Source organism: Oryzias latipes, chromosome 14 (genome assembly GCF_053564925.1).
Source record: "Oryzias latipes strain Hd-rR chromosome 14, Olatipes_Hd-rR_3.1".
Lineage (NCBI taxonomy): Eukaryota > Metazoa > Chordata > Actinopteri > Beloniformes > Adrianichthyidae > Oryzias > Oryzias latipes.
The window spans coordinates 13,844,122-13,952,363 of NC_136250.1; the positions used below are offsets into that span (position 1 = coordinate 13,844,122).

The window sequence follows — 108,242 nt, forward strand, 5'->3', positions numbered from 1 at the left end:
TCGATTGTCTTTGTTAAAAAAATGTTAAAGGTGAAATGTAAGATTTTATTTTTTAAATGAAATACTTTTTCCTTGGAAAAATTGTGTCTATTCAAATTGTTAAATTTGTTTTTCATTATTGAGTAACTATTTGTACAAGCTTTTTTACTTTTTTCTCATAATTTTACAACTTTTTTTTCATACATGTTTTTTAATTTTTCTTCTTTTATGTAAAATGATAATAAGAAACCAGCAGAAAAACTATCCCCCCCCCCCACCGTTAATTAAAAACATAATAACATGAAGCATGAATAAGATTCCAGGGGCATCTTTAACAGGAACTCAAGTAGCAATTTCCTGTACAACTTTATCACACTTTCCCATCATTATGAGGAAACCAACCTTTTTTGCTTGACATTACAGCAGTTTATTTAGGTCCTTAAATTCCACACCTTCACTGTGCATTGATGTTTTTTTTGTTTTTTTGTAGTCTGCTTCCACTGACTTATCAAGGACTTTAAAGACCCACTCCGATGAAAACTGTGTTTTTGGTGTTTTTATCTTGTTTCTATGCTCTTTTCCTAATCATTGTGAATCAGAAGTGGATGAATTAGGTGCAGTTTGAAAAGGAGCTTATTAGCTATATAGAGAAAACACTTGGCGGGCCTCAAGTTTCATTCTGATTCCTCCCCCTTTGGACGCCAATTTTGTTGGGGTGTGAGGGGCTGTAAGTTAGCTGGGATTGAGTACCGGTATAAACAGAGAATTCTTGGCAACAGGGAAGGGAAGGGGGGGGCAGGGTTGCTCCATGGCAACGCTCTGCAGAAACTATGTCCTTCAAAACAACACAGTTTTTTTTTTTGGCTAAAAATGGCATAATCATAATTAAAAGACCACTGTAAACGATTTAGAAATAGTTTAATCGAAGTGGGACTTTCACAGTCATGTTGCTTAGATGGTTATAAAGATGTTGGCAAATATTTTTGAAAAATCCTTCCTGGAAAGACAGACAGCCGTACTGAGAGCTTTCATCTTGTGAATAATCTTTGTGACATTTAGAACATTGAACTCCAGATTCTTTGAATGTGGTTTTATGAGCTTTTTCGACATTGATGACCTATAATATTGTTCCCGTAAAACCACTCCATCTCAGTGTCCTTCCTTGTGTGTCATGATACACCTGAAGGCTTTTAGACCTGTGCTTTAAAGGAGACCTACACACCTGCTAAGTCTGTGGATCGGGCCTGCTGAAGCTGTAAGGCAAAACTCTGGCTTCATGAAGAAAGCTATCTTTTAATTTGAACATGATATGTTTTGAGTGCATCAGAGCAAAAAATTTGAAAAAAATATGTTCTTTTGATATGGTCCGCAAATTCTCAAGCTTGTGTCTTTTCTTTGTCCCAGAGTACTCTGTTAAAACCACAGCAGGGGATGGATATGATTTGAAACAGCGTGGTTTTCAAAGGTCATGTGTCTTCACACATAACTCTGTGCAACTTGGCTGACATTTAATCCACAACATGACCCAAATTTGATCCACTGTTGTTGCAGTAAAAAGCAAAACAGTTTGTGGCTTCCAACCAAATTAACACAACTGTTGTTAAATTAAGTTTCACAAAGTGTAAAAATTAATTGTAACTACAAAAATATTCGTTGATTATGGTCACAAATGAATTAGGTGCAGTTTCAGGGGATTTATTATTAACCTTTGAAGTTGTAAAGACTGAAAGAAATGAAAGAAAATACCTAGAAAAAAATTCAACAAACAAGAGAACCAATTGTATATATTTAAACAAATTACTATTAGCTATAATACTAACAAAATGTACGTTTTTTACACATTTTTTCAGGGGCTAATTGTTGATTTTTAAGTGACCTGTTTTTGCCTAAACCAAACCAAAGGTTAACAAAAAGTAAGGATGAGATAATAAGTCAAAATAAAGGCAAAACACACAGAAACTTTAGTAAACTCAAAGAAACACTGCTGTTGAAGTCGATAATCTATTCTGGTGCGCTAGGAAAATAGTTGATTTATGCTTTCAGTGAGTAACATAGTCCTGAAAGTCAACACAACAGTGTGTCATTGTAGTTTTACACATTTCTGTACATTGGGTGAGCATTCACCACTACAATGAGAATAAAACACATTCAAATCTCCATAAAACACTCATCATACCCTCAAAATGTATCATTTTTTGGCCTCTAGTCCCTATTTTCCATTGCTAAAATGTATATGATGATATGTTATTACATTTCTTCTCACAATATAGCTAATAAAAAGCAAAAACTTTCCAGCTTGAACATATTTTTTAAATAATTCTTATAGGAAGTAAATGTTACAAAAAATCGCCATGTTAGATTATTTGAGTGTCAAGCTCCTATTGTTGGACGTAGGATTGAGGCTGCTTTCAGCTGTCATTAAGACAACGGAACAAGAGAAGTCTAGGCCTGTCTTATTGAAGCTCAGTCCTCGTTTATGATCTCTGTCACCTTTGTTTTTTTCCTCATCCCTTTCATCTCAATGCTGCCTTTCTTTGTCTTGTTCTGTAACCGCTTTTCCATCTGCTCTTTTTTTTCCTCTCTACAATTATCCGTGGCCCCTTGCTCCTCCCTAATGCTACCTAACACCCAATCTTCCCCTTCTTTTCTTCTCCATCATCCTTCCATTTCTTGTTTTGTATGCAAGCCTCAAGGGAGAGAAATGGGTGAAAAACACTCTCTGCAGCACTCTCACAAAAGACTGGTGAGTCATCCCCACTTATGTGCCTGTCTCCCTCCTCCCACAAAAAAAAAAAATCACAAAGAAGAAAAAAAAATAAAATTACCTGTCGTGCACTTACAGGAAGACACGTATGGAGGTACACGTTGGTGAGCACTCAGCCACCAGAAATGCACAATTCAGGGTCGCAAACTCACAGTCAGGCGTTCACACGTTCCACTACTCCTACACACAACCACAAAATTAAAACTCAGGTCACACGTTTCTTTCAAAACAGAGTTTTCAAATGGCATCCACACATTTCCTTTGCACCTTTTAGGGATTATTGTGAGTTTGTAGCAAACTTTGGCTCTCATGGTTAATGAAAATATCAGTGGAAGTTTCACCAAAGACCTGCTGAGTTTAGCAAATAAAACTTGGTCACACCTTGGAAAAAAAAAAAAAAAAAAAACGTGATCAAAGCAAGGACAACTGGAGTACTGAAGAAAGAAATGTAACCAAGGTTTGGTCACTGGCATGCACCTCTGATTTGAAATCCAAAAGGATGTTCTTCCTCCATCTGCTGGTATGGTGAGAGAGTTGCATTGTAAACGTATAACCTGGATGTTTTGCACAAATGTCTAGAGCAGGGGTCAGCAACCTGAGGCTCCGGAGCCACATACTCCTTTTTTAATCCCCCCTTTGTTGCCTTTTGTTCAGAAGAAAAATGCTAGCGATTTAAATAATGGGTTTCTAGTTTTGCTAAATTTCTTTAAGTTTCATTATTTATGTTTAGATTTTTAGTGTCAGAAAACTGAGCAAAATTATGGTCTTTTGCTGTTCTTAAAGTTATTATAGATTTAAAAAAAAAATTAACTTCACACCAATGTTGTTATCTTACATTTGAGTAAAAATTAAAGTCATAATGACTGAAAATGCTTGATTTTCATTGATTTTTTTTTAATTACAAGTAAATCTGCTGCAGCAGCAGGAACTTATTTGACACAGGGTGTGAGGGATCGAGTGACCAAAGAGGACAACAGAAGTTTGTCAAGAAACGAAAGTTTTAATTTTTCTCAAAAATGCTAAACAATTAACAAATTGGCCCCCTTAAAAGAGGCCAAGCCAAGCCAAACCAAACCAAACCAAACCAAACAACAGGGGGAACATATATAGTGGCTGATCAGACCACTTGAAAAACATGGGGGGAAACTAACATAACTACACAGACATTTAACAAAGACTATAAAGACAAGACTAAACACAAAACTTGGTCTCTTGGTGGAAAAGAAAAAACATCAAAAGTAGAACAAAATGAATAATAACCAACAGAAGCAAAACAAATAAACATTAAATAAGTCTATTGGTTTCCCCCTTGGAGGCTTCTGTAGATGGCGCCTGCCCAATTGCCTGACTGGAGTATTTAAAGGCTGTGAAGGCTTGAGCTCCTCTTTTGCCAGTCCAGTCCTCACAGCACGGCTCCAGGAGCAGAACTGCAGCCGCACCCGTAGCGACCAGTAGCACCCTCAGCACTGGCAACTCAAAAAACAGGTGACATTAATTAAACAAACCAAAATGTGTAAACTAAACATATGTATGTGTATTTGCTACAAATAAATACTGAAAACAGAGAATAAATGTATATTTTAACTAAAAGAAATGTGTGCATTTATTTAAGAATCTTAAATAATAAAATTAAAAAGTGTGCAATGTTGGGGGGAGGTTACCGCCATTTTGTTTGTGGGTCTGGCAGGCTATGCTGCCATCACACAGGGTGTATTTTATTTTGAAAGGAACTTGCACATTCTGCTGTCACAAGTTAAGGAAGTTACATTTGTCAAATATAGGAAAACATAACTGTCATATTAAATTCTCGCAAATGTTTAAAAGCTGAAGCTAAAAGCTGAATTTGATGAAAGAATAAAAGAATGCCATACTTTTTACAAAACAAAGTGCCTTTTCTAATCAGTAAGGTGGGAGTTTGCAGCTCTGGCTGGGTTTTGGTCTGCAAGAAACTGGACCAAATGGTTCTTTATTGTGAACTCCTTGATGCCTATTAATGCAAATATGTATCAAACCACTTCCACTCCAAATTGCCTTAATTTAGCATTTGCTTGAAAGCAAAAAGATGAGTTATTTTTTTATTGTATTTACTTTTTTTGCATGGCTGAAAAATACAGATGCCAAGGGGTTAAAAATGCAGACCTCTGGCCTAGAGCCACTTTATTACATTTACTTTACAATTACCGATAAGTTCAACACTGACAACTGATAAGCTTTTATTAACCAAAAAAACTAAATGTTATTGGAAGTTTTGTAAAACACACAACTGGTTTATCCTTTAAATTAGCTATTTTTAAGCTTGAATCCTTTGTATTTTAAGGTTAAGCTGCAAAAGACAAAAACAAAGTTCTTTGTAAAAATTATCAAATAAAATTGATACACAGAAATTGACAAGACATTTTTCCTATTTTACATGGATTTCTAGGTGTTATCTTTTCTGAATTAGGCTTAAAACTTCACAAAACATGAACCACACATAAAACTTGACTTTTGTCGTGTTTTAACACCAAGCTTCTCCCCCAAAGAGTCAGATTGAGAATTTGAACCATTAAAAAGCTCCCCAGCGCATAAAACTGCAGCTCAACCCTTCCCCAGGGGAGAACAGATTGCATCCACCACCCAGTTGTGACAGTTAATAAGACTTTAACTTTGAAAAAACAGAAAAAAGTTTGAACCACAAAGAAACAAGATTGAAAATTAAAGTGGGATTCAAACAAACATTTGCAAACAAAATTCTTCTCCAAAATGAATTTAGCAAATACAAAATGAGCAATATGCAACTACAACCAAAACATTATTTCTGAAAGTCAAGCCAAGTCCACTTTGTGGAAAGCAAAATGTGTTACACATGCTGTAAATGCTGCACGGTGGTGTAGTGGTTAGCGCTCTTGCCTCACAGCGAGGAGGATGTGGTTCAAATCCCGGCTGTATGGGGTTTACATTTTCTCCTTGTGCATGTAGGGGCCTTATTCAGGTACTCCAGTTTCCTCCAGCTGTCCAAAAACATGCTTCACAGGTAAATTGGTGACTCTAAATTGTCCCCAAGTGTGGATGTGTGAGTATGTAGCCGAGCAACATACTTGTAACCTGTTCAGTGTATCCCACCTTCAACCCAGCAGTATCCTGAAAGGAATGCAGTGGGTTCTGAAGATGGATGAATGTTACAAAGTTACTAAGTTAGTGACTTAATAAACATTGTGCAAAATTGTGCGATGTAAGTCGCAAAAAGAAGCAAGAAAAAAGCAGATCAAAAGGAGGTGGATCACCTCACCTGAAAGCACAATATTGTAACGGTTTCAGTTTCTGTGTTTGGTTCCTTGATTTTCTGTGTAGGTTTGAGTTACTTCCTGTTTTATTTTTTAGTATTTCCTATTTTGTTGTTGTCTCGAGTTTTACCTTTCCCCATCAGTCCTGAGTGTTTCCACCTGTGTCTTGTTGCCTTGTGTGTATTTAAGTCTTGTCTTTTCCTTCCTCCCATGCTGCTCCATAGTTTTGATGTTCCCTGTTTCAGTGTCTTTCTAGTGTCTCAAGTTTATGAGTGTTTCTAGCCTGCTCAGCAGTGGATTTTGGTTTGTTTAGTTTTAGTTATTAAAGATCCTGTTCTCCTGAAACCTCCTGCCTCCTCCTCTCTGCACCTGGGTACTACCTCACTTTCCCCCCGTAATAAATTTGTCTTTGTTAAATGTTAAATGTTGCACCAGCTAAAGTAAAAAGAGAAATAAATCACATTTAGGCCATGTGATTGTGTTCTTATATTGTGAAACCAACAATTGTCTTTTATTATGTCATCAAGTATGTCTCCAAATACAAGCTCAGGAGGTCTACATTGTCAAAATGTAGACATCAACATTAAAGACACAATCATGTCTCCTGTAAGAAGTATAAAGTGTAAAACAGACTGCTCTATGCAATCCTGTTTTCACTTTTAAGTCCTTTTCCTTCTTTCTGTAGTCACTGCTTAGATAATTTTTCCTAATTTGCTTTGTCAATTAAAGAAAAGAAAAGTTGAATTGAATAAGAACAATAAAGTATTATAAAAAATGCACCAAAACAGCCCTTTTCTCCACTGTCCTGCATCTTTGAACCACAACATTCATCTGCTATTATTGACATCAAAACCTGAGGAAACCATGCAGGTGTGGACTTACTAAGGTCAAACGCTCACCTTATTATACATTCATGCATTATGCATGTGTCTTTACATGAAACAAGACAAACCTTAGCGCTCCGTGAAACAATGAAGGGAGCTGCAATCAAAAACTCTGGCTTCCGCAGGTTCTATCAGCCCTGCTGATCTCAAACCAGAATCCACAGTCCGGGTATCAGAACCCTCACCTGATTACTCTTTACCGAGACCTGCTTGTGAGCTATTCAGAGTCATGAAATATTGAAAGGCTGGAGTTTCCGTTTCACTCACGGTGAAGGACGGAAGAGCTCAGAGGGGCAGACAGACGGACGAGCACAACCAGCAGAGGAAAAAAAAGGCTGACAACAGCGGGATTAAGAGGAAATAAAACATCAGGCACCCTGGGAGGCAGACACATGAGCGGGGATGGAGGGAGAGAGATCAGAAAGGTAGTGGATGAATATTTACTACTAATCAGGTGCTTGAACTGGACAAAAAAAGCTAGTCTGCAGACAGCTGATGATTGATTGGGTGATAACCTTCTGGTTAAATGTTTCATAGGGTATGTTTTCTCCTTCTCTTTTCTGAAGCTGCAGTGAAATGGCCATCTTCCAGGCTGAAAATGAGTCCATAAACATCCAGAAGCCACAAGAGGACAACTTGTCAGACAGCGGAGTTAGTGACAGAGAGGTAGAGTCAGGACTGGTCATAAAAAGATGGTGCTGCTGATAAATCTTTAGATTTACATCATTTTCCCTTTTGTGGTTGGGGTGATGGATGATGATGGAGAAGGCTGAAGAGAACAAATGCATCAGGGGTGCAGAGTTGTTGCCACTGGAGACTCTGACAGGCACAAACTCACAGGGAGATGATGACCACCTTCTATTGTCCCATCTGTCAACAGACGAAGAGACAGCCACCCCTGCAGTCACATCTCATCAGTCCGACATGCAACGTAAAACACACTCACAGTGGATTTGTGCTCTAAATTTCTGGGATTACTAGTCAATTCCATCCAAATAATTTAAAAAAATATAGACTTTATTGTGGAGTAGTGCTTGTCTATTTTTTTTCTCCTCATAGATCATCCGTCTGAGCCATGCTGGTATTGCCTCAGGTCCCTTGACTCAGAGTATTTACCAGAAGCCACCAAACAGGTTGTGAGACTCCAGATGGAACGTTTTATGTCAAAAAACATGTGGGGGGGAAAGGAACTTGCATTTTATTGTAATTTATTTTGTTTTATTTGTAATTCTTTATGTGTAATCTCTGAGACGATGCAATAAATTTCCCTAAAATCAGATATTCAGGACCAACAGTAACTTAAAAGTGAAAGGAAAAAGGACATCGTAGTGGAATCTGCAGTGGAACCATTCAAAGTTTGCTGGAACATCATTAAGAGGAGAAAAACACTACACACTGCATTGTGGCATGCTGGATTAATCCAAACCTCAACGTTTTAACTTCCATGTTGAGCGTCCTGTCAAAATTAGAAGAAGTCTATAAAGTGTAACTTTCCTACATTTAAATTGAAGTAAAATTATGTTTTGTTTGACTTGATGTTTAGTGTTACTGTTAAAAGGAAAATTTGATCCATTATCAAAAACTTGTTAAAACATAGTTTATCTCATTTGCTCAATTTATATTTAAAATGGAACACTAACACTCAATAGTTCACTTAGCCTGGAGAGTTTTCTGTAACGCTTCCTTTTAAAGTACTGTACAGTGCAGTTTAGGGTTATGTAAGTGGTATTTACATGGTACTTTTGTTGTACTGAGTAATAACAGGGTACATGGTGTGTATTTATGTGGTACTATATTTGCTTCATACTTGTGTGGTACCTTCGTGGTATTTATGCTGTACATACTAGGTTTTTACATAGTACCTATGGGTATTTATGTGTTGTGCTTGTGTGTTTTTTGTATAAAAACCACAAGAGCCACATTAGCACACTCTCTTGGATTATTTCTTCCAGCCAATTCCTGAGTTATTCATGGTGAGGCATATTTTTGCCACAGGTATTTTTGAGGTAACAGGGATTTCATTTTAACCCAATTTAAAGGAACCCTTAAAAATGTTTGTCCCTTTTTAACCTCAAAGGTTGGGTTAACAGTGATGAAAGTCTTCCGGGAATTCCCGGAAATCCGGGTTTTTGAGCAAACCGAACGTACTTTCCGGGAAATAAAGACCTGATCTCTACGGACAAATCGCTTTCCGGATCAAAAAATGGTCTGAAATCAGCTAATTTTAGCTTTATTTTCTATATTTCTCCGCAAATCGCTTCCTCTATGGTCGTGGCCATCTCTCGTCTTCCCGGCCTAATTGACCAATGACGGGACGTTTTAGTTGCTTTCGGATGCGTCGACGGGTCTGATTGGCTCTGTCTGCACCACGTGGTCAGCGTGACTCGCTTCCCTAGAGACCAAAACTGGCGGACCCACGCTAAACTTTCACAAACACATCTGAAGAGTTTGCGATCAAATTTGTGTTAAAATAATGGCAGGCATCGTCATTATTGAGCGTGGTCACGACCTCAGTTGTGAGAAGACGATAAAAAAACAAATTGAAGTGGTCTTGGCTGGAAAAAAAAGATTTTTAAGGTAGTGTAGGTCAAATACTTTTTTGTGTAAAATAATCTCAAAACCACATTTTGAAATAATTTCAATTTTAGTTTTGAGTTTCAGTTTTTATTTTGAATACATTTCTCTATCTAATTTATTTGTATTTCCTAATTACCATGATTTAGTTCAGTATAGTTGACATTAATTATAAGTATTTGATGGTTTGGACCCGCACTCCCTTAAAAAATAATGTTTACAATGTTTAGCTTAGTTTGTATGTTTGTTTTGATATTTCCCAGATTACTTAGTATTGGTGTTAAAGAATTGATGTATTATGTTATAGAATTATAGTTTAAAGCAGATCCCATATTTTGATGTAGTTATAGTTTGAGAAAACAGTGCAAGTGGATGTTGTACATCAGTCATTTCTAAAGCAGAAATAATGTATAAATAACTGAGGTATTTTCATAGAATATAATAGTTACTGGTGTTCTTTTTGCCATTTGGGGCTTTGATGTTACTATATTTTAGCAATTGTATGTTTTGCAGCTTTAAGGAAAAGCGTAGATTGTAGGATTGTGTTACTTTGAGCAATTTTCCAAATTCTTTTTTGGGACCAGCAAGTCCTTAATGGAGACTCAAACTAGGGGTTTGAATGACAAATCATGATGCTCCAATTAGTCTTAGTTTCTTGATAAAGAAGTGAATAACTAGTTGCCAGAATGCACCAGAATGCATCTAAGACCACGTATTTTTCCAAAATTTCGCTCTGTGCCCGCCATATCGCTCAAAGAAAAGTTCAGGGATTTTTTCCTTGCCTGACTTTCATCACTGGTTAAAAACAACCCAACCTGTTTTTTTTTTAACTATGGAGATTTAACTGTGGAACTAGTACAACATAAATACACAGCAAGTACTATTAAAGTACCCAGTAGGTAGACTAAATGTATCTTATAAGCACCACTTAAGTACCCTGTAAGTACTGAACAGTGAAAGGAAGTGTTACGGAACTTTCTATGTATTTGCCTTTAATGCTGCTTCCCATATTAAAATGAACCATTAACTTGTAAATGTTTTTTTTTTTAAGTTCTGAATGTTTTAATTACAAGGGATTAACAAAATCCTTTTGTCTGTGTGACAGCAAGACTCTGACCCTGCATCGCCATCTAGCGGTCAGAAAGTGAACTACCAGACAGACCCTCGACCTCACTTTGGTGTGGCTTGTTCCTCCCACTCCACGTGCAGCTCCCTGTGGGGCAGCGAAGGGCCCTGTTTGGGACAAAGAAACCAGGAGGAACTCGATCAGACAGACACCTGTCCTCACTGCCATATAGCCTTGGCACCTGATACTCTGCGGTGGCATGAGGTTGGCAGAAAATTTCTTAAAAATGCAGAAATAATCAGAGACAAACATTCATCCCGTATGTTGATTTTGCCTTCTTACAGGCAAAGTGTCTGCTGTTTGATGGGCTGAGGAACTCCAAACAATGAACCATCATCGGAAGAAAATCTTCTGTTTGTGTTTTTGGGTAGCACTTACATTAGATGCTGGATGTGGGAATTTTAGTTAGGTTTAAATGGATATGATTAATATTCAATTAACATCGCTTCGAATAAAGTCTTTAATTTGTGGATATTTTGAATTGAATTAAATATTCAAACATTAATTTGCAATTTAATTAAAAGTACTTGTTTTGGGCACACCTTATGCTGCAAACATTGATGCCTAAATCTAACAACTTATAAGTTTAAAACCATTTTTCCCCCTTTTCTTTAAATATTTTATTATTCTGTTGAATTTTCTTGCTATTATTTAGTCTTTAACTTCATACATTTTCTCATACTACTTGGATGAAAAAAAGGCTATCAAAAAGGAACATTTTTATTTTCTCCACCTGTTATGTGTACAATTATTTTCGGGAATTCTTTACTATTTTTTTTTTATGTTTGCTAACCCTTGTGCTATCCTAGGCACACGCTGGGAGTTGGGTCATCTAGACCCACTAAACAGTGCTCTGAACCATTTTTCTTCAATGACTTGTGATCTTCAATGGTGTCCATGGATTACATGAAATCTTTCCACCTTTATCCACCTTTGTCATGGCAGGAATAACACATCAAAGTAAGGGTGGGGTCATCTAAGATAGCACAAGGGTTAATGTAATTTAGTTAAAAACAACATGGTCTAAGCTTCATTATTTTTGGGCCTAATTCCAAGCAAATGTTTGACTCCGTCAAGGTCAAGCTGCCTGGGTGACCAGACCAAAAGACAAAATATAAAAAAATGAAATAAAACCATATTAATAGTCATAAAGTTTACATTTCTTTCATGAATAAATAAAAATTACTTAAAGTGAATATGCCAGAATGAAACTAGAGGTGTAACAACTCATTTTAACAACGGTTCGATTTATTTCATTGGCCTCTGTGTATATTTATTTGTATTTATGAACATTTTTTACATCTGCTTTAACTATGCAACCACACAAAACAGCACACAAATCTCCTTTAGTTCTTCACATAAAAATGCTTTAAGATTTGTCATTTGCGATGCAGTAGTTAATAGATACCATAAGGAAAAGAGACTCTTTCTCATTTAATCCTTTCAGAAAAATCACTCTATTTAACAAAAGTATGAGATATTTAGACATGTTTTAATAAAAAAACACACAGATATTTTCACAAAGTGAGATCACATTTCCAGTATCTGTAAAAGGCTCACTCCAATTATCTCTGATCTATAGTTAAATGGTTTCCAGTGGTCATTCCTTTGTGATTATGCCATTTTTTATCCAAAATGTTAAAAAAACCTGTGTCGTTTTCTAGAACATGGTAGACACACAAGCAAGATAGTTAGCACTTGTGCATTAGCATCCTGTCTATCACTTGCATGTCTGCCAGCTTGTCTTTCCACGTAGCAGCTCCAAATCCCTGTTTCTTTTTAAAAACATACTTCGGGGTAGTGGGTCTATAAATTTCACTGTAACCACAAATGCACTACTAACCTTTTGGGGGATGCAAATGCACAAGCAAACAGCTTTTAGACCAACTAAACTAAATTAAACCACACCAAACTAAATGTAGGTTTATATCCTGAAATACAGCTAAACATTCACTGAAAATGCACAGTAAATATTATACATAACTATGGAACATAGTCTGATTAAAATAGAATATTTTATGGAAATTTGTTCTACTTTTAGGTAGACTTGGAACTAATATCTACACATTATATGCAAAGAATACGAATAAGCACAAAATGCTAAATGAAGTACGTGGGGGTGGAATACAACACATAGGGGGTGAGTTTGGGGTCAGTCGATGCAAAAGTGCTGTTTTCATGGGCTTGGCGACGGTAGTATCTGCGAAGCGCAGGACTGCCGGGGTGACGTTGTCTCACGTGCAGGAAATATTCATCTGGACGGCTTGAAGTGTAACCACAGTCTTCACAGACAAAGATCTTGGAGCGTCTTTGGCGGTAGGCGTACTGCTGGTGAACGCCATGAATTTTCCTCATGTGGGACTCCAGAGAGCAGCGCTGTGTGAAAGCTTTCTCGCACAGCTCACACTTGTAAGGACGGATACCTGCAGAAAAAAGGGATGCATTTAGATTCAATTCAGCAAGTTTGTAATGTAAGGCAAATCTTGGCACAAAGATTTACAATGTGATAAACAAAAATCATGTATAAGTTTGTTTTAAATATGCAAAATTAGTCATGGTTTAGCATGGTTTCTCTTTGTTTCTCTCTTTGTTCAAGACACACTGGACCAGGGGTCTGCAACCTTTAACACCTAAAGAGCCATTGGACCGATTTTCTCAGACCACAACTCAGCTGGAGCCGCCAAATCTAACTTCATCTTTTAGAAAAAATTAAAACAGTGATTTGTATTTATAGTCTTGCTACAGTTATGACAAATTTAAATGAACAATTGTTTTTTAGACTGTGAACCTTAAACAAAAACACTTTCAACATAATACCTAAAGTCAGTGACGGAGCAATGTGTGGGGGGCAGAAGCCATTGGAAGGGTGGTAAATGAGAACAGCAGTGGTGGCATGCAGGAGTTTGTATTGATGATTTCTTTCTTCATCTTTTCAATAATGAACTCAAAAATTGGGGGGAAAAGTTTTTTCCCTTGTCCCCAATAGCTCCGCCCCCTATCTAAAGTATTTTCCTACTGGGGTTTTCATACTTATATTTCAACAATTGCAAAAAAAAACAAAAGAAGTCTTTCATGTGCAGATGTTATTTGTGACCTGTGTGCGTCCGCATGTGTCTCTTCAGGTCGAAGGTGTCGTTGAAACCTTTGCCACAGAATCGACAAGGGTGCCTTTTCACCAGGCTGTGGCATTTGAGGTGACGAGTCAACATGCGCTGCAGGGGGAAGACCTTATGGCACACTGAGCACACAAAGTCCCCAGATACGGTGGAAGGGCGGGGACGAGGCTGTTAAGGAGATGTAAAACAACCAAAAATCTTGAGAAAATGTGACAACACAACACCAGTATTTTCATATTCTGAAAAAGTTATATTATTAAAACTGTACATTTTGCTTAAAGTTAACTTTGTTTTTTTAATGGCACAAAGCTATTTTTTAATTTTTCTGTTGTTGAAAAAAAAAGTTAATTTGTTTGTTTAGAAAAGACCAAAAAGTTGCGTCAATACACAAAAACAAAAATTAGAAAACTTTCAACCGATCAAACCTACAGGAGAAAAAATAAAAATAGTTTAGAATTCAAGAAAATTATTGTTTTAGATCATTCCAGAGAGACCAAATTATATTGTGTTTATTTTAATAGAACCACAAGTGGCCACTGGATATCCTTAAATTGTGTTTATGTAATCACCAACGCAGTACATTCTTTTGAGCATTTCCGAGCACGAATTGTAAAAAAATTCTTCATATTTGCATTTCATTTTTGGTCATATTTGTACTAGAATTTGGAAAATAAATTAATTACTTACTGCTTCATCACAAATTTTATGTAAATGGGATACAAACACTTAAAATTATAAATAAAGTCAAAGTAAAAGCAACTTTTGTAAAACACTTAATATGCAATAAAGCTTTGCTTTATTGTTGAAATTTTTTGAAAATAAGCTTTTTTTTTGTAACAAGTGGCAGAAGGCTAAAACTATCGTAAATAAAAATAACTTAACACTAAAGCCAGATGGTCTCTGCATGCAAACTAAAGACTCAACCTGTGCAGGAACATCATGGAGCATCTAAGAAAACAGAGCTCAGAGTTTCAATAAACTGTTTCACAACATGTCATTGAAGCTACATTTTAGAAAATAACATTTTTGCATGAAAAAGCTGACAGTAGTTAAAGCCTACCTTTGCTCTGCTGACAAAAGCCAGTGCATGTGCATTGTGGTGGCAGAATGGGCTCTGGAGCATGGCTTTGGACCATTTCTGTCTCCCATCATCCCCTGGTCCTGTGAAAGGGACTGGAACCGGAGCTTCTGCTGCTCCGTGTGCTGACATGCCCACTGTTGGATGGACAGTGGGAGGCAGCCGAGTCTCCATGGCGAATGATGCCTCCTTTGTAGGATGTTCAGACACTGAAAACAGATCAAAGGGCACAAAAGTGATCATTAAAATCAGCTAGAAACCAGTTTGTGTTCTGTGCCATTGCAGCCAACTCAGAAAAAGGAGTTGTAATGAAGAATGACTTCATTACAGTTTTTCTCAGTTGCTTTGGTACATTTTTCACAAACTCTCCACAACAGTTAGTGCAACCTCCAAAACATTTAGCCATTTGGGGGCAACCTAGTGGCAGTTTCCTGGTGATTTGATCTAATGATGTATGCTTTTGGACATGAAACAGTTGAGTAAGTACAAATCTCTGCAAAATTATCACTTTTTAGGTGCTTTTGATCATTATTAACTTGCTTTTATCATGTTTGTCAAAATGAACTATACTTGTATACTACAGGCTGGATGGTCATTGTTTGTACAACTAACAGTCTACAGTACATCGTTGTGTCAATGCACACACAATTGTTGAACATGTCAAACATTTTGCTCACCAATTATAAAAATATTTCAAGATGGGAAAAGGCAGATGGAAGGAGGGAAACAGAAAACAGCGTGCACACCCATGTTACCCGTCTTGGCCCATACAATATACAACACCTTTTGACTTTTATGAATGCTTTTCATAGGGACAGTATCTTTTAGCCTGGGATTAGCCTGGTGACAATCTGAAAGCATGTAGTAGGCTAGGATAACGTAAGCTTTCACCACTCTGCTGTGGTCGGGAAGTGCTTTCCAGCACATGACAGGATGTTAGTGGAGTATCTTCCTCCCTGCTCTCCATTTCTAAATCCAATTGAGGTGTTTGTCTCTTCCAGGAGGTGGAAGGAATATGACCAGCATCCACATACCCAAATGACTTCTGTAGCAGCCATGAATGCAGCTTGTGATGATATCACAGTAGAGTCTGCAGAGGGTTCTTGAGTAAGAAGATACTTTCCTCAGTGCATGGACAGAGCTGACATTTGCTGTGAAGTCAATGAAGATATGTGGCCAAACAGACAGGAGCGTCTAGCTCATGATTCATTTGCAGCACTCTCTGTTTTACAATATTGTCTGTTTCAAAACCACAGCAGGGAGGTTTATTAGCCAAGGGGAGTTTAATTTTTGTTTTTAAACTTTTTTTTTTTCAGGTGCACAATGCTGTAACCAAGTTGCAAATATACAGTATAAAGTAGAGTGCATAGTCAGTGTCTTGATTTTCTTTTTTATTCTAGTTTTCAAAATGCCACGAATGATATATAAGGCTGTCTTCACTTTACATGACATTGGTAAGAATTCCAGAGCAATATGTCCCAATGAAAACATGTTCAAACCATTTGACTTGACTGTTCAAAGATGCTGGAGTTACAACTTGTCATTTTGACAAGCACCTACTATGTTTTGCAGTTTGCACTAACTTTTTTGAGAAAATGCCTTAGCAGTGGTGCAAACTTTAATACTATTGTAAGAAATGCACTGATGCAACTGAGAAAATTGTATTAAGCTTGGCTAAATAACCTGAAATGTCTTAGTAGCCTACTTTAGCGATGGTCTAAAATATTTGCTGCACTATTATCTCCAGTGAGTAAGCAAAACTCAAAAACAGTAGACAACCTTTACAGTCAAACTTTTACAGTAAACTCAGACATATTTTATTGTCCATTAACACACTGATTGATAAACTTACTGCAAAAAACCTTTGCATATATTCAACCAAATTTTTTCCTGAAAATTAAAGTCCAGCATTTTGATCACAGCGAGTAGCTACACAGACACAGTTTCAAAAAGTAATACATGTTTTGACAAAAACAAATACTTTAGTTTGGCGAAAACAGGACTGATCATTTGCTCATTACTGTAAGTCTTAGTTCAGCTACTGCTGAAAAATTCACGTAGAAGAACCTTAAAGGTTTAATCAGTACAACTTCAGTTCTTCATTTGATTTTGATACATTTTTCAAATTATTGTGGATAGATAGATAGATAGATAGATAGATAGATAGATAGATAGATAGATAGATAGATAGATAGATAGATAGATAGATAGATAGATAGATAGATAGATAGATAGATAGATAGATAGATAGATAGATAGATAGATAGATAGATAGATAGATAGATAGATAGATAGATAGATAGATAGATAGATAGATAGATAGATAGATAGATAGATAGATAGATAGATAGATAGATAGATAGATAGATAGATAGATAGATAGATAGATAGATAGATAGATAGATAGATAGATAGATAGATAGATAGATAGATAGATAGATTCATACCTATGGTCTTGTCTGGTTCTTTCCATTGCCATGCTCCACATGCACCACGTTTCTTCTTCACAAGGAAAGATCTTGGCATCTCTTAAATTCTGAAGATTTTGTTGATCTTTTTCTTTTTTTTTAACTTCACGTTTGGATTTTAGCTCATACTACTCTTGCAATCTTAGTACTCTAATCAATTTGAACGGCTACTGTGCGGTGTGTCTATCACCTTCTACAACTAGAGCCTCATCCCTCGACTATCAGCAGGTAAAGCGCCCAAACAAAATCACAGCTCTCATTTGCATAACCCTGTCCAAGAAAACTGGTGAAGGTCTGATACTCTGACAGGGGAGGGTGGAGGTTGGAAAGTCACTCTGTGGATGTTAGAGCACCTGTGCTGGCTGTGCTTATCCGCCATTTTAACTGGCCTCCCATCAGTTTTGCATGTCAGGTAGTGAAAATCCGGCGAGCTTCTCATTCAAGTAACCCTTGCCATGCAAATGTTGGCCCTGGACCAATCCCCGGCTCCAAATAAAGGGCACGGTCTGAGTAACAGGAGCAAACACAGTGGAGCCACAGCCTTAACTGCTAGGGAAATCAGTCTTTTCTTTCTCTTTTTAGTCCTTTTCATTGCAGCTGTTTCATTGGATTACTGTCTATTGTAAAACGTATTCAGTGAACAGACTGTAAGTCTGTTGACTGTTCAATTTACTTGATTACTGGTATGATGGCATGTTCTGTCTAGTTCTGTCCACAGTCAATGCAAAAACATGCAACATCTAACTGATTCTCATGTGTAACAGTGACAAACATTTTTCAATAAATTGTTCATTTCATCCCTTTTTTGTAAAAAAAGAAAAACACAGTTCTTACATGATAACAGATTAAACTAAATAATTTACCTGTCCAAGCAGCCAACATGCACATCTGATTTCACAGGACTTTGCACAAATTATACAAATGAGTCTAAAGCCTGTCATGCAAATTGCAATAGAGGTTACTTGGAGAACATCAGGATGATCGTGTGGCTCAAACTACTCAACAACAGACAACCACTGCAGCACAGAATCTCTGTTAGCCTACAGTTGGGCTGTTTTGGGGGTTTTCACAATAAGGAGAGAAACCTCAGCTTTAATACTTATCAGATTTACATTGGCAGACAAAATATTTAACCCATTCCAGCCTGACTCAATTTCCAATTACTGGTATAAAAAATAATATTCTTCTATGCTTTTTCAGGTCAAGGTGATGCTAAATTAAGTGGAGTCCTAGATTTAATGGTATGTTACAAATTAGTGACCTACAAAACAAAAGGGTTAAACAGCAATAATGAATTTAAACTCCTTGTAAAAATAAAAGTCATATTAAATAGCTGAAGCTGAACATTTTTTTAATATCTTAACTGCTATTCAAGACTGGCTGGGGGACTTCGTTGCAATATGTGCTTCATATTACAATAAATTATATTTTCTGCTCTTTGTGAGCCTTTTTTTCAACAACGTAAGACGACTCAACTGTGATTCTAAAGTGGAAAATTGCTATTTTTATTCTGTTCCTAAGTAAAATATTCTTTCTATAGCATGTATTTATGTTTTAAATACACATTTGTTACATGTTTAATGTTAAAAATGTCCCCTTTGTTTATTTATGGAATGACAATCTTTTAATGTTTAACCCTAGAAAAGTCATTACATCAAAGAATTGACAGAAAAATATTTTTTGGGAATGAAGGTGTTTTTAAACCCTTTCATAACATCCCATTAAAAAATAGCAATATAATCTTTACGAATCATCATTTATGATATTTTGGATGATTTGGTATATTTTTCCCCACAATGAAGTTGCCTTGAGTGTTTAGAAAAAAGTAGTTTATGTCTCAAATTTAAAACAGATGTTTTTAACATGGTGTAACTGAATTATAAATAAAGAATTATCAACAATTAACATTCTTTCAATGCAGGAAGTTGATATTTAAAAAACCAAATGACAATAAATGAGTTATTTTCACCACGAAGTTTTGAAAATTAGCTGAACGTTTTTCCACCAAAAGTGTTTTTAGAGATTTTATGGAAGCAGCCATTTTGAAATTAGCAGGAAAGTCCTTCTACTGCCCCAAGAGAAAATGATAATTTACTATAAGGCAAAAAAAAATATGGACCAAGTTATTTATTTCCATTTCTTTTTGAGGAATTTTTGGATTAAGCCAATGAAATAGGCGTCTCAGAAATGCATGTCTCAAAATAATATACATGAGTTCATATTTCATTTTTTTAAATGAGTTTTGCGATTGTCGCTTGTTCACCACAATCACCCTCACACAACAGGACAGTTATTACAGTATATCATGTACACTTTATTCTACACATGTCAGCCTGCAGACAGAAATCTGAGCTTTTCTTTTGTCAAAAGTCGTCTAATAATATTGTCTGATTTGTACTGTTAGTGTATTTCGTGAAGTGTATAGCAGACTGCACTATGAGTCCCTGCCTTCCAGAGCTACACTCTAACTGTATGCAAAGCACCTGCATGTGTGCTGCGGCATGGAAATAATCTGGCAGTTCCCTTTAACTTCACTCAACAACAACAAAATTTAAGGTCCTTCCAGTGGCACCGAACCCAAACCTACTGCTCTGACATCAGTTGCAGAACTCTGCATAGTTTGCAATTAATTTAAGCTTTTGTTTGGAAATAAAAATATTTTCTGACGGCATCTATTTGTAACTGTAAATCCTGCTCTTTGTTCCCTGAGTAAACGGCCTGTTTGAGCATGTCTGTGAACAGACACACCTGTTTTTTGTATTTTTCCGTGCTCTGTTTGTATATATACAAAAGTATACTTTTCATAAAGCTGATAGGACTTGCAGAGTTTTTAGTTCAAGTAAGAATTCACATCTTATTGAAACTGTGAAAGCAATCGTTTTTCATTTATTTTAGTTTTCAAATGTGAAGTTATGGGAGTGTAAAGAATATAAAAAAACATTTTTTTAATGTTTTTTTATATAAATGAGTGGGTATAATATATGTGTTTTATTATAAGTAACTTTATTTATTGCAAATACATTTTTTTATTTAGTTTTTAAAGCAACAAAGCGTAGCAGTAACGCATGTTCAACAGCAGGGGGCGATGTAGCGCAAATGCTCGTTAATCTGCCAGATCAAAAAAAGGAAAATAAGAAACACAGTCGCTAGTAGCACAACAGTCTTTGCTGTGAGGTTTGAAAGATGTGAAAGATGAAGATCAAAGACAGCCGTGACATTAGTGTGTGGAGAAGATGCTGATAACGCTGTGCTACGTCTACATGTGGGTGCGCTTCCATAAGTGCTACTCGATGCTGATCCGCAACAGCCTGTTCAGACTGAGTAGCAGCAGCAGCCGGTTTTGCTTCAGTTTCTGCCCGAGTTCAGTGTCTGAGCCTGCGTCGGTACCAGCACCGCCCTCTGGACCGCATGCAGCCGCTCCCCGAGTCATCGCCGAGGACAACGTCTTCCTCCAGCTCGGAGACAAGGCCGTTTATGTTACTGAGCCCCAGGTTCGAAACCTAGCTTAATCATCCGTCACAACATCATGTCATTAGTGCTAGCAAATTGGTCAACAGGATTGTTTACACGGTTTAGTTGTTTGATTTTCAGCTAAAACACCGACTGCAGCGATCCACGGAGGGTTTTACGGTTTTTAGATGATAAAATAATTTATTCCTAAATAAAGTGCGTAGTTTAAGTTTAATAAACCTTTGAGTGGGCAGTTTGGCAGCCTGGACAGACCTAACATCGAAGAGAACGCAGCGTGTTTACTAGCATCATAGCTGAATTCAGCTTAAGTATAGCACCATAGTTAAATTCAACTAAAGTGAGTGTGAACAATGTGATACATCTAAAAAACAAAACAAAAAACACTGTTTTTAAAACACTAATTTAATTTTAAAAATGGGGAATCTTGAGGTATTATACAAAAAAAAGAAATGCTTGTAGAACATGTTGGTTCTTCTGCACCTGTTCTACTTTACTGTCAACCTTGGACTTGGTTCTGCGCCCGTCCGTATGTTGCTCACCACCTGCCATAGCATGTTGCTGCCACAGGAGGGCAGTCTCCTCAATGTTTTGACTGTCTCACTGTGGGAATTAACTTTACCTGTAGAATGAAAAATAAGCAGAACAGTCACGATTTTAGAGAAAGTGTCTCTATAGACAAGTTAAAGAAAAAGGAAACACTAATTCATGTCAGGACATGAATTTCTGAAAGGAATTAGATTTTTTCAGAAAAAACTAACATATTTAGCTTTGATTGTCAGGGGAACATTTACTAAGGCATTCGCAAATTACTAAAGAGTTACATAGTAAAGTTCAATCCACATAATCTTTATATATAAAGTCCCTCTCCGATCATCTTTTGATCTATTTTCAAAATGTTCCCAGTGTTTTTTTATTAAAAAACAAACAAAAAAACTATTGTTTTCTAGGACATAGTTTCTGCAGAGTGGCAGGAGTTTATTAGAAATTTACCTATGAGTTATCTGTGGGGCCACTATTGCCGAGCAACCCCCCTTCCTATTTCTCCATGTTACTGAGAGGTCGGAGCAGTATTCACAACAAAGTGAATAAAGTAATACTCAGTAATTTTTAGCTTTACTTTCTTTATATATGTCCTCCATCATGAGAAAAATACCAAAAATAAAATGTTGTGTTTTCTGTCTCAACTCAGACTTTCTTTATTAAAATGTCTCCAGGTGTGTGACGACCTGAGCAAGTGGACCGTTCTTCTAGGATCCTCTCTGGTTTGTGGTCCACAAATAGATAACATTTCCTTCATCATAGAAGCTGCAGGGCCCAGAGTGGGACTTCTTTCTCCTCCCACAACCAATAAGAAAGTAAGCACCACACAGTTGAGCATTAGTTCAGAAGAAAAGCTGAAGTTTTAGTGGCAATTTTTTTTAGAGGCATGATTATTAAGGCTTTAAAAATGCTGTGAAATTTAATGTATAGGTCAAATTTTATCGTTATTTTTTTTGTCAAAACCATTTTTAAACCTCAAAAGATCTGATGATCTTATCCTGATTGTTTCCAAAGACCAAAAGTGTCAATAATTAAATACAAGACCATGTGTTTGTGTGTCATTCAGGTTTCATTTCTTCCTGTTTATTAGGTAGTCATGATGCACATAGGTAAATATGTTTTTCATCTGTACATCCCTTTGTTTGCAGAGTAAAAAAGGCAGATTCAAAAGGGTTTTTTTTGTTGTTGCTTATCCTAACAAAAAAGAAACAGAAGACAATTCTTTGAGACTTTCAGCTCTGAAATATCAGAACTTTCACAGTAAAAGGCCTCACTGTTAAAAAGAATAAGATAAGATAAGAGAATATGGGGCTGCATTGGTTAGCGCTCTTGCCTTACAGCAAGAAGGCCCCCGGTTCAAATCTTGGCTGGGGGATATAAAAAAAAAAAAACTCACAATATCAATGGGGGACCTTTCTGTGTGGAGTTTGCATGTTCTCCCCGTGTATGCGTGGATTTTCTCCGGGGTCTCCGGCTTCCTCCCACCGTCCAAAAACATGCTTCATAGGTTACTTGGTTATTCTAAATTGTCCCTAGGTGTGAGTGTGAGAGTGAATGGGTGTGTGATTGAGGACATTCTACCCTGCGACAGACTGGCAACCTGTCCAGGGTGTCCCCTGCCTTTCGCCCACAAGTGGCTGGGATAGGCTCCAGCAGCCCCGTGACCCCGAAAGGGAGAAACGGAATTGAAAATGAATGAATGAAGAGAACATGGTAAAAGGACTGTTTAAATGGGTAAATATCAGAAGCCAAGAAAATGTCTCTTTAACAGCAGTTAAAAAAAAAAAACTAATTTTACCTCAAGTTTGACTTTCAAGCATTTTGGTTTTGTATTGGTGTTGTTTTTTAATTAATTTTTAATAAAAATATGCTAATAATGATGTTATTAAAGCATTATATTATATTATTAAAGAGCCTTTTTTTCTAATGATATAATGTAAATATTGTAGAAAGCTAGTGGAAAGATGTTACTTGAGTGCTCAAACTATTTCTAAAGTACTACATGGTAACATTTATTATTTACTGGGATTTTGTTTTTATGTTTTTGATATATATAAACTATAATATATTGAACAGAAAAGAGCAAAAAATAACAACAGTTAATTATCCTCAGTAATAGTCGGCCATTAACCCTTACTTATGTAATCAAAGAAATGCTTTTAATTTGACAGATTTGAGTTTGATGCAGGAAGTCTGTTATTGGCCCAGTTTGGGCAACATTTGGATGTTTTTCCCAGCATGCACGTGGGTTCTCATGTTGTTTGTTGTGTTCAGGTGCTGAAGTGGTCTGACTGCTGCCTCCCTCTGGCCTGCAGCCCTGACCAGCCGTTCAGGGCGGTCGCTCAGGCCAGCATAGATGACTTCACTCGTCTTGGGGTGGCGTTCATTGAAGGTCGACTGCAGCTGGACGATGGACTCGTGCCTTTGAAGATAGTCCGTACGTTCCCCTTCATTGCGTTCATTCCCTCCCCAGTAACTCCTGCAGGCTCACTAAACATAGTTGTTGCCTCCTCCATTCTGACCACCAGAAAGAGTTTGTTTCCCTTTGAGTTGTTAAGTTTGTAAGTGAAAATGCTGTCAATGATTGAAGAAATCTCATCAGATTTTGAACAAAAAAGATGGTTTCCCCTCACTTTTTTTTTATTGTTCTGTTCATGCAGCGGTTCTTCTTCAAGCTCGTACTCTAAGCAAACTGCTGAAGGATCAGCAACAGCAGAGCGCAAACTCCTCTGCGACCAAAACATCCGTCCCCGAAACCTTGTGTCATCACCTGACCGTTGAACCGCAACAGCTTCAGGGCCGCAAAGGCAGCCTGTTTCTCCTCCCGGAGGTGAGGAGGATGCTGGAGGAGCGGCGCGGGTCAGAGCCGCTCCCCAGCAGCCAAGTGTTGGGCCCGGTCAATAACCTGGATGAAAGCTGCTTGAGGAACCATCACCACATGGAGGGCCACGCCCATCACCTCCATCTTTCCAGCTGCAACGAGTGTTTGGAACTAGAGAACAGCACCATCCTGTCGGTGAAGTACGCGTCGGCCGAAAACATCCCCGACCTCCCGGATGATGGATCAGTGGATCTGAACAGTGTGGATGAGGGTCTGGACGAACTTGAACATGACGCCAAAGGGTTTTTCAGTCAAGGCAAGACCCTCCCAAATGTTCTGGTGTACACCGGTGGCAGTCAGGAGCGCTATCAGGCCATCCTCAAGGTTTTATCAGAGTGCATCAATGTTGAAAACAGCATCATCTATCCTCTCCAGCCGCAGCAGGCACTGAGCGACCCCTGGCTGGAGAACACCAGGCTCCTGGTGCTGGCAGATGAGGGGCCCCTAACCCCTGAGCTTCAGACCCGCTTTCTCATCTACCTAAACCAGGGCGGTAAGGTCTTGGGGGTGGGCTCCGCCCTCTGCCCAGCAGGTCTGCGTTTGGAAGCCAGGGACGGTTGCCACATGCAAGTCAGGAGGCTGACCTTCACCAGGGAAGACAGCACAGAGCTGGAAGTGAGCATTTTGGCGAGCGGGAAGGTCTACATACGGGACCCTCTGGGAGGGGGAGAGGTGGAGCTCTGGGGGGAGCTGAAAAGTGACGCCCCTCATCCGAGGGACATGGTCATCGTTCGGGTGACCCACGGAGAGGACGGAGGGGAAGCTGTTCTTTCTCAGGTGAACCCACTTTATAAAAAAAACAGAACCACAACAAAAGGATGTTAAAGACCCACTTAGACAAAAAGGGTGTTTGGGATGTTCTTGTAGCGTTTTTGTCGTGGTGGAGGACATAGTATAAGAAAATCAAACTTAACATTTCTTTTCTGGACTTTTTTTTAATTCAAGTGGTTGTGAATCAGGAGCAGACAAAAGAATGGAGTTTAAAAAAGGAGTATTTGTGACAGAAAATGCAATCTCCCTGCTCAGAGCTCCAGCAATGGGAATGGGGGCGGGGTTGCTTCATGCCAACAGTTCCGCCCACAACTCAGAGGGTGAATTTCTTTAGAACTACTGCCGCTCTACAGAAACTATATCCTAGTAAACAACACAGGTTTGGGATTTTGTTGAAAAACAACAATCATAATTATAAAACCTCTGGGAACACTTTTAAAACAGATCCATGGATGACCAGAGTGGGACGTTGAACAACATTTATTTTGCTGTAATTTAAAAGACATTTAAATGGAGAGTGTGGCATGCTAATGCGGTGATGCTGCCCTTAAAACTGACTTATAATGTTCAGTCTTAGCTAGCAATTAACCACATAAATGACTCTAAAGAAGAAATCTTGATGCTTTACATGACGCTACAGGCTCCTGATTCAAGTCTAATGAACGTTTTTGTGTTAAAACCTGTAGCAAAAGAGCCATTTGTGTAAATGTGAATGTTCAGCCCGCACAAATGTTTTCAAGACTTCAAATTTCAACAGTTGACCGTTAACCACTTTTATACTGAACTAATTAGCAGTGAAGCTCTGGTCTTTCCTCGTCTGTGTCAGATTTTCAGTAAACGTGCGTTCATTTACCTGCAGGTCCTCTTTGACGTCACACCAGAGTCTCAGAATTTGGACCGAAAAGGCTTCGATGAACTGAAGCTCGGCAACAAGCTGCGGCACGAAATCTTGACTGAGATCCTCTCCTCTCTGGGGCTCAACTGCGAACCAAACCGGACTTTATCCGAAAGCCCGGTCCACCTGCTCGCCACCTCTAAGGTGAGAAGCTGCAGTGCAGAGTTGTCCTTCTGCCAGAACAGTGAAGGTTTGCTTAGTTTATGCATGTTTTCTATGATGCTTTGCATGAAAATCAAAGTTTAGTATGAATTTAGCATGAATTCTTGTTTCTTAGCATTCCTCTCTACACCCCTATGAGCAACTGTTCATTCATCATGCAGATGTTCTGCATTGTACACATGTGGAAACCATTTGACTTGGTAAATTTATGCAAAAATGTGAACACATGCTGCAGACTAATTTCACGTCTGTTTACAGAGGTCTTGTAAAAATACACGAGGGCAGCTCTTCAAATCTGACTCCCAGCTTTTGTTTTTTCAGCAGAGGTAACATTAAAACTGAGTAAAGATTTGAATTATTGATAATACTATTAAAACTTTACAATTTTTACTTCTGGTCATTAAACGAACTGAAAACTCTTCACTAAATCCTTAACTTGGGACATTTGTTGGAAAATATTAATGTTTTCTCAAAAATAAAGATTCCATGAATATCTCAGGGATGACTTGAAACTCTTTTTACAGGAAATTGTGAAACGGTAGCAGACATTAAAGGATAGATATAGTTAAAAAACACAGATGTTACAGTTTCAGTAAGTTCAGAGATTTCCTTACTAAAGACAACCTGTTAGGAGAAAAAAAAAAGAAACCATATGTCTACAAGAAAATTCAAGAAATTAGTTTGAGACAATTAGATTGGTCTGCAGAAGAAAAAGGTAAACCTGGGGGAAAATTCTAAAGTGAGCACTAACAGAAGCTGGAGCTGAGATTGGGGTGTTTTAGAAACAGCCACTAGAGGGAGTAAGATCTCTACCATGGTTAAACAGAAACAACTTCTTAAAATGTAGGATACTGATGGCCAAAAAATGGACATGAATGTATAACTGTTCAACAAATTCTTCTTAAATCACATACATGTCATTAAAATCCATTTACAAAATGTAATGTCTTTCTCTACACGCTGGTACTTGTAAATGGAGGAACACATAAAGTCCCATTAGCTGTCACACACCTAGGCGTGTGAAATTTGTTCTCCGCATTTGACCCATCCCCTGGGGAAGCAGTGACCTGCAGATAGAACTGCGGGAGGGAAATATTTGGTGGTTTAATCCCCCCCCAATCCAAAACCTTTTTAGAGTATGGTTTTGAACTGACGACCCTCCAGTTTTAGGGTGAACACTCCACCACAAGGCCACTGATCGGATTATCTGATTAAGAGTTAACATTCATTAAATTCTAAATTCAAGATCTTATCTTGGATCAGCAAGAAATAAGAAAAAACATATCTCTACGCTGTTATTTAATTTTTTTACACCTATTAAATTTCACTTTTGCCTAAGAATTGTTTTATCAAGATACATATGAAGTTTTTTTTAAAGCACTCGGTTAAAATTTGTAGAAACGAGATCATATATTTATCCCTTTCACGGTTTCTTTGCTGATATTTGGGGGGAAAACTGCAGCTTTTAAACAGGAGAACTTTTTAATTGATGATTGCTGTACTCAAATTCCCAAAATTGATTTTATATATTTTTTTCTTTGAATCTTCTTTGGTTAAAGTCAACAAATGAATACAAAATCTGACATCCCTGAATTTGGCAGTGAATGTGGTGAATGTTTAAATTCTTCCTATTTATCTAAAATAATTAAAGAAAATATTTTCTCTAGTAGTTTAAGTTCAATTTTACAAAAAGGTTTTATGATGCAAATGTAGACTTTTCTAGGTGTAATGATAATGTTTTAACTCAAACTGTTAATCAAAGACGTTTCACCTCAGTTTTGTTTCTGCCTTGAATCAGAAGACATGAGACTTTCACGTTTAGCATGAAGAAAAAGTTCAATATTATTGCAATTCATAAAGTCCTACTCCAATCATCTTATCATCTATTTTCAAAGCGTTCCCAGTGGTCTTTTAATCATGATTATGCTGTTTTAAAAAAAAAAAAAAAAAAAAACTTTTGTTACTTGGACAAAGTTTCTGCACAGCGGCAGTGGTTCATCAGAAATCAAACCTCTTGAGTAGTGGGTGAGACTGTTGGTGTGGAGCAGCCCAGCCCCCCTTCCCTTCCCCATTGCTAAGAGTTTGGCGCAGGAAGCTTGCATTTTCTATACCACAAATACACAATTTTTCAAATGTTTCCATCTGCTCCTGATTAACAATGATTGGAATCAAGAAATACTCAGAAATGCAATTTTGAACTCAATTTTCTCAATATCAGTCCTCTATTAGAGAATGATGTACGTACAAGTTTTTAATAAGCATATGTTGCTTTGAAAAGTTTTAAAGATGATTTGCCTCTTTACATGCAGAATAGCTGAAGTTGTCTCCTTTTTGTTCCACACAGGAGGCCAGAACCAGCTTCATGAAGTGGCTGCAGACAAAGTCCAATCAAAATGCAGAGTTCAAGATATCCAAGACGTCTTTCCGGCTAGTGTCTTCCTCTGAAGTTAAGGAAGGTCCCGTATCGGCTGAAGGCTCTTTGGCCCTCATCACCGACTCCACGGGGTCGCAGGAGTGGCCACACTTTAGTTTTGAGACCTACAGAAAACACCTGAAGAGCAGCCTTCTAGGAAACACCGTGCTGTATGCAGAGGTCACCACGTCTACCATGGATCTGCTGGAAGGGTAATGGTACTTCTTTTTTTTCCTAATCGATACAGGGGCCTAAACTTATTCTTAATTGTACCATGGAGGAAATTACTATTTCATCCATCGCAAATTTTGTAGGTTTGCCCACTTAAAAAGAAGCTGACAGTCTGTCATCCTAATGGTTCATTTGAGCAGGGAGAGATAAAAAAAAAATCAGGAATGTATATTTGCATTTCATTGAGGGTAAATAAGTATTTGAACACTCTTTCCAGAGTTTAGTTTTGTGGCTAAACCCTTATTATCAAACACAGAGGTCAGACCTTTGTGGTAGTTGATGAGCAGGTTTCTGCACATATCAGGAGTAATTGTGGTCCAGTCTTTTTTGCAAAAGTCATTCAGATTTGGTGGCTGTCGCTTGGCAACTCTGAGCTTTAGCTCTCTCCATAGGTTCTCTATAGAATGGAGGTCCTGAGACTGGTCACACCATTCCCTGACATTGATAAGCTTCTTCAGCCATTCCTTGTTTGCCATGGCTGAATGTTTTGGGACATTCTCCTGTTGGAAGACCCATCCACGACACATTTGAAGCCTCCTGGAGGAGGAAAGGAGGTTCTCACTCAGGATTTGACAGAACACGGCTCCGCCCATCCTCTTGTCGACATGGGGAAGTAGCCCTGGGCAGAAAAATACCCCAAAGCATAATGTTTCCCCCTCTGTGCTTTACAATGTTCATTGGTAAACTTCAGGCCGGCTTGCACACAAACTTTCTAAAGCAGGGCTACTTTGTCAGCAATATGTTAAACCATTGTGACGTAAATATTACCAATGGTTTCCTCTGTGACAGTGGTACCAGCTGTTTTCAGATAATCAACAAACTCCTGCTGAATAGTTTTATAGTTCTGACTGTTCTCATGATCATGGAAACCCCACCAGGTCAGATCTTGTTTGGAGTCCAGACCTATAGGTGGATTGATAGTCATGTTGCAGCAATAGTTTTGACCTTAACCTCCAGCTTCTCGCTGATTGTTTTGTAGTCCATTCCGGTCTGGTGCAGGTCTGCAATGTTCTCCCTTAAATCCACTGAAGGTTCTTGAGTCTTTTCCATGTTGGAGAGTTTGAAGTCTGACTGATGGACTGATTCTGTGGACTGGATTCTTTTCTACAGGTGAATAGTTCAAACAGATGTCTTCAGTTCAGGTAACAGGTTGATTAGGAACGTTTATCTGGTTTATGTGAACCAGAACTCTTCATGGTTAGAAGGGGATCAAATACTTATTTTCCACAATAAAATGCAAAACAATTCTTTAAAGTGAAATTTTTCTTGATTTTATTTGTTGTTTAATTTTTATTTTATTTTATCTCTCACTGTTCAAATGAACCAAATAGGTTGGCAAACCAACAAAATGAGAAAGAGATCAGAGGTTTATTTCCTCCATTGTAGTTCAGTTAGTAGTTTGTTGTGGTAATTAATGTAACTTCACCTTAAGTGAGGACTTTGCATACTAGAATGAGGTTTATAATGGGCTCTGAGTGGTCCTGAAGAGGGATCTGTGTTTGCAGCACTTCAGTAGCAATATGTGTTCAGACGAAGGCCAGCTGTGGTTCTTTGTGGTTTTATGACGTGCAGTCCAATGATGATAATGATGATGTGAAGTATGTTATTATAGACAAGCGTATGACTTACATCACTAAGACCTAAATACGAAAACCACAGCCAGGTAGTGGTTTGAAATATGTTAAGGTGCCAATGTCCTCATCATGGCTTGAAAACTACTTTTCTAACCTCATACCTTTACATCTTTTACGTCTGAGTCGCTTGTTTTCTTTCTTTTTACAAATATTCAACAAAGCTGTGGACATAATCTGATTATGGACCAGACACACTTATAAGGTTCAAGCTTGAAATCTGGCATTGGGTCCCTTTATTTCCAAAATGTATGAAACGTGGGATAACTGCTGCGCAAAAGATTGGAGAACAAATTCATAACAAAGTCTGTGAAATGCTGCAGTTTAGTGCATGAGCTGAAACCAAAAATGGGAAATCTCCATTTATGGACATTGTTGTTTGTCTGTCAAGTTGAAATTGAAATGTTGAGTGAAATTCATTTATCTGGACTATTTTGACAAGCCAAACCGTAGATTTTTCTAGAAATGTTGGGTGATGTTGTAGGGTGAATCAGAAATCAGGAAAAACAAATTCTGACAACTTAATTATATATATTTTTTAAATTAACAGACAAACTTGCTGAATGTGAAACTGATAGTTGGTATTTCTTTACTTTACTAAATATTTTTGTTAGGTTTTTTAGCCCTAAAGTGTAAAAATCAAACATGGAGTGGAAAAAGTGAAGTTGAATTAACCATCTTTAGAAGAATTAGATTTTTATATTGCAAAACAGCAAACAGAAAATTGTCTTCTTTCTCTATTGTAAGTTGGAAAACAGTATTAACTTCAGCCACAATGTTGCTCTGATGTAAGACTCCATGTCTGCTGGTATATTTTTAATCTTTCTAAATTGATGTGAAAACTCAGTTTTTCCTTTTTTACATTTCAAAAATGTTTCCATAACTATGAAAGTTTGGAGAATCTGAGGAACGAGTTGGGGTTGAGACATTTGGTGACCCCACCACAAATGGTCAGCAGATTTGTCTTTTTTTTTTACCATAATGAGAAATCTTTGGAGTTTAAAGTCAGATTTTTTAACAAAAGAAAATCAATTTTCTAACACTTTTCCATATCTATCTGTATTGCCAAGTGGCTCCTTGATTTTCCAGCAGCCCGGAAGCAAACGCGCCTCAGCAGAATGATGTGATTAGCAGAGATTTGAAGATGGCCTAATCTATCGGCAGAGACTATAGCCCTCGATCTGGGGCTTCCTGCTGGACATGGACTTTGGAGAAAAGCAGATTTTAGGTTGTCCTGCTGTTAATTTTTATTTGTGCAACAGCAATTTAAAAAAACTGCTTCCTTTGAATTCTTTGGGTTCTAGGACTGATCTCAGATGTTTGAAAACTATGTCAGAGCCTCCGTAGTGGTTAACTTTCTCTAGTCAGTGCTGTGGCCGTGTTTTCACACTGCAGAGAGGAGCAGCACAGGTGTTGTGTTGCTGCTAAGGGGCGTGTCGCTCATACTGCGCTGCATCTGCATTCAACTCTGTGATCCCTCACTCTCTAGTCTTATCTGCATGTATATCTGTGTTTGGATAAAACACCAGACCCCTACAAACACACAGCATATTGCAGTATTTTCTTCAGTGAAGTACCCTGGGATATATCGTTTTTATGGCGTAACCAGCAACCAAAAGGAAGCTTGAAATTATTAAAACATTAAAAATTCTGAATGAATAAAAGAATACAAAAAAGATTTGATTGCATATACACCAAATAGGATATTTTTAGTTGTGGATAAGAAACTGCATTGAGGTGTATTGTTTTCATTATTAAAATTTGGAAATAAAAAAGAAGTAATTAAGGTGCTTAAACTAAAATATTGGCTTTATTTTGAAAAACTTGTAAAAAATAAATTCTGGAGGAAGATTTGAAGGTTAACAGGTGTCCTATCTGGATATACACTGTTCAAAACCTGAAATCTTAAAATACATTTTTGTAAACAGTTTTTAAAACTTGAATTTAAAAAAAAAATCCATAATTTATCATGGTTTGCCCTTAAATTCCCCTGTTGGTGCTTTTTATGATATGAGGATAAATAACATGTTGGAAATGTTTGAAAATTAATGCATTACATAAGACACACGTCATCCTCGCTATCATCACTTTTTGACGTACACCTATAAACGTGTACAGCTCTTCAGAGTACAGCAGGGAACTGCTCAAAAAATTGCAAAGTTTTGATAGCAGATAGAGATGAGGCAGCAGCAGCTCCTTACAAAGTTAGAGACCAGGGACAGAAAATGCATACATTGGGTCTGAGGTATCTCTGGGAGAATCTGATCCTTGGATCTTTACTAATGAGCAGGTCGTGATGGTTGAGCAGGTCGGACGGTTATCAACTGGTTAACATGCGACAGGTTCAAAAATGGCTGAAAAACAAAATAATCTGGAAATAAACTCTAAAATAGACACAAACTCTCCAGAAAGTCCATCTATTAAGGCACGCTGCAGCCCTTTGCTCTAGAAAACTTTAATAAGTAAAATACAAGAAATATCTGATGCATTGCTCTTGAATCCCTTAAATATTGCTCTTAGATTTATTTCCCTGTTGGGAATTTGACAGGTGTGAGGGTACAGCTATCTGATTTAGAGAAAAAGTTCATGGTTGATTAAAGTTGAAATGACCTTTTTTAACTGTATATAGCAATTGATATAATATTTAAAACATGCGTTTCTGAGACCCCTGTCTTATTAGCATGATCAAAACGTTCCTTAAAGACCCATTGTATATAACTTGGTCCATGTTTTCTGTCCTGTAGTTTATCAGCTGTCCACTCGGGGCAGTAGAAGGGCTTTTTTTTGGAATTTCAAAATGGCCAATCTCAAAAAAACTTTTGGCGGGAAGAAGTTCAGCTAATTTTCACAAATTTATAGTGACAGTAACTCATCTATTGTTATTTGCTTTTTAAAATGTCCACTTGATGTATTAAAATAAGGAAAAATGTGTTGATAATTAATTCTTTGCAATAAAGTTGCATCATGTTAAAAATGTGTGGCTCAAATTAGAGATGGCGAGTAAACAAGGTGCTTTTTCGTTAAACACACATCAGTATTTTTGCATCATAAACAAAAGGGTTTAAATTTAATTCCAGAAAATGTAAATTTTCTGGAATTAATTTTAGACGACTTTCTCATCTGATGCTCATTTCTGCTGGCATTTCAGACACCAAACTCTTCTAACTGAGTAGTCCAGTTGTTTAATACCTTCTGAAAAGTTCATCTTTATCTTTAGGTTAACCATTCTTGACTGCTCACCCCACACCTGATGTTTATTTGTAAACCACATTGGCTGGTAATCTTAATAATTTTTTTCCACTTCCTGTCCTCCTACAACGTCTCGTCCTCGTCTGTGTCAGCGTTTCTTGGATTTCGTGCGTCGGTGCGGCAGGGTAGACGGGCTGGAACTAATTTATTGCCTAAGTGACCTCACCACAGCAGAGGGAAGTTGCTCCTAATAGACGTCTTTGTCTGCATCCACACATGTGAGCAAAAGTGGCCGTTGAGTGGGTCAATCAGGCAGCAGGTGGCAGCAATTAAAACTGTCATAAAGTTTGAAAAATGGAGTGCGGAGCAGCGCTGAGCTGATTGGAACAGACGTAGTTGTCATTAAGGTTATGCGGAAAGTAAAGCAGGGCGGGCCGGCCGGCCGGCTCGCCCCAAACGTGTTGCTGCAGTTCGATTTCCCGGCTGATGTTTGAGATTCCACATGTCCCTTTGGAGCAGCCTTGATTAATGTTATTATTAAGGAATGTCTGTTTTATGTCTTCAACTTTTCTTCATACTTGATGTTTAAGAAAAAAAAAAATAGTCCACTTCTGCAGTTTCAAACAGATAAAAATAAATGTTGGATTTAGAGAAAAGCTGCAATGAGCCTGAAAAACGTCACTTTCATACCGTTTAGTAAATACTTATGAATGATTCCCTAATAAATCCTTTTAATTTTATGTTTTAAAATATAATATGAATTATTTTATGTATATTTTTTAGCATTTCCTACAACCCATCTAACATGTTTGAAGTGTCTCCTTGTATGGAGTATTTGGCAAAAACAGACTTCTTTTTTTGTTTACTGATATAAGTTGTGTAAATTGTTTTATAACATGAAACAAATGTCAATGTTTTGTCCCATGAAATAGTTCCAACAATTTAAAGTCACACTCCGATCGTCCTTTGATCAATTTTAGAAGAGTTCCCCGTAGTTTTTTATGATTATGCAACTTTTGGACAAAATTTAAAAACCTGTGTTGTTTTCTAGGACATAGTCTCTGCAGAGCTGCAGACCCTTCCTCCCCCTTCCTGTTGCTGAGATTTCTCTGTTTACATTCTCCCCTTCTAGCTTACAGCCCCTCCTACCCCTAACCTGACATTACTGGTGCAACAAAAATGGCAAACAATATCTGAGCTACAAGACGTCCATGAATCTAGTCGCCTACAAGCTTACTCATCGGAATGGAGCGGAGCAGGCAGCTTGTGGCCCACCCAGCGTATTTTCTACATTACAAATGCAATCGTTTTCTAATTACATTTTTTTTTATCTGCTCCTGATTCTGAACAATAAAGAATTTGAAGCTTATTTTCTTAATTTATGTACTCCATCATCAGGAAAATTCCATAATTACATTTTAAAAACCCAATTTTCATTGGAATGGGTCTTTAACATCCGGTTTGCCTCTGGCCAGGATCTATTAGTAGAGCTGCACTTCAAAATGTATTAAGGTAGTTTTTAATCATTTATTTTTAACATGCAAAGTAGAATCTTCATTTAAAAAAAGAAAACAAATCTTAACCAAAAAGCTTAAAAACAATAACAAAAAATTAATTATTTCTAACAAGGCACTTTTTTTTCTTATTTAAAACAGAGCGAGCAGAGGCTTATTTAATCCTTCCCCTTACGCTTTTCATACATTTTACATTACACTCCTTTAACATTAACATAAATAACACTCTCGGCATAAACAGAAGTAACAATATTTTGTGTATGCTTACCGCCACTATCTTGTTCACATCATCCTCTAGTCTCATGCTTCCATCTCCACTGTGACCAAACCACTTTTTTTATTTCATTGTGGTTTGAAAATGTGAATATTTTGGCTGTGCTTGTGGTCGTTTCCCAGATTTTTCCATAACTTTAAGATTCCAATTTTTTATGCTTCCTTTTATTTTACTCATTTACTAATAAATATGAATGCAGTGTCTTGATTACTGACTGATCATTTAACTGCTTCACTATCATTTGAACCCAATTCACTACAAGTACATTTTTAGAAAAACATTTAAAAAAAAATTAAAACTTGAAGCTAAGTGAACCCCTGATTTTATTTGAAGGGATGCTGCCGTGGGAACAGCGGTTGCTATGGCAAACAGGAGCAAGTCGAGCCATTTTGGGGAAGGAGTCGCATCCGTTTGCTCTCTCAAAACCTAAATGCTTGAATTGTGACGGGAAGAACTGTTCGTCGTAATGTTTGCAACCAAAGCTTGTTAGGATTTCACCTTTATTTTGCTTTAAGAACCAAAGAACGGCACAAAACAGTGAGATATTTAGGAGCAACAACCACTCTATGTATGAAGGAAAAACACTTCTGGAATCAGGTGTTTGTCTAGTTTGAAACTTTAGACTAGTTTGTGACAGTTAATCTTTTGTTTAATGTGTTTTATTTTTTTCCAGTATTTTATTCTAAAGACAGAAAGTCACATGTATTTTTAAAATCAGAGACACTGGTACCGTGGTTGTCCTGATGATGAATGTTAAGTGAGACTGCTATTAAGGTCGTGTGAGGTGACGATGACAGAGCTTTTCTTCTATCTGAAGGATGAATGAGGCTTTGGGACGAATCCCCTCAGCCTCCTGCAGGTCGGCTCCGCTCAAAATTGAGACGCGGATCAAAATGCCGCTTTAGGCCTTTGAGTGCTGAGCCTCAATAGCTGGCAGAGTGAGTGTTTGTTCAGGGTATTACTGCTTTGTATAGCAATGAATTGCTAATAATGGTCATGGGATAGAGTTCTCACAATGTCGCACCAAACTGGAATTTCAATCCTTTTCACAGGATGAAAAACCTGTAGGCCGGGGAGGGACGGGGGCATCTGTTGCTTAGGAGTCGTCGGCCGTTTGAGTTGTTTTGGTCCGTGTGGTGAAGCGTCCAACCGGAGTCATCGGGATGTGAATCGTGGTTTGAAGCAGCAGCCCCCTTTCTTCTTCAGTTTTAGGAAAATGTAATCCCACATCGAGTACACTAAGCCTTGAAATCAAGATTACGTGAGAATTAGTGACAAAACTTTAAGTGAGATGGTTATAGATGTGTATGAGCAGACTCTGTTGTGCTGCTGTCATTCCCAACCCACTTTTTACTGTTTGTACTTCTTGTTATTTGTTCAAAATACAGGAGTATTATCACCAGCCAGTTTTTGGGGTGCACCTTTAACCCCAGTCCTTTACTTAGTTCGCTTTAGTCAGAATCATTGACTGTTGTGTCATCCATAGAAAATGCCTTACTTCCAGCTCCAACCAAATGAACTCAATTCAGTCATCATTTTTTAGTATTAAGGCTGCCGCCACGTTGGAGCCACGCTATGTCAATGAGCAGTGATTGGTCCCAGTCGATCTGAATCAAAGTTTCTATGGCAACCACTCTTCACAATCAGGAATGAGCTTGCTGAGAGTCCACACCCCCATCACTAGAAAGCGGAGCTCAGGAAAAGCTGTCAATCAAACGTTCAATCTGAGGCATACTTTTTATTGGGGTATCTGATTGGCCAGTTTATAAATTGAAAAACTTGCACTACACAAAAAAAAAAAGGATAATCAAGAATGTGTCAAAAGAAGGTATCAGAGCAAGAATGTATATTCTGACAAATAGAATGACTGAGTAATAGCTGTTAATTACTTAAAAGAAGTCTATTTGAACTTGGCTTTTTTAAACTTCCTGTTTGGAACACGAGGGGAGGGGTCACTCAATCCAGATCTCATATACAGTCAATGATTTGAATACAGACGTGCAGAGGTTTTTTGGGACTCTGGGTATCACTGTCACTTCACTGAATCGATTAAATTCGACATATTTTTTAATTCCTGATTAGATTTGTAATCCGATTTCTAATTTTTTTAATTTTTCCTCAACTATCACATTTTTTTCTTATTTAATGAAAGAGTTTCTGCATATTTATTTTGAAAAATAACAAAAGGGGGAACCAGCGGTTTCAAAAGTCTCTTAGTAAAATGGAAAAATACGCGTTTTTCTACCACAGATACGGGTAAAGGCCTTTAAGGAAAATCAATCAGTGGATCTTCTGAATCCTTAATACATCTCATAAATGATTCTGTTTCAGTTTTTGTGTTTTAAAAGTCCTGTCTAAGTTTGGCGATCATTGTTTTTGAAAAGAAAAAGCCACATGCCTGTAAACACAGCTGTAGTAACAAAATATAGCATCAGACTTCAGTCCGATGGAAATAATCTGTTTATTTTTAAATTTATTCTTCAAAGTGAAACATTTTATTCCTTTTTTACTTAATAAAAGCTCACTTGAATGAGCTTAGATGCACGAAATAAAGACAAAATAAAGGTTTAATGCATATAAAGTAGTTTTTAGAAGTTCATATTGTGATGGCGAATACAGCGTTTTGTGTGATAAAGTGTTGAGTGTGCTTGTTAGGTGTTAACAGCAGTTAACTGAGTGAAAGTGTTCAGTGGGAGAGGAGGTTGGAATAAGAGACAGCGGAGAGCCCGGTCTGCTCCACTAAAGCTAATGATTCTTTTCCTGCTCTGCTGAACCCGATCCCTGTGCCTGGAGCGACTCCACCAACACGCCGGCCTTGTCTTCGGAGAGCTTCACACTCTTGGACGGGAAAACCCAGAAGCAGCACTTTGAATTCCTCTTTTTATTTCTCCTTCCACCGTTTCTGCTCCTGGATGTAAAATGCAGAGTATAAGTGGAGCTGCAGTGCTTTTTAATAGACATTATTGTCCTATCTGCACACATAGAGTTGTAATTTCTTTTATTTTTAAAAGGAGTTTTCTCTAAAGTGTCCTCCAGAAGACTAAAAGTGGAACAATGGAGATGTGTTGATTACAGGAAATCGTGTTTTTTGAGGCAGTGGGGCTGTTTTGCACAAGTCTTGGCACCCGCAGTTTGTTTTGACAAGCAAGCCCATATTGAACTTGACAGTGTTTTGAATTCAGACTTGTTTCCTGTGAAAAAAACAGGATAGGTTTTGGTGCTAAGAAAATAGATTCCTAATATTTGTGGTAACAGGTTTGGCCATAAAAATCAAATTGGCCCAGTTGACCTTAAATCTCTCACTGGCAATTATCAGAAATTGTAAGCAGATGCCTAAATGTCCTCATTTCTTATTCTAAGGAACATGTGGTGCAGCGTTTGACTCCATTTTTGTGTCCAGTGGAGGCGGCGGTGCTGGTTCGGAGTTCTCTAAGCCGTTTCTCCCTGAACCCCCATGAAAGGCCTAGCATTGTATTTGTTTAGTTTAATAAAATGTCATCTAAAAGGATTATATTTTGAGGGAATTATTTAACAAAAATAAGCCACTCAAATTCCTTCCATTGTTGTTTTATTTGTCTTTTCCTCGTGCTGTTGGCATTTTGTACTTTCATCCAACTGATGAAAGATGAAGGAAGAAATAAAAAGAAAGTTTTTGCTGATTTGAAGACCCTATTAGTGATTTTAAGAGTGATAAATTCAAAAATGCACTTAAAATCTAGTCTTACCTGAGCCTGACAGCATTTAACAAACAAAACACAAAGTTTAAGGCAGAAATGAAGACAAACGACACTTATTTATATATCCTGTATAAAATCATTAAAGCAGAATTTATATTTTGGATTCTTCGATGGAAGGATTCATTTTATCCTTTATTACAAAAAGCATTTAAACATTTAAAGTATCTTTAGGAGGAAAATACTGTCAATGATAGCTGTGCTAATTTCACCAGATTTAATTAAAAGATTCTGCTTATTAAATATATCTGACTTTTTTAATCTTATCAAAAGTATTCAAGTTTTCTTTAATTGTCACGAATGAATCTTATCTTAAGTGCAATAAATTTAAACTGTTTTTTTAACTTTGATTCAAAATAATAGACTGAATGCTCAGCAGTAAAGCCTGAGATGAGGAAATCTTTTTTTTAATTAATAAACAACAGAGTGCAAAATCGGGAGAAAATATATCTGAATTAATGATCATTTTTTTCCCCTTTTGAAGTCCTGAGTTTGTGAAATATTACTTTGTTTCGGATTCAAAATAGTAAAACACGACTGAGGAAAAATAGATTCCTAATTTAAAACACAATTATTTAAAAATAAGATTAAATCGAGGGGAAAAATATGGAAAAAAATGTTAATTTACTGTCTTCTTTTTCTGGAACATCAACATTAAACATTTAGAAATCAATCACTGTCAGATGTTTTTGATATTTATTGATAAAATGATTTTTTTCCTGTCAATAAAACAATATTTTAAGGGGAAAACCCCAATAGAAAAAGGGACATTTGTTTGTTCTTTTCATAGGTAAACAGTCAGGAGAGCAAGGTTATTCCTGTGAGCCTCAGCTGCTCTGCAGTTCTTAAAGCAGCTGCGTCTCATTGATCACTTCCAATAAGGCCATTTTTTAAATGATCATTTCAGCTGTTTTCTGCTCAACAGGCTTACCTCAATTAATCACATTTCCAGATTAGCTTCTTCTCCCTTATTAATCCGCCCGGCGATGCTGATGGCTGATCAATGCAAACGTGTTTAGGTTTTGCAAATCCTGTTTCAAAGATGAGCATTGATGGCAGAAATAATCTTTTTATCTGGAAAGTGAGAGGGTGTTTTAGGAGGGAGGGTAAGTGGCTTTCAGAAAAATGTGTGTCAGTGAACCTAATGGTTCCAATCAATTCATCATAGATTAGTATTTTTCCCCATTTTTTGAAACTGATGTGATGTGAAGACACCAGAGAAATGGACTTTATGCCCTTATGTTTTTATAAGTAGACTCTTACTTGAGGTTTTAGAGGCCCTTCCTGTTCTTTGACAAAAGCTTCCTTCACCAAGCCTCATCTTAAATACCATAGCCTTCTGAAGATGATGCTTGGATGTACTCCTAAATGCACCAATAGCAGCTGTTCTCTAAATATTTGAGAAACCCTGGCCAATGGATATATGGATAAAGGGATGTATCAGTATCTCCTGCAGCGCTGTTGACTACAGATTTTCGCTTTTGTGTATGCGAAGTGTGTCTCTTCTGTCAGGTTGGAGCTGCGTTTGCATCACGTCTTACTTGATCATCACAGTTCTGCACGAATCCTTTCAAAAACTTGAATGGAGGTAAAAAAAAAAAAGAGGATTCTTTCATCACTTTTTCTAATAATCAAAGCCCAAAATGGAACGAAGGAGCAGAAGCTGCGTAAAAAATGAAATCATTGTGTAGAAATGCAGGTTCCTCAGAAATTCCCCTTTAAATTCTTTTGTATTTGTTTTCCATGAGAAAAATGCTACAAGGACACGTTAAAAACACCAAAAACACCATTTTTATTGAAATGGGTTTTAAAGTTAATGTGTGCATTGTTCCTTTGCCATATATAACGGTTCACCTTTCTTGATCTCGCTGCTTTGTGGATTTTTTATTCAGTGTAATTTTTCATGCCTTTTTTTTAAACAGTGCAATGTGTTCTAGGTCCTGATTGGCTGAATTGTCAATTAATGCAGAATGCATTCAGTTTTCCAAATCTATATAAACCTTTGATCGCAATCAGATCTTTGCTTTCATTCTATAATACTGGCCTTTTTTTGTTGTTGTCAAGATTTGAACTTTGAGAGTTTAAACAAGAAAACAAACGTGTATAAAGTTTGTAGTATCGGCTCTTTCAGCCTTAAAACATCTATAATACTACTTCGCAGATTTCTCCTATTTTGGGTTGTTTTTAGAAGGTAACCACCGTGATAAAGTAGGGATTACTGTAACTTAAAAAAAAAAAAATTCCACCACCTTTAACCAAGTGTGAAAATAGTCTTAAATTGACTGTGACAAGGCCGTTTCTATAACACTATAAAAGTGTCCTTATCTCTTTGTCTCCTTGTGCAAACATTTTACTGTCATGATTATTTATATCATCTCTGATTACGTGGTTCACAAATTCACAAAAACCTATAAGGTGATTTGCCATCACTCAGAGATGGGAGCAGGATCTCTGTCGATGAAGTAAACATTTGCTGTAGACATGAATTATGTGGATTTGTGGCTTGATGGCAGAGTGTCTGGAACTGGAACTGGAAGATTGTAGGTTCAAATCCACATTGGAGTCATACCAAATCCCAGAAATGGGGATTGATACTTACACTGAGCCTTAAAACACGAATAGCCCCAGAGTGCTCTCCATTCTCTCAGGAGATAAGTAGAAAACACATTTTACATGCTCAGCTGAGAGATCTCTGTTTAGGGGGTCTCCCTGCCCCTCATCAGCGAAAAAAGCAATGTTGGAACTATCCAGCCGTACAGTTTGGATGCCAGCTCAGACGAGGAAAACAAAGATCTGGTTGTCTACAAGTGGCTTGTTTAAAATGCGGCGGAGCACGGAGCTTGTGACCCGCCGGGTGGATTTCCTACGTAGCAATTACGATCTTTTACCAAAGCCATTTTTTTTTGTCTGCCGCTAATTCACATCAATTTGAATAAAGAAATATTCAGAACTGCCATTTTTAACTCAATTTGCTTAATATATGTCCTCCATCATCAGAAAAAACACAATTATAAAAGACCTGCAAAACAAGAGATCTTTGCCTCCAATGTTTCATGTATTTTTGCCAAAGGTTTGGTACTTTTATATAAGAGTATCCCCTCATGGACCTCACAGCTTCAATGCATAAAACAAGCTCAACCTGCGACCCATTTATGTGGCTCTGCTCTGTCTGCCCTGACACCACCAGTCCACAAAATCTGCCTGTCACTTTGAGCATGAGAGATGGATTCCTCTTCACTGTGAGTTTGCTCAAGCTGATTCACCAAAGGCTGCATCTGCATGACAAAAGCACAAAGCCTCTGCTCTCCTGCTTCTGCTCTTTCTTCATCTTTTTCGGGTAACCAGTGGTTGCTTTGCTTCCCTGGATAAGCTTTAATTGGCTTCGAAGGCGAGAGAATGTGCAAATATTTTCCTTTTGCTGTTTGGTAATAAGACACTCTTCAGCTTTGATGGAGCCACACTTGCTGGATTATCCTGTAAAATGTCTATAAAGAGTTTGGTGAAATTAAACATCTTTGCTTTTGTCCCAGAAACGTGTTGTTTTTTCTTTTTTCCTGAGTTTCATTCCTGTCGTTAATGGTTTTCACTAAAAAGTTCATTCAGATGAAGAGTTGATGTGCTTATATCTGTGCTGTTTAAATGAATGAATGTTTTATGTACATTTACGTGTATTCTTTTCATTTTTAGAACAATAAAAACTATGATTTTTATTAATTATTCAAACTGAAACAAAAACTAATTTAAAAAAAAGCAGACTATTAAGCCAACTAACTGTTTTGCAGAAAATGTATACCAAGGTTTTCAGACCACAAGCCACACTGGATTTTAAGAAAATAAAAGATTTGAAGCAACGATCTGTCAGATTAAAATACTTTATCATCTAAACCTCTCTGTTGCAAATTTACAATATTTTATTTTATATATAAATGTATAATTTCATTGTGTGTTTCTTCTTTCAGCATGACTCTACACTCTCCAAAGGATGTTGGTTTAATAGCGATAGCTGCTCGTCAGATCCAGGGTAGAGGTGAGTGCTTCTGCAGACTCTGAGCCTGCAACAACCTTCAGGCCTCCAACCGGAACAGGACTTTTATTTTTGTGTGGCTTTGTAGAACGAGTGTGATTGCAAAAGATTGAGAAACCGACTGCCATAGCATAATGCTGTCAGACTGCTAGGACTTCTACAACTCATAAAGAAAAATCAAAATATATTTTTCATAGAAAGGGAAAAGTCAAAAATGGGAATAGAGAGATTCCTGTGCTCTTTATAGCCTGTTCAAAACCTCCTCTAACCCTCAAAACTGACAGTTTGCTGCCTTTTCCTAATGAGTCCCAATGACTTACTGAAGCACATGGAGCTGACGGAGATCCCCAAGAAACCAGATGGTTTTAGCTTTTTGCCGGGGTTTCGACATGGATGTACTTTGTCACGCGGTCAGCAACTATAGTCATTACCAACTCAGCAAAGTTCAGTACCTCAGCCTGGCCACCGTGACGCTGCCACCACCAGTCCCAATCGATAATTCATATTCATTGCACCTGAACATTTTAGCTGAAATCAAGACTCTTCTTGGATGGAATTGTTTATCCATCTTGAACCTGGGCCTAACTGTGGCCTCGTTTTTTTTACTTACATGTCTTACATTCATCCACACACCTGAGTTATTTATTTATTATTATCTTCTAGTATTCTCTTGAAAGTCTGATCTATTTTCAGTGTTCCCAGTGGTCTTTTAAGAAATTCCCAAAAATGCAATTTCGAGCTTAATTTTCTTTATAAAAGTCCTCCATCATCAAAAAAATGGTCACGTTAAAAACACCAAATACACCATTGTCATCAAAGTGGGTCTTCAAACTCCTGCAAATGTTTTACAGGACAAAATTCATGACTAGTTTCTAAAAACTTCACCAACCTGTTTGAAAGTTCTCAGAGTTACTGATACTTTTCATATTTCCTCATTTGGTTTTGGATCGGATTCTGATTGACTGCCATGTAATTTACTCATTAATTTGAGATGAAAGGTCACTGCATCGTTTTACCCTGAAATCTCAGGAGAGATTAGAAAAACAGATATGATTGATTTATGGACTGCATATTCTGTTAATTTCTTGGTTACTTTTTTTTATTAGTCAAAATGAAAGAAGCAGCTTTTTTTTGTTGTCTTAATGTAGGCCTTTCTGCTTCTCTGTTTGCAGGTCGGGGAGGGAACGCCTGGCTCAGCCCTCTGGGTTGCGCCATGTTCACGCTTCAGGTCCAAGTGGAGTTGAGCTCCAAACTGGGACAGAGAATTCCCTTCCTGCAGCATCTGGCTGCTTTAGCTGTGGTGGAGGCTGTTTGCACTCTTCCTGGATACCAGGTTAAAACTCAAACACTGTTTTATGCAGATGATGTTTTGTTTTATACTGTTTAGATACAAACAAATGCCTGGAAACACGAGCAAGTATTTCTTCACATGTCCTTTGGTTTCCCAACAAAAGCTAGACACTAGTCCATTCACCTTGAGATGGGGGGGGGGGGGGTAAAGTCAATTGCATTGGTCAAATTTGGTAAATAATGCACCCTTCAATCTTTGGGTAAACAACTGAAACCTTAACGATTAAGCAGATAGTTTCCCATGTTCCGCTTTACGGCCTTCAGTCCCGATCAGGATTTTCTTCATAGATTCAGCTAAAAAACAAATGAGGGGGTGACTCCAACTGTGCAATGGATCCGATGTTATTTTTTATCTCATTGAACATAATTGGTTTAACAGCAAAAGGTTTTAGACTCCAGGTATGAAATCAATACATTTATTATCTTCAAACTAGATGGATCACTAATATACTCAAAAATTCCAAAAGGAAGCTATTAATTTTTAGCTCTTTTGACTGAACACATTCACTCAAACGGACTCTTTCACTTTGTTTTTCTTGAATTTTCTCCTCAACAGGACATAGACTTGAGAGTGAAGTGGCCCAACGACATCTATTACAGTAACTTGCTGAAACTCGGTGGGGTTCTGGTGACTTCCACTGTTCTGGGATCAACTTTTTATGTCCTCATAGGTAACAATTCTCTTCTCCCACATGTATGACTTCCAGAATGCTCCTGTATTTGGCTCCATCCATCAATTCTAACCATCCTCCCTGTCCCTGCTGAAGAAAAGCAGGCCCAAGCCATGATGCTGCCACCACCATGTTTGACAATGGGGATGGTGTGTTCAGGGTGATGAGCTGTGTTGCTTTCACGTCAAACATAACGTTTTGCATTGTTGCCAAAAAGTTTGATTTTGGTTTCATGTGACCAGAGCACCTTCTTCCACATGTTTGGTGTGTCTCCCAGGTGGCTTGTGGCAAACGTTAAGCAACAGTTTTTATGGATATCTTCTTGCCACTCTTCCATAAATGCCAGATTTGTGCAGTATATACGACTGATTGTTGTCCTATGGAAAGACTCTCCCACCTAAGCTGTATATCTCTGCAGTTCATTTAAGCTGAAAGTTTAGACGGACGGCCGGGTCTTTGTAGATTTGCAGTGGTCTGATACTCCTTCCATTTCAATATTATCGCTTGCACAGTGCAAAAAATTACAGTTTTATATCTTTATGTTTGCAGCCTGAAATGTGGCAAAAGGTTGAAAAGTTAAGGGCGCTGAATCCTTTTGCTTGGCACTGTATAAATGTGTTTTCCAACAATTTATTTGAACATGACAATTTATAAAAAATATATGATCATTAGATCATATAAGTTTTTTGTTTTGTTTTTTTGGGGGAAAAAAACCAAAAACAATCAAAATAATCTCAATGGAGAAACAGCAGCTGTTAGTTTTACTCTGAAACCTATGGAGCAGCTGTTACATGGCAAGTTATAGGTAAAAAGACGGCAATGTGAGTATAAATACAAAAACCGATGAGTGAAAACTAAAGCAGAGAACGCTCATCTGGAATGGTTTAAGGTGTTTGCTTGTGAGAACGTACAGGTGTGCAGTTTTAGTAAACATTTAGCACAAAAAACAGCATTCGGCTACAATCTGTCAGCATGAAACCAAGTCTTTAGTTAAGGTAAAAAATGGCAATAAAAAAAGACAATGAACATGCAAACCCACAGGTCTGTGTGTGAGCAAGGATTAGTGGTTTGAATCTGATTAAGATGTAGACGGGTAAGGCGTTGGAGGTCAGTGAGCAGTGGAGTGACTTGACCTTTGCAGTGGGTCAATATCAGCGTTCTGAGCCATCTTTAGGTCGGAGCCCAGCGGCTGCATTATAGGAGAAAAATGTATGCAGCGAAAGTGATGCAGCACAGAAATATGTCATCACAGCACCAGACTGATGAGCCTCAGCTGAAAACAAAGCTGGTTAAATTATGCATTTAAAATGTGTGTTTTTTCTAGCAATAATAACTAGTCTGGTTTAATAGAATCTGTTTACTAGAGAAGAAATGGAAATTGGAATATTTCAGATCATGAACAGAACAAAAACGGAGTGGGGGGAAAATTCAGTGACTCAAGAAATTGGACCTCCTTTATCACCCTGACATTCAATTTATGACAAAAAAAAGCTCCCCACTGTGCCTGTAACTCTTCATTAAATTGGACAGCATTATACCTGAAAAATCCCCTGCATTTCTTAATTTTAGAGAAAATGCTGCTGGAATACAGTTGATTTTACACTTTCTTGTGTTATTGCTGATGATTTTTTTCTTTCCAATAACTCTTTTTCCTTCCCTTTCTTGAAAGGTCTTTCAAGACCCTAGTCGAAAATAAGAATCTTTTTCTTAATCTGTCTTTCTTAAATAAATAAAGGTTAAATAAAAACAAATAAGGGTTTGTATTCATTCAAACTCACCGAAAAAGCACTAAGTGTGCTGTTTAAAGTATGCTTTACTAATATACACCACTTTCAGTGTTTTTTACTCCAAAATTGAATTTAACACCAGACTGGCTGCTATTTGTAATGAACTTGCTTGACTTTGTGAGGTTATTTGATTAGTTTAAAATACTTTAACTGCACTGAAAGAGTCAGACGGACGAATACTTTTGCACCAACTTGAAGTACAATAGAAGCAAGCATAGATTTAAATATTATATTTTATCTTGTAAAAAAAAAGAACAGAGCAGTTTAACCATAAAAATACATTTCCTGCTACTGTATTTAAGTGTAACGCTCTAGAAAAAGCTATGAGTACTTGAATGAAATTTGAATTGATGATCCTCAAACTAATATTTGAGTCCACACTGATGTTAGTTGTACCTATAACCTAAATTGGTTTTATTTAAATATATATATATATTTTTTTTATTCTGGACCTAACTGAAATTCATTAAGACAATGCTAAGTAAACGCAAATAGAACCAAAATTGTGGCTACGTTTTTAGCAGAAAATCCAGATGAACTTTTTAAAAATGTGTCTTTGGACAAGCCTGCAGATGCATGGAACCAAAAACTCCTGTGAAAATGTGTCCTGCAGGCTGTGGCATCAACGTAACCAACAGCAACCCGACGGTGTGCATCAATGACCTGATCCAGCAGTACAACAGACAGAACGGCTGCAGCCTGGAGCCTCTCAGCTGCTCCTTACTAATCGCTCGCACCGTAAACTGCCTGGAAACGCTCATCGGCCGCTTTCAGCAGGAAGGTCCAGACGGCGTTCTGCCCATCTACTATAAGAGATGGCTGCACAGGTGAGTTCTGCAAGTGTCAGTCCTTTGGTCATAGATCTTAATTTTTTTAGAAAATCACATTTTTAACCAAACTCAAAATATTTTTAATTAATTAAATCAAATTCTGCCTTTCTTTTAACTATGTTACCAGAATTTATTCAGTTATTTTCTCATCTGAGTAGCTTCTTCGGTATTTGAATGAGCAGCTCTTGGATCGGCTTCTAACATCTAGTTCAAAAGCAAAATCTCGTGATAACATAAATAACTAAGAATCATCACCAAAAATTTACCCTGCAAAACAAAGAAAATGTCAAACCTTTTAGATTAAACAGTCAGAAACATTACTGGATCACTTATCAGTTTGTGTTTCTCACAGTTTTTAGTTGGGATTACGTTTAATTTGGTCCTTAATCGATTTTTTCCACTTTCTTGTTGGTTTGCTGTCTTTAAATTCTTTTCGAGTTTGTTTGAAAAGTTCTTCTGATTTAAACGTGTAGATTTGTGTTTATTTTTTAAGGTCAAATTTAAATTTCAGAGGTTACACCGATGCAGAGCTGTTTGTGTGTTATCAGTTATCAGTAGATTTAAAATACATAAAGTTGGCATGAATTTTGATAATAAAAGTTACTGTAATTCCTGGCTTATTCATAAAGGAGCTCACCTATAACATGAGTTTTAAACTGCTGGTCTAATGTCACAGGTCTTTGTTTAAATACTCAGTTTTCTTCCAAATGTGCTCTCCACTTTGACAATGTGTGAACACGGTTTTTGGTTTTGTGACATTGTGGCGTGCTGACACGTGACTTTGTGTTCCATCAGTGGAACTCATGTGCGTCTCTGGAGCGATGAAGGACCGCAGATGGAGGTGGTGAGTCTGGATGACAACGGCTTCCTGCAGGTCTACAGTCAAAGCCAGGGTTTGGTCTCCTTGGAGCCTGATGGGAACTCGTTTGACATGCTGAGGAACCTAGTGGTCATCAAGCGGCGCTAAGAGCAACATCCCTCATATCTAGCACAAGCAGCACTTCAGGAAAGAAACGGACGTTTAGACAGTTTACTTTTATTTGTCATTTCTTTACTTGGTTACAGCACGTTGAAGTGACTCTTTTAGAAGAATCACCCAGAGTTTCAAATGTGAAGCACAAACCATAAATGTGTTTTTTAACTCCAGTTTATTCACATTTCAACAGCAGTGGGAGATGTTGAGCACGCTCACTCCACAGGTCGTACATGCAGCTGAAGCATCCTGAACTCTTCTGTTTTTCACGGAAAGTGGTTTCTATGCACAAACACGACTGTCACAGGATGTCGCCAAAGAGAGCCCAGGCATTTTCAAAATAAAACTACTCAACTCAGATTATTTTTTCACATTCCTACATGATGCCTGGCATTAAGCTGAAATCCATCCCAGCAAAACATTACAGAAAAATGTAATATAATGTATCTTTATAGCAAGTTTAGTTTGAATGAATAAATGCAGTTTGTATATTTGCAAAAATGCTGGTCAGACATTCCTGAAGAACCTCATTTCTAACCGAGACACACGTAGAATGGAATTCATGAAAGCATTTTTCAGGGAATCGTCTTTGATTGGCAGCAATGCCGTAGACAACTGGAGGGATGGGTAGATACATAAATGTACAGGTTGCTGCTTTAATTGCTAAGTGCTGCAAGGGATTTCAACCTTATTAACCACCCAGATGACCTAAGCTGAGCATTGAAAAAGAAAACCGGTGTTTTTGGAGACTTTGTGGCGTGATGTCGCATCAGTACTTAATTTTTCATCAGAAAAAAAAAAGGTTGTTCCAGAAAAAAAAGGTAGTTTCCAATTTGGGATAAATATTTATCAACATTCTTTAAACTTGAATTTTAGAGATATTTATTATGGCAGCATTTCTAAATGCTGCTGCTTCACAATTGACTGATGATAGATTTGGGTCAAAGAGCACTTGAATGAACGTACCTAATAAAGATTATGTGTGCCATAGTCAACAGCAAATAAATATTTTTATGATATATTGTATATTTAATCGTTATTGGGGGAAAAATGGGAATAAATTATTCTAAATGAACAGTGATCATTAAAAGTTTGGTGTTAAATAAACATTTTCTTTAAATTTTGCGTCTCATTTCTTTTACTTTTCTATATTAGTCAAATTTCCGTTAAAAACAGTTTGTCAAACAAAAAACATTACACACATCTGCTTTACTTTCAACTTTATTTTAACTTCTTTAAATTAAATCCCCTCCTATATTTGACAGTTTATTTGTCGCACAAAAATGAACTAGGTGACAAGTTGTTTTGGAGAAAAATGTTTTTTACATTTTAAAGCCCCACTCCTATCGTGTATTTTAAAAGCCTTTCCAGTGATATTATAATTGATATTATTTATGATTATGCAGTTTTTGATTATGCAGTTTTCTAGGACATAGTTTTGGCAGAGCAACAGTAGTTGATGGGTAAGGAGCAATCCCATCCCCCTTTCCGTCATCCATCTGTTTAAACGCTCTCCTGCTAGCTTACAGCCTCTCTCACCCCCAACTTTACATTAAAGGTGCAACAAAATATTGAAGTTTTTAGCTATCCAGCCGTACAGTTTTGATCCAGATTCCAGCTCAGACAAGAAAAACAAAGACATACATGGATCCATTTGTCTACAAGTGCGATGGGTTAGATTGGAGCGGAACAGAAGGCTTGAGACCCGCCCAGCGTATTTTCTATGTAACAAACCCGCTCTTTTCCAGATTTATAACAATTTGAACCAAGAAATATTCAGAAATGCAATGTTTAACCTAGGTTGTTGTCCTCTATCATCAGAAAAATGGTGTAAAAAACACCAACGTCAAAGAGTGCGTCTTTAAAGTTAATTTGTACAATGTCTTAAAGGGTTTTCAAAATAGTTAGGGATCATTCTCCTTTCATAAAAGTAAGGGGGGAAAAAAATCTAATCTCTTACCTAATTTTATTATTTAAAGGAAACGTGTGACCAAAAGTGTAACTCCAGTGAAAGTAATTTGTTTCTGCATCCATCAAGTGACTTTAAACAGATGGTAAAAACGGTTTTAACAAAATGAGAACATTGTTTCAACACATTTTACTCTTTATTGTTGCAAATAATTATTAGGCAAATCGTCAACAAAAACCAGTTTGAATATTATGGTGTGTTTTTTTTTTCTTTCTTAAAAACACCTTTTGACATGAAGACAAAAAAGTTCATCCAACATACAGAGGCAATAAATAAAGACTAAAAACCAAGCAGCCCTGCTAAATGCTGGCTGGCTTCATTTTTGACTTTATTTATTTAATTTCCTATGTCAATATGTATGGATTTAAATTTTCATTAACCTTTTAGTGCCTGAATTTATTTCTAGTTAGGAAAAAAAATTTCACTAATGTTTTTGCTTTCATGTAGATGCTAAATTAAGGTACTTCTGGAGCCAAAATGGTTTGACTTTTTGGATCGAAAACACTAAAGCCATCAGAAGAGAAAAAGGGTGAACAAATTTATACTTTGACCTCATTAGGATGTTCAGATGTCATGATAAATTATTTATCAAATTCCAGTCCAAATTATCATTCCATATTCCTTTTGCTTTGAAAATAATCTTGCTTTGATTCGGTATGTTTCCTGTCAGAGAGAATCTTAAAATTTGAAATTAAAAAAAAAAACGTAAAAAAAATCAGGAGGAGACCTTGTCAGCAGATGTGGGTCTTCACTTAAAACAGTTTTCATTTCACAGACGCCAAAGAAGTGAGAAAATTAAAGTGAAAGGGCAACAGATATTCATGCACCACCGTTGGTTTGTGGTGTTAATCTGATTAATCTTAAATTTTTTTGTTGAACCGTTCAAGTACATCATCTGCAAAATGTATTTACATCAGCCAATCTGAAAAAAAAAACTATTTGTCAAAAATTATTTCAATCAAAATGTCTATTTTTTTAGGATTAAAAGAGGTTCTGACTTTTTATATGATGTGTTCCAAAAGGTTAGTTTGAGCTTGAAATCCAAAAAAGAAAATGTTCAAAATGAATCATAAATAAAAAGGATTTGGGGCTCGTCCACCGTCGGTCACCTCTCGTTTGTAATGATGACAGAAGTGCCGCTGTAGTGCGGGGCCTCTCTGTGGATCTCGGGGGATGAGCAAGTTCCGGTGCTATGGCAGCGGTAAGAGGTCGTGTCTTTGCCGTGGTAACCGCTAGCATCTGCTGAACAGCTGTTGAAAGGGTTCACTTTAACAGAGCGCTGTTTGCCCAAAGTTTGCTGGAAGTTAAAGAGCGTGCTCTGAGTTCGGTGTACTCCTATTTCCCCAGCGTGAGTCAAAGTCTGTTCGTCTCTCTCGGCCGGCCTGTCCTGTAGCTTAGCAACAGCTCCAAACTGATGCAGGGTATTTATTGGGGGTGGATATCTTACAACATGGTGGCTGTTGGGGTTCTCTGTCATAGAGAGTCTTCTTCTCTGCTCCATTTGTGCGGCCTGAGAATGGTCCACGCCATTCAACCGATCACCGCTAAGCTCCGGATCGACTCCTGTTTTATGTCCGATCTGCTGGTTTAGGCGTTCTCTGTCCTTGATGGAAGGAGATCGGTGAGAATAACAGACATTGGGGTCCTTACTGAGAGATTTGAAAGGATCACAGGGTTCTTGCTTCAGGTTGCCGGCAGTAGGATGGCTTCTGCCGCTGGAACAATCAAAGGCGTATCTTTGCTCAGCTGTCAGGTCGAGACCTGAGAAAAAAAACAGAAACTTGTTTAAGGGAGTGCCTGTGCGTTCAAAATGCGTTCTATTGAAGGTGTACCTTTGTAGCTGTTGAAGTTCCATCCAAGAGATTCATGTAGAGAGCCAAAGATTTTTTGGGAGAATTGAGAAGAGGTGGTTGAGTATGTAATCTGGCTCTGAGGATCCGGCCGCTGGTGGTTGTAGGGATACTGCAGGTTCAGGTGGTACGCTGGGCTGTAGGAGATCTGAGCTGCTTTAAGGGGCAAGTTGGAGCTTCTCTTGCCACCAGTTGTCATCAAACATGGAGATTTTTCCTTCCAATGCACCTTCAGTAAGAAAATGTGAGCTCATGAAAGCCTTATGCTATTCAGCAACAAACGTAGATCACTCATATTCTATAGAAAGCATGTCCAAAGTCCGGCCTGTGGGCCAAATGCGACCACGCTCAAATGTCTACCGTCCCACAGGCTCCTGTCTCAAAATCAATTACATGTGGCCAAAAAAACTGAATTTAGACATAAATCTGTTCTGTGTGAAGAAATAAAAAGTATCCCATGGCTAGTTTTTTAAAAATTCTTTATTAAACATTTCATTTGCATTTAATGTTATTACAAAGGTTCAAAGAATGTTACGCCGAATGATTGGGCCTGTTACACTTTTTCCAAAACAAATCTGCTCCTCTTTGCAAAACGTTTGGACTCCTCTCTTCCAGAGATCAAGCTAAAGGTAAAAAGAAGTTTTAGGTTTATTGTTTTATTAATAATTATATGTAATAAATACTAATGTTCTAAAGCTACCTTCACACCACATGGGTTCAAACGACCACTTCCCATAAAAAGTCCTTGTAAAAGAGCATAAATGCGCATTTTTGGCTTCCAGGTTCAAAACTTTTGCGTTCGTGCTTTACAACGCAAGTTTCTACGAACGTTTTCTACGTACAAAACGCCCAAACATTTAACGTGTATTACACGTAAAGCAAGGTTGAACTTTGAACACAATCATTGACTCGGATTTGTTAGTGACGTATGTATGCGTCCCTTTAATCCACAGAAGACCCAACCGTTTCAAAATTGATCATGGAGGAGATGTCAATAAATGTGGTTTGTGCCTGGCCAAAATGATATGACCTCAAGTCTTTCACACATCGGAATAGAGCTGGGAAAGAAAAAGCCTGGAGCAAAATTCACGAGATTTGCACCAACTGTAGGTGGCAGACACTTGTAAACAGCAGAACAAGGAAAAGAAGAAGCCCCTCCCTCCTTACCCAGTGTGAAACCCATTGGCTATACTCTCGTTCAAGAATTCGTTAAATGCTATGGACAAATGCCCAGTGTGTCCAAAGCTTTATAAAATTTTCAGTGAACCATAGAAGTAATCCTATTTTGGTAAAACAGTCCAGTAGAAAACCCACCTCTGGATACGGAGCTTCTCTGATTCTGTTCTTCATTTTGACTGCCTTGGTTCTGGCCTGTCTATGGTGCTCCAGAGAGAAAGCCTGGTACATGTACTTGCAGGTACGGATCTGGTCACGAGACAGCTGCAGCTCCTTACATTCCACGTCCCTGCGCGGAAACCAACAGGCTGGGGTTGCGGTTTAACAGGCAGAAACCAGAGGCGGGCGGCGGACTCACGTGAGAACGTAGTTCACGCTGACGATGCAGTGAGGTCTGGAGGAGCGGCTGTTGTGGACGATGGTGGCGTAACTTTGCACCCACACCCAGCCTCCATGCTTTGACAGCAAGCGGTAATATTTGGTGGTGACCTGGCCTTTCACCAGTACTGTGGGGAGCACATAGATCAGGATCACACACATCTATTCTCACATTTTAAAACAGCAGTTCTAGACGCTGGTCTTGAAATAGTAAAGTTTCAGCTCTGTTGAGGTGGCCCCAATGCAGAAACTTGCCCCCTTGAAAATAAAATATATATCAATTTATAAAAGCAAAAAATCTGCCAATGGGGTGAGAATGGGTCTTACCAAGAATTCGTATTTAGAGGGGAAAAAAAATTAGCCACTAAGATTTTTCCTTGAACTAAGATCCATTTGATATTGAAAAACTTTCTTGATAAGATTATTTTCCTTGCAAGACAGAAAATACGACAATTTTTCTTGAAACAAGGGTCTTTTTACTTTCTAAAGATTCTGTTTTTGCAGGGCATCTTAGCAGAATACGTCTGAAAATAGGGAGCAAGGAGGAACAAAAGCCTGAAAGTTTTGGGAAAACGCTCACAAAAGAGTTTAAAGATTGAACGCTAAGTGTGAAGCTACGTTTACACCGAGCATGTGATGCACATTCAAGAACACACTAAAAGCACATTCTTAACCCTTGTGCTATCCTAGGCACTTTAACATTGGGAGTTGGGTCATCTAGACCCACTAGACCACATGTGTCAAACTCAAGGCCCGCGGGCCAAATGTGGCCCGCGAGTAGAGCTGTTACGATGACCTCATCACCGCATCACCGCACTTTTTTTTTTTTTTTTTGAAAGTTCAGTATAATGGTGGGTGATTGGAACTATAATAAACACATTCATCTTTGCTGATAATTTCTTTTTTCTGCTAGTCCTGTGGTCAGACTTTCCTTCTTTCTTTCCGACTGTTCTCTCCTTCTCTCCCACCGCGGCTGTCACTCTCTCTCGTCACGCGCTCTCAGTGCCTCCGCGGCACGCGGCTCCCTTACACACGCAGGCACGCGCTTTCAGAAGCACACATCCTCATTCTACAACAGAAGTTTCCGTTTCGCGAAGAAATACGACAAATTTACTGTGTTCTAATGATTAATTTCCATTGTATTCATTTCCGTTACAAGCTGCGTGCGTTCTTAAGTGCGCGACACGATCGCCCGCCGGAGGATTTTGTGTTGGGGGTGGGGGGGGGGGGGGGGTATTACTGTTCTCAGTCACCCTGTAAAACCAAACATGAGTGCACACTGTTAGATTTAGATGAATATCACTACATGTTTGGTTTGGAAAATATTTTGTGCAGCGCCACGTTACGTGTCTGTATAAACAAAGGCGGAGCCTCCTGCCCCGCGTTCTTCATGGGTGTCAGGCTTCATGGCTACCAGAAAGGTGACAGTGTCTGCAGTCTGTTTATTACTGGGCAATATAGAATATTCTGAGAAGATGTCTCGAGAGCATAAAAGTTTTTAATTTCTTAAAATAAAAATTGGTGTGTATTTATTCATATCTTGGGGGAATTGAAATTGAAATATCGGATTTGGCAACTAGACATTAGGACTTAAACACTGTCCACATAACCTAACCTGACAGAATCAAATGGAAAGGATTTATGCTAGAATAACAAGCAAACATATGTTTTCTATGCAACTGTAATTGTCACTTTAAAAAGTTAGAATAAATCAATGAATAAATGAGTTATTTAACATTGAGGAGTAGTTACATTTATTTTTCATTACATTTAGTTTCATGTATAGGTTATATCTGGCCCTTTGAGGACAGCCACTATGCTGATGTGGCCCTCGGTTAAAATGAGTTTGACACCCCTGCACTAGACAGTGCTCTGAACCTTTTTTCTTCAAAGATTTGTGATCTTCACTGGTGTCCATGGATTACATGAAATCTTTCCACCTTTATCCACCTTTGTCATGGTAGGGAGAACACGTCAATGTAAGGGTGGGGTCATCTAAGATAGTACAAGGGTTAAAGCACATTCTCCAGTGTTCACACTGGATCGTTGCTACCCGATGCTGCCACCTACAGATGGAAGAGGCTGCAAAATGTCTAAACGGTCTTAAATCTCGTGAATCTTGCCTCAGTCTTTTCCTTTCTCAGCTCTATTCCAATATATGAACGACTTGGTGTCATATAATTTCGCACGGGTATACTACAATTATTAGTTTCTTCTCCATGGTTAATTTAAAACGGTTGGCACTTCTGTGAAGTAAAAAGGATACCACCTAAACGCCACTACAAAAGCTGTGTCCCTGATAGGTCATAGTTCAACCAGGTTTAACTTTCAACGTGTGTTCAATGGCCATGCGTTTTGTGCGTAGAGCCGGAGACAGTCATAGAATTTTGCGTTGCTATGCCTGAACGAGAGAGTTTTGATTGCAGAGGTCCAAAACCCATGTTTGCACACGTTTACTTAGAGATTTTTAGTTTTAAGTGGTTGCTTGAATGTGCGTTGGCGAGGTTGGTGTGAATGTAGCTTGAATGCTACAACATTGTTTTCAACTTGATCTGAGATTGTAAAAAATCTATATTGTCATAAATATTCACTCTACACTTGTCTAGGATATTAAAAGGCAAAAATAAAATGTTTTGAAACCACTCTGTTGGGAGTTGGAACTAAATTTCTTGTAACAAGCCACCTAGTGGAGGAAAAAATATGGATCCAATTTTTGTAAGTTTTGAACTGGTATCAAACTGGACGTCATGGGGTCATGAGGTTGCCCATTGACTACCAAGCAATACTGTGTTTACCAAACTCAATTCCTCAATGAGACTACACAGGGGGGTGTGCGGAAAACAAGCTGCCTAAAGGTTAGAGACCAAAATCACCTGATGACAACTTGATGCTGTGGTCTGCTATTGTTCCGGTTTAGCTCATTTTCTATCAGATGGTTCAAAACTTTAAGGATTCAAACATTAAACTTTGGAGAAAGTATATCCAATGCATTTTATTACTCTAAAAATGCATTTTTTCTCCACTATAAGAAAAATTGCCTTTTCTTGTTATATATAAGCCATCATATCTTCTCTATAACTATCACTCACATAAATGGTGAGCATAGCGTAGATGAAAGACATCACAGGTGTGAACATGGTGGTACAGAGTCTTTTCGATCAGGTCTTGAGGCTCGTAGCCTGTCAGCTCAGCCACCCTGGCTCCAACACACAGGAAAAAGAAACAGTTAGGCCACCATTAGGAACATGACTGCCTTACAGAACATCATGAGGAGATCAACAGTCCCACTTAGAGCTGGTTCACTTGAATTATCGACACACAAAGATCTCTCATCACAGTGACTTTCTTTAATCCATTCACCCATTCAGTCAAACGTCTCCTACTTCATGTCCAAAAAGATGAGCTTCAAGTCCAGGCTGGCCCGGAACATGAACATGTTGCTGTGGAGTTTGATCTCAGTGATCCCACTGGGGGGCAGGGAGTGACCGACGGCCACCAGACCCACAGTCTGATAGCAGGACTCATACAGCGCCATGTCCATCACGTACTGCCGCAGCTTCAAGTAACCGCTGCAGTGGATGACCTGAAACAGCACGAAACCAACACCGTCACAGATCTAGGAGTTCTACAACATCATTAAAAAATGTCTAGGAATTTAAAGTACTCCCCTGAGGTAAAAAGCTTGAAATGTAGCACAAAAAAACAGTTTCCTTTAAAAAAAAACCTTATCCTTTAGTGAACAAGAACAATGATCCTTATAAAAGGATTTTTTTCAAGTCATGACGCCAAATTTAAATTCTCTGATTCTTAAGGAGTTGGGACAAAACATGTCCCATGTAGAAAAGTCTTTATATTAAAAATAAATAAAAAATGATTGACAAAAGGGTAGATCTAATGGGATAGTTAATATTAGTGTTGTGTTTTCGCATAGATAGTACTTTTGGGGGTATTTTTGCCTCAATGTATGACCAATTGGTAGACGCCCCATGTTATTTGTCTTGTCCTCTGTAAATGGTTAGCAGCATTGAAAAAAATAAAAATAAATATAATTGTGAAAAAATTTACGCCAATTCAAAGATAATGGGTTAATAATGTATTACCGTTCCATTTGCCGTAGTAACTTACAGTACAAATACAATATCAGGTAGCAAAAGTCAGAAAATATGACCAATGAGGTTTTTTTGAGTCATGGATCCTCTGTTCAGTCATTTCAGCTGCTACATTAGTTACTCACACATTATGTTTTTTGGTAATGTGGGTCTTTGCTTTGACGGATCCCCCTGTGAGCCTAAAACATTGGACAAACACTGGCAGGCATGAGAATGAGCTTTTGTTCAACTTTATCAGCACAATGAGGTGGAGCTTGAAAAGAGTTTCTCTTAAAAAAAATATGAAAAAGCCAGAAAAGTTAAGGTTTGCTATCAACATCATGGAAAGTGCTTGGCTCTTGTATTCTGCAGGTTAAAAAAAATGTTTTTATAGCAACAAAAAACCTTTTTACTATAATAATAGCAGTAACATTTGTCAATGGTACTAGATAGCTGCTGCAGCTGTCTGCAGTTGTCTGACTTTGACTTTAAATCATTAAAGAGGTAGATCAATAAAGATCAATTGATCCTTTTCCTATACATGCTTCACCGAGATCCAGAATCACAGGGGTCTGCTGGAGCTATTTTCAGGTGTTCCTGGGTAAAACTGATTAGACTCTGAACAGATCACCTCACTTTAGGAAGGTCACATGCTAAATTCTCTACTCCAGCCCTGAACCCCACTTAAACACCCCTCCCAAGCCTTTAGCTTTTAAAATCAGACTGGTGAAGCCACTTAAATGAGAAAGAAGACCTTAAGTCCAGATGCCTTGACCCAACTTCAAAACAACGCACCCTGGATGAATGAGAGCCCTCATCAATAAGAGCCAGAAATGTCAGCATGGGGACCAAACTGTACGATTATTCCTTTAGAAATCCTGAAGTTAACGTAATGATTATAAAACCTCCAGCAACTCTCATCTGTTTGCTATTTTTTTTTTTTTGCACATTTTTGGGTTAAACTATACAGCAGATAAACATTATTAATAAAAACAAAACAAATATAGAACTTTTACTTGCCATCACACAACCTTTGGAGAACCCATCAGGGGTGGATATTGGTTTGGGGGGGGGCAATGCCCCCCTAAATGCCATGACTGTGATGTCCCATTACAATTCACAATGTACAAAAGATATAACATTTTGGAGAAAAAATACCCAACCCAAACAAAGAAATTCCACATCGACATATTAGCACCGAATATATATATATTAAAAAAAAAAACGCCCCTCTCACCCTCCGCGTGTGGTTTCTCCTCCAAGCTCGGGTCCTCTACCAGAGGCCTGGGAGCTTGAGGGTCCTGCGCAGTATCTTAGCTGTTCCTAGCACTGCGCTTTTCTGGACTGAGAGGTCTGAGGTCTTTCCAGTTATCTGTTGTAGCCACTCCTCCATGGTGGAGAAATGGACATTCAATTCCCTAGCAACAGCTCTGGTGGACATTCCTGCTATCAGCGTGCCAATTGCACGCTCCCTCAAAACTTGCGACATCTGTGGCATTGTGCTGTGTGATACAATTGAAAATTTCAGAGTGGCCTTTTCTTGTGGCCAGTCTAAGGCACACCTGTGCAATAATCATGCTGTCTAATCAGCATCTTGATAGGGCACACCTGCGAGGTGGGATGGATTGTCTTGGCAAAGGAGAAGTGCTCACTCTCACAGATTTAGACAGATTTGTGAACAACATTTCAGAGAACTGGTTATTTTGTATATGTGGAAAATGTTTCACATCTTTGAGTTCATACCATAAAAAATGGGAGCAATAACAAAAGTGTTGCGTTTATATTTTTGGTCAGTGTATGTATTTATTGTCCATTATTAATTGTTGCAGCCCAAAATGAGCAGACAAAAAAAGTCAAACTTGAAAAGCCCAGAAGAAAATATTCTCCATGGTTCAAAGGTTCAGCGCATAAACCAATGAGTCCTCAACTATGTAAAAATACCAGACTGCCATAGAAAGCAGCTGAGAAATGAAAGTAAACAGCAACACAAAAGTAGATGAAGTTTTCAAGGGTGTAAAACCGTACATTACACAGCAGTGTACATCTGAATACAACATCCAAACCATTGCTGGTGTACTTCTGTTTGAGTTAGGAAATCTTCAAATGTGCGCCTTGTTTCTAGAACAGTAGTGACACCCTATATTATTATTATTATATTAAGCAAGTAAACAAAGGAAAGATACAACAGATTCGCCCACAGAGATCAATACTGTACAGTTCAAGGATTATATTCATCATCTATAGACTGAGACACAGATTCAACAAAAAAAATAGAATGTCCAGACGTACCTTATATCCTCCACATGTCAGTCCTGCATTTCGCTTTGCCAGAACACACTTCATCCTCAGGAAGAAGGAGCGCTCAATTTCAAACTCTGAGCAAAAACACATTTTTTTAAACATTACTAACACTCCATTTGGCACAAACAGAAAAACTCCCCTCAGTGTCTATCTGAAGACAAATCAGAAGTTAATTTAGCTTTTCTTTCAGCCAGTTTCCCCACAACTGAACCTAATAAGATGACACGAGTGTTCATGTTACTACTTTCACTTTTGTGCTGTTGAAAATGCAGAAGACCTTTGTGCAAAGTAAGGTTAGGTGAGGTTTTACGCTCAATTAATTTTATGCCAAATACAAATAGGAAACAAATTATTAACGGTCCAATCAAATCAAGACTAACGTAAGAAATTACCACCATTTTTCTATGAAATTCACCGACAATATACAAACCGTGGGAGAAATGATGTCGCTGTGGTTTGCCAAGACAAAGAACGGTTGTCATCTCGTCGTGGTCTGAAGGATGAACATACTCGAATATGCTGTTTCCTGTTAACTCCACCTGCAACACATACATTTCCAGCATGCACAAGTATATGTGCTGGGGCGTGAAGTAATCAGTACCCAGTGAAAGTAAAAGCAGACCTGTCCCTCCGTGCAACACAAGAAGGATGCTCTCACCTGGGACAGGCCGAGGTGGACTGATGCTGTCTCTGAGATGTAAATGATTTTTCCATCAGAAGCAACGACAAACACAAAACCATCCAGGGTCTGGGGGAGCAGAAGAAGGAGATCATTCTCAACAAGCACAATTTGGTAAAAATATGGTTGTACTATCAATTTTTAGAGCACATTAAGGGGGTTGCTTCCCATCTTTACATGATTTACCTTATTATAAATCCTAAAACTTCACATTTGACCCTTTATTGTTAAGAGGTTCAACTATTTTTTATTAAAAAGAAAACTTTTAATTTCTTATTAGTTTTAAACATTTGTTAAAGCATTGGCACAAAAATGATTCCAGTTATGACAGTGTCATTATAGCAGTAAACATTTGTGACAATTGCATTTTTCTGAGCAAGTGTTAACAAACATATTCCATTTTACATTCAATTTTATTATCGTGCTTTCTTGTATTTTCTTTGAAATTGCCTTCTGCCTTGTATTTTTTTAATTATCATTATTATTTCCTTTACTCACTACTGCCCTGTGCACCATTGCTGTTGGACCATCCAAACTAAAACTGCTGCTGGCAGCTACAATAAAGTCTAATCTGACAGTGAGGTGAGACTTAGTGGCTTTCGCTGGGTTTCGGTCCATAAGAAACAGACCCAAATGTCTCTTTTAGCATTAAAGCTTATTGCTTTTGTAAGGTATTTTAAATGGAGCCAAGAGTAGAGCTCATTTACGTTCATTTTGTTAAAAATAGCATTTTGCCACATAAAAACTGAGTTGCTCAGCAGAGCTTGCATGAGTCTACAGCTGATCAATAAACATAAAATTCTGATGTGAGTTGAAACAAAGGGACACAGTAACAACAGGAAAGGGGAGAAGAGGGCACCCAACTGCACCTACTTGTAAAAGGTGAGCACCGAGGTCTTTTGCCACGCTGTCCAGAGAACAGGAGCTTGATGTCTCCCCCCAACCGTCACCCAGACCTGCAGACAAACAACTGGTCAATCAGGCCACAACAGCGGTGCTGTGTTATAATGAAGATGGGAAATACCAGCCATGATAGCATAAAACACTGATTAAGCTCTTGGTGTTAGCGTTAAAATATGTCACATAACAGCTCTATACAGCTGTGTAGAAAAGGCAAAACAAGATATAAACTCTGAACAATATTCAAATTCAACTGTTCTATCCCTTGTGGTATCCTATGAGGTCAAGATTACCATTGACGTGTTCTTCCTACCATGACAAAGGTGGATAAAGGTGGAGAGGATTTCATGTAATCCATGGACACCAGTGAGGTTTACAAATCATTATAGAAAAAAGGTTAAGCGCACTGTCTAGTGGGTCTAGATGACCCTACTCCCAATGTCAAAGTGCCTAGGATAGCACAAGGGGTTACAGCGCACTTTTGCTACAGAACACCTCATGGTTGTTGTTTACCTTTCAGCATATCCCTTCAAGGGTCGCCACAGCGAATCAGCTTTCACTGAGTCAACAGGCAGAGATTTTTATGCCAGATGCCCTTTTTAATACAACCCTGTATTTTATCCGCGCTGGGGATAGAGACCCAGACTTGAGCCCTCAAAACAAATAATTTAAATAATAGTAAAAGTAGTATTCAAAATAAAACTCACAAACACATTCTACAAAAACAAGCAGGAAAACAACAGTCTATGAAATCTAATATAAGTACAAGGAAATGTAAAACCTACTTTAAAGCTCAGCAAGAAAGATAAGTTTTTTTTCTTAAAAACCTCCACAGTGGATGAAGTCTTCACATCCTCAGGTTAGGCTGTTCCAAATGCGAGGCCTACAGTGGTGGAACATGGCCTCGATGTGGGTTTTTATTCTGACCTTTGGGACCACCAGTAGACCTGCATCTGAGACCCTGAGGACTCCAGGGGTCAGAAACTGAAAGTCTGATAAAAATGAAGGTCGATCCTAAAGCTGACTGCGAGCCAGTGCAAACATTTCAAAATAATGTGCTCCTTTTTCTGGTCCTTGTCAGGAGGCGTGCAGCCTGCAGTTAGAAAAAGATTCCTCTTAATTTTCGATATCTAAAATACAACTTAAAAGGTCATCAATGGGTCCAATGTCGACTGACACATATTCAGCATCTAACATTTCTAACCGAGTCGCCTAATGGAACTTGTCAGCTTTTATGACGTTGTTTCAAACAAAACTGGAGCAAAGAAAAGGCCTGTCATTGTAAAAACTTGAAGGAAAAAAAAGGATAGGAACTGTGCAGAAAATAACGTCATTCATGTTTCAAAAAATACATACGTGATTGTGGATAATTTGGGGTAAAAATTTGACTGCTGAAAAAAAAAAGATGAAATAATAATTGATGTATTTCATTAGGCTGTCTGGTCTTATCCCATTAGTGCAAAGCAGATTTGGGAACGATCAATTCATTTTATAGGAAGTCAATAAATCTTACAGAACTTTAAGTTTATCTTAAAGAAATTGAAGGACGGAGCAATTCAAGCTAATCTTAAAGGAGAAAAAACACTCAATGCATATTAAAATTATGAGTTTGCTGGTCTGGAAAAGACTCAAAAAGAAGAAACTTACAATTCCATTTGTTTCGTCATGTTTTTATTTTATTTACCCCGAAAAAAGGTCTACAATCAGTAAGTGATCCAAACAGTAATCTGAATTTTTTGACAGGTTATCATAAAATAAATCTCCATCTGTTTTAGGTGCAGAAGTATGATAAACTTTAGATGGATGTTTTGTTTTTCTATTAAAAATAACGTAAGACTGAAAATAAATGTGCACATTGTCAGGACAGATCGCTCTCAAGGGACATCTTCTTACGGTGCGTCTCACGGGACGATCCACTGAAAGCCACTGACATCCTTTTGTTGTCAGATTCATTTGTGACACAGAACTGGAGGAAATTGATTCTTGCCAAGTGTGACGTTAATGCAAATTAATAGAACCGAATTCACATTTACACAGTCGGCTCAGGAGAAGAGCTTTTCTAATTCTGAGTCAGCAGAATTACTCAACACAATGTGAGGTTCACCTGGACTGACTAACGGAAAAATACTTAAGTAAAAGTGGTAAAGGATCTAACTTTTTGTTTATTTCATTCTTGAATTAGAATGGCATTCAAGAAAATCCTCAAGCTACCATAAAAGCTAATCTCTTTTTTAAAAATGTTGTATGTTAGTTCAGGAAATTTGGTCGTTTAGTAATTCATTTTTAATTTGTCTTATGTTCTATTCATATGTTCATTAAAAAATGTTGTATGATATTGAAGAACACACAACATCTGAATCAAAATGAGTGATAAAACATGAAAAAATTTTCTGAAGTGGAATAATAAACGATAAATAGGAAGATACATTTTATTTAGGATCGTTTGGGAATATAGATTTATAAAATAAATATTTCCAGGTCTACATACATTTGGCATTTATTTATTTATTTTTACCTCATTACCAGCATTAGCAGACCATTTTCCCTATAATAACTGGTATTAAGTTTTTAAAATTACAAATAAAAAGCATAAACTCATTAAAAACTTTAGATAAAAGTTGTTCTTTTAATTAAAGTTCTTTATGAAAATTGCTGCAAACTGAAAAATGAAATCTGATTTTGGAGGCATTAAAAAATTTCACTTAAAATATATATTTTAAAAGTTGACTGTTAAAAAATGTATTAATACGATATTTTATTTCTGAGAAACTCTGAAACTGTTTATTTTTGACAAACTATTGCAAACATATGTTTTAAGAACTTTACATTTTTTATATTTTGAGGTTCCTTAAATCCATATCCATAAATACTAAAGAAAGCAAAACTTTTTTTTTAATTCATTCTCATTTAATGTGCCTCTTTATTAGTGCAGTCATCTATTCATCTTTAGAAAATGACTGGAAATCTTTTTTTTTCCCCAATTCTTATTTTAACGGAAGGCTCAAACAGATTTCAAACGTCCTGGTCTTTTGAAATGTGCAAACAAAAATAAATGAACAGGTCTTATCTATATCTAACATGGTCTGGTCCCGGATATGTATCATACCTCCGCTCTTTCTTCTTCTCTTCTTTAATTTTGTCTTGTCTCTAAACAATTTGATCTGCTTTTTCATTTCATTCTCCTGTTTGTTGCAGCAAAGTCCCTGATATGCTGCTGCTGCTGCATGAGCGCGGGGGGGGGGGGGGGGAATGTCCGTCTGCGCTTCTAATTATGTATTTTGGATTTTGCGCCCAATCAAAGGCAATAATGCGCGTTGGGATAATTAGTCCTCACAGCGGCGCGTGTCATTGTTGTTAACGGCTGCAGGAATTGGCCTTTTTACGCGCAGCAAACGCGCTGATGCTGCAGAGTTTGGCTCGTTTAGAAAACAACCGGCCTGCTTGTCTGAAGCGCCGGTTTCCCTCTGGGGATGACATGAGGAAATCTGCAGCCTTTCCTGCTCATTCACTTCAAAACAAAAACGATGAAATGAATCAAGTTGAAAAAAGAAAGAAATAACGCGTAAAGAAAATCTTACAGCGCTTGTTTTCACAGATTGTAAAGTGAACTCAGGCAAATAAACTCGACAACCTGATTGTTGCTGTGATGGATTGCAGATAAAATTCTCAATAATAATTTATACAATTGTATGAAGAGAAAAGCGCCTTTCACCGTATTCATTCATTTTAGACTTTTTATTTTACATTTTCCTGTCTGATTTAAAATATTTTAAAAGGAATGATTACAATTCGAATTTAATAAAAGCTTTACGCACTTTTATTTTGATTTGTTTCTGCTTAAAAAAATAAGTTTTGGGTTTTTCTGCAGAGGATATAAGAAAACGAGTTGGGCTCAATCCGGCTGCAGTTCAGTTTTATTCATGTAATTCTTGGAATAGAATTACAAAGACAAAGATAATTTTCAAAGAGTTTGTGGCTTTACTTTAGGCGCTCTTCTCTTACCTTCGGGGAAGACCGCCCTCATCTTCAGGTAGCTGCTGGTCAGCCGGATGATGGAGGCTTTGTCCAGCTGGGAGGTGATGGCCGCCGGCAGAGGTAGCAGCTTGGCCAGCTCGTAGAACTCCCCGTTCTCCTTCTCCCGCCTCGTCTTCGCCGCGTTCTTGGATTTTTCCTTCATCTCTACGGATTTGAAAAGAACAGTTTCAGTCACTTCCGCAGAGTCCTGGACTTTTACGCACTGAAGAACCGCCTGCTGACCTGCTGGAAGTTTTGGCGCAGCCGTCCCGCGTCTCTTGTTGCGCACTCTGCTGCAGCAGCAAGTAACCGCAGGACCCCCTCCACCCCTACCCCCCCCCCCCCCCCCTAATGCCACATCCACTTTGTGATGCTCCGAGATGATGCTCCAAAAGGCGCACGCAGGTGTTGCGGGGAGGACAACGCAAACTGTCTTTGCGTTATTGTGCGGACGCGTGATTCAGCAAGGCTAACGCGCCTGTGGGAAGGGTCTACATGCACAGAACCTCCTTCTTTCACCTTCTTAGTGCCTAAGACCCCCCACTCCCCATGGGACCCCTCCCATGTCTGCGCCCTTCAGACACTGACAATATTTTTTCTCTGACAGTCTGATGACGCCGCATCATTTCTGTGATGGAAAAAAAGTTTCAAAAGATGCTCCTCCACACAAACGCGCAGGCATTCGGTTTGGAACAACATTTCGATTAGAACATGTATCCTTTCTAGAAGCAGTATACAAAACATTTCCACTAAATAATATTAATAAATAACATGTTTAGACATGGCAATAAACAAAGCCAGAACAAATACTTTTTTCTGGTTGTTGATTTAGATTTAAAATGAAATGTCAAAGTTTTAATCTTATACTTTAAACTTTTTGTATTATGAAAATTAAGTTGGCATTTTTGTACATAAAACTGCAGGAAAGAAAAACTGCTATTGCAGAGATTTCATACACGCAGCATAGCAGGTGATTTCAATGGATCGGGTGGAAAAATCCTATAAAAAAGTCTGAAATGAAACCGTAAGACCTGAAAAACTATTACATGCTTATTTCTTTAATGCAGTCAGACACGTGACCTCAAAATATTTCTCGGATTTAAAAACTCAACATTTACAAATGATCTGTAATCGTCAGGAAGAAGAGGTACTCTGCAGGTGATGATCATGAGCTCATTTTCTCTTTAACTATGTCTTTTGTATGTGGACCAGACAAAAAAAAAACCTTTAAAAGTCACTGCATGGAGCCCTAAGGTGACACAGCAGTAAAAAAAAAGAATTAAAGCTGTTTTTATTTTGAGCTCACGTCCAAAAGAAGAGGAAAAACTGATACTGACCCAAAAGTAAATGTAAAAGCAGAAACTAAGACAGGTGTTTAGGAAAAAGAAGTTGAACACAAGTATTGTTAAAAAATTAAGGGAAAATCCTGCAGCCTGTAGAAGCAGAGCTGCCCTCCTCAGATTAATCTTATGGAGCCTGCACACATGTAGTCACAGGGCACCAGTTAACCCTTGGTGCTATCTTAGGTGACCCCACCCTTACATTGACGTGCTATTCCTACCATGACAAAGGTGGATAAAGGTGGAGAGGATTTCATGTAATCCATGGACACCAGTGAAGATCCCAAATCATTGAAGAAAAAAGATTCAGAGCACTGTCTAGTGGGTCTGGATGACCCAACTCCCAATGTTAAAGTGCCTATGAAACTTAAAACTATGATATGTCACATGGTTTTCTTACTTTTAGCAATTTAACTCATAACACTCTTCAACTAAAAAAACCTATCCCGGCAGGACAAAAGGTGTCAGATGTCATTTTTGAACAATAGGTGGCAGTGCAGCTCTATGTCAAGAACTCTTAAGTCAAGAACAATAATATCTTCATTAGGGAAACTAAGGAGTGCAAAATATGAAGTGATCACTTTAAATAGTAAGGTTTTTTGTTTGCTTCTTTGTTGTTGTTTGTTTTATTTCAATATATTTATATCAGGAAACAGTGACTGGGTGTTAAACAGAAACACAACCGTGAAGAACTTTAAAATACTTTTTGTCCTATTTTTCTAAAAGTTTTGTAAACAAACCTCATTATAAAGCCTAACAGGATATATAAATCTCAAATGCAAAAATTGTTTTTTTTTCTAACGTGTCTACTGAAAAGCTGGAAACGTAAAACTGAGCTACATTTAAACAATTTGGTGTAAATTCAAATCAAATTATTTTTATAAAGCACTTTTCATACAATGCCTAGTGTCAAAAGGAAATTACAGCAAGTGGTGTTTAGATCATTATTGCTCTACATTTACCTTATTAATCCAAGTACGAACATAAATGATGTCATAGCGATGAAGAGGAGGAAGGAGGCGCAGTTAAACAGTTTAAACTGCATTTATTTGACATTTTAGCATGAGTACAATCCCCCCCACCCTCTGTGTTTCTGGGAGCAAAGACCTGTCGGAACCAATCAAAAAGATCTACGTCAGAGAAGGCGGGACTTAGCACCGGACCAATAAGAATTGGTTCAGCTAAAAAGTTTCAAAGCTACGTGAAAGGTTAAAATAATAAATTTAATGTAAATAAGAAAAAAATTAACAAAACTAACCTAAATGGAATTTACACTCCGTAACCCTTGTGCTATCTTCGGCACTATAACATTGGGAGTTGGGTCATCTAGACCCACTAAACAGTGCTCTGAACCTTTTTTCTTCAATGATTTGTGATCTTCACTGGTGTCCATGGATTACATGAAATCTTTCTACCTTTATCCACCTTTGTCATGGTAGGGAGAACACGTCAAAGTAAGGGTGGGGTCATCTAAGATAGCAAAAGGGTTAAATAAGTAGATAATTTTTTTATTTACTAGCTTGTTTTATTTTTAGCTGATATCCCGTTAGCTAAAAACTTCACAGATCCAGACAAATCCAGGGTTTTCTCCAGTATTTTATTTATGAAATGCTTCACTTATGATACAATAAAAAACAAGCTGTATAGGAATAAAATGCCATTGAATTTACAATTGAAACTTTTTTTATATATATATCTATAATGATGCAAATGACCAATAACTGGAGCTGTAGTTAGTGAAAACACTATTTACATGTTAGAAATTGACTTACTTCACCCAAGTACCACGTTTATGGATAGTAAAATAAAAAAAATGGCAAATACGTGACTTGACATCAGACTTCTTAAAGTCATCTGGCAAAAAGAAGAAACTGAAGAATAAGTTGTGCAGTAAATGCTACATATGGTTGCAGAAACATTTGGTCCACAAACTTTAAGACGTATAAAAACTGTTTACTTCATGAAAAGCTCATTGTTGTTTGGATGTTGAACTACATGGTAAATGTATAAAAACGGAAAAAGGACCTTTTGATACAGAACAAATAAGAGAAATCCTTCACCTAAAGTGTACAAAGCTCAACATTTATGAAGTAGTGTTTGAGTTTTGTAATGTAGAAAGACGTAGATTTAAGTTTTGGATGACCCCCGTCATCCCTGTGAACACACATTAAGGACATCCAGGAAAATGTCCAGAAAAGAAAATACTGAGACGAGCTACAAACTAAAGTATTCAAGTTAGCAGATTTGCAAACACTGCTTCTAGATGAAACACCTACACCTGTCATACTGCTATACTGTTTTCTATAGGACCAAAGAATGAGTAAACATGTAAACAAAGATCATGGAAAACGATGGAGGTTTAGCGTTTGCAATGAACGTGGGATGGAATCCTCTGCATAATATTCAGTCCCTGTGACTGCGGAATCAGATGAGGATCTCCACCATGTCTGTGTCTACATCCTGCTGGGCGGATGGAGCAGCTTGCTGCTGAGAGTGGGACTGGATAGGGAACCTCCGCTCAAGAGTGCTGCTGTGGAACACTGGTACGTCTGAATGAAAATGAAAACATGAAGAAATGTTAGCGGTTCAACACAGACTTGTTATGAAAAGCAGATTTTAAAGTGAGTCAGACAATTATTTTGAATTAAATTGATGCATTTAGATAAATGTGTAAAGTTCTTCTGCCATTTTTCTTTCAGCGGCTTGTTGAATTGGACCGCTGTGTTCGTGGTTGTCATGTCAACGGCGGCGCATCACACGGTGTGCCAACAATAGAGGTTCCATGTGAGGTTCTTTTTGAGACCGACTTTGGGTCAAGTGAAGGAGAAAAAATAAAGCCCATTATCAGCCAGATCCACGGTTAAGAGTCTGACGCTGAACGTTCGCACCTTTCTGAATTTTAGAAGGAAGAAAAACTTCATGTCTGTTAGTGGAGCATAGCGGTCAGTGTTTCTGAACATGCATGTTCACTGATGAACATCCTCTGATACCGAGGCCGTACTGCACGCCAATCAAGTGATGTATTTTACAGCGAGGATTACCTGTATGTTTAGCTGACAGCTATTTTTAAAAATGTATACATATTTTTGTTTATTTAGTGTTGATGGCCTGCGATCTACTCACACATCTTTGATGTATTGGGCACCCCTGATTTATATTGTTTTACTAAAGATCATTATGGTGTTATAAGTAGCTCAGTTCTAACAGGAAGTCCATTACCTTTTTTGGGCAATTAAAGTTTTGATCTTTTAACACTGCAATCTTAAGTAAAAACAAATAAAACCTTGGATTAAAAAAAGAACAAGGAGAAAGAAATTGGAAGCCACCTACATAAGAACAACCAACTCTGCTGGGAATGCACCCTTACGCAAGATTTACACTGGTCCATCTGTGGTGCGTCTCTCTTAAGTTGCGTGGGGAGTCCGTCCTACAACAATCGTTTATTTGACATTGTTTTTGTTATGTCTCCGGTTTGTTCCTCATCCCTCCAGCCCCCGGAGGAGTGGTTTGAACTGCCACCCCCGTGTCAAGTAATTTGACAAAAACCTTGCCAATCAGGCGCCGTGCCATCTCCTTCGTCACAGAGTCCTTGTCAGATGCATGTTTTGTGTCATAAATGATGTTATGTTTTTGTATTTCCAAAATTAAAGCTTTCACCGTCCATGACAAAAACGGAGTTTCCCCGTAATGTTAACGTGTGTTATCACATGGGCCACATCGCCTTAAATGTAAACTGAAATTGTATTAATTTTTTATTTTGAAAGTACAACTGACATTTTTATTTGAACACCTGGACCTGTTTCCCGTTGGACGTGTCCAAAGACTGGAAATAGAATTCCTGCGTAAAGCTTGACAGAAGCGATGTGAACATTGGTTCAGATGTTGATTCCAATTGATTAAAGAACTTTCTTTTTTTGTGTCAATGCAACAGAGATGCGCCGGAAAAGTCCAGAAAAAGACCAGTGTCTTTACAAAGTTTGTAAAGGCTGAATCCTTGTAAAGGCTTGAAATATGAATGTGCTGAATGCAGAGTAGGCTGAAAATGTGTGCTAAAAAATGTAAACAAACACCATTTGCGTGCGGCTCAGACAGGCAGGTTCTGGTGGTTCTGCACTGACCCGCTAAGCGGTCGGGTATGTAAACTGGGCTGGGGCTGGACAGGCGGGCCGGCAGGGTCATGCTCTGGGCTGGGGTGTTGGGCTTGCTGGCGTCCTGACCCTTGTCGGTCTGCGTGCAGCTGTCCCTGCTGCCCGTCTTGGAGTGGCCGGCTGTCATGGGAGTTCCAGACAGAACCGGGGAGGGAGATGAAGAGATGGACTCTGTCCTCAGAGACTCTGTGCGGCACTCCGGTCCCAGCAAGACCCCTGAGAACCAAAGGATTTTAACAACAACGGTTTGGGGTCAAATCAGGATCAGCTTGCAGATAGCCCATTAGAAAAACAGATATAGTAAATTTGAAAAAAAAAAAAGGAGAAAACTTAAAAACAGTTTTAAAGACATTATAAATTATTTTCTACTGAAAATTTGCACAAAAAAACGTTGTAAATTTTAAAAAATTTAAACTTAAAAATATTGAAAACTTGAATAAAACAAATTTTAAACCTAAAACTGTTATCAAATAATAAAAAGGTATCTGTCTGTAACAGCTTCTGTTTTGTATTTTTAATTTTTGATTTTTAGTTCCCCTTCGCTTTTGGTCCTCAATTCACGATTTCAGTTCAGTTTCTCTAAACTGAGGCACATTTTTATGTGGTAAAGGTTTGACTATGCAGTTTTCTGTGGAATCTAAAGAACTGCAGTGCTGCAAACCCCTGATGTACAAACCAATGAAGAAACTTTAAAAAAATGGCTGTTCTGACCTAGACTGCCTTTCCAGCTGGTGTCCTTGCGTTCTTCAGTGATGGGGGAACTACTGAGTCCCAGGCTGTGGGAGAGCAGGCCTGAGCTGCCTGAGCCAGTGTTAGAGATGGACATTAGGGACTTGGAAGGCCTCATGGCGGACGGCGCGTCTGACTTGTTGGGCTCTTTCCTGGAGCGCTGATGCAGAACCTTGATCATGGCATCCTTCTCAATGATCTGGGCATGGAGATTCTTTATTCTGGAATGGACGTAAAAAAAAAAAAATTGGTGAAGAAAGTATTAGAGATATGGTTGCAGCAATAATTACGCAGCAGAACTTCTCATTTTTATTATTAAAATTGCTTATAAAACACAGTAAAGATGAGTAAAAATCAGAAAAAACATGAAAAAACATCCAATGTTGTGCGGTCACATGAACTCACATCTGCATTATAGATGGATAAGCAAACGACTACAGCGTCACTTTGATTTTCCTATATATTGATTATTTTGTCAATGTAAGAATCATCAAAATTATGCCGTCAATGGTTGATAAACATCTCTCATCTGCCTGCCCAGCTGTTGGACAGGAAAAGTTAAAAAAAAAAAAAGAAAAAAAAAATGATAAACATAAAAAATTATTTTTAAACTGTCTTTAACTGATGGAACAATAAAAAGGTAAAAGAAACATTTAGGCAACTGAAGGAAGAATATTTACATTAACCAACATAATTTAATGTCAGAGGAGTTTCAGACCAACAAAATCTCTTCCTATAAGGATCTAAGGATATTAGACTTTCTGTAAAGTAATTGCAACCCATCAATTTCCAGATTGGAGCAATCTTTAAAAAAAAAAAAGAAAATCAAAAAACTGAAGCAAGGTCAATTCACCGACTAACCACTAGTTGGCTGGCTCCACTAGCAAGTCAGTTTATATGCATTCCAATGAATAAACAAATAGATACATACAGGTTAGATGCAAGAAACAAGTTCCCTCTATGGCCAAACTTGATATTAAAGACAACTGTACATTTTTACACACTAAAAGGTTTATTATTTTATCTAAAAATAACAAAAACAGGGGGTGTGGTCTTTAGATTGACATCTGATTGTTGAATTTCCCCCTCTACGTTTACCCTATAAGACATTCAGACTTGTTTCTTCTATTTGTCCAGTTTTAGAGTTTGGTGACATCATTTGATCTGCTAAAAATATTTCCTTTTTTTTTTTTTAATGTAAACTTTAAAATTGGGACAACTATTTTTTTCAAACACCGTGGATGTCCGTGTGATGTGGGTTCATGTCAGGGTTGTCAGCGTTTTTTTGTGTTTAACATGTTCTTGTTGCATTTTTCTGATGATGGAGGACATATATTAAGAAAATTAAGCTGAGAATTGCTTTTCTGAGTATTTCTTTATTGTTGTGAATCAGGAGCAGAAAAAAAAGGGAGTTTAGAAAGCCTGTAGTTGTTCCTACAATCGGGAGCCCACAAGCTCCCTGCTCTCCTCTATTCTTTCCTAATGTTATAGACTTTCCAACACAAAAAGCAGGACCCACACAAACAAAAAGTATGAATCACATCTAGGAATGGGAGTTGCTGGGAGTCCAGGGATTTTTATCAAGCCTTGATCCAAACGTGGAGAAAGTCCAACATGTTTCTCCTTTGCACGGATCGAGGGTGTAGCCCCCACTTTGCTCATTCTTCTGCTTGATTAATCGCAGCACGACAAACCAAACTAGAACTTTATATCAGAATCTTGAGGAATAAGTACTAGTGTATTAAAGTCCCTGTCCGATCATCTTTTGATTTATTTAAATAGTGGTCTTTTAATCATACTTATCCTGTTTTTAGCTCAAATAAAAATAAAGAAATAGCAATTTTCTAGGACATAGTTTCTGCAGAGCATCAGGAGTTCATTAGAAAGTCACCTCTATGTTGTGGGCGGGAGGAAAGAAATACCCAGAAATGCAGTTTTGAGCTTAATTGTCTTGATATGTGTCCTCCATCATCAGAAAAATGCTTTAAAAGAACTTGTTAAAAAATAAAAACACAATTTGCAGTGATTTAACATTTGGCAACTCTCAAGGTTTTAGCAAACATTCACAGTTGGAGGATCACAGTACGAGGAGGAATGCTTTAACTCACAGTATGGATAAAAATAATAATAAAATGTGAGAGGTTTCTGACTGCGACAGATTTTAAGGTACCAGTTAGTCTGCTTTTAAATGTCTAACCTGCTTTCCATGTCCAGACAGCGTCGGTTGGCCATGAGGATTTCCTCCTCTTCCTTTTGGATACGAGCTTCCACAGATGTGTCGTAGCTGCTGCTGGGAGAGTGGCTGATTCCAGCTGCAGATGTATCCCTGCGGGACACCAGTCAAAGTCAAGGAGATGCCATTCCTGCTCTGGAAAAGTCATCTACACTGTGCAGATGTTCACATCATGTCAAAAAACATTCAAAGTTTGAGTCATTGTTAGAGGTGAAAACTACTTTTCAATGTTTTAATCTACCGTAGATCATTGAGTATAATATGCCAGATAAAGAAATGAAAATAAAACAAAAGATCTGAACATTCCTGAGCTGCAGAAACACCAACCTTTGCGTAGCAACAGACGCTGCAGCATCCAGAGCAAACTGCCTCATCACACTCTCCTCCAAATACTTCTGTTCCCACTTGGTCATGTCAGCCTCCAGAGCCAGAATCCTCTCCTCCTTCTCCCTCAGTTGCTCCATCACGGCTGTGGCATTAAACTCCGATGGGACCATGCCACTACTTTGGGAGTTTCCCTGCCGCTGGGGGAGATAAGAGACACACACACAAAAAAAAAAAAGGACGGGAAGAACAAAACTTTTTTACTTTTCTACATGTTTATCTTGATTCCTTCCTTTTAGTACAGTTTAAGTCTATTTTTTAAACAGTTGCACCAAAGAAATAGACTTAGATGTGTTTTGTTTTAGCAGACATATATTCAATCTGAAGACAAATAGAGCTTCTCTTAAGGAAGCTTCAGCTAGATTAATATTGACAGAGATAAAACAAAACTATACATGACTTAAAATAGGAAACTGCTTTTTGTGTGCTAATAGAAAACTGGAAGCACATCAGAGCATCAGCACTGATGCAGGTCTCCTTTGAGATGCGGCTGCATTACCTGCTGCATGCGTAGAGACTCCAGCTCTCGTTCCAGTCTCGTTCGGAGTCGGTGCTCCAGCTGTTCTCTCTTCTCGCACGCTGCCTGGAGCTGAGCCAGGGCCTGCTGCATCCTCTCCACCTTTTCCACATACACCTGCTTTTTCTTCAGCTGCACATAAACAAACAAACATTCTTATTTACTGTACTAGTGAACGTTTTTGGTCATTTTTCACTGATTCAAAGCCTTGCCTCCTCCTCCAGCTTGACCACTTTGGCCTGGGCATTGTTGAGAGCCTGGTCTCTGATCTCAATGTGTCTCCTTTGGTCGTCTGCAGTGGAGCGAAGGGCGTTTAACTCCATTTCCAGCTTCTCTTTCTCACGCTGCATTTCTTTATCTGAATTCACATTCAAAAAGAAATCCTTATTATGCTTTATTTCACAAACACATCAAACACACTGGTGATTAGTTTTAAAAACTATAATGAAAACACTAATAAAGTCCCCTGTGATTTATGTGGCATTTTTGAGACCCCCTGAATGGAACTGCAGTGCTTTTGTAACACACTATTCCACGTATGCTACGTGCAGCGGCTGCACACATGTCTGGGTCTCAAGGCCTGTGGAGAGGCTCATGTGCTCACCCGTTCGTCCTGATAGAAACAAAGTAGAATAAATAGGATAGAGCAATAAAGACCAGACTATAAACTATTTACCGTATTTTTTTGAGTATAAGTTGTGTTTGTTGTTGTTGTTTTTTTGCATATGTTTAGGAGCAACTATTTTGTGATAGTAAAAAAAAAAACATAAATAGGCTCATATAGTGTATTGTCACAATCGGTTGCCCTTTCACGGTTAATTCCCACTAACAACCACTAGAGTGCACTGTAGGTGTGTGTATCGGTATTTGCTCCTCACAGCAAAGCAGAAGAAGAGCCATCCACAACAAACATGGAAGGTAATTTGATGGTTCTCCTGAACTTTATTACAGTTTTCCTATTTACATCGAGACATGACGATTCTTGTTTTTACTTTTTTTGTTTTGGACTCAGTTGGCTGGGTGTAGGATTGGCACGCAAGAAACCAAGATTCGCCTCCCAAGGGACGCAATGAGTGTGGGTTCTTGGGGCCTTCACGCTACTGCCTAACTATGTAGCAACAGGGGACCAAGTCTGGGTCTCCCTGTGCCGGTCCCCAGCCCAGATAACATACAGGTTTGAGTCAGGTAGGGCATCCTGTCTAATAAGCTCGGCCGAACTACCTGTGTAAATCAGTGAAAGCTGATTCGCTGAAGGGATTTGCTGAAAGGTGAACGACAACATTGAGCATCGAATTTAACGTGCATCAAAAGGGATGCGGGATGGGAATTTGACGTGTAAATGCAATAATACACAAGGTTTGGTGGATTTGTTCAGAAGAGTTGTAGTTTTAGGAGAAAAGTGCAACTTCTATATTTTTTGGCACTATTTTGGCCTTTTTTGGCTCCTGCTACTTATACTCTGGTTGTTTTTTATGCAGAAACGGTCCAAATAAGAGGTTTCATTGCCGTAAATGATATAAAACAGAGTGAAGCTCAGTCACTTCTTGTCTACACAGTTGATTTATTCAACTTATTTACAATTTCATTTTTCATTGTCTTAAACCATTAACTGTATATCAGAACTGGACCGAGTGACCCCACCCCGCTCGAGTTCCAAACTGGAAGTACCTGCTGGTTCCAAGAAACCAAAATCCCATAGACTTCTATAGAAACAGCCAGTACTCAGTCGTTCTACTTGTTATAAAACCATTCCTGCTCGGATATCTTAAACTAAGCCCTTGCTTAATTTCTTCATGATATTTTTTTCTGTAATGTAGGTTATAAACTGGCCAATCACATGCCTGAATCAAAGGATAAGGTTTCACATCAAACATTCAAAAGTTTTTTTTTTGACAGATTTCATTTTCCCCTCTTTCAAGTGGAAGCGATGTGGACTTCCAACAAGCTCCTGATTGGCAAGAATGGTTGCCATAGAAACGTTGACCGACTCAGACCAATTAATGCTTACAGACGGTTCTGATTCCAACGTGGTGGCACCGTGTTCCTAAAAAATGAATTGACTTCATCTTGCTGGAGCCAGAAGTAAACCATGTTTATCGATGACATCACACTTACTCCACTTTTCATATACAGTCTGACTTAAAAAAAAATATTGGGGAAATTTGTTCTCCACATTTGACCCATCCCCTGGGGGAGCGGTGAGCTCCAGACACAGCCGCATTCGGTGGTTCAACCCCCGAATCCAACCCCTTAATGCTGAGTGTCAAGCAGGGAGGAATTGGGTCCCATTTAATAAGTGTTTGGTGTGACTCGGCCTAGGTTTGAACCCATGACCTTCCAGTTACAGAGCGGACACTCTAACCACAAAGCCACTGAGCTGGTTATTAGAGACCCCTTATGACAACTTGGGAAAAAAAAACATGTTTTTTTAATTCTAATGATGACGTTTATAACCAAAATCCCACAATCTAAATGTCTTTAAAAGCCATATTTCATGTCTATCCAAAATCTCCTCTACGTGGGCATTGGTGCTGAGTTGAGTAGCCCCGCCCTCGACCCCCCTTTCTGCAAGCTGCATCTGCAAGCCGCAAAGTTCTTAAGATTTTAGGTAAAAACTGTTTTTGTCTTCACTCCATTAATTCAGTGCCATTGTGTTGAGTTTGCTGGCTTTGTCTGCAAATATTTCATTGAACTTGTGATCTCCAAAGAATTTCTTCTAAAACTGTAAATCCAGCTGCTGATCAGCCAAACGTTTTCATGGGTTAAAAATTGAAAACATTTGAACAAAAATTGCATTCATGTGGACTGACTAATCTGCAGCAGCTTTAAAGATTATCCCTGTGTTAGTTTTGAGCCTTAAAAATATGCTAAATGACCATTAGCTAAAGCCAAATGGCTCCGCTGCCAACTCAAACACTGACTGTGGAATATGTGGCCACTGATTGGAGAAGAAAAGGGTGTTTAGTGTTGAGGTAGGCATGCTTGCTGGAGTATGTGTGTGTGTGTGTGTGTGTCACTCACTCTGTGTGAGCAGCTGTGAGATGGTCTTGCGGTTGTCCTCTGAGCCCTCGCAGTCTTTCGTGGCGAGCTGCTTGTTTGCCGTCTCCATGCGCTCTTTAAAACATCAAAACCGGAAGTAAATGATCTGGACTCACACAGACATTTCTAGTTGTGAAAAGACAACTATTGTTATTTTATAGTAAGTTTGTGCATCAAAAGAAACATATTTATTCTTATACTCAAAGTATTGTATGGGGGGGGGGGGGGGGGGGTCAAACTAGGACTATCACCAGCAATTTCCAGAATCGGTTTGATTCAATGTAAAATGTGATGAAATAATAAACCAATGCGATTGTTAACAGCATCCAGAGTTAAATTAATTCTTAAAGGGAGAAGCTCCAGCAAAAATGAGCAGATTATTATGTTTCGTTTGGCCACTAGGTGGAGCTCGCGCTACAGCCTAACGCTTTATTCCAGAAGATTTGAGGGGAAAAAACTGTGCAGATTGTTACTTTGTGAAAAAAAAAAAAATCTTTTTCTTTAAAAGAGTTTGGAAAATTCATGCCTGTGAGTATATAAATCTGTTCATTTAGTCAGCAATGTGTGTTTAGGTCGAACGAGCGTTAGCATCAGCAGTCTTATGTGAAATTCCATTATACGTTAGCATCAGGCTAGCAGACTTTTTAACTGCTGTTATGCGTTAGGTCACCGGAAAAGGAGGGGCGTAAAAGATCGATCTATACTTTTATGGATCGATTATTGACTTATAAAGCTTGGATCGATTCAGATTAATAGATTGATTTTATCAACCCAGCTCTCGGTAAAACTTTGAAGGTCAGGTCAGGATTCACAAGTTTTCTCGGTCATTTTCATCAAATCTTCTTGATGTTGATCTTAAAAAAATTCTTCTTAGCTTGTTTTTTTTTCTTAGCTTGTTTTTTTTCTTTCAAGGTGGTCAAAAGGATCAGAATTTCTTTCTTTTTAAAATTATCAGGAAATAAAGCTTCACAAAGTTCTCCATATCTTTCATCTTCAAGCACGGCTCCAATAAAAAGATAAACTGTGTTGTTGTTTTTCTCGTAAATTTATGACTTTTTTTTCCTAAATGTATTAATGTTTTCTCTTCTAAATTTATAAAAACAAATTCTCATATATTAATGACTTTTTCAACCTAAATTTAAGACATTTTTTCTCCTAAATGTATTACTTTTTCCTCCTAAATTTATGGCTGTTCTCTCATAAATTTGTGTTTTAAAGTCATAAATTATTACTTTAAAAATGAAAATGAATGAAAATTTATAAGAAATAAAAGTCATAAATGATTTTTATAAAAATACAACTTTATTCTACTTATTTGACTTTTTTTCATAAATTTAGGACTTTAATGTCGTAATTGTAAATGTATTTTTGTGTTTGTCAACTAGTCCTAAAACTTATGGTATTGTTGTACTGTTAGTATGATTATGGGGCTAAATTTAATCAAAATCAAAATACTTGTTTGCATAAAAATTTCAAAGGTGTAACTAAAGATTCTTTTTTTCTTTTTTTTTAAGGTCCTTGTTTTTGTGTTTTGCTCTACCATTCTTTTAATCATGTTATATAAATGACATTAGTTGTAATAGTTTTCATTTTCTCGAATTCTAACCTTTATGTTTTAGAGTTTCAAAGACAGTATTGCCATTCTAGTTTAATATGCGTCTGATTGTATGTAAAAACAGAGTTTCTATAACAATATTGGTGTTTATGCGCACTTAATTATGCATATTTGGCGTTTTGCGGGTTATTATTTTGAGTTTTATATAAATGTGTATAAACAGCAGATGTCTTTATGAGGTGCATTTATTTATTGTGTACTGTGGGGCAAAAACGTGTTGGGCAGTTAAAGATGCTGTGAGTTGTCCCACGCAAGAAGATGATACACTTCCACTGTGAGAGAAAGAATTTATAAATAATAATCCAGGAAATCACATTGCACGATGCACAGTAGGAGCCTCTATTCTTGCCCTTTGTCCTCTGGACACAGATCTCAGATGTTGTTCCTGGAATCTGCTAGAGCCGCTCTCCCAGTTTGTGTCTGAAAGCTCCGAGTGCTCTAATCCCCACAGGGACCTCTTCTCTTTCAAGGTCTTCTTTCAATCTTTAGTGCTTCTCTGAGGGATCAGTTGTTTTGATGTCATTCTAGAGGTTGGGTTTTCCTGATTCTTACTTCATGTCTATGACTGTCTAGTAAGTCATTTCTGCAGTCTGCATCTCTAGAAACCCATTTCCCACCAGCATGTTTTGGATCCAGCATGAGAAGCTCTGAGTCCTAGCATGCAGACATCTGCCGACCATCTTAGCCTCCTCTCTCTGTGATGCCTCGGTGGAATAAGACAAGCTAAAGCTTCAAAAAGTCTTTCAGAAGAAAGAAAAAGTGTTTTGTAAGCTATAAGTGAGCCTCTAGCATCTTCCTTCTTGCATCTGTCTGCAGGTATGTGTTGACCTGTAAAATCCTTCCAAATGTCTGATCACTGATGTGGGCTCGTTGAAGAAACATAAATGGTACGCTCATTAATCAAGAAGTTACGAAAAATAAAATACACAAGAAAGATCTTTGTTCAATAGATCTATTGAAATTTTGGGAGAGCACAAATGGGAGATTTGGATGTAATCCCTGCAAAGGTCAGTTCTAACTGAACAGACAGGAGGCAGGAAGGACAACAGGAAGCAAAGCAGCATTCCTAAATTCCTATGATGAAGAGAGATTTGCTCTTTGTGTGCGTCTGTGCTGCATAAATAGATGCTAATTGTGTTATGAGCACATTGATCTAATCTCATTTTGGGTTGGGCCTCCCTTTTCCCTTCAATCACACAAATTCAGACTAAAAAAACATCTTGTTGATAATTAATCTTGAACTTATTGTACAGATTTGCCCTTTATAAGCGCATTTGCTAAACCCACTGGTGGCTGTTTGCACCAGAACCTCAGTGTGGTGCATTTCCACGCTGTGATTCACCCTGCCAGCTCCGGGCCCCGCCCTGCACTCACCCCTCAGGTCTCTGTTGAAGTCGTGCAGGCGCCGCACCTCCAGCTCCAACTTGTTCCTCATGGTTTTCTCCAGAGCTTCCCTCTTGGATGAGGATTTAGCGAGGTTCTCGTAGGCCTCCGACACCAACTGGATCTCCGTTTCCAGCTGCAGACAGGAGACGATGCCGCATTTGATTTTCTCCCACGTTTCTACTTTTTACTCTGAAAACGTTGTGCCATCGCGTTACTTGATGGACGATAGGGCGGAATTCTGCAGTGCAGGTAAAGATTTGAATATCCACACAAATAAATATGAGGCTGAAGAAATGTGGATGTGCTTTAGGCCTTCACCAGGTGTTACCTTTTGCAGCTTCGTGACTTTCTCCCGACAGGCCTCCATCTCTTGCCTCAGCATCCGGTTCTCCTCCGTCAGCACATCCACCATCTGTTGAGTACGAGCGAGCATGGCGTAGGGCTCGCCTGGCAGCTGGCCGTAGGAGTGTGGCATAGGAAAATTCCCCGGTTGAACCATCATAGCCGGTTGAGGATGACCTTGAAACTGTTGCTGCTGCTGGTGCTGCTGCTGCTGGTGCTGCTGCTGACATGGGTGATGAAGCTGCTGATGATGGTGCAACCTCGGGGTGGAGCCATAGGGATCGGCGGGGAAAGCGTGACCTCTGTGCATGGGTGGGTGACCTGGACCTTGGATGCCTGGCTCGGCTCCTTGGTGGGAGCCTGTGCCATGTGGACTACGAGGTCCAGACATGTGGTGAGGCTCCCCAAGAGACTGCTGGTGGGGGAAGGACGGATGCGAGGAGTGGGAGGCAGACAGCATGCTGCTGAGGGTGGAGGACTGGGCGCGTGACAAGGAGCCAACAGAGGTGACGGAGGAGGTGGGACTGTGGTGGTGAAGCGACCTCTGGTAGTGAACCGAACCCTCCTTACTGGATCTGAGGAGACATCAAGCTATTAAATGACAAATTGATTGAAACTAACTGTTTATTTCTATGTTACCTCAAATTGGAAAAAAGCGTAAAATTAAATTTGACTCTTTAAATGTCTTTTTTATTTTTAAAACATGGAAATTTTGGGAATTTAAGGGGGGGCGTTGTTTTCATCATTTGTTCATGAATTTGGGCCATAAAAGTAAAAAACGTCTTTGTTTTTAAGTGCCAGGTCAGAACCCAGGCGTTTTGGAACATCAGGATGAAACGGCACGAATGACACTGCCCTTAATCCCCACAGGAATGTCATCAATATGAACGCCTCGTGTCCCGGCTTGTCCTGTCCCGATGATTAAAATTGTGAGGAATTTGTAGCTGTTACACTCTGAGGGAAATAGCAATAACTAACATAAAACCAGCTCGACTGGATCTCGGTGTTTCCAAAAACCCTGTTGAGAAATCCCGCCGGAGGTTTGCCAGCCTGATCTCATTTTCAATGTTCTTTTTTTTTTTGTTTTTGGGCCTTTAAAGACCAACTCTGATGAAAATTGTGTTGTTTTTTTAACATTCTTCTTGACGATAACAACATTTTTCTGTATATGGAGGACATATATAAATAAAATTAAGCTTAAAATTGAGTTTCTAAGTATTTCTTCATTCAAATTGTTTTGAATCAGGAGCAGACAAAAAAATGACGTTTGAAAAGATCGTATTTGTTACATAGAACACAAACAAGCTCCCTGCTCTGCTCCATTCTGATTCTAGATCCATGTAGGTTCATGTACGTCCTAGCTAACATCGAGCTCCAATACTGCTCACCATTTTTGTTGCACTTATAATGTTAGTTGGGGCTGTGAGGGGCTGTAAGCTAGCAGGAGACAGAGAAAAGTTTTTTTTTTATTTGGGCAAAAAACTGAAAAATTTTAAAATCTAGCAAAAGATTATCAGAGTGGATCTTTAAATTAATTAACTGGAATGTATTTACTGGTGTTTCTCACACAGCTGACCTCAGTGAAGTTGGGCCACATGAAGCAGAACCTAGCTGGAGTTCTGATGCGTGTTACGTAAAGTGGGGCTCAAAATTGCACGTTTGCATTTCTCACCTGAATGAGCCATACTCCGGTGGGGGCTGGTATCGAACGTTTGGTACCTCCCGGGAGTGCTCCCTCCCTCTTTGCTCTGTGTAAAAATGGCCCACAGGTTCTTGCTGCTTGGACGGGGAACCGAAGGCTTTAAAGGGGTAGTCTGGAGGCGGGCCCCGGTGCTGTGGCTTGTAGTAATCCCCCGGTTGCCCTGGAGGGGGGCAGTGGGGTGATAGTGGGGTGCTATTCACCGGGGGGTGAGCCTTCACACCACTGGTGGCCAAGGAGAGTTGCATGAGTCGTTCGCTGAGAGAGCGAACGTGTCCTTGTTTCAGATCCTTCAGCGCGTCATCCTGGTGCACCTTTCCAGCGCCGTTGATTCGCTGCAACGTGGGGCGACCCTCGGAGGTGCGCACCTTTGCGCTGGTCACCCCAGTGACGTAGAAGGCAGCTCCCACAGAGGAGGGCAGCGGGGGCTGCTGGGGTTGACTAGTGTGCTGCTGAGGCTGAGGAGGAGGAGGACCATGACCTCGGAAGTACTGAGACTGCACTTTAGCCTCTTCGTATGTGGGGAGATCTTCAGGGTTCTGGCACTGTCCCTGGCTGCTGCCGCCACCTCCACAAGTCCCCACACACCCCCCACTGCTCCCACCACCTCCTCCTGCTCTAGTGGAGCCCAGTTTCTCCAGGCCGTTGTCTGTCTGTAGCTCCTGCCCTTGCGGTTCCTGTCGCGCGATGTGGGACGCCATGGAATGGTCGTCAGAGGGGCTCACCTGTCCCTGTACAGAATAACCCCCACCGCTTCCACTACCACCTCCACCTCCTGCCCCTCCACCTCCTCCCCCAGACTGTTGCTGCTGCTGTTGCAGCACATAGTTGCGGTTCATCTGCTCCTGCAGGAGGCGTTGCAGGACCGTGCTGCCGCCACTTCCGACGCTGTTGCTGCTGTTTGAAGACTCGTCAGCGGCGGCCCTCATCTCTCGCTCCCGCTGGCCACCAACCTCATGGAAAGACAAGCTCCGCCCTCTGTCAATAATCCCTAAGCGGGGAAAGAGAAAGTGCAATAAAGAATGAGGAAATGGAGGGGAAACGGTTAACGGTTTGGTACAAACAAAGAGGCAAAAGCGCGGAGATTCAAGGAGAAACAAACGCAGAAAAGAAAAGCTTAAAGATGCAGACGGACCGTCCATAGCCACCGATTCCCCTACCACAAAAAACATAACATGGATGAAGAACACTTTCTGAAAAAGCACAGAATACCAACATCAGAAAAATCCTGCACCATCAAACCCAGGTGACAAACACCACAAAACATCAAGAGTTTCCTTCAAATCGATGACCGTAACTCATAGCAACAACCACAGATCAGAGATGAAACAGCTAAAGGATGAAAGGCAAAAAATCTTTAAAATCCTTAAATGACAGCAAAAATATCAAACTAATTTTAATCTCAGCATAAAATAATATAACCCAATAACAGTAATTTCATTTTCTCTTAATTTAACTGCTTACTATTTCCTGATATAGCTTGAAACCAGAATTCTATTGAAAATATGACAAACATCTGCGAAAACAGACTCCTTAGAACTAACTAAAATTCTCACCCCACATGTTATTTTAAATTGTCTGTGAACGCCTCGCCAATTTTTTTACAAACTCAAGAGCCTTTATTTGTTGATCGAAAAGGAAGCAAGTTGATCAACAAAATAAAAGCACACATTTTATTTTTTCATAATTAATGGCAGATTTTTTTTTAAATAAGATGCCGTTTTTGCAGTGGATCACTATTTTAAACACAAGGATATCACAAATAACAATTTCCATGAAAATGTAGACATAAAAAAGCATCTTAAAGCCATTTTCACACATGACCTGAAGCCCTGTTTTCCTTTGATAGAGATGCTTTGCAGGAGAGGTTCACAAGCAGCTTTTTTTTTTATTTCTCAGAAAAGATAACACTGTTCTCTGGTGTTCTCAACAAAATACTGCAGGCCAGTCGGTGGACGTTTTTGGCAGAAACTATATAAGAATGTGAATTTTTCTGGGAATAACCCCTAATTTTACAATTATTAGATGATCTGTTTAAAACAGTGATAGCTGGAATACATGTGGAGGATGCAAGCATAAATCCTTTTGGGATTTCTCCAAACAGCATTTCTGTCTGTCTATTCTGTGTCATGTTACTCCAGTGGATCAACAGACAGCCAACTTAAAGACCCACTCCAATGAAAATTGTGTTTTTTGTTTTTTTGTTGTGTTCTTTTGGCATTTTTTTCTGATGATGGAGGACATTTAAAGGAAATGTATCTCAAAATAGCATTTCCTAGTATTTTTTTATCCAATCAGGAGCAGTTAAAAAATGTGTTTAAAAAAGAACATATTTTTGACATAAAAAATACACTGAGAGGGCCACAAGCTCCCTGCTCTGCCCTGCAAAGGGGAAGGGGGGTCGGGGTTGCTCTGCACCAACAGTCCCACCCACAACTCAGAGGTGAATTTCTAATGAGCTACTGCTGCTCTGCAGAAACTATGTCCTAGAAAACCACAGTTTTTTTTATATATTTTTGCTAAAAACAACATACCGGGAATCATAATTAAAAGACCACTGGAAAAGATCAAAAGATGATCAGAGTGGTGCTTTAAGTTTTATTTTGGAGGGGCAACTTTGGAGAAAGTCCAGTTTGAGATTTTAAAAAAACTTAAAAAGTGCTTTTGTTCATGTGTGAAAATGACTTCTAAGACAAAAATAAAGAATTGTATGAATCAAACAAGATGTTTACATAATTGATTTGAAGAAATCAGAAATGTTCCCTTCTAGTTCAAGTCAAAGCCATGCAGTTTATTAAACATTCAACTCTGTCAAAGCTGAAACCACCTGGTATGCGTTTGCTCTGAAGGAACATTTCAACCATAGCAAAACTTTTGCTTTGTTTGAGAGGTAGTCAGAAGTGATTTCAATTGTTGTGGTTTCCGCTGACGGAGGTGAATGTCTGTCACTCTACACCCCTTTCAAGATAGAGCAAAGAAAGACAACTTTACATCCGGTGCTTTCAGTTATCCTTCTCATTCTCAAGGAAGAGGAGGCTTTTTTCCGAAACATCTGCAGGTAAATATAAGGAGACAAAATATTAGCATTATGAATCTACATCCGAGGTTAAGAAACATAGAAGTCCCCTTCATTTAACCTTCATTTTTGGACTTTACAATTACAACAGCTTTCCCACAAACAAACAAAAAAAATCAAAAAGACCTACTTGGAAAGTTTCTTTTGTGCTATTTGATTTTGTAAAACATTAAACCATCACACACACAAGACATAACATTGAAATATAGATATTGAACCACATTCAAAAGTATATAGAAATTGTTGTACATATTTTCCATTTTTTACCTGTAACCCTTGTGCTATTCTAGGAACTTTAACGTTGGGAGTTGGGTCATCTAGACCCACTAGACAGTGCGCTGAACCTTTTTTCTTCAATGATTTGTGATCTTCACTGGTGTCCATGGATTACATGAAATCTTTCCACCTTTATCCACCTTTGTCATGGTAGGGAGAAAACGTCAATGTAAGGGTGGGGTCATCTAAGATAGCACAAGGGTTAAAAGATGGAGAACATTTGGATTTTTTCAGAATTTATCACATTTTTTGAAAATAAACATCTACCGGTAGATGTATTTTCCTACACTGGAAAGACCAGAACGCTTTCCGATGTTGTTACTTTGGTGTTAAGCAACGACACAGAACAACTCCACAAAGAAAGATGGTACTGTTCCTGATCAGCAGTAGGTAGGACTGGGATAAACAGCAAAAGATTGGGGTGGGGGATCTTGAAGACTAAAATTGGACAGTGTTGCTTCAGACAACAGTCAGACTGCTTCAATTCCATCAACTCCAGTTAAGAAATCAATGTTTCTCTGTAAAAGGAGCAAGAGTTCCCTCTTTGAGTTCACATCTCAACAGGACCTTGACAAACCAAACATGACTTTCCCAACAAAAGACCTTTGATACCAACAGGCTCTAACGCAGCTAACACTTAACGTCTTCTTGACGATAACAAAGAAGACTTTTTATTCTGCCCAACATTCCCTACTGGTCCACTTCCACAGAAAGTTTTCACATTCTCTTCAAAGTTAAACCCAGCACACGCAAAACTAGATGCCACATTCTTTCATCAACGTCCAGGATACTTGGGCAGATTTAGCTATTTGATGACACACCCCTTTTCCTACTCCCAACTCACACACTCGCTCCAACAGGTGGAGCTGAGAGATGCAGACAGGTGAGTATGCAGCCATTCATCTCTGACCACACCTTCATACCATTACTGTACTTTCTGAAACCGGCCTATTGTTTTATATAAAATTGTTCCCTATCAGGAATTTGTCTGCTACCAGTCACGATGGGTGCAATTGTTCTCATTGGTGTTTTCCCTCTGATCTTGGGAAAATACTGAGTTTCAATGGAATCATTTTTCAGCGCGGAGAAAGAAAGCATAAAAGGCTTTGCCTTCAGCAGGTCTGCACACAAGACATGCAATAAAAATCATAAATGACTGTCAACAGTATTGTCTAGACAAGTATACCAGTAGTTCCTAAACAGGTCAATGACAACGCAAACAACTTTTAACATTAAAAGTCATTCCATGTGTGCCGTTATAGTAAACATTGTTTTGGCCCGAGGGACAATTCCAGATTTGCGCAACGAAGCTGATTGTGCAAAGAATCATATTACAGAAGAGACCGGTCCTGTTTAACCCAAATAAGCAAAATCTTGGTTTACAAAAATCCCTTAAAGATTCTTCCTTTTATAAAGAAAGTTACCAAGAACTTTAGTGTCTACAAAGAGTTAATTTACCCGTCAGGGTTGGTAAGTGCACCAAGAAACTCTGTAATCTCAATAGTTTGATCAATTATATCAAGTATGTCTGTGTAGTTTGAATTTACTTTGTGGTGAAGGAGCCACGAGACTCCTTTTAAAAGCCACACAGACTTGAGTTCACATCATTAACTATCAGCCAGAGATTAAAAAATAAAGTTCATGAAGTTAAACGTCCAGCTGGACTCTGCAGCACATTCCAACAACTTCCAGCAAAGTCTCAAAGGAGAAAATAATCTGTTCTGGCCTGAATTCTATCCAGAGTAAAGGACAAATACAACGAAGATGACAACAACCCTCGTACTGCAGTGCAAGGTGGTGAATATTGTGTTTAATTTAAAAAAAGTATCTTACAAAGGGTTTTCTCGAATATTATTTTAATGGCAACTGAAGCCTTGTGCAGAACAGAACTAAATGTAGATTCCAAAACCTTCTGACCTCTGTTGAAAATATGACCTCTTTGTTCCAACTCAACCCTATACTGATACTATTTTGATTAAGGTTTAGGGGCTTCTTCTGCACTTACTCAATAGTAGAGGGCTCAATTGATTTTCTCCGCTTTAAATCAAACATGGACATGGATTTGTGGGATAAGCACGACACAGTCGAATATGTGTTCGAAAGTAAAGATTTGCCAGATCTTGTCTTCTTCTGCCATTGACTCTTGGTTTGTGTTTGGACGATTGGATGATTGCTTTTTCATTAAACACACAAACAGAAAGCACATTAGCATGTTGACAGAAAAATAAAAATAGATGACTACCTCTGTTAGTACTACAGTGTGGGTTGTTGCAATTTTCTAAAACTGCATTGTGGAGGAGATTGTCTCACATGTCTTATACCCAAGTCTAAATAAGTTAAAATTCTTGTTGAAAATTGAAATTCCATCACTTTATGCACCAAATGTTGCAGTTCCTTAAACAATTGCAGTAATACATTTCAGCATGTGAGTTGCCAAAGTATATTCATTTAAAAAAACATGGTTAAAAGATTATATTGAACCGCATAAATCTAATTTATTTAATTGTATTACTGATAACTAATGAAGACATTGAACATTTTATTGTTTTGTGACATTCTTCTTTCCTACTGTAGATGCAATGACGGCATAATTGGGTACATTGGTACCAGCAGATACAAAAGCAAAGGATGCAAAGAAAAAAAGCAACGGGAATCTGCAGTCTGGCTAAGAGGAGCACTTTCTTAACTCAGCCAGAGCTCACAGATCAGCCGTTAGCTCTCATGTCTCATTGGTTGCTATGACAACATTAAACAACTTAACCTTCATAACCTTTGGTCAATGGCCAGTTTCATGACCTACTTTCAGGCAAGCTTTAGCTGTTAGACAGATGACCTCACAATGGACTCTAAAAGAGGCTGCTATATAGGAACTTTCACAGTCAATCCAATAATGACAAGATGGAAAGGACAGGTGTCAATCAAACTTAAATCATCACACCTCCACCATGCTTAATAGTTGGGCCATTGTTTTTTAGTTTTTTGATCATATGTAGCAAACAGCCAGAATCCTCTTTAACTGCAAATCTGAATTGCATTTGTTGAGACGATGTCTTGCAGCCCAAACTAGCAGGCTTGTTTATTTTGTTAAATAAAGAAAACTAAAATGAATAAAACTTCCAAGTTGAATTTTTGATTTAATCCGATTAAGGCCCAAAGGACCATACAGTCACAAGTCCTGCCAACCCGTGCATACACATTCATGGTCACAGAGCTGCAATGCAAGGCACTAGACAAACCTCCTGGAGCAATGTGGGGTTCAGTGTCTTGTCCAAGGACACTTTGACACATGGGCAGACAAAGCAGGAACCCAAACTGCAACCAGTTCTGTTACTCTACCTCTACACCAAACATTTTCTGTTCATGCTTTCTATTGTGCTTCCAAAGTCACAACTCTATTGAAGGTCAGCTTTTCGTGTACTTAAGCAATGGCTCCAATGGAAGATTTAATTCAATTGAATTTTATCTATATAGCCCAATAATACAAAATAGTTGTCTCAACAGGCTTTATACCGGTAATTGTATCAGAACATGAAATCAGTCGTAAAATACAACAGGCAATCGTTAACAAAACTAAACAGACTAAACTAAACTGGGCATTCCTACCCTTAGACCCTAATGCCTCCTATTATCCTAATATCAATGAGAGTTGAAAACTAGAGTCAAATTAACCTCATGGAAACCATTGGGTCATGTGACCACACCGCCTCTCTATTAGATCCATGCACAGTCATTGTTAGCTCCACGGCACTGCACGTCCAATCCCAGTCCTTGAAAACAGGTGTCCTGCTCGTTTTTCTGACGCCCCTGCCCCCTCTACTGGAGAACCAGGTGGGTTCCACCAGGGGTACAAGGGATAAGAAAATCCAGACTCTAGCCATGAAGAACGAAACGGAACACCCGGCTAGTATTTCATATGAACTTAATAAAGCATGATTTGGCAAAAATGTGTACTGCGTTTCTCACAGATCACTAATCTCCCTTGTGTTGTTGAGTCATTTGATGAGTAAACTTCCCCATTCCACTTGTATAAAGTTGTTTTTAAATAAATAAATAAAGATAAGAATAAAATAAAAATAAGAATTCTCCCTTTCATTAATTTTGTTTTTAAAATGATCTCGACACCCTAACACTTGAAGAAACCAACAAGGCCTCTAATATTTCCAATCGCTGGAGAAGTTTTAAAGTGTGCAAAAAAAGTAAATTACTTTGAAGAAAGGGTTTACAGCTCCATAAACGCTTGTTTATTGAAGCACAATTTATTTTATGTAAATTTGAAATTGATATACAACCTTAAATGTGTGTTCTCTGTTGGGCTTCCATATTTTTACCCTACATGCATCTGTCCTTTCCTCACCTTGTGGAGCAAATGTCATAAAGATGCTCAGCTGGATGTTGGAGGAACTTTTTTAGTATTTAATGACAGACTTTCTAAATATTAACAATCCAAAACCAAATATTATCAATCCTATAGCGTCTTTAAAGGGTGAAAGGGTAAGTAAAACCTAAGATGTCCAATCAAACTTTGAATGTGCCACCATTAGAGCTTTAGGCCCATAAAAACATGCAAAGTCTTACTTTGAACATCTGGCCTAAAAGTTTCTTCTGATTCATTAAAGTTCCAGAAAATCTAAAAACATTTAAAGCATCCCTGAAGAGGCAGCGAGTGAACAGAGATGGCTGTCATGTTTAAGCTGTTCGCGGCAGTTTGGTCTCTAGTAGATGATTACAAAGAAAGCGAGCGGACTCCCGAGGAATGCAGTTTTACGACCCGGAACAGGAGTGCGAGACGTTCACATCAGTGTGAACGCTCTCCCGGCGCACACATACTTAGGTTTTTACCTTTCCGCGGAGCTTCTTTTCTACTTCCCCGATCCTTGAAAACACCTAAACATGCCGTTTCCCTTTCCCGTTGGACAGAAGCAGTGCCCCCCTTCTCTTCAACCAAACTCCTCCGCAGGAAACCTGAGGCGGCTCAGTCCTGGAAGTCTCCGGAGGTCTCCATGAGTTTCTGCGCGGACACGACGTCTCGCTCCTTCCCATCAAATTTCATTCTCCGCCGTGGAAGAACAAGAACGTTTAAAAAAAAAAAAAGTGGCAGGAAGCTCCCTCCAGGCTGGCCCTGCAGCATGACAGGAATTTCCAGCCCCCTCCCTCCCCAAACGTCCTCCTACATCTAATGGAAACTGGATGAAAAAAACTTTTTTCTTCCCCTTTTTTGTAAGGGAGCACGGAGAGCCGTCCTACTCCCGTTTCCTAATCTAATCAGTCACATTCTTTTAAAACAGACACACAAGGGGGCAGCTCACTGGAACTCCAAACCTTATGTTACGACGCACTTATTTATTAGTTTATTAAGACCAACATGGAGGGAGTGGTTTCTAAAGATAAATATGTGCATTCTCTACAACAAGTTTAATAAAAGTGCTTTGATGTGCTCGTTTAGCTGAAACAACTCGGCTTGTACTAATGCTACGTTCCTCCATGACACAGCAATAAGGAGAGAAAAGAAAGTTGCCCCGACCTGAGGGGGGGAGGAGGGGAGAAACGGAAAAATGACAAAGGGGCTTTGTGACTGCAGCTCCTCCGCTGCCTTCAGGAGCCCGCGCGGAAAGTAGGAAAAGTCAAGAGTCAATGCACGTGCCAAACTCACCCGGAGGTTGTTTTCTCCTATCAAAAACCCAAACTATTTAGACTTAGAACATGATTCGAATGCGAATGGGGTGTCTCAGAAAAACGTGGGACACTGGAACAAGAACGAGTTGGTTCTACAGAATCTTAGACACAGTTGAACCGCTTTATCTTCAATTCGTACCCAGGGTGGCTCAGCAAAGATTCCCAACGTTTTAAGCAAAAACAAATTATTTTGTGACATTTTTCGATATAAGTACTTGACCCCACCGCAACATTGCATTTGGATAATGATCCACTGTACTTCTTTCTAACAAGAACTTTTACCCTATATCAATTTTTTTAATATATATATATTTCAAACAAATAAAGAAAAGCCATTTGATTATGTAGAGTAGATACACAAAAAGGGCCATTTTAGCAACCCACTACATCCTAACCCTAAACATTAACATACTAAAGTTTTAGCCCAAGTATAGTCCATCCTAAAAGTGAGGCAGTATACTTGAAGTTTGCTTTTTATATACTATATTATAAACATATAGTTTTCCAATTTAGTATGCAGAAGTATTCAGTTAGTATAGGCTACTTCCTACATAACAAATACATGGTCTATAGCAAACTTTTAGCAAAGAGAGCCAGATTTGGTGATGTGAAAATATTTGAGGGCCATTTATTCAGCCTGACAATCCATTAACTATTTTAGTAACATTAAATGCAAGTGAAATATTTAATGAACATTTTTGTAATAGCATACTTTTCATTTCTTCACATAGAAAACAAACACATTTAAATACATATTTGCAAAAATTACTGCAAGTTGTGCACACCGTTCAGTCCCAGTCGGCTTGTTGTAGTTACTATGTCTTGCCTGGTAGTCCCTCATGATAGTCTTTTGAAACAGCCACGGTGTCTTGGCATAAGAGGCAGACATAGTTGTTTCCTATTTTACTGAAAAATATGCCCCTTCCCACTTGTCCTGGAAATGGTTGCTATCACTGTCATTTACAGTTAACATTTTAGAAATGAGCTACAAAGTGTCAAAGATGGGTCGCATGACAGGGTTTGCCATGTGTTTACAATGGTGTAAAACGTCACTTAGCCAATCACAATCAAGAAATTGCACACACAGTGATTACATGAAAGGAGTCTGCAGGTTGGTGGAAATTTTAACGTGGACCGCACTTGGCCCACAGGCCTAACTTTGGACATGACTCCTCAATACTGATACTATACTATAACGATACTCAGGCATAAGCTTCAAGTTTACTACTTTTTGCCAAGGGAATTCATCTACTAAATCATAACTTAGTATGATAGACTATGAAAAATAGGAAAGCAAGCTTTAAAAAAAACTGAAACTTGTTAGGAAATTATCAAATACACCAAACTAAATTAAGAAAGCACTCCAAAGAACCAAGATTACTAAACATTAATAACAAAAATAAACAAAAACAGGAACTCATCTGGTATCAGCATGAAGGCTGGACCCAGCAAAGAGCATCTTAAGCCAAAATATGAAGGAGCTCCATCAGGTAAGAACAGCTTGATGTTATTAAAAAGAAAATCACAAACCTGAGAAACACAAACATGTGAAGTAAGACCAGCACGTTTCATGGCTGCATTCTAACATGGGATTGGAGAGACGTTGGCAAACAAATGATAAACATGTAAGACAATGAGCAAAACAACAGAGGAACTGTTTTGTGAAATAATCACTTTATTTCAATTAAAAAAAAATGATTGTACTTGTCTTGGATTGTCATGGATGTGTTTGTGGACTATCCCTGTGTTTAGGACTTGACGTCTTTTTAATAAAAATAATTAAAGAGCCTATTCTCACAAAAAATGCAGATTTGTCAGAGCCATGTTTTAAATATGATTTTTTAATATTTACAATTATCAGTTGAAACAACTAAACTATTAACTGTACAGGGCACAATTTTCTTTACATTTCCTGGCTTTGTGTCAGGAAACTATATATAGAGAAACCCTAAACTATTTTTCTTGAGGCTATTGCATGAAAACAACACGTAGAATGTCTTCAGTCAGAGCGTTTTCAGTGAAGGCCTTCATTGCCTTGATCCCTTTTGACAATTGTTGGCAGATTAGCTTGTTCAACTTTAAAGCCACTTTAGGGATTAATCATGTTATTATAAAACAAAATGTATTTTAGTCACCATTTGTGTTCACTTTACGGTATGGAACTGGCCAAAAAAACCAACATTGTTAAGACTCACCAAGATTTGTTTTCAGCTCAAACTAGTATTGTGGAGTTTGCCCACTAGATGGAGCCACTGTAACCTGTTACTGACCAATCAAACTGTGATGTTAGTAACTTTTACTCACTCATTTAGATTTTATGTTTGTAATTTTTCCTGACTAGCTTGTAAACTTACAGTTCAAAGTTTTTGTTACTTATACACACAAAATTAGTAAATTTCCTTTTGGATGAGGAGTAAGTTTTAATTGTTTGTGAAAGTGCAACTTTGCATCGTGTACACAGTCTGTACATTTCATGTATTTTACTGTTTAATAAAAAAGTGTACTATTACTAGGGGTACATGTACAGAAAAACTACTACTATTACCACAGTGTAAAAAAACATCAATGAATGAGCACACATTTATAACTTTAACCCTATTTGATTATGCAAACAACCTTTTGTCTAACATATATTAATATTAGAAGGACTTATTCCAAAAATGTAATATTTTTTAATGTAAAACAACATCAACACCTGAGCCTTTTTAATAACTCACTTCATCAAAGATTTTATTTTGAACTTTAACTGGGTTTTTGAGTCCTAATGTGTCATTACACCCAAAGAGTGCAGTCTTAGACTAATCTATGTTTTGGACATAAATGAATGATTAAGTAAACCAGTATAATAGTATTTAATGACCTTTCTATGACTCCCACTGTTTTATGGCTCCTAACAGGTATTGTAACCTCCTACGAAAAGCTGCATAGCAGAAGTAATTTCTTAAATGTTTCTGCTATGTGGTTTAACGTTTCTTCATCACGCAACTGTTTGAAACACATAGTGTAAGACAACATATAAAAAGTCCCGCTGTACCTCTACACTAAGCCACATTTTAGAGTTTTCTAAACAGACACCTGTATCCACCAGTACAGTGACTACTCTCACACATGGGTAAAGTCTGTGCTGTTCTTTGCTCCATGCTCAGCCTCATCAGATGAGCAGGGCCCAATGGGGCTCAGATTCAGGCCTTTAGTTAAAAGTCGGGTTGCGGACTCCAGCACCACTGATGACCGGAGTGTTCTTGCCTTTGAGGAGGGTGAGGGATAAGATGAGGAAGCAAGCGCTTAGGATGCCCAGAATGATTACTCCTGAGATGAGCAAGCTTGTCACAGTGTTTATCTGGAACACTGGAGCTTTAAGGTTTGCTACAGCAGCAGAAACACAGAGATAAAAGTCAAACAGTGAAGCCAACTCGTGTAGACATTTGCAATTTATGACAAAATGTAGAAATCATATTTAAAAACAATACAATAAAATGTACAGTAGATAAAAGCATCCAACCGTTTTATGTCTTGTGTCAAGTAGAGCACAATCAACAAAGCAGTGATCTTTATGTAAAAATCCTGTATCTTCATCTTTTAACAAGTATCATAGCAATAAAGACTTATGAGAGTTTATCAACAACTCAGTCATACAGGATTTTATGCACAAGAACCAATTGGTCCTAGTCAGCTAATTAATTTCTGCAGTATAAATACTAGGTGTGTATCTTTGGTCTGTATGTAGGCTATAGGAAGGGAAGATCTATCTCAAGTGACTTTCTCGTTAAACTTACGGGACTGCAGTGAGTCCTTTGACTTTCAGCAACATCTTATGTGTCTGTATTGTCACCTGGAAAAGTGTGGATGTGTAGCAGATCAAACAGGAATGCTTTAAAAAGGGTAAAGTAGTGTTTTTACACACTTCTAGCTCGTTGCAAAACTGCAATGAACATTTGCAGTCTCACAACACAAAAATAAACTTCCCTCCCAAATGCCAAATTCGTGTATCTTTGGAAATATATTTGATCAAAATAAGAACTGTGATGCTTTTTTTTAATTAAGTAAAAAATAATCAGTGTCCTGCAGGAATTAATAAATTCATTTTGACAATAAAATAAATCAGAACTTATTTAGAATTAATAAAATAATCATCTTACAGTCTGTGGCACTTCTAAAGTTAAAAATTGAACTGTTATAAGAAGTGGTTGATTTTGCAAAGATGACTGTTTTTCTGCATCACTAGTTCTACATGTTTTTAACCACAATCACAAAATAAATCGTCAAATATTTAGTCTAGATTTGTTTTACTTTTGTTGCTCCGATGTTGCAAATGATTAAAAGTCAAATATTTGAAAGATTAAAAATGGATTTTTATTTTATTTTATTTTGGTTGTTTGGCAGCTGGTCTTCTACAACTGTACAACCGAGCTTAATAATCCCACCTTCACCTCACAAACCTCAAACTGCACTGAAAATACCAGATACAAATCTTTTCATTCCTTTCCCTGGCATAAATCTAAAATATTTCTTTTTGTGTTCTAAATTACAATTAAAAGAGTGAATTTTATTTATTTTATTTTATCACACATTCTACAGAGCTTTCATTTCTACTTACAGCTCAAGTCATATTTGTAATAAAAAATGGTTACCTGAGAAAGCATTTATTGTACATTAAAGAATGTTAAGTAAAATATGAATTATTAAAAAAAGATTTTTATGGTCCAAATCAAATTCAGTTTTTTTGATTTTTCTCAAAAAGGAAAGTGAGTGAAAACTTACCCAGGTGAGAGTTGTTGGTTGGTGTTTCTTCTGTGAAAACAAAAAGTTTTTATTGGTGAAAATAATGTTTGATATTTCCCTGGTTTTGATTTTACACTTTTACAAAATTAAATATAATGAGCACACCAATCCACTTTTTCTTAATACATTTAATTTAAAATAACAGGATTTGGTAGATTTTAAAACTGTCCAAATTATGTATAAAGCATCAATAAATACTCTGCCAAATAACATTCAATCTATGTTTCAAACCAGAGATGCTGTTAATAAATATAAATAAAACATATTCTATAAACCTAAAGTTAGGACAACCCTAAAATCGATGTGTATCTTGTGTATCTCAGTAAAGGGTGTCACACTCTGGAACAATTTATTTGTTGATATGAAGAAGTACCAAGATCTAATGTAACAATGAAGAGTATGTGTATTCTTCTGGACTGTTGAATGGGGGGGATAAATAAATAATAAATGGGGGAAGTGAGGAGGGAAAGGGAAAAAGGAAAAAAAAGAAGAAACATGTTTATATGTGTTCACACATGTTGTTGGTTGGTTTTGTTCTTGCTGAGGCATCTTGTTTCCTTCTTCCTTTTTTATAGGGGGTGTGGTCGGAGACATGTCTGTCTGTCTTCGTCATGTGTTTCTCGTATGTTAGCGTTATGATGTCAAATTGTTTAATCTTGTTGTTTTGTTGTTACAAGTGTTGTTGAGTCGGGGATTGGATTTTTATAAGCATAAGCTTCTTCCATTCCCCTTTCAAATCCTATTTTCAAAGTCATGTGTAGACTTATTTTTTCATCTAATGTAAATTTTCATTTGATTTGAAATACATCTCGTACTACTACTACACTTGTTAATATTACATCAATAAATCTCTAGGTTTAGTTTCACTTTCCAAATGGCTGCTTGTCATTCGTCTTTAGCTTTAATGGACATCATCACGGGAAGATGATTTTTAGAGCCAGAAAGTTCGTTTTAAATCAGATGAATAGCCTACTTTACTCTGAAGCACCTTTTATTTTGGCGGGCAAGTTTTTTATTTTTTCATTTTTAAGTTAATCAGAAAGCAAAGGAATAGAATTGAAGCAGCCCGTTACCTCGGCTAGTTTCAACAATGTACTTCTCCATGTTAATTATCTTTACTCATTTACCCACAAACACAGAAAAATAGTTTTTTATTAACTTTACCACTCCGTGTGATGATAGGTCCTGCTGTCAGAACAGCATTCCCAGATGAAGGGGTTGACTCTTTTCCATCAGCAGCATCCCTCTTTTTCCTGCTGCCACAGATCTATATCACATAGAACAAGGGTTTTAGAGTAAATTCTCTTTATTGTCATACTCACTCATGCTGAAGGATGATCTTTCATCAGTGCTGCTGTTCCTCTAAATTGTCAACTTGTCCTTTTAGTTCCTGTTCAAACCAACACAGATCAGTACATCCCGACCGGTTGTATTAATCAAACTTTTAAAGGAGGGGTAAGGCTGTGAGGGGCTGTGAGCTAACAGGAGCGCACACAAACAGAGCACTCATTTATGGGTGAGGGGAATGGGGCGAGGTTGCCCTGCTCTAACAGTCCCGCCCACAACTAGAGGCAAATTTCTAAGAAACTACTGCTGTTCTACAGAAACTCTGTCTTGGAAAACAATTAAAGTTTTTTTTTTTTTTTGACTGAAATGTGCATTATCATAATTAAAATACCTCTGGGAACACTTTTAAAATACTTCAAAAGATGATTGGAATGGGTCTTTAAACAAAAAGGGTATCCATTCAAGAGTTTAACAAGTACTTTTGTACTGTCATTAAATATTAACTTTTGCTTTTGATTATTGTAATCAAACCAAAACTGATCTTTTTTTTTAAAGCTTTGGGCAAATGTTTTATCTTTCTGTTGAGGTGGGTTTGACTTGTGTGAATGCAGAAGTCTGGTCTCACTGGAATGAGCATCGGACAGTCATCTGCCCGACACAGCTTGGTAACACAGTGCAGGAAGACGGTGGACATCCTTTGGTTCTTGTGCTTTATAAAACGAAATACTTCGAAGGCAAACCGGCCCATTTGACTTTTCCCATTCTCAAAGACTGTGGTCTGGGGGTCTTTTTCACAGCTGACTCAGAAAAGAAAAAAAAAACAAGAAAATTCAGATTATAAAGAACAAAACCACTGACATGGAAGAAAATCAAGATGTTTCCATTTTTTTACCTAAAAAAGAGGTCATAGCGGAGCTCATCGTTGGGGTTTCCAGAAGGTGTTGTGTAGCAGTAATCCATTAGAACGTTCCATCTATTATACGTCACAAATTATAAAAATGTTTTCCTTCCATTTGTTCAGCTGGTTTGGGTCAGAATAAGTAGTTGGGTACCTCCTGTCCAAATTAGTGGCTTTCACAGCTGCAAACACCCTTGTCTTCAGGGTCAGCCCTGCCATTGGGATGGACAGCTGCTGGACATACGATGAGTCCTGAACAGAAATGGAAAGCACTTTCAAACAAAGTTCTTATTTTAAATGTGAGCTTTCAGAATAATTGTCAGGGTTTTTATTTATTTTTTTGACTGAATTGGTTTACAGTCAAGGGCTGAGGTGCAAAAAGAACCAACAAAAAACACTGCATTTAGTAAAAATTGAGATCAGATTTGACAATTTGAAATCAAAGAAATGTCATAAATAGGTCACACCATCCATCATTTATTTGCACAGATCACGTTTCCAGAGCTCCTTTTACTTGTGGTCTGCTCGCATAAGTTCCAAATAAATTGAAAGGGAATTAAATATAATTTTCTCTCATTAAAGGATTACAGACAGTTCGGTTTGGTTCTTGACTGCATGAGAATATTGTGTTCTCTGCAGAAAGCGGGTCATTCTCATGTCAGTCACAGTAGCTCAGTCAGAGATGTGACCTGGAGTGAACTTACGTTGTAAAGCAGCAGGTTCAGCGTGCTGATGAAAGTACCGTTGCTTTCCTTTACTGAGATTGCAGCTGCCGACCTTCAGTTAAAAATAAAAAAATAGTAAAAAGTATTTAATTATGGAAAAATATAGTCAAAACCAACAAGGAGGTTTGAGCATAGATTGGAAATTTTACAATTTAAGTTCAATTTCTGATTTTAATAAAAGTTCTTTTATATAAAAAAAAGGTTTTTTATGTATGCCAAGCAGATATAAAATATATATCTTTCAGATTACCAAAATAAAAAAATAGGCCAGTGGGAAATTTGAATGAACAATCCTTTTTCAGATGTTTGTAAGACTTTTTTTGAATGTTTATGTTGGATTAATCTGACTACAACACATTTTATCTTGTAAGACATGTATACTTAATTTTTATTAGCTGTACATACTACTATATATATATATATATATATATATATATATATATATATATATATATATATATATATATATATATATATATATATATATATATATATATATATATAAACTATTCTCAGTGTTAAGAGTTAAGCATTTAAAACAGTTTGCCCTTTTTGATTCTTGGTTTGAAGGATCGTGTTTTCGGAGTCGAGACCATGTCAATGCAGCTTACGAGGCGAGCTGCGTGTTGTTGACCAGGTATTCCAGAGGGTAACTGCAGCTAAACTTGTACAGCAAACTTGGCAGGTAGCTGATTATATTCGGAGGGTCGGGTGTGTCGATAAATCCAGATATGTTTCCAATCTGCACAAGAGACAGGTTCCCGTAAGCGTTGGGTCCTTGAGCAGTGGACACCTGCAGAGAGCAGCATCACTGGGATTACTCTGGATCACTGACAGGCTTCAAGGATTTAACTGAAATAAAACATGAATTTGCTTTTATTAATGTTTTTTTGTAATCATCTGGAAAATTTTCAATTTTTGAAGTTTAGTTTTGTTTTACTAAAAACAAAAATAAAAACAGAACCCCATCCTTTTTTATATTTTTTTTGTTTTTGGATTCATTGGAGGAGAACAATTTAACCTTAAAGGTCAAAACATTATAACATTTTGGGTAAAATGACATTTCCTCGTCTGTTCTTCCATCTTACCACCAGAGAGTTTCCACAGGACTCCAGCGTTGCCAGACTGATGCTAAAAATCACCACAGAGGGAAAGGTGTTGTTGTTAATAAATCCTCGACAGTGCGCGTCTCCATGGCGACCATTGAGGGCCAGGTCAGAATCCGTGTAGCCAGAGAAGAGAACCGGGCAGAAGTTGACTTTGAGGGTGATGGTCTGCACCCCGCAGTACACGCTGATGTCCCTCTCCGCTGAAGGACAAAAACAAGAAAAGCTGTAAATAATCGTGTCCGCTCAGTCGTTCTGAGGCAGAAGGTGGATTTGCTCTGAGATGTTTGGAGTTCCTCACCGGGGAATCGGCTGTGAAAGTTGGCATCACAGTTGTATCCGTTAAACTGAGCTCCAGCAAAAAGACTCTTGCTAAACATTAAAAGAATAAAAAATATATTTTCCATTTCAGCACCTGGAGGGAAAAAAGAATGGAAAGAAAAAGTCTTTAAACTCCACGCATCAAACCTGGCAATTTTTAGAGTACTTTTTAATTTTTTTTTTTACTTTTTAATAAGACAACGTTATATTTATCCCTTAGGATTTCAGTGAAAAGATAATTATGACCTTAGAGGAGCCCTGCATTTGTTGCCAATAAAAACCTCTTATCCCCAAATTGTTGTCAATCATAGATGCAGATAGAAAACAGCAAAATTGCACCAACTTTTTAGCGGAGGGTGTTGTTGCATACAGACTGTGGTTCTGTTAAGAGATCTCACCCTGGTTCCTGGAAGCCAGCGAGTCAGCGGTTCTCCATAAGCTTGGGACAGACGATGGAAAGACCTGCACAGCATCCCTACCTGACAACTGGAAACAGGAGCTTGTGGCAGAGGGGAAAAAGGGACCCTACACATAAGAGATTCATTATTTGAACATGCCAACAAAAAACGGCTGTCCAGGGCAAACATGGGAAAGTCCATCAAATCTGAATGTGTTATACAAATCCTTTCACGTCCATAGAAATATGAGCAGGTTTTGAAGTTTCCCACTCATATCCTTTTGGCCCAATCTGGCTCTGTCACTGCTCACAAATGGTTTGACGCCGCATGAGGTCCTGTGGCTGTGGGAGGGTGGGGGGTGGATTATCTTTCCTGCTGACTGAGCTGTTCCTTTCTGCCCGGGCCAGAGAAAAAGGCACAGGCCAATGCACAGGCCCTTGGCCTCTGGAATCCACACTTTCCTCGCTTTGTGTGTCACAGTTTTCAGTCAGCACAGCAGCAGGCAGTCTGCTCTCTGGGGCTGCGAGCTGCTGCCCACCTCCTACTTGATCCCCTTAACTTTGAATTTTGGTCACATAACTCCGTCCAGGTAAAGACAACACATGAAACAAAAGCAAAGCTCACGGTGGATGTGGGGATTAACCACTTTTTGCTGCTCCATTGTCCATATGGAAAGCAGTAAATAACAGAGGGATGTGAATGTGAAATGTGAGCTGAAGGGATTTTTTTTGGAGAAAACTTTTTATTTGTATAACAATTTGAAAACAGAAGGATTTGGAAGTGTTTTGATTTCATCATCGTTCTAACCTAAACTAACTTCAGTCTGTTTTTGCTGATAAACTGTCACAAGTATAAAGCTAAAAATCTGTTATCAAAATCACTGCTAAATTGTAATTTGATTTTTGATTTTTTTTTTGTTTTTTGTACCAAAATGCCAAATCCTATACAAAAAAGCAATTAAATTCAAGAAACATTTATTTTGTATTTATGGAAAACATTCCTACCCTCCTTTAATATTTCTTTGAAGCTACAGACACACCAGGCATGTGACACATGTTCAAAAACATGCTAAATGTGGGTTCTTGAACACAGGTTTAGTCTTTGGTAATTTTACTTGCACTTGACACTGGAGGTGATTCTTTTTCTTTTTCTACCATATACTAGCACATGTCCATCTCCTACAGCTGGAAAAGAATTGGTGCAAAATATCGTAGTGGTGCAGATCTCGTGAATCTTGCTCCAGCTTTTTCTTTCACAGCTCTGTTGTGAAACATGAAAGGCTTGGTGTCATAGAGTACCGCAAACCACAATTATTAATTTCTTCTCGATGATCAATTTTCCAATGATTGTCATTTGTGTGACTAAAAAGGGATGACATCCATCCCTGATTTGTCAGAGTTTGACCTGGTTTAACTTCCGTTCCATGGCCATGTGCTTGGAAATATTTGGTAAGTGGTGTATACTTGTGTAGCACTTTTTTACCTTCCTCAAAGACCCAGAGTGCTTTACAGTCACCATTCACCTGTCACCAAGTCCCATTCACCCATACACAATCACATTCACACACTGATGTGAATGGGACAGAAGTGGCAGTTTGAACGAGCATTGCAGAGGGTGGTTTGACCGCAGCTTGACATGTTGACATGGTTTGCAAATAAATGTTAAAGTTTCTTCTGCTTTATACCATGGTCCGGGTGAATTCAAGATTCTGATTGGCTGCTGGGTGTGGATTAAAAAAGTTATAATCCACAGTGATAATGTACTGCTAAAAAAGAGTTTGCAGTTGCATTGCTTAAATGCTCCATATCACTGCACTGGCTTCTTTAAAACAAGTTTTAGCTGAAAAAAAATCAGTGTTAAGAGGTGAACTTTCTCTCTGCTTTCTCTATGCTTTATTTAACCCACCCTGCTGATCAGCATATACAGTATATCCTTTCCTTTGACGCTGCAGTCGAGAAGTTGGTGTCGGCTCAGCCACTTAGGTGGCGCGTTATGTTACCGTGACAACATGCCGCACCACGCAACAAATAGTCCGCTTTCTGTGAAAAAAGTGACCTAAACCGAACAAATAACAAGAATAAAGTACTAAACATGGATTGAATATTTCTTACATGACCATGGTATATGCAGGATAATGGCCTTCAAAGTGTGCATTATCAGAAATGAACACACTTTTGCGAAGAACCATCCTCCGCTTTGTTTCAGGGTTCAAGCTTCAATGGCGTGCGTCAATTTCTGATAATGCACACTTCGTCAGCCATTAACCCTGACAAATAACAGAAGTTCCAGTGACTTGGGTTTTTTTTAACAACTCTGACCTGTTATAGGATTGATAATTGTTCTAAATTAGTTTGGTCTTTGAGTTTCTTCCAATTCTTCTATTTCGAGGGAGTTTTTCTCTCCACAGTTACCTACTGAATGGTGAATGAATGAATCAATTTAGTTGAATAGGGACAGATATAAAAACAAAGACATTCGGCAAAGCAGTAGTCCCATGCCTGTACCGTACCCATACTGTGTGATTAGATATGGACTTATTAAAAAGATCTCTACTGCACACGATATTGACATTCAATGATTGAATTCATTAAATTACTTACTTACTTTAATTTGATTATCGTACATCTGTATTTTGGGAAATGCATGCATTAGTGCTTGTATGGAGGTTTCTTACTTTGAATGTGATGCTCTGAGACGACTTGCATTATGACTTAAAATAAAAATTGTATTTTCAGTTATTGAGTTATCGCAAATAAAATTACGTAACAATTTAAGTGCTTAATAAATAGTTTTTTTATCTTAGTAACATTATATTTTTGAAAACCCATAAACCACATTTGTATAATAATTTTAAAAACAGCCAAAAATAATTTCATGTTTTATATTTGTGTAAAATGTTTTTCTGCTGAGAAGCCACTAAACTGCTTTTTAGATTGTCTCCTTCAGCTGTGATGCCATCTACTGGGAAAAGTCTTTAGTGTTGCTGATATATTGACTTCTTTTCCCTTAACCTATTATGTGGTTCAGCATGGTGCTGTAGGAATTCCATATCCAGAAACTGCACTACACTCAAATCCAAATACACAGGTATGTTTTTACAAATTGGTACATAGCCTGAGGCTGCATTGTGGCACTGTGGTCAGCGCCCTTGCCTCATAGCAATGACACCCTGGTTCAAATCCTGGGGGTGGGACCCCTCTGCATGTGCTCCCTCTGCATGTGCTCCCTCTGCATGTGCCCCCTGTGCATGTCTAGGTTGTTTCTGGGCACTCCGGCTTCCTCCCACATCCTAAAAATATGCATTATAGGTTGACTGACATTTCAAAATTGCCCCTAGATGTGCTTGTGTGTGTCTGGTCATGTGACCCTGCAACTGACTGATGACCAGTTCAAAGTGTATCCTACCTTCACCCAACATTAGCTGGGTTGGCCTCAAAAACCCAATAACCCCAAAAGGGATTCAGCAAGTTGTGAAAATGGATGGATGGACAGATGGTGCATAGTCTTTATAACTGTGTAACTTTTGCATGCATACACTGACAATACAAATTGCACATGCTGAAGCAAACAGTTTTATTTTATTGTGAAAATCCTAAAATTGCTTTAGTGTTTTTGCTTCAGTCCACCTTTTTTTCTGTTGCTACCTCTCTGTTTTATCTTTGACCCCCACCAAGCACACACACAAATGTATGGACATTTGGTTAATCTCTGCTTTTGCTGAATTAAAAAAATTAATCACACAGGAAACTTGGCTTCCTTTACTGAACTTGTCAAATGAAGCTGTTAAAGTTAGCAGGTTAGACGACAGAGTATCCCTCAGTTTCGGTAAATCTTAAGCATTTTGTACAGCAAAGAGACAATCGAGGCAAAATTATGCTTTGCAGAAAAGGAATCTGAGGATCCTTTCTCCACGGAGAAATCAATCCAGAGGAGGTGTCATCACACTGAGCTCCTTTTAACAGTTTTGAGTGGCACACAAATAAATTCGATTCTTTGAAATAATGAAAGGCCGTTTCTATTGGCTTTTGTTGTCCGAAATGTCATAAGTGTCATTTGGTTGAGGCTTTGCATCATTCTCACAGTCCCTAGGAGAGTATCAATGTATACGCTTTTTTCCCCCTGTTGACACAACCATTATGTACCTGACAAATACATTCTTCAGGAGGGAAGGTATCCCCTGCATGAACCAAATAACTGTTGGAGGATCAGAAAAAGCATTCGTAAAACACCAGATCTTCTCTTTTTCTCTTGAATATTGCCGTCATTTTCCAAAAATTCTGACTTGAATGTATTTGTCACAGCAATAAAATGGGATCTGTTAGCTGTGGCAGGAAAACTTCAGACTAACAAAGGTGTGATGCCATTGGCTGATTTGGATGCTATTATGATCAAAAGAGAAGTATATTTGAGATATGACCTCACATTACTTAGGTTGTTTTTCTGATTCTGCCTCATTGTTGTGCTGTGAAAACACAATGAATGGGTGGGAAGACGGCAGATGAAAGACTACACTGGATTTGAACCGGGAGGAGCGAATGTGAAAGGACCCTTGCTCAGAGGTCACTCTTAAGGTTCTTGACTCCACAGAAGCCTTTAGCAGTACATACACAAAAAAGAGAAACTTGAGTTATTGTCGGCACTTAACTATATATAGTTTGTTTGGTGGACTTTCATCAAACACCCTTTTCAAACACACTGCAAGTCAAATAGCCTAAAAATGCAAAAAGTACACTAACCCTAAGAAGAAAATCAATGCAGCAAGTTGTTTTCGTTTAACAAGAAATCTTGTGTTAAGATATCAAAATCTAGAAACAAGGAGTTCCACACAACCATTAAAAAAGGGGGAAAAAGCTGAGAAGCTAACTGTTAGACTTCAAATTGAATGTCATGCACCACAATAAGTATTTTTTTTTTCGCTGGTTCTGAGCAAATAGTTTGTTTTTGGGGACTTATATGCACCTATTGGTAGTTCATTTTGATTACAGTGACACAAATTAGTGTAATTAATGGACAGGATTCATGTGAGAACCAAATGTGATCAAAATGAGAATATGATCTAGTAAACTTGAACTATCTAAAGAAATCCTTGTCAAAGACAAAACTACCACTTATTCTTAGAACAAGAGTTTACATTTTTGTTTCCAAGATAATGACAATGAATCCCAGTCTAACTCGTAAAAATGTATTGAACTTTAAAATATCAACCTTGAAATTGAACCAGTCAATTTGAGTTTTTTGAGTCTTAAATGAAGCTTTTCTGTTGTCAAGTGTTTGGAGCAAAAGAAATTTGACTCAATTTAATATTAACGTCCTTACTTTTAGATCCAAAGTCCTAACGAGACAAAAACATATTGACTGTGAAAGGCTTGGAAATGTGCAGAGCAGGGATGTGTGAAGACAACTTAAGACCAGGTCAATGTCTAAAAACAAGATTTTACATCTTTTCAAGTATCAAATACTTTGCATAGTACTGTGTTGAAAAAAGTTAGTGAAAAGTTCTGAGTCATTACAGTGGAGTACAGTACACAGAATCCTGATGTTAAATGATTAAATTAATGTTTAACTTCCCATTATCATTATTTTGTACAAGTTCAAAAAGCTTATAGTTGAAAAAAAAAAGCAGCTTTGGGTGATGCCCCGCCCACATTGAGGTCAGATCTCTTGTGATTTGACCCCCCACCATTCCTTTTTTCTACTGGCTATTGAGTGATTGGTTTACTGTTCAGAGGTGGGAGCTTCTATATGAAGTGAGAAGGTTTTGACAGAGGAAGAGGTATGTGGAAGTCAAAGGGATGTTCTTTACACTGAATCAGACTGGCAAAGCTTTAGACAGACAACACTGGCACTACAGAGGAAAACATGCATTCCTTTTTTTACTTTTATTTTTTCATTTAATATACGGGACAGCGCATATTAATAAACATCTCTGTCAATATGCCAAAGTTAGCCAAGGGGCTATTATTCATCTGCAGTCCCTGGGTAGATGTTAAAATCTCCCTAAAAGATCAAAATAACATTACATATTTACATAACATTACATACATATATTAAACAATGCATTCAATAAAATTAGCAGTTAACCTAAAAACAAATTGGTGATGAAAGAATCCAAAAACAGACAAATTTAAGAACATATGCGCAACTTAAAAGACAAGACAGTAGCAAGGATCTGCGAGAGGAGGTTTACTCAGTGTTGACAGCTCTGATTGTCAATGACCCATTTCTTTAATTGTGTCTTGAATGAATTATATGTGTTTTGATTTCTGATAGTTACGGGTGTGAAGTTCCACTAAGTAGCAGCTCTAACAGATAAAGCAGTC

General features: G+C 38.1%; 6 protein-coding genes across 12 annotated transcripts; 2 read left to right on the plus strand and 4 right to left on the minus strand.

The window, feature by feature from the left end:
• Nucleotides 1-6,993: 6,993 nt before the first annotated feature.
• On the plus strand, nt 6,994-11,711 carry LOC144983607 (uncharacterized). Its single transcript, XM_078930462.1, has 6 exons — nt 6,994-7,315; nt 7,457-7,556; nt 7,659-7,821; nt 7,950-8,023; nt 10,570-10,794; nt 10,875-11,711. The coding sequence occupies exons 1-6, from the start codon at nt 7,293-7,295 to the stop codon at nt 10,917-10,919; spliced, it is 630 nt and encodes a 209-aa protein (XP_078786588.1). The 5' UTR covers nt 6,994-7,292; the 3' UTR covers nt 10,920-11,711.
• Nucleotides 11,712-11,833: 122 nt separating this feature from the next.
• On the minus strand, nt 11,834-19,579 carry LOC101170040 (transcription factor Ovo-like 2). Its single transcript, XM_020708614.3, has 4 exons — nt 17,232-19,579; nt 14,767-14,993; nt 13,685-13,874; nt 11,834-13,013 (listed from the first exon to the last, which is right to left on the minus strand). Exons 1-4 carry the CDS (start codon nt 17,308-17,310, stop codon nt 12,691-12,693), a joined length of 819 nt encoding a protein of 272 aa, XP_020564273.2. The 5' UTR covers nt 17,311-19,579; the 3' UTR covers nt 11,834-12,690.
• Nucleotides 19,580-20,326: 747 nt separating this feature from the next.
• On the plus strand, nt 20,327-49,713 carry hlcs (holocarboxylase synthetase (biotin-(proprionyl-CoA-carboxylase (ATP-hydrolysing)) ligase)). The gene is made up of 11 exons (XM_004076454.5): nt 20,327-20,743; nt 21,938-22,078; nt 23,538-23,700; nt 23,924-24,921; nt 25,775-25,954; nt 28,317-28,597; nt 42,918-42,985; nt 44,155-44,315; nt 44,889-45,003; nt 47,404-47,617; nt 48,416-49,713. Exons 1-11 carry the CDS (start codon nt 20,486-20,488, stop codon nt 48,585-48,587), a joined length of 2,751 nt encoding a protein of 916 aa, XP_004076502.1. The 5' UTR covers nt 20,327-20,485; the 3' UTR covers nt 48,588-49,713.
• Nucleotides 48,647-68,339, minus strand: sim2 (SIM bHLH transcription factor 2). 3 transcript variants are annotated; one of them, XM_078930467.1, is made up of 12 exons: nt 66,192-66,445; nt 65,937-66,113; nt 61,908-61,990; nt 61,014-61,103; nt 60,786-60,894; nt 60,344-60,429; nt 57,350-57,549; nt 57,056-57,162; nt 53,947-54,094; nt 53,727-53,877; nt 52,395-52,641; nt 48,647-52,323 (listed from the first exon to the last, which is right to left on the minus strand). In XM_078930467.1, the coding sequence occupies exons 2-12, from the start codon at nt 66,109-66,111 to the stop codon at nt 51,668-51,670; spliced, it is 2,052 nt and encodes a 683-aa protein (XP_078786593.1). In that variant the 5' UTR covers nt 66,112-66,113; nt 66,192-66,445; the 3' UTR covers nt 48,647-51,667. The 3 variants fall into 3 exon arrangements, with proteins under 3 accessions (XP_078786593.1, XP_078786591.1, XP_078786592.1); XM_078930465.1 differs by lacking the exon at nt 66,192-66,445 and adding an exon at nt 68,251-68,339 and having other exon boundaries at nt 49,799-52,323; nt 60,786-60,933; XM_078930466.1 differs by having other exon boundaries at nt 49,799-52,323; nt 60,786-60,933.
• A 527-nt stretch (nt 68,340-68,866) lies between these two features.
• On the minus strand, nt 68,867-91,917 carry amot (angiomotin). Of its 4 annotated transcripts, none has more exons than XM_020708840.3 (13): nt 91,572-91,823; nt 86,372-86,432; nt 83,354-84,371; nt 81,668-82,256; nt 81,328-81,472; nt 78,321-78,413; nt 75,512-75,657; nt 75,282-75,431; nt 74,726-74,922; nt 74,363-74,491; nt 72,148-72,386; nt 71,407-71,652; nt 68,867-69,837 (listed from the first exon to the last, which is right to left on the minus strand). In XM_020708840.3, the coding sequence occupies exons 2-13, from the start codon at nt 86,430-86,432 to the stop codon at nt 69,713-69,715; spliced, it is 3,138 nt and encodes a 1,045-aa protein (XP_020564499.1). In that variant the 5' UTR covers nt 91,572-91,823; the 3' UTR covers nt 68,867-69,712. The 4 variants fall into 4 exon arrangements, with proteins under 4 accessions (XP_020564499.1, XP_011481845.1, XP_078786589.1 ...); XM_011483543.4 differs by having other exon boundaries at nt 71,359-71,652; XM_078930463.1 differs by lacking the exon at nt 86,372-86,432 and having other exon boundaries at nt 91,572-91,917.
• A 2,313-nt stretch (nt 91,918-94,230) lies between these two features.
• zpld1a (zona pellucida-like domain containing 1a) lies at nt 94,231-102,241 on the minus strand. Of its 2 annotated transcripts, none has more exons than XM_004076451.5 (11): nt 101,923-102,241; nt 101,505-101,618; nt 101,186-101,406; nt 100,709-100,890; nt 100,077-100,149; nt 99,527-99,624; nt 99,367-99,447; nt 99,100-99,271; nt 98,352-98,454; nt 97,167-97,196; nt 94,231-95,771 (listed from the first exon to the last, which is right to left on the minus strand). In XM_004076451.5, the coding sequence occupies exons 2-11, from the start codon at nt 101,608-101,610 to the stop codon at nt 95,596-95,598; spliced, it is 1,242 nt and encodes a 413-aa protein (XP_004076499.1). In that variant the 5' UTR covers nt 101,611-101,618; nt 101,923-102,241; the 3' UTR covers nt 94,231-95,595. The 2 variants fall into 2 exon arrangements, with proteins under 2 accessions (XP_004076499.1, XP_011481843.1); XM_011483541.4 differs by having other exon boundaries at nt 100,709-100,839; nt 101,923-102,135.
• Between the last annotated feature and the right edge of the window lie 6,001 nt (nt 102,242-108,242).

Bases quoted from the DNA above. Each gene is read 5' to 3' on its own strand.
- LOC144983607 (XM_078930462.1), top strand. From the start codon at position 7,293: ATGGAGGGAGAGAGATCAGAAAG. The intron at 7,557-7,658 runs GTAGAGTCAGGA...ATGATGGAGAAG, and splicing joins GCGGAGTTAGTGACAGAGAG to GCTGAAGAGAACAAATGCAT. The intron at 7,822-7,949 runs GTAAAACACACT...TTCTCCTCATAG, and splicing joins TCATCAGTCCGACATGCAAC to ATCATCCGTCTGAGCCATGC.
- LOC101170040 (XM_020708614.3), bottom strand. From the start codon at position 17,310: ATGCCAAGATCTTTCCTTGTGAAGAAGAAACGTGGTGCATGTGGAGCA. The intron at 14,994-17,231 runs GTATGAATCTAT...ATCTGTTTTCAG, and splicing joins AGAACCAGACAAGACCATAG to TGTCTGAACATCCTACAAAG. The intron at 13,014-13,684 runs GTCACAAATAAC...TTTTTTCTGCAG, and splicing joins ACACATGCGGACGCACACAG to GTATCCGTCCTTACAAGTGT.
- hlcs (XM_004076454.5), top strand. From the start codon at position 20,486: ATGCTGATAACGCTGTGCTACGTCTACATGTGGGTGCGCTTCCATAAG. The intron at 20,744-21,937 runs GTTCGAAACCTA...AAATGTCTCCAG, and splicing joins TTTATGTTACTGAGCCCCAG to GTGTGTGACGACCTGAGCAA. The intron at 47,618-48,415 runs GTGAGTTCTGCA...GTGTTCCATCAG, and splicing joins TATAAGAGATGGCTGCACAG to TGGAACTCATGTGCGTCTCT.
- sim2 (XM_078930465.1), bottom strand. From the start codon at position 66,111: ATGAAGGAAAAATCCAAGAACGCGGCGAAGACGAGGCGGGAGAAGGAG. The intron at 61,104-61,907 runs GTAGGTGCAGTT...CTGCTCCCCCAG, and splicing joins TCGGTGCTCACCTTTTACAA to ACCCTGGATGGTTTTGTGTT. The intron at 57,163-57,349 runs GTAGGAGACGTT...TGTTGGAGCCAG, and splicing joins CTCATCTTTTTGGACATGAA to GGTGGCTGAGCTGACAGGCT.
- amot (XM_011483543.4), bottom strand. From the start codon at position 86,432: ATGTTTCGGAAAAAAGCCTCCTCTTCCTTGAGAATGAGAAGGATAACT. The intron at 82,257-83,353 runs GTGAGAAATGCA...ATGTCTCCTCAG, and splicing joins CCGGAGTATGGCTCATTCAG to ATCCAGTAAGGAGGGTTCGG. The intron at 74,492-74,725 runs GTTGGTGTTTCT...GGTGTCCCGCAG, and splicing joins GCGTCTGTTGCTACGCAAAG to GGATACATCTGCAGCTGGAA.
- zpld1a (XM_004076451.5), bottom strand. From the start codon at position 101,610: ATGGAAAATATATTTTTTATTCTTTTAATGTTTAGCAAGAGTCTTTTT. The intron at 101,407-101,504 runs GTGAGGAACTCC...TTTGTCCTTCAG, and splicing joins CTTTCACAGCCGATTCCCCG to CGGAGAGGGACATCAGCGTG. The intron at 99,272-99,366 runs GTAAAAAAATGG...TTTCTGAGTCAG, and splicing joins CGCTATGACCTCTTTTTTAG to CTGTGAAAAAGACCCCCAGA.